The sequence below is a fragment of the Leuciscus leuciscus genome (assembly GCF_965113295.1).
Source record: "Leuciscus leuciscus genome assembly, chromosome: 2".
NCBI lineage: Eukaryota > Metazoa > Chordata > Actinopteri > Cypriniformes > Leuciscidae > Leuciscus > Leuciscus leuciscus.
In genome coordinates this window covers 58644152-58788330 of record NC_138726.1, presented here as the reverse complement: position 1 = coordinate 58788330, position 144179 = coordinate 58644152, and the positions used below count along the sequence as shown (strand labels likewise).

General features: G+C 39.8%; 7 protein-coding genes and 2 long non-coding RNA genes across 15 annotated transcripts in view; 5 read left to right on the top strand and 4 right to left on the bottom strand.

Annotated features, from left to right (window-relative positions):
- The window catches only part of ndrg2 (NDRG family member 2), a 69200-nt gene extending 48693 nt beyond the window's left edge, over window positions 1-20507 (bottom strand). The window contains exon 1 of one of the 2 annotated variants that reach the window (XR_014203541.1): window positions 20078-20507. The gene's annotated coding sequence lies outside the window, so the exon portion shown is untranslated. The remainder of the gene's footprint in view (window positions 1-20077) is intronic. The other variant, XM_082161470.1, reaches the window with a different exon arrangement.
- A 16769-nt stretch (window positions 20508-37276) lies between these two features.
- On the top strand, window positions 37277-40430 carry LOC309492576. Its single transcript, XR_014203600.1, has 2 exons — window positions 37277-37443; window positions 38754-40430. It is a non-coding gene; the product is annotated as an uncharacterized lncRNA (long non-coding RNA).
- Window positions 40431-41928: 1498 nt separating this feature from the next.
- Window positions 41929-55504, bottom strand: LOC309492492 (heterogeneous nuclear ribonucleoprotein C-like). 5 transcript variants are annotated; one of them, XM_082161503.1, is made up of 11 exons: window positions 55368-55504; window positions 53403-53436; window positions 51882-51926; window positions 49470-49735; window positions 48671-48743; window positions 48536-48583; window positions 48324-48347; window positions 47906-48063; window positions 46099-46212; window positions 44414-44532; window positions 41929-43518 (listed from the first exon to the last, which is right to left on the bottom strand). In XM_082161503.1, the coding sequence occupies exons 3-11, from the start codon at window positions 51884-51886 to the stop codon at window positions 43417-43419; spliced, it is 909 nt and encodes a 302-aa protein (XP_082017629.1). In that variant the 5' UTR covers window positions 51887-51926; window positions 53403-53436; window positions 55368-55504; the 3' UTR covers window positions 41929-43416. The 5 variants fall into 5 exon arrangements, with proteins under 5 accessions (XP_082017629.1, XP_082017632.1, XP_082017630.1 ...); XM_082161506.1 differs by having other exon boundaries at window positions 49599-49735; XM_082161504.1 differs by lacking the exon at window positions 48324-48347.
- On the top strand, window positions 53443-54837 carry LOC309492579. Its single transcript, XR_014203603.1, has 2 exons — window positions 53443-54347; window positions 54386-54837. It is a non-coding gene; the product is annotated as an uncharacterized lncRNA (long non-coding RNA).
- A 389-nt stretch (window positions 55505-55893) lies between the features above and the next one.
- On the bottom strand, window positions 55894-64173 carry LOC309492447 (FH1/FH2 domain-containing protein 1-like). Its single transcript, XM_082161432.1, has 9 exons — window positions 63702-64173; window positions 62770-62913; window positions 62413-62595; window positions 59982-60101; window positions 59734-59895; window positions 58999-59228; window positions 57277-57493; window positions 57014-57125; window positions 55894-56940 (listed from the first exon to the last, which is right to left on the bottom strand). The coding sequence occupies exons 1-9, from the start codon at window positions 64143-64145 to the stop codon at window positions 56912-56914; spliced, it is 1641 nt and encodes a 546-aa protein (XP_082017558.1). The 5' UTR covers window positions 64146-64173; the 3' UTR covers window positions 55894-56911.
- A 6111-nt stretch (window positions 64174-70284) lies between these two features.
- LOC309492498 (uncharacterized protein) lies at window positions 70285-79346 on the top strand. 2 transcript variants are annotated; one of them, XM_082161515.1, is made up of 7 exons: window positions 70285-70588; window positions 71890-72007; window positions 72132-72209; window positions 73472-73549; window positions 74744-74811; window positions 74947-75118; window positions 76722-79346. In XM_082161515.1, exons 2-7 carry the CDS (start codon window positions 71939-71941, stop codon window positions 76938-76940), a joined length of 684 nt encoding a protein of 227 aa, XP_082017641.1. In that variant the 5' UTR covers window positions 70285-70588; window positions 71890-71938; the 3' UTR covers window positions 76941-79346. The 2 variants fall into 2 exon arrangements, with proteins under 2 accessions (XP_082017641.1, XP_082017640.1); XM_082161514.1 differs by having other exon boundaries at window positions 70296-70588; window positions 74741-74811.
- Window positions 79347-85825: 6479 nt separating this feature from the next.
- LOC309492431 (kelch-like protein 33) lies at window positions 85826-97388 on the top strand. Its single transcript, XM_082161402.1, has 6 exons — window positions 85826-86542; window positions 92963-93164; window positions 93483-94166; window positions 94326-95265; window positions 95354-95524; window positions 96820-97388. Exons 1-6 carry the CDS (start codon window positions 86300-86302, stop codon window positions 97340-97342), a joined length of 2763 nt encoding a protein of 920 aa, XP_082017528.1. The 5' UTR covers window positions 85826-86299; the 3' UTR covers window positions 97343-97388.
- An 18402-nt stretch (window positions 97389-115790) lies between these two features.
- cbln11 (cerebellin 11) lies at window positions 115791-116981 on the bottom strand. Its single transcript, XM_082161516.1, has 3 exons — window positions 116716-116981; window positions 116451-116585; window positions 115791-116219 (listed from the first exon to the last, which is right to left on the bottom strand). Exons 1-3 carry the CDS (start codon window positions 116921-116923, stop codon window positions 115921-115923), a joined length of 642 nt encoding a protein of 213 aa, XP_082017642.1. The 5' UTR covers window positions 116924-116981; the 3' UTR covers window positions 115791-115920.
- An 11950-nt stretch (window positions 116982-128931) lies between these two features.
- LOC309489471 (kelch-like protein 33) lies at window positions 128932-134765 on the top strand. The gene is made up of 5 exons (XM_082158270.1): window positions 128932-129259; window positions 129575-130258; window positions 130414-131353; window positions 131442-131612; window positions 132208-134765. Exons 1-5 carry the CDS (start codon window positions 129073-129075, stop codon window positions 132731-132733), a joined length of 2508 nt encoding a protein of 835 aa, XP_082014396.1. The 5' UTR covers window positions 128932-129072; the 3' UTR covers window positions 132734-134765.
- The last annotated feature ends 9414 nt before the right edge of the window (window positions 134766-144179 follow it).

The window sequence follows — 144179 nt, the reverse complement described above, 5'->3', positions numbered from 1 at the left end:
GTTGTTATTGAAACATGTTCTGGACCAGAACACACTCAGAAACAGAAGAGAACATCTGATTGTGTGTGTGTGTGTGTGTGTGTGTGTGTGTGTGTGTGTGTGTGTGTGTGTGTGTGTGTGTGTGTGTGTGTGTGTGTGTGTGTGTGTGTGTGTGTGTGTGTGTGTGTGTGTGTGTGAGTGTGTGAGAGAGTCTGTCAGTGTGTGTGTGTGTGTGTGTGTGTGTGTGTGTGTGTGTGTGTGTGTGTGTGTGTGTGTGTGTGTGCGTGTGCATGTGTATGTGTGAGTGAGTGAGTGAGTGAGTGTGTGCGTGTGTGCGTGCATGTGAGTCTGTCTGTGAGTGTGTGTGTGTGTGTGTGCCTGTGTGTGTACGTATGTGAGTCTGTCTGTGTGTGTACGTGCGTGTGTGTGTGTGTGTGTGTGTGTGTGTGTGTGTGTGTGTGTGTGTGTGTGCATGTGAGTCTGTCTGTGAGTGTGTGTGTACGTGTGTTTACGTGTGTGTGTGTGTGTGTGCGTATCTCTCACACACACAGATTCATCATCCACAAGCTAAAAATTACCCTGGTGAACAATGGCCGCCAGTTTCACACACACAACAGATTCATCGACTCACAGCGAGAATTAAAGAAACATTACAATCCACAACCACTTTACTATAGTAAAACACCACAGATCACGTGTTACAGGGACCTTTATTAACCCCTCACAACCACTTCTAATGAGACTTCAATTACTTTTATAAAGAATAAAAATAAAACAAAAAGCCCAAACACTGGCGTGACTGCCAATGGGGAAAAGGAGTGTGTTTAATGGTATTGAATGTGCACTTAGTGTACTTTAAAAAAACTATATTAATTAAATAAAACACCACTTCTTATTCAGTGTGAGAAACCATGATTGTGTAAGACGTCAGTGAGTTCATGGTGTGTTCTCAGACAGCATTATTGATCATGTGCTGTTATTGATCGGTGTCATGAACAAGACGAGAGCGAGATTAATCATGTGACCCGAGAGCCTCTTCATCTCTTCAGCGCTCGTCTTCCTCAGCGGGTCACTTATATTTCAGAGAACATAAACACAGTCCGTCCCGAGGAACGACGCCGCGAAACAAACACACAGAGGATGAAGTGGAAATGAACTGAAAGAGAGAAAATGTGTGAAAGAAAAATAAGCAGCGTAGGAGGATTGAGACGAATCTCACCGAAACCTGTCAAGAACATATTATCCAGGTCACACACACTGACAAAAGAAGAAGCAGAATTATTATTTCAATAATCATTTAAATTTAAATATATTTTAATATTAAATATTACATTTGAATATTCAGACACAGTAAAAACACTGAGAATTTTTACTGTCATGAAAAAATGTCGAAATATTAAATATTTATTTTCTAAATTTTAAATCATTTTCATATATTATTGCAAAATATAATTTCATATTTTTCTCTTGTGTTTTTGTGGTGAAATATGACCTGGACCTGTCAAGAACATTTCCAGGACACATTTAATGATATATATATATATATGTATGTATGTATGTATGTATGTATTATATATTATATTTTATATTAACATTTATAATATAAAATATATTTTTTTAAATTCTTCTTTTTTTTTTTTTTTTAAACACTGTGGATGCCAAGTGTGGTTTTATTGTCATGAAAAAAAATTCTAAATATTAAATATTTATTTTTTACATTTTAAATCATTTTCATATATTATTGCAAAATATAATTTCATATTTTTCTCTTGTATTTTTGTGGTGAAATATGACCTGGACTTGTCAAGAACATTTCCAGGTAACATATCTATCTATTTTTATTTTTTATATATATTATATTTTATATTTAAATTACATATTTTTACCATTTATAATATAAAATATTTTAACATTTTAATTAGTACAATAAATTGTTTTGCTCTAAGAAAACGAAGCCTATTTTTTAGGAAGTCTGTTATCGCATTAAGAATAATGGAGAAAGAACATACAAATTTGGTTAAAATGTTGGTAAATTGTAATGATTTTTTTTTATTTTTTTTTATATATTATTGAAAAATACAATTTCCCTCTTTTTTTTGCGTTTTTGTGTTGAAATATGACTTTAACATGTTTTAGTGAACTTCACCCCCGAGGCCAGAAATCACAGTTAAAACACACACTCTCTCACACACACACACACACACACACACACACACACACACACACACACACACACACACACACACACACACACACACACACACACACACACACACACACACACACACACACACACACACACACAACTGTGTATCTCTGACTGAGTGAGAAACATCAGACACATCTCATGACTCAATCAGCAGTGACGAGAACAGCATTAAACAAATGTGAAGTGTTTCTAAAGAGAGAGAGATGAGTTAAAGTTAAACCAGGACACGAGTGCATTGACAGACTCTAATGGATCCAGTGACGGATCGATAGCGACCCGTCTCTCCTCTGGGACTAATGAGACTGCGCTAAAATCCTCTGAATATATGCAGAAATATTCAAATGACGCCTTGCACTGTAAAAGACTAGACTAGTAAAAGACAAAATTCTTGTCTAGAATCTCCACGCTGAACATTTCTCAAGCTGAAATCTGCTACAAACAGTGAACAGGTTTGCCTTTCTCAGCTCTCTGCCTCTATAAAAAGTTCACATGCAAAATCATCCATAACCTATATTTTACTCCCATAATGTGATGTTTTATGACCAAAACAAGCCGGGACTTTAAAGAGGTGGTCGATTATGATTTCACTTTTCTAACTTTAGTTAGTGTGTAATGTATAGGTAATCGAAGCTGCTAACACACACACACAAGCTGTTGAAGCTCCGCCCTCTGTGCTGGGAGCAGCAGCTCATTTGCATTTAAAGGAACAGACACAAAAACAGCACGTTTTTGCTCACCCTCAAAAAGTGTCAACTTCCATAACCTATATTTTACTCCTATAATGTGATGTATTATGAAACAAAACAAAACAAGCCAGGACTTTAAAGGGGTGGTTGATTATGATTTCACTTTTCTAACTTTAGTTAGTGTGTAATGTATAGGTAATCGAAGCTGCTAACACACACACACACACACACACAAGCTGTTGAAGCTCCGCCCCCTGTGCCGGGAGCAGCAGCTCATTTGCATTTAAAGGAACAGACACAAAAACGGTGCGTTTTTGCTCACCCTCAAAAAGTGACAATTTTAACATGCTATATAAAAATATCTGTGAGGTATTTTGAGCTAAAACTTCACACACACTCTCTGGGGACATGAGAGATTTATTTAACATCTTGTGAAAGGGCGGTATACCACCCCTCTAAGAAAAGCATGCATTTCTCTTCCCTAACCACTGGACAGTGTGAAGCAATCGACCCAGGCCCAGAGCTGTGGGAAAGTTGTGCAACATCTGAATCTGACAAAGATTTCTCTGTTCCAAACCCCTATGAGTCCCAGATGACGTGATCAAGCTTGTTGAAACCATATTAAACATCTGAAACAGCATCGACTAGGAAAACTGCACGACACTTTCAGCCAAAACACGCATTAATGAGGCCGTTCAATCCATATGTGTCCCAGAATCACATTATATTATACAGATGTGTGGATATATGTTGAAAATCAATGGTAAAAAGTCATTAGCCGACAGATTATTAAAATACAGCAATTGAGTCTTTTATACTCACACATTGTTCATAAGTTTTGGGTAAGTAAATTAATACTTTTATTCAGAAAGGAGGCCTTGAACTGATCAAAAGTGAGAATAAAGTTAAATAAAATGTTCTTTTGATCTTTCTATTCATCAAAGAATCCTGAAAAATTATATTTCATACATCAGTGTATGAATATGAACTGTTTTCAACACTGATAATAATCATAAATGTTTCTTGAGCATCAAATCATCATATTATCCTGATTTCTGAAGGATCATGTGACACTGAAGACTGGAGTAATGATGCTGAAAATACAGCTTTGATCACAGGAATAAATTACACTTTAATATATATTACAATAGAAAACTGTTCATTTAAACTGTAATAATATTTCACAATTTTACTGTTTTTACTGTATTTTTGCTCATATAAATACAGGGTTGGTGAGCAGAAGAGACTCTCTTAGAAACATTTACAAATCACTCCAGAATCTGAACGATACTGTAACTCAAACTGTATATTTTCACTCCACATGAAGTCATAAAGTAAACATCATCAACTATAGCAATGCAGGAGTTCAGAAAAGAGCAAAACATTTTAGTGACACACTTACAGGCAAAAATCACAAGAGTTACGCAATCTCTGGCCCCTGTTACTAAACTAACTCTCTCTCTCTCTCTCTCTCTCTCTCTCTCTCTCATGGCCTGCTTAGTCCGAGACTTCAAAACAACTCCAGCGTTCACTGATAAACAACTGCGCTGGCAAACTCTCTCAGTCCGTTCAGCTCATCCCTCCTTTTCTCATCCCTCCTTCTCCTTTTCTCCTGCGCATCAATAAATGCAGAAATGCCTGAGGAAACGATAAAGCACCAGAGATGCTCCAGTTTTGGCACTTTACACACACACACACACACACACACACACACACACACACACACACACACACACACACACACACACACACACACACACACACACACACACACACACACACACACACACACCTGATTTATCACATCACACACAGCGTTTCCTCACTGCCCACAGGAAGATGTTATTGCTCAACAATTGCTCTTTCTTTGCTCTGAATGAGTAAAACATTTAGTGTTACACCGCACAAAGCACAAAAAAAGTCTGTTCTTCCTCACTGTTGTTGGTTATATTATCTCAGTATTTATTATTTTTGTCTTGTTTCCATTACAAATAACATTCCTAAATCAAGATATATTTACTGGAGAAGCAAAATAAGATATTAAGTCTTGTTTTCTGAAAAGAATTATCAAAAATTAAGTTTAAGCTTAAAAAAACAAGAAGAAAATCTGCAAATGGGGTCAGAAAAATAATCTGAATTAGATTCGTTTTCCAAAATCTCTGACAGATGTTCGTTCTTGTTTTATGCATAATTGTAGATGACAAGACTTTAAGTCATTTTTCTTTTCAAGTAAACGTATCTTGAATTACGAATTTTTAGATATGTGTCATGGAAAACAAGACAAAAATACAAAATCAAAGTAGATCTTTTAATCTTTTAAGCTTAAACTCTTGATACATTTCTCAGAATACAAGACTTCTTCACTGACTTCATTTGGCATCTCAAGTAAACGCATCTTGATTTAAAAATGTTTATGTATTTTTAGTTTTGTTCTGGAAAACAAGACAAAATACTGAGGAAGAGCAGCACTTTTAGCATATGTCCTTATAGTTATGGTAACAGTGATGAATAACTTAAACACTAACATGTCAATAGCTGACATAAGCAGGGTGTGTGTCGTTTTCATAATAAAATTAATAAAAGCTGAGAATTAATAAAAGCACAATTTCACCCTCGGCTGCGAGTTAAATGAAGTCGGACCGTCTCAAAAACAATGCATTTTGCCATGTCAAAAAAATGTTTTCTTCTGATTATCCAGATTTACAATAACTGAAAAATTAATAAAAACAAAAATTAAGTTCTTCCTCAATATTTTTGTCTTGTTTTCCAGCACAAACATCTAAATATTCTTAAATCAAGATTCATGTACTGGAGATGCAAAGTGACTGAAGATAAGAAGTTTTTCCTTTTCTTTTTTAAAAACAAAATCAAAATTAAGTGAGATTCTGTGCTAAAAACAAAGACTTTATTACTGTATTTTTCTGACCCCACTGGAAGATATTTTCTTGTTTCAAGCACAAACTCATTTAATTAAAAAAAATAAAAATGTATTCCGGAAAACAAGACTTAATATCTTGTTGTTGTTTTTTTTGTCTTATTCAATATTTTTTCACTTGTTTTCCAGAAAAATATCTAAACATTCTTAAGTCAAGATAGATTTACTGGAGAAGCAACATAATCAGATGCATCAAAATAAAATGCATAGAGCAAAACAAGAGCAAATATCTGCTAATGTGGCAGACAAATTAATTTAATTTAAAGGGAATTGGCAGATACTTGTACACTAAAAAAAGAACACATTGAATTAAACGTGAAATTTTGAAGTAGGAGTATTTTGAATATTGGGAAATGAATCCCAATTTTTCTTTTTCTTTTTTATTATTTACAACTCTTTTTTTACTTTTACTTGAGGAGCAAAATGGCATATTACATCTTGTTTCTGAAATAATAATAATAATAATAATTAAATGAGTTTATGCATGAAACAAGAAAACTAATTCTGCAAATTGGGTTATAAAAAAAAAAAATAAAAAAACTTGATTTTATTTTGTATTTTTGTCTTGTTTTCCAGTAATACCTAAACATTTCTAAAACAAGATACATACCTGCAAAAAAAAAAAAAAAAAAAAAAAGGTGTAGAAACCATTTTTACTCAGAAATTGCTAGTAAATTTTTAAATTAAATAAATTAAGTAAAACATTAATTTTCTTGTAAAACACACCAATTATCCATGCTTTATTTACAACTTCAGGATACATTCAAGATACATTTACTTGAGAAGCTAAACGTCATGCGCTATTACATCTTGATTTGTCTATTTTTTATGATTGAAAAGTTTATGCTTGAAATAAGAAAAACTAAACTTAATTCAAAGAGAAAACAAGTTTATTCGTCTCCCACCATTGGCAGATATTTGTCTTTGTTTTACGCGTAAACACTTAATTTTGACACAAAACTTTATATGTTGTCATTTTGCTTTTTCAAGTAAATGTACCTTGATTTAAGAATGTTTTTCACTTACAATTGCTGGGTTGTTTCAACCCATGTTTGGGTCAAATATGGACAAACCCAACTGATGGGTTACATTTTTACATAATTTTTTCAACCCAACAGTTGTGTTTGTCCATATTTGATTCAAACCCAGCATTTTTTAGAGTGATATTTGCACTGAAAAACAAGACAGACGTCGGGCAGCGAGGTTGAGTTTCAGGGAGGTAGTAGTGGACAGTATTTTTAGGCGTCATGATAAAGGACACTGGGATATGTTGCGGTCGGGCTATTCTCGGGCAAGCAGTTGTATATCGGTGTGTATTACGTTCCTGAAGACATCAGGCCGCATGTGACTGCCTGGGACTTACGCAAACCTCAAGCAGCGTTCGGAAACTATTACGCTTTTCAGATTTTCAGGTTTCAAACATCCTGTCAATCAAGAGCGAAGACCTCTGAACATGAAAAGTCAAAACCTGAATCAGTCGACTGGAGAAACGTCCTTGTAGTGACGGTGTGGTGTGACGTTACTAAGTGTGTGTCAACTGAGTGCTATTTCAGGACCTCGAGCTGTTGCACAAAACACCCTGGAAGAGTGTGTGTGAATCAAGTTTAATGGGCTGATGAAGAAAAACAATAGTGCATGTTAGTGTTCAGTTTGAGTTTATTCAGCTTTAAGGACAAAAGGGTGCAAAAAAAATATCACTAAATCTGACCAAAAAAACACCTCAAATATTATAAATAACTTGATAAATAAAGTAAATAATGCACAAATAAATAGAAAAAAGATTAATTGTATAGTGGTAAGTGAAATGTAGAGAAAATATATAAAATTGCATTGTCTGAATCGTAAAAACAAACTATCATACTTGCGTTTTGCAGCGATGCCACAGATAGAAGAGCTATTTTTGGTTTCTCAAAGAAAATTTCAGTGATTTCAGTCATTTTTTCTTAGTGTGAAGAACATTTAATAATCTAAAGAACTTTTCCCACTATATAGAATCTTTATAGAAAATGCGTCCCATTTTCGATCTCCATCTTCTGAATCGTTCGATCAAGAAGCTAAAATTCAAGATGCTAACGTTGAAGCAGATCGTGGCTCAAATCAGATCCGAGGACTGGTCTGAAAGATGCATACTTCCATGTCTCCATCCTTCCACAACACAGGAAGTTCCTAAAGTTCGCTTTCGGGGGCAAAGCCTACTAGTATCGGGTTCTTCCATTCGGTCTAGCTCTATCACCCCGCACGTTCACGAAATGCGTAGATGCAGCTCTAGCCCCGCTCAGGCTGCAGGGCAAACGTATTCTGAACTACATAGATGACTGGCTTATCCTGGCAGAGTCGGAACAGCTGGCGGTTCGGCATCGAGATTTTGTTCTCGCACATATGCGAGGGTTAGGGTTGAGATTGAATGCCAAGAAAAGTGTGCTTTCTCCAGCACAGAGGACCACCTTTCTTGGTGTGGTGTGGGATTCAGAGACAATGAGGGCCGTGCTCTCGGCTGCTCGTGTCGCCTCGATCCTCACAGTTGTAAAAGAGATAAAGCTAGGCTAGTCACTCACTGTAAAACAGTTTCAAAGGCTGTTGGGCCTGATGGCAGCTGCGTCCAACATTGTACCATTCAGCCCCTACAGTGGTGGCTCAAGACCAAGGGGTTTTCCCCGAGGGGGAACCCACTTCGTTTGATCAAGATAACACGGCGGTGTCTCCGTGCCTTGGTTATATGGAGGAAACCTTGGTTTCTATCCCAGGGTCTAGTGTTAGGAGCTCTTTGCCATCGAGGCCGCTCAGCTCAGAGCCTTCTATCTCAGGCAGGGGAGCAATCCTCCATCTCCGTCCAGAAACGTTCAACCTGTGGGTCTGGCCTCTGAGGGGGCTCGACTCATAGACTTTGGTCTCTCAACTGAGGTTGTAGAAACCATACTGCACTCCAGAGCTCTGTTTACGAGAAAGCTATACGCCCTGAAATGGAGAGTTTTTACTTTTTGGTGTAATCTACGACAATGGGATCCAGTTAATTGCCCTGTTGGTTCAATACTAGAGTTCCTTCAAGATCGTTTTTTTTTTTTTTTTTTTTTCAGGGTTATCTCCTTCCACACTGAAGGTATATGTTTCGGCCATTGCAGCCTACCATGTCCCCCTGGGGAGTTTATCTGTCGGAAGTGCTCCTCTGATAATACTTTTCCTTCGTGGCATCCTGAGGCCTATCTGTATCTCCTTCGTGCCTTGAGTTTGCACTCAATGGTCAAAGCGTTCCTCTATCCGTAACCAGGATATGTACCAAAGGTTCCAACCAATATACCACGGCCTATCGCACTGCAGGCGTTCTGTCCTCCTCCCTTTAAAGATCAAGACCAGGAGAAATTGAACCTCATATGTCCAGTGAGAGCACTGGACACTTACTCCCACAGAGCTGCCCTGTGGAGAAAGTCTGATCGGCTGCTGGTATGCTTTGGGCCCCCTAAAAAAGGTGTTCCTGCATTTAAACAGACTGTTATAGTCGAGGCTATTTCACTTGCGTATGAGGTTGTGAGCCTGCCTTCACCTTTGGCCACTAGAGCCCATTCTACTAGGGGTATGGCGGCCTCCAAGGTCTCAGGTTACGACTGTAACCCTAGTCCCCTGAGTAGGGGACGAGACGCTGTGTCACTTTACCATACTTTCTACATCCTGATCGACTTGCTTCAGACTTATCGAAGCTAACGCCGGTCAGACCGGATCGCAAATGAAATGAAATCCAAACCTGCCCGTGACGTTCACTCTCGCCATTGGACTAGTTGACATACGTGTTTCAGACGCAATCACGCAGGGGCGTTCCCAAAGCGTCATCGACACAGCGTCTTATTCCCTACTCAGGGAACTAGGGTTACAGTTGTAACCTGAGATGTTTTCCTTCCTGAAATCTGTTCAGCTCTCTGATTGCAGAGGGACACATTTGGTTTGCCTTCAAATACTCCCACTTGTGACTTAATACATTTTAAAAATCATGACTTCTCTACGGGACAAAATATGCAATAATGTCAGTGATTGCATTTATTTGTGAATTGCAGTATTGATTTGGATTAAGTCTGTGTGTCGAAGGAGAATAAAGTGACACCTGTGTGATTGTGTTGCTTCCAGAGATAGTAATGGCTCAATAACACACACACACACACACACACACACACACACACACACACACACACACACACACACACACACACACACACACACACACACACACAGTGAGCATGACTGAACTGGTAACAAACATATTGAGAAATGAGTAATAAAAGTAAGTGATCTATTCACAGCGGATCTGGGCGGGTGTGTGTTTGTCCGTCTGCTCTTGGTTTTGTCCCTGTGTTTGTTCATCTAGAAAGTTTAGATGACAAAAGAAAAGAAACGAGCTGCCGCAGCCGCCATGGAGACACAGAGAGACGCCAAAACCCTCAGTGTTGTTTTCCTGATCCTTCACTCCTGCGTTTCCCACAGTGACGGTCCTGCATTATTCACTACAGCTGAAGAAGAGCAGCAACTCCCTGAGGATCACTAGCACTGACTTGCACTGACTTACACTAACTATCTATCTGTTTATCTATCTATCTATCTATCTATCTATCTATCTATCTATCTATCTATCTATCTATCTATCTCTCTATCTATCTATCTATCTATCTATCTATCTATCTATCTATCTGTCTGTCTGTCTATCTATCTATCTATCTATCTATCTATCTATCTATCTATCTGTCTATCTATCTATCTATCTATCTATCTATCTATCTGTCTGTCTGTCTGTCTGTCTGTCTGTCTATCTATCTATATATCTATATGTCTGTCTATCTATCTATCTATCTATCTATCTATCTATCTATCTATCTATCTATCTGTCTGTCTGTCTGTCTGTCTGTAATTTCCTGTCATGTCTGTTCTGTTCTTCACACTTTCATGTCTTTTTCTCCGGCAGGATGAATGAAGGACTCTCACTCTTGTTGTTCCCGGTGAATCTTAGCGGTCTAAATAACTCACCGATTCTCTCCCTCATCATCTCAGTGTGTCCTTGTGAACTTTCAGATAAAGCTCAGTGCTTCGGTTCATTACAGAGAATCAAACGTTAGACGTGATTAAGTGTCCTTGCGTAACCGATGTGCATCACTAAAGAGTCACATCACTGAAAGACAAGATGTTCTCTCTCTCCCAACACACACTCGTTCCTCGTCGACCTTCACGCTGGAGGCTCGTCACCATTTGGAAAAGCGACACACGAAAACCCCTCCAGATCTTATTATGCAGATGTAATCCATGACCAGGCCATGAAGACATGACATCACTGAAACGCCTCAAACTCCTTCGCTTATGTAAACCCCGAATTCTGCAGCACTTCAACGTTTCATAACATAATATCATTCACCGCACAAGAAACAAGACAAAACAAGAAAGTGTTTTCAAGCAAACGTTGCATTAAAATGTTTTTCTGTAATTACTTTCACAGCATCACAGTCACGATACAACCCTATAGCCAAAAGCAACATATGGGCGGAGTCAAATAACCAGCACATGGCAACAGTTACTCTCAGTTATACTTATTAATGACTGGTTACAACAAGCCTGCGTGACAAGTGCTTGTTTTCACAATTTATAATATATTAAATACATCTTTAAATGTTCATATTTGCTCTGAATTGGCTTGAAATTGGTGGTTGGGGGGGATTTCATTTGGAGGGTCTATTATTTCAACTAAACAGCCATTGTAACAAAAGTATAAAAATATGGTAAAAATCTAAGTGTATTTCACATGTTTTTCCCAACATTAACAAAAAGAAGAAGGACATTCTCAACCCTTTTGAATCGAAGGCCCCTCATTGTCCAACATAATATCTGAAGCTCCTCCAAACTGGCTGCTTGGTTTCAAATGTTGTATTATAGGAGACATATCATGAAAATCTGACTTTTTCCGTGTTTAGGGGCTATAATTGGGTTCCCTGTGCTTCTACCAACCCAGAAAACGTGAATAGTGAAACCCAGTAACTTTTTTTTGGTAAGCCTTTCTCTGCAAGCATGTCAAAAATAAGCAGATCAGATTTCGCTCCCCATCTGACGGTATGAAGAGGATCTTATTATAATATTACCGGCCCTTAATCTGCACGTTTCCACACACCAGCCGACATTTGGTTTTCACAAGCGACAACAGTGACCAGTTCTAACGCAATGGCAGAAGATCCAGCGAAGCATGAAACTGTTCTTCGCACAGACGAGCACTGAACACTATTGACCAGAACATGTCTCAGCTGTCTTATAAACACCTCAGGAACTGTGGACACTTGTGTAAGAGTTAAATGAGATGATCAATGTAACTCCACAACAACTACAGAAATGTCTCCACTAACATTCAGAAACTCTTCCCGAGTCTCTCCGTAAGGCTGCACTCGCTGCTGGTGATTTCTGAGATTTTGGATGAGTGAGATTGGCCTGTTTTGTTATTACCGGAGTATCTGAAGCTCATATCAACGGCTCGCACCCAAAAAGGGGCAAATTTGACAAGCTATAATAAATGACCTGGTATTTTGAGCTCAAATTTCGCAGACAATTTCTGGGGACACCATAGATTTATAATACATCTTGTGAAAACGGGCATAATATTTAACAGAAACCAGGAGTGTTGATAAATTAAATATTTTGTGATTCTATACGATTTAAGAATCGATTTTCAATAAATCACAGTTAATTTACAGTAATCTTGGGAAGTTTGCCAGTCCCCTGAGAGCAATTGTTCTAATATATTTAGTTTAAAAAAAATTATACAAATATTATTTATGAAAATTTATTTAGATTTTTTTTTCTGAATGGTGATGCAAACAAATTGAATTGAATTGAAGTTGAATAATTGAAATGAGCAGTTTTAAGCGCATTAAAACTATTGAGATATTTACAATGATTCTCAATTTTATGATAAAAAAATCATTGCAAATATACCATGGATATATTGTATTTCGCAGCCCTAAATCATCAACTATAGTAAAACATTTTATCCCACTTCAGTGAGACTTTAGTCTGACAGATCTGGATTCAGATCCACCCACATCCCGGTATCTCTCCTCATGGTTCAGATGTACAGAAGCCGAGCGAGGCGAGAGAAGAGCTCGGAGAGCAGGAATAGCTGGAGATGAACGGATGGAGGATGAGGAGGAACAGAGGGATCTTTGTACCGTCAGGAGCAGATCCACAAACACTCAGTGACCCCTGTGACCTCTGTGACCTCTGGCTGTTCACTGATCTGTTCATCACGACAGGTACAGGTTCAGTCTTACACTGGATATATGACACGCTACATTTACATTCAATACATAGAACAACAGAACAAATGGATGGACGGGTGGATGGAGGGACAGACAGACAGAATGATAGAATAAACTAACGAATGACCATCCGTCCATGGCTCGTTTGTTCATTGTTATTCTGTCTGTCTTTCCGTTTATTCATTCTGTCTCTCTGTCTGTCCATCTTTCCACCTGTCTCTCTGTCTGTCCATCTTTCCACCTGTCTCTCTGTCTGTCCATCTTTCCACCTGTCTCTCTGTCTGTCCATCTTTCCACCTGTCTCTCTGTCTGTCCATCTTTCCATCTGTCTCTCTGTCTGTCCATCTTTCCACCTGTCTCTCTGTCTGTCCATCTTTCCACCTGTCTCTCTGTCTGTCCATCTTTCCACCTGTCTCTCTGTCTGTCCATCTTTCCATCTGTCTCTCTGTCTGTCCATCTTTCCATCTGTCTCTCTGTCTGTCTGTCTGTCCATCTTTCCATCTGTCTCTCTGTCTGTCCATCTTTCCATCTGTCTCTCTGTCTGTCCATCTGTCTCTCTGTCTGTCCATCTTTCCATCTGTCTGTCTGTCTGTCCATCTGTCTCTCTGTCTGTCCATCTTTCCATCTGTCTCTCTGTCTGTCTGTCTGTCCATCTGTCTCTCTGTCTGTCTGTCTCTCTGTCTGTCTGTCTGTCCATCTGTCTGTCTGTCCATCTTTCCATCTGTCTCTCTGTCTGTCCATCTTTCCGTTTCCTCATATTGTCTGTCTGTCTGTCTGTCCATCTGTCTGTCTGTCTGTCTGTCCATCTGTGTCTCTGTCTGCCTGTCTGTCTGTCCATCTGTCTCTCTGTCTGTCTGTCCATCTGTCTCTCTGTCTGTCTGTCCATCTGTCTGTTTATTCATTCTGTCTCTCTGCCCATCTGTCTGTCTGTCCATCTGTCTGTCTGTCCATCTCTCTGTCTGTCTGTCCATCTGTCTGTCTGTCTCTGTCCATCTGTCTCTCTGTCCATCTGTCTATCTGTCTGTCTGTCTGTCCATCTTTCCGTTTCATGATACTGTCTGTCTGTCTGTCTGTCATCTGTCTGTTTATTCATTCTGTCCATCTGTCTGTCTGTCTGTATGTCCATCTTTCCGTTTCTTCATACTGTCTCTCTGTCCATCTGTCTCTCTGTCCATCTGTCTGTCTGTCCATCTGTCTGTCTGTCTGTCTGTCTGTCTGTCCATCTGTCTGTCTGTCTGTCTGTCTGTCTGTCTGTCCATCTGACTGTCTGTCTGTCTGTCTCTGTCCATCTGTCTGTCTGTCCGTCTGTCCATCTGACTGTCTGTCTGTCTGTCTCTGTCCATCTGTCTGTCTGTCTGTCTGTCCATCTGACTGTCTGTCTGTCTGTCTCTGTCCATCTGTCTGTCTGTCCATCTGTCTGTCTGTCTGTCTCTCTGTCCCTCTGTCTGTCTGTCCATCTGTCTGTCTCTCAGTCCATCTGTCTCTCTGTCCATCTGTCTGTCTGTCCATCTGTCTGTCTGTCCATCTGACTGTCTGTCTGTCTGTCTCTGTCCATCTGTCTGTCTGTCAATCTGTCTGTCTGTCTGTCTGTCTCTCTGTCCATCTGTCTGTCTGTCCATCTGTCTCTCTGTCCATCTGTCTGTCTGTCCATCTGTCTGTCTCTCTGTTAGTGTTGTCAAAAGACCCGGTACTTCGGTACCAAGTCGGTACAAATTTTTTTTTAAACGTCACGGTACCAGGTTTTCTCAAACCCGGTATTTGATGCGCGTGCATGCCCGAAGCGCGTGCAGTTGCGTCCTCTTCATAAAAGCGCTGATGGCGATCGGCGGTGCTGCTGCTGATGTGGTGCTGATGTTTTTGCGCGTGCAGATACGTTATTTCAAATGGCGCGCGGCAAGCGCGCTCATAATAGAAGCGGCGCGCTCACTTTTCCATGTGCGTTCATGGATGCATAGCAACGACAGACGCCACGGGAGTACAAACGCTTGTGCGAACTGCGCTCTCCATGACGACGAGGAAGTGTGACATAGGCCTATTAATTGATTTCTAGCCCTTGCATTAGCTTTACTACTAGATATATTTATGGAGATGAGAAATAAAAAGCCGTCATTAATATCAGTCCGTCAGAAAAGTAGTTCTAGTCTTATTCTTGGCTGGATAACTCTTAGCAGGTTTAAAAAGCCCTTTTAAAGTTAAATATGAATACAGTTTTGGATTAAATAAAAGTATAGTCAAGTCAAATAAAACATATTTTATCTCATTAACATCACTTAATGCGTTATATAAAAAACAATATATTTTTACAACATTAATTAATGTTTGTGAATGTTATTTAATACAAAACACTTGATTGGTCATGTTTGTTCACTTCATTCATTGTGCATTAAATAATGTTAACAGAAATAATGTTAACTTTTGATTTTAAAAATGTATTTTTAAATTAACCCCTAAAGGAGAATAATTGCGACAGTATATAACTATTGTTTTTTTTTTGTTAGGTCATTTTATCTAATGTTATCTAACAAATGGAATCTTATTGTAAAGTGTTTTTAATACTACAGTTTCCATCTTTGTGATAAACACTTTAATATAATTATGTACATTTAATCTAAATTAAGCTTTGGTACCGAAATTGGTACCGAGAACCGTGGATTTTCACTGGTATCGGTACCGAATACTGAAATTTTGGTACCGTGACAACACTACTCTCTGTCCTTCTGTCTGTCTGTCCATCTGTCTTTCTGTCCGTCTGTCCATTTGTCTGTCTCTCTGTCCTTCTGTCTCTCCGTCCATCTGTCTGTCTGTCCATCTGTCTGTCCATCTGTCTGTCTGTCTGTCCATTTGTCAGTTTATTCATTCTGTCCATCCGTCATTTGTTTCTTCATTCTGTCTGTCGTTCAGTCGTTGTATCTATTGAAAGTAAATGTACCATGTGAAAGACAGACACAGACAGACAGATAGACAGATAGATAGATAGATAGACAGACAGACAGACAGACAGACAGACAGACAGACAGACAGACAGAAAAACAGACAGACACAGACAGACAGATAGACAGACAGACAGATAGATAGACAGACAGATAGACAGACACAGACAGATAGACAGATAGATTCTCATTCAACTGATAAATGAAAGTTTCCAAACGGATGGATAGTTTTGCTACAGTCATTAGACGGTTGAGCCGAATTAAATATCTCCTATTCTACTCATTGCCTGTCTATAGTAACTATGTGTTGTTCAATCACTCACAATGATGAACACATGAATGATGAACATATGAATGATGAACACATGAATGATGAACACATGAATGATGAACATATGATAGCCTGGAGTGCTGTGAGCCCACCACTGGCGTCTTCTGAGTCTCTCTTTACCTGTACATGCCCAAACCCTGACCAGATCCCGAGACCAGCAGCTCTGACATCACCAGCTGTGAACGCACATCACACTAACAGACTCGTGCCTTTAAAGGGACACTTCATCTAACAACTGAGTTATGTCATTTACTCACCCTAATCTTGTTTTAGCATGAAAGGAGACTAAAATGGGAGATGACTCACACTGTCAAGCTCCAAGCAAGACGAGAAAGCACCATGAAATACAACTAGTTAACTATATTCCGAAGCTATATGCTAGATATGTGTGAGGACCATGAGGACCAGACTGAAATGTAACTTAAAATTCAATGAAATCCTTAACAGGATTTTTAGTTTTTGGACCCCGACTGTTGGTCTCTAACTAAGAGGGATTGATGACATCGACCGAAAAGAAAAATCGTTTCAGAGGCGGAGCGAGTTATTATGTAAACATTATCACACCAGAAAGAGTGTTGTTACATTGAAAATCCGCTGGATCAAGTGTGTGTGTCACCAAGCAACACACAATCTGACAGCCTGAGCTCAGACCAATCAAATTAGAGGAGTAGAGAGAAAAAAACACTAAACTGTTGATGAAAGATTAAAGGTAGGGTAGGTAATCATTTTTCTAAAAAAAAAACATTCCAAATTTGTTTAAACTGTCTTTATATACCAATACATAATTAAAATGTAAGTACTCTGAAAAAGAAAATTAAAAAATCGAGTGACTGTAGACCTTTTAATCTGCAATAAACACAGCTCATTATTTCCATTCACTCCACCCCCTCCCTTCTGAGCTCCTTCCAAAGCCACGCCCCCAAAACACATGAACGCGCGACGCCAAACGCTCAGGCTGGAACAAGACGCATTTATTACCTGAGACGAGTGGAGAGGAAGGAGCGCAGTACATACAGTGACATCATGTCAGAATCACATGTAATAAAATACCTAACTTTATCACTATGAATATAAACAAATAAGATTTCTTTTAGTACTCACTATCAAGCTAGCATATCGATAATGGTAAAGTTTCATTCGGTAACGAGCTATATTTATAAGGCAAAACAGGTTGCATTGATACACGTTTTTCCATTACCATCAGTTACACTGTGATGAAGATGAATTTCGTGTAAGATTCATAACATATACGGTGTTTTGCATGTAAGAGTTTCCATGATGAAAACATTGTTGACTCTAATGAAGACTAACGTACACTCCGAGTCCGGAGACAAGTACCGCATCGTCGGTTCGAGGACAGGTCCGGGGTTGAGGGCGAAGCAGAGGAGGTCGTTCAAGAGTGCGGGCAGGGTCCGAGGAAGTAGTTTTTGCCTTGTTTGCCTTCGCTGACTGCATATGCAGGTGCTTTGAGCTGAATATTTCCGGGAACGGTGACATGTGATGAGTGCACGCAGGGCAGCGCGCGCAGTGGGCTCGGGGCGGGCACGAGACATGAAGGCATCTGATTGGTTCTTTACATTCGCACCGAATGGCAGTGATTGGTCAGAGTTTTTACTGTCCTGCAGCTGCTACAGAGGTCTGATTTTTTTCATTCCTTTTTCTAAACACATAATGTATTGACTACTATCAGGATGGAAGGACCATTTCACCCAGTATAAAAAAAAGTGTTTCTGAACAGGATTACCTACCCTACCTTTAAAGGGGTGGTTGATTATGATTTCACTTTTCTAACTTTAGTTAGTGTGTAATGTTGCTGTTTGAGCATAAACAACATCTGCAAAGTTACAATGCTCAAAGTTCAAAGCAAAGGGAGATATTTGCTTTTAAATAAATAGTTTTTTAAGGACTACAACAAACGGCTGGTAGAGACTACAGGACATTCCTCCCGGGTTGAAAGCTCCGCCCTCTTGAAGCTCCGCCCTCTGTTCCTGGAGCAGCAGCTCATTTGCATTTAAAGGGAAATGGTGCGTTTTTGCTCACCCTCAAAAAGTGACAATTTTAACATGCTGTATAAAAATATCTGTGGGGTATTTTGAGCTAAAAATTCACATACACACTCTAGGGATATCAGAGATTTATTTTACTTCTTGTGAAAAGGGCATTATACCACCCCTTGGCCTTTAAGACAAACACTGATAAATCATTCACAATAATGTATTAAGGGTCCATTATGATATTATTTTTACATCAAATCTTCAAAAAGGCATTTTAACATAACCAATCATAATGTGACTGTTTTTAATGTGCAAATTTGAGTGCTGTGAATATTTTCTCAAAACTTATGACTTAAAATTTACACTCGCACAAAGATCTCACACAATTCATACTTTTTTCTAGCAGTTGTGAGTTTACATCTTGCAATTCCAATTTTTTTCTCGTAAATCTTTTTCCCTCAGTATTGGACTTTATTGTTCATTCCAGTAGGACTTGGAATAGAAGTAAGAATTGCAAGATATAAACTCACAATTGCGAGAAACAACTCAGAATTGTTGGTTATAAAGTCAGAATTGCAAGTATAAACTTGCAATTGAGAGAAAAATATATTTCGCAATTGAGAAAAAAAAAATCAGAATTGTGTGAGGCAAACTTGCAATTGCGAGAGATAAAATCTATATTGTGAAGATAAAAAATTGCAATTATCTTTTAAATTGTTTTGTTCCATGGTGGAAACAAGATTTAATACTCCAAACAATGGCTTGAACATTCTGAGAACATATTTTTTTAATTTTTTTTTTTTTTATCACGTTTTCCGAACTAAATGGAACCATTTAGCACACGTTCTAAGAACATATTTTGGTAGCTATTTTTGGAGCGCAACAGAGTGAATGAGTCCATTTCTGTAGTATGGAAACAAGTAGAGTTAATATAGCATATTATTTATTTTGCTTTACGTAAAAATGACGTTGAGTAAATAGCAGAATTATTATTTTTTTAGCTATCTCTTTAAAGCTTGTAGTATGACTCACTGAATTTTAAGACCCCAGATAAACCAACGTATCTCAGTGAGTCTTTGTGCGTGTTTGTTGCGTGCAGTCGTGGCTGGAAAAGGCTCTTGCGGGTTTGTCTGGGCCCGCGACACACCTCCCTTTGACATTGACACACATTCTCCACAGCCACGGCGCGTAAGTTCTGCAGAACTGCAGAAAAGCCCCAGGCTGGAGCTGCAAGCCCGCTGCGTGAGCCAATGTTTTTATTTCACAATTCAAGTTCGCGTCAAAAAAAACAAAAAAAAAACACGTATGCATCACTCCTGCGCAAATGCATGAACAAAGACCATCATCAATTAAACCACTAGTAAACTGACATGTTAAGTGACGTTGGCGTACTTAAATCCACCAAAAACACTGGAAAAAAAATTGTAGGTTGGTTTCTGTAATGCTTGCAACCTTAATGTTATTCAGTCGTGGTTCATTTTAACGCAGCTCTATGTTTACAAGTGTCCAGCCGCTGGAACTGATTAGGGTCACGTCGCATGTGTCGTTTAAAACGGCACGATCAGCTCTTATTGTCTATGAATATTTACATTTAATTCCTTTGTGCACAACAAATCGTGACCGTTCGTTACGGGCAACACATTGTTGCATGCATTTAAAAACACACGCGATGTATAGGATAGTCCAATTGCATACATTAATGCTGTTATAAAGAAAAGCGTTTCTCGGAAAATTGCACTTACCTTGCACTTAAATAATTATGATGTCGGCGACCCCAATCTCCCTAAAATACAAAAATAAGCTAAAGTCGGCAGTCCTTTGTCTTTGAAATATGTATTTTTCACAGTCTTGACCCTGGCTGGCTCCCAGTGCTCTTGCGCTCGTACTTTCTTTCCAGCGGTGTTTGTTATTTTCTCTCCCTCTTTTCCTCGCTCTGTATTACCCCGTTTTTGTGCTTTCTGTAGCCACAGAAAAAAAAAAATCTTACAAAAAAAATGTGGAGCCGTCAATCAAATAAGTCGACTTGAGTTATGGATGGGGGAGCGCGAAATTATCCATCGAGCTCGAGTCGTCGGTGCTGAGGTGTTTGAGGACAGTTATGTGGCGTATGTGTTATGAAAAGCTATTTCTGTAGCCAACCCTCCAACATATCTATACTCGGAAGCTGAATGTCAAAGAAACCCCGTACTTGAAAAAGACTCCCCCCTTTTTTTGGCAATGGTTCGCGCCCGTTGTTGAAGCGCCTGGTGGAACAAAACGCGTTCGCATTCCAAGGTTCTGGTTACAGTCTGAAGCAAGAGCTTCTTGTGATTTGGGGCGCGTCAGAAGATATAAATACACTAATCTCTCATTTCATGCAGAAATGTATATGAAATGCAAATTGGGTCGAGGAATGATTTGGAAAGCCGAATGAAAAGGGGACGCGCGTCATCCTCCGAGTCCTCAACATAAAGCTCGCTTCAGGCAGTCCTGTTGAGATGTGGATGGAAGAAGACACATGCTCAATTGAGACACACAACACCGTGGTATTTGTAGTTAGACCAAAAAATATCACAATTACATGCTAACTATGATCAGTGCAGCTATTCTAAAACATAGGCTATATGCCATAAATAATTTTTAAAACTTTATTGATGCCAGGTGTGATTATAAGGCAGATTTCTTCACTTCGTTCAGGCCTGTTTCACACGCAGTGCATATTTATTTTGGCCATCGAATTAATAGGTTATAGCCTACAGCATTGACTCTGAGTGAACCCAGATGATTACTGGAAAAGTCTCCCAAAAATAATTATATCCTCATTTGACTAATTTCTTCTGCAGAGCACAAATATATTATATGGAAGCTTGTTTCCACCACAGAATAAAGATCTCACAATTATTTTATCTCTCTTTGACTTTTTATCTCAGAATTGTATAATATAAACTCACAATTGCGAGAAAAAAAGTCAGAACCGTGTGATATAAACACGAAAAAAGTTGCATGAAATAAAAACGCAATTGCATGATATAAAGTCAGAATTTTGCAATACAAAAAAAAACTTGTTTATCCTCAGAATTGGACTTTATAACTCACAATTGCAACTTTATATCACACAATTTTGACTTTTTTCTCGCAATTGCGAGATTATATCTTGCGATTCCGAGAAAAAAATCTGAATTGCGAGATGTAAACCCACAATTGTGAGATAAAGTCGCAATTATCTTTTTAAATGTTTTATGCTGTGGTGGAAATTTTGGACCCCATTGATTTCCATTGAATAAACAAGATTTTTAAAAATATCTTCTCTTTTGTTCTACATATTAAGTAACAGATTCGGCGCATCAGGTGTAAACAACATTTTTGAATGAACTGTCCCTTTAAGAAGTTTAAAGCTATGCTGTGGGGATTCGGTTCAGTGTAGATTAATTACAGTTTGGATCTTACTTAAAATAGATTTCATGACGATGAAGTCTGTTATTGTTCTTAACGATAATCTCCCATAAATCATTCAATATGGCCGTTATCAAAGGTAACACTCAATGCAGTAACACCAAAAATCACTACCGTGTGAAAGGTCAACACAAACCTGCGATTGCAGTTTCACTCATGCATGTTACGCAAGCTGTGTGAAACATGTTTAATAAGGACATTAGTGTGAATCTACAATATTTCATAGTTCCAATTAGTCTTATTATAGTCAAATGCTTAGCTTTGATATTCATGTGCAGCCTTTAACACTGAGCCACGTGTAAAGCTCAGTTCAGCGGGTTCACTCAGTCCAGGAACATGTTGGGAAACATTCAGGGTCTCACCGGTCCCCTTCAGCTGAACTATGGGGAAGTTTCAGATCCCCGTTGCACCTCAACTTGAACCTCTACGGAAGATAAGTTCTGCAAAACAACACTCATGTTAAACCAGCTGTTGTTCCACCTTAACCACATCGATAAGATTAGGCCTTCCTTTTAACTTGACTTGCAAAGCGTCTCTGCTGTTTCAAAATTACGCAGTTCAAGTCAACATGAAACCAATTTATTTCTATAATGTGGCGTATTATTTCCAATTCAGGTCGTCTGTGTTCGTGAAATCTCTGATGGAGCGGCACATGATGGACAGAAAGGAGATTCTCTTAAAGAGAGGGAAGAGTCAGTCTAATGCAGGAATACAGCAGCCTGGTTTCTGAAAGCACAACTGGATCTCACTGACATGATCATTGATCAAATGCCAAGGTTAGAGTGTCACGCAGCAAACGCTGAAATGTTTTATGACGGAGCATCACTGCTCTGTAAAAAAAAAAAGAAAAAAAAAAGTTAAATTTATGCTAAAAAAAATTACCGTAAAAATACGGTAGCATCCTTTTAGGATTTACAGACTTAACTTAAATTTACACAAAAATTTTGTATTTAATTATCTGATATAATGTTAATTTACCAACCTATTGAAGTACTAATCCCTGTTTTGCACCATAGTAATACACTGACAACCACCAATCACGGCGGTGTTGAGAGTCACATGATGAATCGAAGCTCATCACAAGCAGCTTTTCCACAGTAAAGTTAAAATTAATATATAGAAGCTGCACAGTGTCATTCACACACACACACTAAACACCATCATGGTAACCAGGGCCGTATTAAGACAGTGTGGTGCCCCTGGGCACTATACCTCAAAAGGTCCCCCCACCCATCAATTATCAATTCATTTACAACGTCAATTCATGTTTGCCCAAAAATAATAATAATAAAAAAAGTATTTTACTTGTGTAAAAATACTTTCTCTCTCTTTTTCAAATTTATGACATTTGTCTTTTAACAGGAAAGGAAAGTGGCATAATTTTGAAAATATTTGGTGCTGTTTTATTTAGAGATGCACCGATTAGAATTTTCTAGGCCGATTCCGATTTCCAATTTTTCATTGAGTTTGACCTGCCTATACCGATTTTAGCCGATTCCGATTTATTTTTTTTCTAACCACTTTACAGCACACACAAATATTTATTTTCGATCTTTTCTTTAACCCTTTCACGCGTAAGTTTAAAATATTCACAAACTTGCTTACCATGTCATCAACTAGCCTATCCGATTCTCAAAAACGTGTAAGTGAGTGTGTTTGGTCGTTTAAAAACCTATAAATAATCTTGATCGAAAAAGATGGGCGCCGCAATGTTGTCCTGTCAGTCGGATTTACAGCACGTGAATTCATCAGTTTCTCCCGAAATAAATGCAAGAAAGTGGCCGGTGAACTGAGAAGAATAGAGTAAACTTTATAGTTACTTTAACTATGTTTGTCTGATATGAACAGGCTTGGGAGGGTTACTTTAAAAATGTATTCCGTTACAGTTACAAATTACTTCATAAAAAAAGTATTCAGTAACGTAATCCAAGTACTATAGTATGAAAGTAATGTAACTGATTACTTTTGGATTACTTCAAGGTCACGTATATAAATAAAGTCAAGCAAGAAGAAATATTATAAAAAATATATTAAAAAAACTTTTATTTATTAAGAATTTGGTCTAGTGTACAATATTTTCAAAATATACACACAGACAAATTTATGTAACGGGCTATACAGACATCTAGTGGCTAATGTATGGTATTACAGATTATTTTGTTTTATTTTTAACAAATTTTTAACTAAAAAATAAAAACACAACATTTAAAATTGTTACACAATCTACATATTAGTTTATTTTAAAATAGGCCTACATGTTGACTAAAGCCTGACTGAACTTGGGGCGTCGGCAGTGGGAGTTCCCCTATACCTTACCTAGAAAGCGAACATCCCGTTACGTGAGAAACAGACATAAAAATCCCGTATATGAGACCATACCGCTCAAAAGGTTAATCATGCGGCGCCCGAGTGCATTATTTGACGGCGGTACCATCTGAGATGCTAGTACCGTCTCCACAGTTAGCTCCGGCTTCGCTGCTAGTGATCTTCTCACAAAAAAAAAACTTTCGATCCCTGGAACATTTTGAATTGTAGCTAAACGTCTAGCGACTAGCGTCCTTGTCTTTCTTTAACTTTCTTTTTGCAAAACCACTCAATTGACGTCGGTCCATTTTGGATTTAGATTCATTTTCTGTAGTCGTTAAAAAAATGACATTTTTGACACATTTGCGCGTACTTGTTGTGGACCAACTCAACTCTGACAGATTGGGGAGGGAGGGGGGGAGTGATAGTGGTCATGTAATCTTTATTTATTGATATTATTATTTATAGTATTATTGTTATTGTTAAATTAGTGTTCATAATCGAGTTATGTATGGTCTTTCAAGAATTTCAAGTTAATAATATAACAATTTACGAAAAATATTTTTAAAGCTTGTGTCATGTGGTGCCCCCCTAGTGGTTGTGAATGGTTGGTGCCCCTGGGCACTGGCCCAAGTGCCCTTATGGATAATCCGGCTCTGATGGTAACACACATTAAATTGAAAAAAATGCAATAAACATTCATTTAACAACATTAAATGTAACATAAAGCCCTAATGTACATAACTGATTTTGTGGGGGGGGCGACTAAGAAAAACTATGAAGAAACAGTTATTTCAACAAAAACACATCAAATGTGAAGTGTCACGCAGGGAATTGTGGGAATGTCAATTTATGTTTTTTCACTGTAAATTGTACAAATTACTTGTTCTTTTTCACTTCCAAAAACTGTAAATTTAATGGTATTTTACTGTAAAAATACATGAAATATACGGTTAGATCTATCAGAGTTATTCACTGCACTTAGTACGGGAACTTTCTGTTAACCAATTAACAGTTTTTAACCGTTTTACAGTCTTTTACTGTTAAAATCACAATCATTTTTTACAGTGCGTCTCTTTACGTCCTCGCGATGTACTCTTCGTTTTGAAATCCATGGAGGGTTAAACTAATTTGATGGTCGACTTACTACGTACTAAGAAAGTTTGCAACAACGTGCCAACTAACTCTCCTAAGAGTATTAGTAGAGTGTCAGTAGTCTGTTATATAGGGTTCGGGTTTGGAAAATAAGTTGACATGTAGTTGCAAAGTTGCTTATAGTCAGTAGAATGTCTAGAATTACATGTTATTATGACCGCCGCTAGCGTAGCTAGCCGGTCATATAGGGATTGTCAAAGGTTTTTTTTTTTTTTTTTTTTGTCACCTTACTGAATTTTTCGTCAACGATACCAGGGACACCGAAGCACCGGGGAACATGAAATTTGGTGGGCATGTAGCCCCACTAGACTTCTAAGGAAAAATTTCGTTTGGTCCCCGGGGGCCACTCCCCCCCCCGCGCTGGGCCCCCCCAAACCCCCAAAAATGCAGTTTTTCCTAAATAACTACCTGAACCGTGGCACCGAGGATGAAGAAATTTTTATGGTATGTTGGTCTACTAGACTTTTAGGGAAAAATTTCGTTTGGTCCCTGGGGGCCACTTCCCCCCCCCGCGCTGGGGCCCCCTTAAATTTTTCGTCAACGATACCAGGGACACCGAAACACCGGGGAACATGAAATTTGGTGGGCATGTAGCCCCACTAGACTTCTAAGGAAAAATTTCGTTTGGTCCCCGGGGGCCACTCCCCCCCCGCGCTGGGCCCCCCCAAACCCAAAAAAATGCAGTTTTTCCTAAATAACTACCTGAACCGTGGCACCGAGGATGAAGAAATTTTTATCGTATGTTGGTCTACTAGACTTTTACGGAAAAATTTCGTTTGGTCCCCGGGGGCCACTTCCCCACCCGCGCTGGGGCCCCCTTAAATTTTTCGTCAACGATACCAGGGACACCGAAACACCAGGGAACATGAAATTTGGTGGGCATGTAGCCCCACTAGACTTCTAAGGAAAAATTTCGTTTGGTCCCCGGGGGCCACTCCCCCCCCGCGCTGGGCCCCCCCAAACCCCAAAAAATGCAGTTTTTCCTAAATAACTACCTGAACCGTGGCACCGAGGATGAAGACATTTTTATGGTATGTTGGTCTACTAGACTTTTACGGAAAAATTTCGTTTGGTCCCCGGGGCCACTCCCCCCCCCCGCGCTGGGGCCCCCGTAAATTTTTCGTCAACGATACCAGGGACACCGAAGCACCGGGGAACATGAAATTTGGTGGGCATGTAGCCCCACTAGACTTCTACGGAAAAATTTCGTTTGGTCCCCGGGGGCCACTCCCCCCCCGCGCTGGGCCCCCCCAAACCCAAAAAAATGCAGTTTTTCCTAAATAACTACCTGAACCGTGGCACCGAGGATGAAGAAATTTTTATGGTATGTTCGTCTACTAGACTTTTACGGAAAAATTTCGTTTGGTCCCCGGGGGCCACTCCCCCCTCCCCGCGCTGGGGCCCCCGTAAATTTTTCGTCAACGATACCAGGGACACCGAAGCACCGGGGAACATGAAATTTGGTGGGCATGTAGCCCCACTACACTTCTACTGAAAAATTTCGTTTGGTCCCCGGGGGCCACTCCCCCCCCGCGCTGGGCCCCCCCAAACCCCAAAAAATGCAGTTTTTCCTAAATAACTACCTGAACCGTGGCACCGAGGATGAAGAAATTTTTATGGTATGTTGGTCTACTAGACTTTTACGGAAAAATTTCGTTTGGTCCCCGGGGGCCACTTCCCCCCCCTGCGCTGGGGCCCCCGTAAATTTTTCGTCAACGATACCAGGGACACAGAAACACCGGGGAACATGAAATTTGGTGGGCATGTAGCCCCACTAGACTTCTACGGAAAAATTTCGTTTGGTCCCCGGGGGCCACTCCCCCCCCCCCCCCCCCCCCCCCGCGCTGGGCCCCCCCAAACCCAAAAAAATTCAGTTTTTCCTAAATAACTACCTGAACCGTGGCACCGAGGATGAAGAAATTTTTATGGCACATCAACCTAGCCCATAATCACTCATTTGTGATTTGCGCCCCTCCCATAAAAAATGAAAATGCAATATTATTCTGCTTTAATCGCCCCTATCTTCAGTGGAGATGTTCAGAACTGCACCATATTTCATGTGTATGATTAACTTGACAACCTCTGGGGGTATCCTCTGCTAAGTTTTGTAGAATTTCATCCATGGGGGGGTATAAAATAAATTCATTTATGTGCACATTTAGTGACTGTACACTCATCGGCCTGTAGATGGTGCTGTTGAGCGAAGGGTTGCTGGTTTAGGATGATACTGTCACACACACACATGCAGGAATACAAACAAACGCAAGCATGCACACACACTGACATCCACACGCACAGACACACACCCATACACACACATACAAATCCACATGCACAGACACACACACACACAAACACACACGCGCACACATGTACGCACACATACATACACGCACAGACACACACACACACACACACACACACACAGACACACACATACACAAATACACACACATACACACACACACACACACACACACACACACACAGACAGACATGCACATACTATTACTTTTTTTAGGTATATACATAAACACGCAATACAGCCAAATTACTCCACGTCATTTATTTTTGTGGAAAGCCAGTGCAGGCCTGAGCGGCGGTCATATTTTGTACCGCGATGCGGTACATCTAGTTTTGTTTAGATGTCTGTTCAGAATCATGGGGGAATCGTGATCTTTATTTGAAACAAGAAAATCATGATTCTCAATTTCTCCAGATGTATGTATGCATGCGTGTATGTATCAGGGGTGTTTCCTCCGATGAGAAATAGTTCATTTTACAAATATAAAACAACTGAAATATTATAAAATGTGACATTTAAAAAGTGTAAACATCCCTCGTTTTTCTAAAGAATCACTGTCCAACAGTGACACCAGTAGGTCCATTGACCGTAACTGCTCATCTGCTAATGCGTGTGGTGGGTTTAGTGGGGGGTAACTGAGGCTACGTTTACACGTGGACAGCTATTTTCATAAACGGACATTTCACCCTCTCCGCTTTCAAAAATAACATTGTGCACACCTTTCAATTTTCAGAAAAGTGTTTGTTTACGCGAACCCATGTATATATGCCGTCAAGAGCATGCCAAACCTGTAGGTGGCGGTGTAACGAGAAGCTCAAGCCCACGTTAGCCAATCAGAATCCCTAAAATAGCAACAACAGCAACGAATCACTTCCTCTGTCTGGTCACACTTCTGACGCAGGTGCCAGTTCTGCCGCACACTGTGACGTCGGCTGCCTAAACCTTTTCCAAAATCTCCACTCTGGCCGGAGTTTTTAGAAAGAATCGTTTTCAGAGGCGAATTCTCCGTTTGCGTGTAAACGAAGGGCACGAACGAAGGGAAGTGTCTCAGTTTTTCAAAATAACCATGTACGGGGCCTGAGAATGAATGGATGAAAGTCACGTGAGAGGAGGCACGCTGTGATTGGTTACGACTGGCTCACGTGATAAATCCCGCCTCTTGTTTTCATGCGTGTTCCGCGTTCGCGAATCAGTGTGAATGAACAAAATGAAGACGATAATGGGAAGACTTATTAAATAGTAAGTAAAAAGCTCAGCCACTTAGATATTGGGACGCACAATATATATCGGCCACCATATTTAACGTTATTAAAGAACCGCTATAAAGCCAAAACAATCTCTGTTACCTTAAATTATACGTTTATCTCTGTAAAGCTGCTTTGAAACAATCTACATTGTTAAAAGCGCTATATAAATGAAGATGAGTTGACTTGACCTGACCATATCGGTATCGGCCGATATATGTTCATTTATAATGTTATCATTATCGGCCCGATAAGAACATTTGGCCGATATATTAAAGCTGATAAATAATGGATTATTTCCTTCAGCTGAGACACTTCAGATGCACCTGTTCAACATGATGGTTTTGAATTGCTTAAAATATGATTGAAATCACCTCAACAAGGAAAATACAGTAAAGTGCAACATGTGCAGTCATATCGGCTACATACAGTTATAATGAGAACATCATAATTGTGTGTTTGGGACATGGATTTTAATGGTGAGATTTTGGTTTTTGTAATCAGGCTTTCAAAAATGATATAAAAATTTGGATTTTGATTTATCGACTAATATATCAGTTATCGGTTTTCAAATATAAAGAATTATCGGTATCGACCCCAAAATGTTCATATCGGTGCGTCCCTACTTAGATATCAGCGCTTTATGTCGCGTCAAAATCAAACTTGAAAGGGCCTGAAAACATGCCGACTGTGGGGGTTTAGTGGGCAATGGGAAATTAAAGATAGTGACCAGTGTTTACCGAGCATGAGGACCGATGATCCGAAAATAAGCTGTTCTTAAGGAGAAAGAAAGTGGAGTTTGATGAACTGTAGACGGATGATATAATACATGTAGACTGTTTACAACGTGGAGCTATTTCAGTCTTACAGAGCGTTTGCTAGAAATAAACGTGACCTATAGAAAGTATCAAACAATATGACTCAGAGCGGCTAAGGTTACACACGCAACAATGCATGAACACACACACACACGCGGGAGTTTGGCAGCTCTGGTGTGGACTCAGGAAAACACTTCTCAGTTCCAATGCTGTTGTGCTTCAAGCTCAGCGGTCAGACGTTTGGACGGAAAGGGAGTTTTATTATGATTTTGATAAGGATTTATCTTTGTGAGGCGTCGTTCCAGAACACGGGGGAACCTCTCGGGGTATTTTAGGTCACTGTTATCTACCGAACACACACAGGCCGTGCAGTTGAGTAAATGTGCTGTTGAAATGAGAGGTCAGTTAAAGGGAAAGTTCACCCAAAAAAAGCACTTCATTTTATGATGTTCCTCAGAAGAAAGAAATGTGTTCAGGTTTGGAACGATATTAGGGTGAGTAAATGTTTTTTTTGGGTGAACTGTCACTTTAAGAGTTGCAACTACTTGTTTTATTGAGCGATTTAGTGCCCGCCCACTTTTGGTTCTGAAAGTATGTTGTCCATTAATTTTTCCCATAAGGATTTTAACAAAAGTCTATTCGTTGAGGAGGTATTAGTCATGAACCAAATCAACCAGCTATGAGGTGAACCGCAACATTGAACTTTGACTTGAAGCAAAAAAGTATTTGGAAAATCAGACAAAAGTACACGACTGTGAACCTAATGGCTTTGGTGTGGAAAATAACTGCAATCCCATAATGCATTGAGAATGACAATCGAATGACAAACTATGGATAAATATAAAACTACTGATTTAAAGATGATTATCGTGTGTATAGAAACAATGTTTTTTTATGTTTAACGTTTTAAGTGGTTTGAAAGTGACTGACTCTGTTGGGTAATTTGCAGTGGGTGGAGCTCTTTTGATTGTGATTCTCTGATTGGTGGGGAAATCCACTGGTGAACAAGATTAATTAAAAAAATGTGCACTGATGGCTTCAACAAACATTTACTATGAATTAACAACCTCGTCGCTCACAGTAGGTCTGTCTTCAACGGTTAACATTATCGTTCAAAAACACAAACTTTTATTTTGGATGCGATTAATCGTGATTATTAATCGTTGCCCAGCACTACTATAAGAGAAATAAGAAAGCACTGACCGCACATGTGTATTAATGTACATTAGAGCTTTTAAAGATCATTTTCAGGCTGTTAAGTGTGTGTTTGTGAACAGTGTCACTGCTCTGGAAAAGGGAAGTCAGTTTTCCTGCTTTAGCTACAGATTGAGGGAATGATCCTCTCCTCTGATTGGCTGCTCTGGCAGTGACATCACTGCAGTGGCTGACCTACATTAGTACAGCAGTGACGTCTCAGACTCACACACACTCACACACACAGTTAGTCAGCACGGTTTATTCACACAGAATATTTTCAAATAGGACACGACATCTTCAAACTCTGTCTAATCTCCTGAGATTCTGAAGTCGAGTCTGTCAAACGCAGAGAAGCAGATGCTCACACACACACACACACACACACACACACACACACACACACAGGGTTACTGTCACGGATGATTGCGTCGCATCAGAGAAAAACACTGCATTATCCAGCATCAACAAGCATCACCAACACAGAAAATGACCCAGAAATCACAAAGACGAGCAGATATTGACAAAACCGCTATTTCATAAACAACTATTACTGATGAAAGGCCCATGATGGAGACTGTGTGTTCAGAAAAGCAGACTAGCCATGCTTTTTCTGCAGGATTGTGCAGAGAATATTGATTTTCCATATGCACAAAATACCCAGGTGATGTACTCAGGGTTATGTTTAACTAAATCTAAAAAAAAAAAAAAAAATACTTGAAATAAAATAACAGTTAACTGAAATGATTAAATTAAACTTTGAAATGAAATAATAAAACATTAAATACAATTAAAATGTAATACATAAAATAATAAATGAATTCAAAATATTAATAAGAACAATAACAGTATATTAATGATTAACACAGTTGTGCAATATGCACAATTAAAAGTGATGTATGCCATATAATGTGATTTCCATCATTTGACATTTAAATATGCTAAATACTATGGAAGCTCGTTTCCGCCACAGAATAAAAAATAAAATAAGTTAATTGCGGCTTTTAATCTCGCCTTTCTGACTTTTTTCCTCACAATTGCGAGTTTACAGCTCAGAATCTCTCAGAATTGCGTGATATAAAGTAAGAATTGCGAGTTATAGTCTGATATGCTTGATATAGTCGCAATTGTGTTATAAAATCAGAATTGTGTGATATAGTCACAATTGTGTTATAAAATCTGAATTGTGTGATATAGTCACCATTGTGTTATAAAATCAGAATTGTGTGATATAGTCACCATTGTGTTATAAAGTCAGAATTGTGTGATATAGTCACAATTGTGTTATAAAATCAGAATTGTGTTATAAAGTCAGAATTGCGTGTTATAAAGTCAGAATTGTGTGATATAGTCACAGTTGTGTTATAAAGTCAGAATTGTGTGATATAGTCACAATTGTGTTATAAAGTCAGAATTGTGTGATATAGTCACAATTGTGTTATAAAGTCAGAATTGTGTGATATAAAGTCAGAATTGTGTGATATAAAGTCAGAATTGCGTGTTATAAAGTCAGAATTGTGTGATATAGTCACAGTTGTGTTATAAAGTCAGAATTGTGTGATATAAAGTCAGAATTGTGTTATAAAGTCAGAATTTCGTGTTATAAAGTCAGAATTGCGTGTTAAAGTCATAATTGCGTGTTAAAGTCAGAATTGCGTGTTATAAAGTCTGAATTGCGAGATATAAAGTCAGAATTGCGTGTTATATAGTCACAATTGCGTGTTATAAAGTCATAATTGTGTGTTATAAAGTCATAATTGCGTGATAAAGTCAGAATTGCGTGTTATAAAGTCAGAATTGCGTGTTATAAAGTCAGAATTGTGTTTTATAAAGTCAGAATTGTGTTATATAGTCACAATTGCGTGTTATAAAGTCAGAATTGCGTGTTATAAAGTCAGAATTGCGAGATATAAAGTCAGAATTGTGTTATAGTCACAATTGCGTGTTATAAAGTCAGAATTGTGTTATAAAGTCAGAATTGCGTGTTATAAAGTCAGAATTGTGTGTTATAAAGTCAGAATTGTGTTATATAGTCACAATTGCGTGTTATAAAGTCAGAGTTGCGTGTTATAAAGTCTGAATTGCGAGATATAAAGTCAGAATTGTGTTATATAGTCACAATTGCGTGTTATAAAGTCAGAATTGTGTTATAAAGTCATAATTGCGTGTTATAAAGTCATAATTGCGTGATAAAGTCAGAATTGCGTGTTATAAAGTCAGAATTGTGTGTTATAAAGTCAGAATTGTGTTATATAGTCACAATTGCGTGTTATAAAGTCAGAATTGCGTGTTATAAAGTCAGAATTGCGTGTTAAAGTCAGAATTGCGTGTTATAAAGTCAGAATTGTGTGTTAAAGTCAGAATTGCGTGTTATAAAGTCTGAATTGCGTGTTATAAAGTCAGAATTGCGTGATATAAAGTCAGAATTGCGTGATATAAAGTCAGAATTGCGTGATATAAAGTCAGAATTGTTATATAGTCACAATTGCGTGTTATAAAGTCATAATTGTGTTATAAAGTCATAATTGCGTGTTATAAAGTCATAATTGCGTGATAAAGTCAGAATTGCGTGTTATAAAGTCAGAATTGCGTGTTATAAAGTCAGAATTGTGTTATATAGTCACAATTGCGTGTTATAAAGTCCGAATTGCGTGTTATAAAGTCAGAATTGCGTGTTAAAGTCAGAATTGCGTGTTATAAAGTCAGAATTGTGTGTTAAAGTGAGAATTGCGTGTTATAAAGTCAGAATAAATGCATTATTAGAACTGATAAATGTAATTTATATACTGAATACTGAACGTGTTTCAGTGTGTGTAATATAAACACATCTGGAACGCACTGGAACTGTGTGGGAGTTCTGCTGGTTCCGAGATCCACCTGTCAACATTCCAAAGCGTGTGTGAAGCTCTCGACCTCCTGATGAGGTCAAACACACCTTCACTAAAGCTCTGGAGAAACCAACGCATGAAGAAGAGAGATCAGAACTGAGAAAATCAGAAGCATCTCAGCTGCATTTCATCTCATTTTCTGTATAGTTCTCAGTGTGGATAAACTGAGGAGAAGTGTTGTGGATGGAGCTGGTAGATCCAGTTTCATCTCCACAGAGCTTTAATATCACAATGTTGTCTTTGTCTTCCTCTCCTTCACAGATCTGGTTTCTGTTTCTCTCATCTTTTATTCTCTCGCACAAAACACACACTCAATGTGCTTCACACACATTTAATCCCTTCACATGACGGGCAGCTGTCAGTCACCAGAATCCCTCAATAAAACACACAGCATGCATATCACAGGTTTACCGGAAACACAATTCTGAGTCCTAAAAATTAGTCCTAAAAATTCAGTTATGATATGAAGGAGTTCAGTTATGCAGACGCCACTCTTGTTTTCAGACACACTGACTTGAGAACGCAAGAATGAGGCATTTCTCAATAAATCAGTTTCTTTAAGTTTCATGTGCTTTAGTGGCATGATGCAACATGTTTGCCAAAGCATTACATTGAAGTAAACCAGTAATATTAACAAATAATAATAATAAATTGAATGGAATATCTAAATACCAATAGGGCAAACACAGTAAACCAGTGATACTAACAAATAAAAAAAATAAGAAAAGAAAAAGAAAAGAAAAAATATAAGAAAATTAAAGAAAATGCAAATGAGTAAACCATTGTTGACATAAAATAATAACAGTAAAATAAGCAATAAAATAAATAGAAATAGTGCAAATACAGTAAACCAGTAATGTTGAGAAGTAAAATAACAGAAACGCAAAATATATCAATAATTTAAAAATAATAATAATTTAATTTAAATGAACAATTAAAATGCAGATTAAACAATATATATATATATAATAGAAATATTACAAGAGAATAAGTAACTTGAGATTAAGTAGGAGTAGTTATGAGGGATACAATTTGATTATTTTGCCAGTAATAATGACAATCATCAGTTTAGTGATCAGCTCACTTTCTCACACTGTACACTCAGCAGTTTTCATAGTGCCCTAGTAAGTGTGTCTGTCTTGTTCACTAAAGCGCTCTTTGTTCGCTCTCATTTACATTCTAGCAAGTCATCCGTAGACCAGCAGCGGCTCAATGCAGAGGATCACACACATACATGCGCAGACACACACAAAACACACACTGCACTGCAGTCACACTTCCTAAAGATCATGTTATCCAACAGCACTGAACAAACACACACTCACTCACTCACTCAAAACACACTCTCGGCCAGGAACAAACACTGTCTAGGCAACAGCACTGCACACATGACCTTCTCAAAGAAACACACAGGTATTTCAACACACTGTAGCTCAGACATAAATCACCTCGAGACCCAAACATCCTGAAGGATCTCCCAGGCTGCATCAGTGTTTGTGCTTTTTGCACCAAAGTGTTTGTGTTGTTGCGTTTCTGGTTTGGTTGGTCGATCTCCGTGTCTGTTAGCGTTAAGAGTCTCTGAATGAAATGCATGTCACATCACGCATGTATGAGAGAGTGTGTGTGTGTTTGCATAGACTTGTGTTTGCTGAACTGTGAGAACCGTGCTTTGGCAAACATTGGAGATTTAGTGTGATTGCAGAAACTTGTGTAACTGTTTGTAACAGTGTGTGGTTGTGGGAGTGTTGACCTTTGGTTATTTAAGCAAGTGAATGTGCAGTGTGTGTGTGTGTGTGTGTGTGTGTGTGTGTGTGTGTGTGTGTGTGTGTGTGTGTTGATCACTGGACAGCACTGAACTGATTTCAACTGAATAATTACCATTTGGCAGAGGCCAAATAAATACACAAAGTGCACAGATATTCATCAAAATACATCATTTTCAATAAAAATAAAAATGAATAGGATTTATTCATGTTTCGTATTATTAGTATTATTAATACATTCGATTATTTATTTTTTACTAGATTAATCTACTTTTTTTTTTCTGCGATTAATCGCCATTCAAAAAAAAACCCGTACGTTTTTAATATATGTCAATGTAATAATTTCAAGGTTAATTTCAGAATATTTCAAATATACAGAAATGTAATAAAGTTATCAAACAGTTTGCACTGCATAAATCATAAATAGATTCTCTTTGTCTTGGCTTGAATGGTTTAAAAGCATTTGCATGAATACGAGCGTGATCATATAATATAACGCTAGCCAAAGGATGACAGAAAAGACAGATGCTGCTTTAATGGTGTTAAATATTTACCACTGAGTCTTCTCCTCACATTCTATCAGTGACGCTTATTCGACTTCCCATGTCTACTCCCTGCGCTGACATCAACAGCACAACTGGGCTGTAGGTTGAGCTTACAAATAGGTTGAAATTTGTATGATGTGTTGATTATGTTTCATACAAGATCTAGCAACTGGACAACCTTGGAAAAATATATTGATGTGATTATTCATATAACGAGGTTTGGGCCATACAAATTACGGGAGTTTCCCGGGAGAAATAACAAAACGGGAGGGGGTCGGGAGACGAGTGTGAAAAATGGGAGACTCCCGGGAAAAACGGGAGTGTTGACAGGTATGGTGTTCACTACTCACTGCTCCTAATGTGTGCGCACTAAATGTGTCCTCTGTATTTAACCCATCCAATTTAGAGTATGGGTTACAAGTTAGAGTTGGGCGGCAGTGGTTCATGTAGGTTGTCTACAAACCGGAAGGTTGGTGGTTCCGTCCCCGGTTCCATCTGACCAAGTGTCAAGGTGTCCATAAGCAAGACACCTAACCCCCAGCTGCCCCCGATGAGCTGGATGGCGCCTTGCATGGCTGACACCGCCGTCGGTGTATGAATGAGGGAATGAATGGGTGAATGTGAGGCAATATGTAAAGTGATTTGGTGGCCATGGGTCTGTTGAAAGCGCTATATAAATGCAGTCAATTTACCATTTACAACACTTGCCCTTCACATGTCACCTTCACTCCTCCACAGGTCACTGTTCGGCGTAACCTATTCTTACCCTCCCGCATGTCCTCTTTGGTCTCATCCACACTTCCTCCCCTATTCAGCGCTCATCACTAGATACTAAGTGCTCCTCTTCCCTGTCCATCAACCCTAACAGCTGACAACTTTGCCACATTTTTCATTAATAAAACAACCACCATCAGCGGCCAATTTTCCACACCACAAACTGACACACTTATCTCAACAGCAAACACACACATTCACCCCTCCTTCTCTCTACTATCAGAGGCAGAAGTCTCTAAACTTGATCCTGTCCCCATTCATCTCCTTCAAGCCATTTATTCTTCAGTTGTATCCACACTCACTCATATAATCAACTCCTCTCTTCACACTGGTACCTTTCCCACAGCATTTAAGCAGGCTCGGATAACCCCACTGCTTAAGAAACCCACTCTAAATCCAGCACTTCTAGAAATTACAGACCATTTTCTCTTCATCCATTTAGCTAAAACACTTGAACGAGTCATTTTCAACCAAGCCTTCTACCTTTCTTGCACAGAACAGTCTGGTTTCAAAAGCAGACACTCAACTGAGACTGCTCTCTTATTGTGGCTCTGAGATTCACTTCTCATCTTGCTGGATCTGGCTGCTGCTTTTAAGACAGTTAACCACCAGATCCTCCTTCCAATTCCTCAAGACGAAGGGCATCTCAGGAACCGCACTCCAATGGTTCAAGTCTTACCTCTCAGGTAGGTCCTTTAGGGTGTCGTGGAGGGGTGAGGTGTCTAAAGCCGCGTTTCCACCGCAGGAACTTTCCCCAGGAACTAGGAACTTTGGGCTGGTACTCAATGTGTTTACACCGCAGGAACCAGGGTCTAAATGAAGTTCCGGGTAAATATTTCCCCCTCCGATAGTCCCTGCTCATGAGGTAGTACTTTTTCAAAGTTCAGGAACTTTCAGGGGTGGGACTTGTGCGCTGCACAAGCTGATTGGTTGTGTTCACGCCGCATTTTGGTTGGATGATTCCACGCAGCATTTTATTTATTTTTAACCTCCCTTTTTAAAAAATCTATTGCGGTTCGTGTCGTGGCTTCATGCAGTAAGAGTTGTCTGTCTGCAAATATGGAATTTAATAAAAAAAACTGGTGGACTGGCGACGAGTTTCAGGCTTTATTAAGAGTATTTGTGGAAGAGAAAACTTTCTGCGCGTTCGTCCCAGCCATCTCACGGTCAATATCCGCAATAGCTGATAACATACAAATTTGATATCTAACGTTAGCATTACGAGCTTACTGAACACGCTTTATCAGTGCTCGTCTCTTTTCTGCCACAGCTTTTATTGTTAAGTCATTATGTTTACACATTGTCATCTATTGCAAGGCACTCCAAACCATGTTACAAATTCACTATAACAGGATTGAAATAGCACTTTGAGGTTAGTAACAAACAACTATTTACAAGACTGTCACTATTTATGATTGATAGACCGGGTTCAGGCTTTTTTTTAAGCGTATTTGTGAAAGAGGACATTTTTTTGCGCGTTCGTCCCAGGCATCTCACAATAACTGATAACATACGTTGTCTAATTTTATACGCATACGAGCTTTCTGAACACGCTTTAGTATCAGTGCTCGTCTATTTTGTTTTGTTAATTACCTCGTAAGTAAACCAATACATAACTGCAGCACAGTTTGAATCTCCTCCATACTTATTATAAATGTGGCGCAACTGATTACTGTCCGTCGCAGACTGGGAGGAGCAGTTGCGCGCAGTTTACCTTCCCGGTACTTTAGACCGCGGTGTAAACGCAGAAAGCAACCGGTCTGGGGCAAAAAAAGTTCCTGGGAAAAAAGTTCCTGGTACAAATTGTTCTGGGTAATTTTGGTGGAAACGCGGCTTAAGTCACAACATCTAGCTACTGGAGTGCCTCAGGGCTCAGTGCTGGGACCGCTTCTCTTATCCATCTACATGACACCATTAGGAGCTCTCATTTAGAAATATTGTTTTTCCTATCACTGTTATGCTGACGACACACAACTCTACCTCTCATTCCAACCAGATGATCAGACGGCTCGCATCTCAGCCTGTCTGACAGACATTTCTTGCAGGATGAAGAACCACCACCTTCAACTAAACCTTGTGAAGACAGAGCTGCTTGTGGTCTCGGCCAACCCCCAACACTTCATCACAACTTCACCATTCAGCTAGTTTTGTCATCCATAACTCAATCCAGGACAGCCAGGAACCTTGGAGAAGTGATTGATGATCAGTTGAACTTTATGGATCACATTGCTGTAACTGCCCAGTCCTGCAGATTTGCCTTACACAACACAGGATCAGGCCCTTCCTATCAGAGCTACACAACTCCTTGTTCAAGCGCTTGTTCTCTCCAGACTGGACTATTGTATTGCTCACCTGGCTGGTCTTCCAGCTTGCACTTTCAAACCTCTGCAACTGATCCAGACGCTGCAGCTAGGGTGGTCTTTAATGAACCAAAGAGATGCACGTCACACATCTCCTCACAATCTTGCACTGGCTGACAATTGCCGCTCACATCAAATTAAAGGCACTGATGTTTGACTACAGAACAACCACTGGCCCTGCTCCTCTATACCTAAACTCACTACTTCAGTAGTGATTATTATCGTTCTAGGATGTTATATGTTTGGCAAGTTATTCAACCTAATTAATGGAGTAGGAAGACACATCATGGCCATATTCCAGGATGACAATGTTAAGATTCATCAGGCTCAAATTGTGAAAGAATGGTTGGGAGGAGCATGAAGAATCATTTTCACACATTAATTGGGATTGAAAGTCGTTGGGATGTGCTGGAAGAGACTTTACAGAGTGCTGGACTCTTGCATTGTCAATATAAGATCTTGACCAAACATCAAAACGTATGATGTTATTTCCATTGACACTTAAGCATTTGCCTATTTAAATCCAAAACAGTAACTTTATATACATATACACACACACACTGGGCACTATACATTCATAAAAATAAATAAAAAATTCAAAAAACCTTTGCTTCGTGTGCTGTGCTAGATAACTGGCAATAGTCACAGCACTTGCATATTGTTGCCCTATTGTTGGTTTGATTGCTTCTATTGCTTTCATTTGTAAGTCGCTTTGGATAAAAGCATGAGCTAAATGAGTAAAGACAGACATGTAGATAGTCTGGAGAATAAAGGATGCAAAAGAGAAGAGATAAGGCAGAGAGGCCAACAGGGGAGGAGAGAGAGAGAGAGAGACAGAGAGAGCGAGAGATCACTGCACTGGAATGATCGTGAGCAGTGAGGCGTCGGATGTGAAGCGCTGCACGCACACACACGCACAGCCACACACACACAGAGCTTCATTAATGAATATTCGTGTCCGGGTGGCATGCCGTCCTGCCATCTGTGGCATGTTTCACGCAGTAATTGTTCTCTTCATCTTCATTTCATCGGTCCTCGTTCTGTCGCCGCATCTGAAATCGAGCAGATGTGCATCACAAACTCAATTCGTTTGATTGTTCCTGCGTCCGTCTGCTTCCAAAGCACCGAGAGAATGACAGAGTCACTTCATTCGCTTGAAATAATCCCAATTTAATTAAATTGAACTGCAAGTTAATTTCATACAAGTCTTGTTTAACGTTGCTCAATTTCGCAGTGATCTAACAGGAAGGAGGTCATAAAGAACGTGCAAATGCAAATTCATTGAAAAAATGTATGTATATGTATGTATGTATGTATAAAAATCTTGTGAAAGTAAAAATAAATAAAAATAATGAATACATGTGTGATTCCCCCAACAACTGCTCAACCAAATAAATGTTCTAAAATAACATTATAAAAATAGAACATTTCTGAGGATTGGCCTAAAACTGACCTAAAGATTACACAGACTTACAAGTAGTAAAAACGTATGTGAATTGGTTGAGAATAGCATAAATACAACAGATATTAAAACATTTTTAACCATTACCAACTTTGAACAATTTGTGGCACTAGAGGGTTTGAATAACTGGGTGCAAAATTGACTAGCAAAATTGAGATGAGAACAAGATAACCAAAAGATACAATGGCTGAATCCCAAATCACCCCCTAAACCCTCAATCACTATTCCCTACGTTAGTCCACTAATACGGTTCACTTGAAGGAGAGAATGAAAACGAATGAGGGAATTCAGACAGCCGTTGAGCGTACATCGGCTGTACACTCAATACGGTGCATTATGGGATTGAATGAAATAATGCCCACTTTTTTCAGACACCACTACAAATGATTGTCCCCTCAAATAATGCCCTATTTGAGGGTATAGGGGGGCGATTCCAGATTCAGCCAATCAGTGCTTGTCAAACATACTTTTGGCATTCATGAAAGAACATTGGAGCAACATGTAAATCCTTCATCTGATACTGTGGTTGTACATCAGCCAGGAACATTTTGGGTCAACACTTATACAGGCTCCTGAGGCCTAAACAGAAGTGTTTCGAGCGGTTTGGGTTGTGTTTTAACAGGTCCTCTAATTTTGCAGCGACAGACAGATTGAGAGATGAATGTAGAAGGTGGTAAAAGGCTAAAAAACATTTAAAAAAAGAAAACAAAAAAAAGGCTAGTCTAGACGTGTTTGTCTGAATCTAGTCTTAACTTCATTACACAACTCACATCTGTTTCTTAAACATTCAATTGCATGCAACAAATTGCAAAGGGTTCTCAAAAGAAGAACTGAAAACCAATCGCAACGTTGAAGAAGCTCTGAAACTGTAATGCCAGGCTGCTTTAACGTCAGTCAGGTTCTTCTGAAAAGCAGTTTGCTGCCTTAAAACAATGAGATTTCATTTCGGGCGACAGCAAACAAACACAAATTTACACCAGATCTAATAAAACAAGAAAACCAAAAGCCCAAAAGAAATCAGCAGTAATAAACTCACCATCCAGAAAGATTATAAAGTGCAGCGTCTACTAGGAACGCCATTAAATGACTCAAATTAATCAGTGTCTCTTTTAATTAGTTCATTGAAATGAAGCAAATCGTTTCCCTAAAGTGAATCAATACGATTGAAGGCCTCACTCAAATATCGGTTTCAGCTTGTATGCAATTAGGCTGCATGCAATTAAATCCAAAACACATGGCATTTTGTCACACTACATGGCTACTAGTTGGGGGGAAAAGAAACATTATTGGTAAGACTAATAATTGGAAAGAGCAGTCTAATAAGCTCCAATAACAGCAAACACGTCATGAACATTTGTAGTTTTATTGAAACTTAATACACAGACCAAACAAAAGACAAACAGAACAAATGAAGAAAACAAAACACATCTGGTATTTATCAGAAGCAAACTCACCTTAGTGTCACTGTACACAAATACAAACCGATAGGTAAAATTACGTTGACTGTACAATCCAAACTTATTCTCACGCACTCAGTGACCCCTTATGGAATATATAAAAAAGGTTTCCTTCAATCATACAGTATTTCTGAGAGGTTAAATAACAGAACTGGGCCACACTGCCACCCACTGGTCAGCACGAGTACTACATTTACTCCCAAAACAAGTCCTAGAGGAACATTGTTGAGCTTGAACCAACACACACACAAACACACACACACACACACACACACACACACACACACACACACGATTGAACTCAACTTCACCTACTGCATGAGTTCAGGGTCCATCAAGAGCTTCGGGAGAGTCATTTGAGACTAATATGAGCCAAACCAATCAGTTAATTGTCTAGTGTGTGTTGGGAAAGAGGACTACGATGAACAGTGCTTTTAGGATCTGGACTGAAGGGTTTCACAACCACAAGAACCATGAAAAGCATTGGAGAAAAAAGACGTTCTTGGGTATTAAACGCATTATCTTTCTGCACAGGCTGGCTTAAAAATGTGAATGACCTCAAACTCAAGCCACTGTTATCATCACTAACTAACGCAGTGGTCGAAGACTTTAAAAACAAAAAAACAGAAGGACCTGAACGTGTTCTGAAGTGGGAACGCAATTGCCTTCAAGGTTTCACAATCCAATTTGTTTGTACTGGCAGAATACGGTTAGCGCCAAACATATTGATAAGGTACAAAATACATGTTAGTGTCTCTTTAAGATCTCTAATATCTAAATATGATGCATTCTGATTGGCCCTATCAATTTGTCAATCACTAAACCACTGTCCCATCAAGTATACCAACATTAGTTGTTTTAGGATGTTGATTTGTATCGAGAAACTAAGCGGTTTATTCCACAAAACTAGTTTTTTTGGTTTTGTTGTTGCTCTAACCTTCAGCTACTCACAACCTATAACCATCTGTTAAAAATCCAATCATAAAACATCTAGCTCAGTAGCTCCTCCTCCAAATCTCACGCAAACACACTCGAGCTTTCAGGACGCCAGTCTTAAAACAGCTGGACATGGTAAGTTTGCTGCAAACTTGTGCATTAATGTCAATGTTGGAGATAAACCGCCACAAGCATCGACCCTAAAGCAGAAAGCTTACCATCTGGCTGTTTTGTAATGCGAGGATCTCAGAGTAAGGTAGTTGCAATCATGCGATTGATCAGTCTAAAAGTGTCATTTATCAAGCAGAGATTCACTATCATGATCCACGGAGTCTTCGAAATCGTTCTGGACTTATGAAATGAAACTTCAGCTGTGCATTAAGGGTCAGAGGATCTACTCTATATCTCACGGCGAGCATGCATGTGTGTCCGTGTCTGTGGCGTTTAAGAGTTGTCTCCGTTGGCGCTGTCTCCATCGTCCTCTCCTTCCTCCTGCTCGCCCTCCTCTTCCTCCTCGTCATCATCCTCTCTTCCTCGACTCTTGATCTGCACACACCAAATGCAGAGTGAATACGAGCGAGGCGATATGGGATTTCTCTATGTCTGCCCTCGACTAAAGACTTTTCTAGTCGACTAGTTCATTTAAGACATTAGTCGACTAATCGTGCGCTTATATTAATAAGCAATGAATCATAATGCGCCTTTAATTGCCAATATAAAATACGTATAGCCTAATCAGCAATCACATGCAACACATAAGGCTTGCCACAGCGCAACGGCAAACAATGATTATGAATGTGTCGTGGGAAAAAAAACAGATTGAGACGTCTTAACATTTTAATCATTTATTGGTAATGTGTTTTCGGCTGCAGAGATTAAGTCGACGTTTCATACGGATTACATAGTCTAAGAATATTTGTTCATTGAAATGTAAAAATGTCAGGCTTTCTATAAATATTTTTCTCATGTCTGTGAGGCAAGTATAGGCTCGGTTCATTTAAGACCGAATCAACAAAGCGCCATTATTTTTTACAAAAATAAAAGACCCTTCACAGTTTGCATTACTCTTTACTGTATGACCAAAAATGACGGAGTATGTTAAGTTAAACTGATGGCACCGGCGCCAGTATGTCATGCAGTAAGAGCTCTCCACACAAACGCTTCAATATGCGTCTCGGGTATATTTATTATACTTATTTATATTTATCTAGCAGGCTTGTAAAGTGCTCCTACTTGCGTGTTTCAAGTGATAAGCCATTTTTGAGGTCGATAAATGATAAGCGAATGATTGGATTTCCTGCCGTTAAAGATCTGTCTGTTACAGCCTGCGTGATTTGCGACTAATATCTAATTTACTCTGCGACTAAACGACTTATTACAAATGTTGGTCGACTAACGGCGAGTCGACTAGACTTCTCTCTGCTGTTTCTGGTTCTCTCACCTCCTCTTCCTCCAGCAGGTCTCCCTCGTCCTCGTAGTCGTTCATATCCGTGCTCTCGCGCTCCTTCTTCCCGCTGGAGTGCTGTGGGGAAACCTCCTCTGGTTTAGCGCCCTTCACATCTGCGCAGAAATAATCAGTGATTGTGTAAAGTAGGAGCGGTCAATCTTTTCAAAATGTCATATCACGATCTTATAACGATCTAAATCCATTATATGAATCACGATCTTCCCAATTTTTAGATGTGCTACCGGGAATATCCAGACTGGAACACACAGTATTGCATTAAACCATCAGTTTTCACAATAGTCATTAAACCAAGAGTTAAGGGGTTAGTTCACCTATTGATTTTCTTCTGTGTGGGTGTGTGACGCGAGTTCACGAGAGAGCACCGCGACGCATGCGCGAGAACTGAGATGACGCTCACGATCATTTGATGGGAAAGTGTGAAAGGTGAGCCATTCATTTGGCGGCACTGGTAAGGCACTATTACGTTTTCTCGTTGGTTTCTCATGATTCGGACATCCAGGAAATGCACACTTTAGAACCGTTTTAAACACGGCATTGAGACCCATCAGCGTCATCTTCTCAGTTCTCGCGCATGCGTTCGTGACTCTCGTGAACTCACTCAGAGGCCCACACTAAATCAATAGTTGAATAAAGTCGTTATTTTTGTTTGTTTTTGCGCACAAAAGGTTGAGCCACTGTAGTCACTTGGACTATTTTAACAATGTTTTTACTAACTTTTCTGGGCCGGCAGAATGAAATTGCCTAGAAGCCTATGAAGGAGTGATCCAGCTCTCAGATTTCATCAGAAACATCTTAATCTGTGTTCTGAAGATGAACGAAAGTCTTACGGGGGTTGGAACAACATGGGGGCGAGTAATTACTGACAGAATTTACATTTTTGGGAGAACTAACCCTTTAAACACACTGCATAGGCATCACTGTATAAGCTTAAATATACATTGATTCTTATTAAATCTACTAGTTATTCAGTCAAGAGCAGCGAGTGATTTTGTCTTGGACATTAATGACAGACAGCAGGAGGTATTTCATGAGGCTTTAAGACCAAATGCATGGATCTAATATAATGACATGCATCCGATTTCTTTCCCAACTTAAGACAAAACTGATTGGCTTTACGTAAACACACGCCAAGACGGACTCGGCCAAGTCCGACATATTTTTGTGTATATTTGACCGTTTAGATGCAAGTCTTACAAACCCCAAGTATACTTTTGCCCGTCTGTATTTCTCTCTGTCTCGCAAAAAAAGCTCGTAGGGATCAGTCTCTTTTGCAGTTTAATGCGCTTTTAATAACTCTTTAAAATAAACGACAGTCACGTTACATGATTTGAACTGATTTGGACGTTAAAGAAATAGTTCACTTGAAAATGTAAATTCTGTCATCATTTATTCACCCTCAAGTTGTTTCAATCCTGTATGAGTTTTTTCTTCTGCTGAACACAAAAGATGATATTTTGAATAATAATGTTTATAACCAAACAGTTGAAGGACCCCATTGACTTCCATATTATTTTTGGATGTCAATGGGGTCCATCAACTGTCATATTAAATCGCCAGATGGCCCACCCATATGAAAAGGTGGTCATTTTTGCACCACAAACCAGAATTGTAAATATAAACTTGTGCCATTAGAAGCGAGTATATGTACTGGCCCGTACCTGATTTCTTGCTGTGGTCTCTCTCCATGCGCTCCAGGCTCTCCAGCAGATAATCCACTTTGTGTTTAATCTGAGTCAGTTCCTTCTTAATGGTTTGTAGATCATCAGTTCTCACTGCGCACGCACACACACACACGCTTATTAGCCCAAATGTATACTACTGTTTGGGGTCAGCAAGATTCCTTAAATGTTTTTAAAGAAGCTCCAAAACACAGAGGCTACATATATTAGATCTATAAAACATTAATTTAAAACCACCGTTTTCAATGTGAATATATAGTAAAGTGTAATGTATTCCTGTGATTAAAGAGGGGAGTGTAAAAAAGGGAGAATCCAGCATGGGAAAGCTCTCGCTGTCCTAGTCGTGTAAACGAACGGCCAAAACACACACATTTTTTTATGTTTTTAGTTGAAAACGGTGTTGTGTTTAGCCCGTAAGTTCCTAGAACTAACCGGTGCAAAAGCCCCTAAACTCAAGACCCAGGAAAACACTTTGCTTATATGATACATTTATGTTTTTAGAAAACTAAATTGGGGCAATAGCCTATGGAAACACAAAAATGTTTTCCATACTTATCCAGACATTATATTAAAAATGTATTTGGATAGTCCACTTTATACATTCTACGATCTATAAGTAACTTTGCAACAACGTCAACTGTCATTAGAGTATCAGTATGCCTAATATCTGCTAACACTATTGTGTTGGTCCCCCAACAGATATTCTACTGACTATAAGTAACTTGGCAACTACAAGTCAACTTATTCTCCAAACCCGAACCTTAATATCTAACCCTAACCTAACAGTCTAATGACCGTAATGCTGAGTTCACACTGAACGATTTTAGGCCTGATTTTCACTCGCCGACAGGTTTTGTGTATCGCCGACAAATGCCCTAAATCATAGTCAAATCGCTGCTCGTTCACGCGAGTGACAATCACGCAGTATGAATGATCAAAGACGCGATCTGAGAGAATCGCAGACGCCCGTGAGATATTTGGCTTGTGAAATATCTGGAGCTGTCGGCGATTCACAATCCTGCTGTGCGAATGTGTTCTGACTGAAGACTACATCGGCGAAGACCTACAGCCAATGAGAGAGCGAGATACAGGACAGCGGGGAGTTCGGGGAGGAGTTATAGACCACAATATCAGTATTTTAATAGGTTTATTTACAGTGATATCAAACAGAAACAAAGCACAAACATTTGCTTGACCAGCAGCACATTGCTAAATTATTTATTTACCCCCAACTCTCTTTGCAGAACACACAATCCTTGCTCTCGTCTCCCCAACATTCCCTTCTGCATAAACCGTTTTTTCTTCTTTTCGCTGCAAATCAGCGCACAGGCAATTTGGATCGCAAGCCTTCTTGCAGGCTATCATTTTTAATAATTTCAGTCTCACGCGAGAACTCGCACGCGTGATCTTGCATTATTTCCTTATCACTTCTCGCGTGTGTTTGGTTGTGAAACGTAGTTTGCGGAACAGAGTGGTCGGCTAATCTTTCTTTTGTAAAGTCAGAGTGTGAAACCTCCTGTCGCCGATCCATCGTTCAGTGTGAACACACACAGCAGAAGCTGAGTGTTACCCCAGATAGTCACACAGTGTTGAAAAGAACAGTGACCCGACTACTGACGAAAATCGTGCGGTGTGAACTCGGCATTAGTTGACATGTAGTTGCAAAATTACTTATAGTCAGTGGAACGTCTAAAGTGGACTATCGGAAAAATATATATTATTTTTTTTTCAAAACTGTGTAGGACCCCTGAGGAATAAAGAGTGAGTATAAAGGGAAAGCTCTCACTGGTGCGGGAGGTGCGCTGGCTGCTCTTGGAGGAGAAGCTGCTCTTGGTCCTGCGACTGCCGCCGCTGACGCTCACTCGCGCGCGCTTGGACGGGATCACCGCTCGCGACAGTGGGGGAGGGGGAGGCGGGGGGACACGCGACGGGTACGAGTACATCCTGAAACACACACATGCTCAGAGTAACACACACGCTCCGGGAATCATGCACTCCGTCAAATCCCACTTTAGACAGACATTAAAGGGGTCATCGGATGCAAAATTCATTTTTTTATGGTGTTTGCATATAAATGTAAATCTTAAATGTAAAATCTTATTTTTTAATCCCCAAAAAGCCTAAACACTCAATAATCAAGCTGTTTTGGATTTTCTGAGCAATGTGATAATATGCAGTTGCTCATATCATTTAAAGAGACGCACCGTAACGGGTCGCTGTGAACAGGGCTGTTTTTGAGGAGGGAAAAAACAAAACAAAAAAAGTGTGTTACAAACTTTACATGAAGACCCAAAAGTAACATACAAACTTGTGAAAAATGGGCACTCGATGACCCCTTTAAAAGCCTTTAATGAATAATGAAAAAAGCATTTGATGAGTTTAACCATGCATGAATCTTTCAAGAGCGAGCGCTCACCTGTCATAGTAATCTCTCTGAAAGTCGTAGTCCAGATCAAACGAAGGACTGTGGGGGGAGAAGGCAAAGAATTAACAAAACTTCTACACAAACTATATAACGTTTTAAAATAGAAAAATTATATGAAATGCAAACCTGTACATATCTCCTGCAGAGCGTTTAATAGTCTTTGACCGATGAGGTTTCGGCTCACCAGCCAGATTAATATCTAAAAAAGCAGAAAGATTAAACATTAAACCACAGGACAAGTCGATTTGGATGAAAGCGTCTGCTAAATGAATGAATGTAACCGTAAACATGAGGTGCTCATGCATGTAGACATTTAACATGCATGTAAAACATCTTTCAATGCTACCGGTACGGTTTGGCAGAATGTTTATACTTTTAAAAGTAAGAGGGATCATAGAAATTGCATTTTGTTTTTTTTTACTTATGCTATTGTAAAATGTGCTTCCACCCAAAAAAAAAAAATAGCCATAAAGCCTATTCTTGAGATTTTGCATTAGGCTTTACTTTAAGGAAAATATAATTCGTATTTTTTTTATTTTCAGTGGACATTTGTGTGAGATTTCCCAATGACTGAAATGGGGAAATACTGAAGTCTCGAAAACTACTTGCCAAATTCACATTTAATTGACATATTTCAAATCAGCAACTAAATGTACGCTTTTATGGGACTGTTAATATCAGATTTTGTGTCAGAATGCAAAACTTAATATTCCAAAAATGTTTGCTTTACTTTAAGAAAAGTATAATTCTTATTCTTTTGATTTTCAGTGGGAATTTGTGAGATTTCCCAATGACTGAAATGGGGAAATACTCAAACTGTTGGCCAAATTCACATTTAATTGACATATTTCAAATCAGCAACTAAATGTACGCTTTTATGGGACTGTTAATATCAGATTTAGTTGCTGATTTGAAATATACTTACCGAGCACCTGTCCGACGATCATCCTCCCGTCTTCCCCGCCGACCGCCGCTCTGGCGTTCCTCTCATTGGCGTATTGGACGAACGCGAAGCCTTTGTGCACGGAGCAGCCCACAATCTTCCCGTACTTACTGAAGATGGCCTCCACATCAGCCTTGGTCACCAGCATGGTGTTGAGGTTCCCGATGAAGACCCGGGAGTTCAGCGAGCGCGGATCCGTCTTGTTGGTGACGTTACTGGCCATCAGGCTGCTGGTTGTGGGGGAATGTCTGGGCGAAAAGAGAGGAATGGAAGGGGTGTGCAGAAGATTGACAAAGACGGGAAAGAAAAACGAGAAATTAGCTTGTCGATAACAACACTAATGGCCACAGTAGCTGTTTCCATCCAAAGTTGCGAATTTAACCATTTTCAACTAAAAATGTAAAGATTTTTATGCGTTTTGGCCGTTCGTTTACACGACAACGGCGTTTTGTGCGCCTGAAAACGCAAAGTTTTGAAAACGGTCTCCGTGTAAACAACAAAAACGTGAATCTCTTAAAACGATGACGTCATGCACATGCGTATCACGTGTTCAGTCTATAGTGCTTCATCGCCATCTACTGGCCTGGCAGCAGAATACAGCCGTTTTTTACGGATCAGTGTGAATGGGGATCGATTTGACAATGGCGTCGTCTGTACACGGAAAACTCAAAGGAAAAACTTCTCAGTTATGCATCTCGTTGTCGTGTAAGCGTAGCCTAAATTTGGAATATCGCCTAAAACACTTTCCATCCCATGTGTTCATGAGAACAAATTCACCAAACTTATGCAAAGTAACAATAATAAAAAGGAAGTTGCTGCAACCGGGGAAGCCTCATGTCCTCTCTCGAGTTCGGATGCCTGATGTTTGGGAACTCAACCGTCTGAGAGCGTTCTGGGAGGGAATTAAACCAAATCATTTTGACGACAGACTTTAGCGCAGGCATTTCAGAATGATTGAGGGGCCGTTTACACGACACCGTTTTCAACTAAAAATGGAAAACTTTGTGTGTTTTGGCCCTTCATTTACACAACAACGAAGTTTTGGGGCACTGAAAACACAAACTTTAGAAAACTATACCGTAATCATCTCTGTGTAAACTACAAAAACACGAATTTGTGAAAACGGTGACGTCATGCGTATTACGCTTAGTCTATAGGCGCGTAGTGTTTCTTTACTAAATGACATCGCCACATGGCAGCAGAATACAGCGTTTTTAGTCGTTTTCGAGGATCCGTGTGAACGGGGATAGTTTTGACATCGTTTGACAAACACAAAGGAAAAACTACCATTTTTAGTACGTTGTTGTCAAGTAAACATACTCTAAAACAACATTTGAGATGCTGTGTAATGAGATTGGTCTGCTGGTTAGTCCAGTTATCTGATCAAAGTCAGAGTGTTTTGTTGTTTCTCATAATAGTTCATGCGCATGTCTTCTTATCTGATACAAAAGTACATACTTAAAGCCTATTTAAAGATTTTTTTTTTTATGCAATATCCCAAAATTCTCAAAAATAAGTGGATGGAAACCAGCTAGTGAGATCGGATCAGTTCTGGAGTTAGTGTTCATGTCAACATGAAACGGCATTCGCAACCCATTTTACTTCAATGATAACATGCAGTCAAATCGCTCAAATAAGACCAGAAACACATTATTATTGAGTAAATGTGGCCATTTTGGTTTCATGTTGACTTTAAATGAATTCTTACAGAACCACATGAAGATTACAGTCCAGATCTATTTGCATTTTCAATTGGTCCATTGTTATTACTACCAGAAAACAAGACATTTGGGATAGGAACAAACATTTCCAAGATGTATGTACAGTTTGTAACAATCAAGATCAAATGTTTAAGCATCATAATTCACATTGGTTTCATAAGTTATATCAACTAGTATGCTTAAAATCAGAGCCACAGCAGCCAAATATGAAGCTTTCCTGTACTATAATGTGCTTAGGTGTACATTTGAAATCAGAAGATTCACATATCAACTAGAAGGGCTTGGATGTTATAGTTTATGCAGTTTGTTGGGCGATGGTGTTCATATCTTCACACACCAGGACTGGGCGAGTAACGTAGATATTTATGGGCTGACTTTAGATATTGCATGCAAACTAAAAAAGCAGAAGTGAAACTAATCATCCAGGTGTTTTATTATCGCTTTGCTTTGTTTATGGGTTTGATGAAGAGTAATATGCATGGAAGTGTCTTTAAAATGTATCTGGTTTTAAGAAGCACTATGTGTGTGGATCATTTTCAATGCTTATGGCACGTTAGAGCGGCAAACTGGTGTTTGGAAATATCTTTGGACGCTTAGACCGCCACATAACGTTCACATTGAGAGATTTAAGAGTGCTGAGGGGGATGTTGGGGGTTGAATAGTCAGAACTCACTCCATTTTGTCTGTAATTCAGGTCGAGTCGTCTGTCTGCCTGATTCTGTTGGAGAGAAGAGGGTTGTTATTGGACACCATTGAGCTGCTGCTCAGCAGTGCATTGTGGGTGAAGGTCGTACTGTGTGGGTGGGTGATGTAACCCACCGCACTTTAAACAGACGTCACACCAATTTTAACACTTTCCCAAGGTCAAACACGCAGTCTAGTGTTCGGCTGCTGCCACCCAGTGGTTGGTGTACAAAACTTGAGGCAAAGAAAATGAAATCCAGACAGATATCCCAAGTGAAACAGAACAGCCATCTCATCTGTGTTATTTAAACCCACTCAATCCCAAACTAAAACCCTTTTAATTTAGAGGAGAAATGTCAAAAGTGTGCTTAGCCACGTGACGAAATGACGCATCAAATCCTGCGCTAATGAAAAAAGAAAAAACCCTTTGAAACAGCCGCCAAAGGAGATTAAAAGATGCCTATCAAGTGATGCCCTCGGCACAGCTTAAGACACACCATTAATCTGCATTACAGACCACTGAACACAAAGAGATGAATATCAGTGTGTCTGTAGGAAATTTCAGTATTATAAAGATGAAAGTTTAAGGCCAAAGAGAGTCAGAGGTCTGTGCAAATGAAAAACTCAAATTCTCCTCAGGCTCCATGATAGATAGTTGGAAAATACACATGAATTTAGGGAAATTTGGACCTGTAATTGGTAATAAGTTGCATATTAACATTACTGTATAAATGTGCCCTTGTGTTTCCTCAAGGAATTTGAGAATGAAGACCATTTCAATGTCTTAATATTAAATTGTCAACAGTAAAATGTAATGAAGACAATATTGTTTTCTCAATGGTGGAAATGTGGGTATTTAAGGATTAATGTCTCAATAGCAAAGCATGACTGTATAAAGCCAAGACTCAAGACCAAATGATAATACAGTAAATACAGTGTTTTCACCCCTGACAAATGAAGATGCAATGGTGTAAATGTGTGCATTTCAGCATGAAAGTTCTTGGGAAATCAATGAATTTAAAATGTGAATTTTAAATATTGTTCTTGAAGCATCTATCATGGCAGCCAACATGCTGAAGACTCATCTTTGCACTTGTATGGGGGCGGTGAAAGACAGAAAATATGTTTTTAAACGACATGAAATGAAGAAAAAGGTAGACGTAAACTTGCAATTGTCCTCTATATAGTACACTACCACAAATTCAAAAGACCTCAGTATCAAATGTTGGGATTCTCTCTAAGTGTTGCTCAGAAAAACAGTGTGTCTTTGGTTTAGTGTTGTGCTAGCTTGTTTGCTTAAGCTAATTCAGACTATGAAAATGTCTCTAATTGAACTAAATAAACAAAAATGCACAGGTCTATCCACTATTTATAAAGTATTTTTTAAACTATGGCAGATTTAAAAGGTGACGAAAGCAAGTAAAGGCTACACACAACAAACGGGAGTCTAGTCTGCACACTTTTCAGGAAGATTGGTGCGGAAGTGGAGAATAAAGTAAAACCAACTTACGGATTGACGTGGGTCAAAAAAGCTGCCTCAAAAACTACAAAAAAAGCAAAATGAATAAAATCAGAAATGAACATCTGAGATGTGCCCCTTTTAGATCACTAAAGAAAGGGGAATGTTTTTTTGTTTTGTTTTTTAACCAATTGAGTGCACTGGGCTGACCGACCTGAAGTCTAGCCTACACGATAGGGCTAATCCATCTTCAAGACAAATTTGGTGTAAAATGTGGACTTGATTATGAAAGTGTGACCTTCATGAATTTAAAGAACATGTGTGTTGTAGTCTATACAAAGACATCATGAGTCTAGACCAGGGTTTCCCAAAGTGTGGGTCACAAGTTCTGTGAAAAATCTAATTTAGTCAAAGATAACACTGAATCAATCCCATGTCATTAAACAACACTGTTTAAAGTTGTAGTAATCCTGTCTTTGCAGTCACATTACAACACTTGTTTCTTGTGATAAAGCAGAGAGAGAAACTGATTCAATTACAATATAAACAATGTAATTCCTCCCTCCACATTCCATAATCAAATCAAATATATAAATAATTGTACAACATATTCTTGAGAGAAATAATAAAACACTATTGAGATAATAAAATAAACCAAATGTAATGAAAGTGGTGGACAGGCTGGTTATTCATACCCAATATCTCGGGGTGTGTATGATTCGCATGTTTGGGAACCCCTGATCTACACATACATTATTGATAAAAGCAAAACCAGTTTTAGCTGGAGTATGATGCTGATGTGTGCCAAGTGATAAACATGATTTGGTGCACTCTATACTCATATAAGATAGGCCTACTCATTTACCAAAACAAATGACAAATACTTGTATAATCTATATCAAGCACAGAAATAAAACAAATTTAACCACTTTCAAATGTGATATTGCATTGAAGTCTTACACGACAAAGTGTGTGTGTGTGTGTGTGTGTGTGTGTGTGTGTGTGTGTGTGTGTGTGTGTGTGTGTGTTGGGAGGGAGGGAGGACATAAATATAATTTTCATATCAAGACATTCAACAAGAGCTTCTTCATGGGCTGAAATTTTGGATTACACACAGATATGATGTAATATCTAATTGAATAGATCTATGCAGCATGGGGCAGTTGAGCACATGAGCGAAGGCAGAAATACTGATTTTGGCCCACTTCTTGAAACATTTATTAAATAAATAGTAATGCAACCAAGCTCAATTATCATTCTTGATGTACTTTTAATGGAAAGATTGACCGTTTACATGATTTCGCATAGACCTTGGATGCAATGTAAAAAGTGTTCAAATGGTCCATGCTTTGAAATAGATAATTGCATGAGGCAGAAAACGTGTTTTCTCAGTCCATTAAAAGTGCTGAAACAAATCAAAACCTGCAAAAACGGCGCCTGAAAATTCAATCGACACGATTCTGGAACGCAACGACCCTCAAAAATAGGAGCAAAAATAACGCCCAAATAACCGTATTAAAAAGGACACGCTCAGTCCAAATGTCTACAGCTGAATAAAAATAGTCTACTCGTGTTGGGGGGAAACAGTCTGTCATCTTAAAAATGGTCTTAAAACATGATAAATATTCTGAATCCAGGACATGGAGGGAAAAACGACCCCATCTTGAAAACACAACCACCGGTCCATGAGACATTTCCTCCACAATAACTTCAAAAAAACAAATAAACCAGCTGCTCTAGCAGTAGTCCTGCAAAAAATGGGGTGAAAAATAACTCCTACTTTGAAAAATAAAAATAAAATGGTGCGGTCCTCTCAAAGCATATGTTTTTTTTCTCTCTCTTTTTTTCCACTGCTCTACCACGGCATCACAAAATGTACGCCACCAAAGCCAAGCAGAAAATGACCAGAAAAATGCATTAAAAATAAAAAATAAAAACCACAAAAATTCTCCAAAGATAGTTCAAAGTCAGTCAAAAATAAAAAGTGACAAAAATCTCTCGAATCAAAATACTCACCGGGAGTTTAAGACTAAAAATGATTAAAATTCGGTGCTGTACTGTTTTGTGGATACAGTCCGTACCAGCTCGTTCAGTAGACACCGACCAGACGAGTGCACGAAATGGCGTCGAGCAAATGCGCACTGAACACAAGCCCCGCCCCGCTCTGCATGTCCTCGAATCTCATTGGCTGCTTTTCAACGCGCCGGAGAAACAGATGACACCGATTGGTGGATTTACGCGTCATTCTCTTGTACGCGTTTCTTTTTAAATAAAGAGCACGTCTGATTGGTTGATGCCGGATTTGGTTAGCAAGCAACCTCCCCTCGGAGCAGCACTAATCGCTTTACAAAAGCATTCATCTCATTTATAAATTAAATGGAAAGCTTTCGTACAGTTAGGTCGTTGAATTTGAAATAAAGTTATTCACGAAACAAAAATGTACTATGGTAAACCACATTTCTTACAAAATAGTTATTTGTACGACAATAAAAGGTGGTAAATTGATTGTAAATTAAACACAAGTGAAAGAAATGTTCAGTCAAGTCAAGTCACCTTTATTTATATAGCGCTTTTTACAATACCGATTGTTTCAAAGCAGCTTTACAGTGATAACAGGGGAAAATGTAACAAAAAAATAGTGTCATAGTCCATCTTAAGTAAATTAAGTGTTGGTTCATTTTTGTTGTAAAAAAACATTTATTAATTTAGTCAATCTGTAGCCTATCCACTCTGGAGAAAACAGTGATGCCATCATCCAGCTCAGTTCAGTTCTCATAAATGGTTCAGAAAACACTGTCAGAACTTCGTTATTCATTTAAAATTGTTATAATAAACAATAACTGTAGTAATTATGGTAGGCAATTTGATATTGAATGTCCTGCTGAAAAAAACCAACAACAACAACAACAAAAAAAACACTAAAACCAGCCTAGGCTTGTCTTAACTGGTTTAAGCTGATCGCCAAGGCTGGCTGGCCAAGTATTCAGCTGGTTTTAGCTGGTATCCCATCTTGACCAGCCTGGTCAGCTAAAAAAGCGTCCAAAACCCCTCTAAAGAATAGCCTTGGAGACCAGCTAAAACCAGCCAATCAGCTTAGGCTGGTTTTAGCTGTTTTTCTTTTCTTTTCTTTTCTTTTCTTTTCTTTTCTTTTCTTTTCTTTTCTTTTCTTTTCTTTCAGCAGGGCATGGTTTCAAGCATCTGTAAACCATTAGCACCATGGTTGTTGTAAAATAGTATTAAAAAATACACTTAACAAAAAAGCCAAGATCCTTGCTAATCAAGATATGCTAATCAAGCAATATTAGAAATATAGGCTACTGAATTTATTTGAAATTCACAGGAAATAAGGCAAAAAGAATATGCTTAAAAGTTCATTGTAGGTTACACCACTGTACCGTTAATGTACTAAAACATATAAACAAAGTAGCCTAGTAGCAATGCAAAAAGAAATCACAGAAAAGAGATGTTATTTCAAGTTTTGTTTCCATACTTAAAAAACATATTAGTTGACAAGCTAACGCATCAACGGGTAACACTTTTAAACGAACAAGGATTGGAGATCACCACTTCAGCCTTCGGGAGTGACAACCTGCAACAAACAATTCTTATATGTATTTCAATTTTACTTGAATGCAACCAATGAATTTGGCAACGAATAATACCTCTCTTGTCGGTCGTCTTGCTGCGCTGTCGTGGAAGAGTGAAGTCAAAGCGGAAAGATGATGATTCAGGAGTCTTCAAAACCTCTTCAAGTTTCATCTGCTCCTCATTCTCCTACAGTGAAAAAGTCGTAGCTTCATAATTATTCTCTCTCCAAAATATAAATGAAACATCAAATAAAACCATAGAAGGCTATGTTGTGAGAATGTGTAGCTACTTTTAAAGGAGTTTAGGCCCTTATTTGTGAGTTAGAGCCATTACTTACAGATGGGCTTTGCTGGAGTCTGGTTTTGAGTTTAGGTGTGTTTTGGCTGTCCTTCTCCCTCTCTTTCTCCTTCTCTTTCTCCCTCTGTTGAAGAATAGCATTGCGAGTAGTTCTGTACTCCAGAGCGAAGTCACTGACGGTCTTACAAAAGGCCTCTGCGCTCGTTTCTCTCACCATGAAGCGCGAGTAACCGAGGAAGAGCAGGAACGAGTGGAATCTGAGTGCAAGAAGAAAGGAATATAATGGACCTGTAGACTTTGTTTGCATTGTCTGAGTAATTTTGTGGAACGGATTTTAACACTAATCCCTCACTATTGGTAGCTGAAAGCATAATAAATAATATTCAATAAATTAACTCTTTCCCCCCCAGCGTTTTTTTTTTTTTTTTTTTTTGTTGCCAGCAACTGTATGAATTCCTGAACATGCAATATGTCAAAAGAAAGAACTCTGCTTTAAAAAAAAAAAAAATTTTTTTAAATCTGTTTTATTCTAGCTTCATGCATTATTTTGAATGTGGGTAACACTTGAATGTGGGAAAGTTTCATAAAAAAAGCAACATTCTAAGCAAAAAGCTGAGAAAATCACGTTTTTGTCAAACACTACATCTGGATCAAACTCAGAACGATGATCAAAACATATGGAGTAGATCGAAGATTAGGTAGTTTTGATTCATATGCTGTTTAATGTTGATGATCCCGTTATTTTACATATGATAACATACCACTTGTTTCTGCATCTTCTTGTTTTGATCAGGAGATTCAGTAATCTTTCAGAAGATGTGTCATAGCACCCCCAACCATATAGCAGTGAAAACACGGAATGCTAATGCTAATGCTACCGCTAACCCGGACGTCGAGGTCATTTCCGTGATTTGGGAAAAGCCTGTAAAAGTCCTGGCAGAAAGCGATGCATAAGGATGTAGTGTAACGACGCCCAGTTCCAGGAATGCACTAATATTTTGTTGGTAGTACCAGTTTGCAACAATTATTAGTTAACACTAAGTTGTCAACACTTCGGAAAAAATAATAATGTGTCGTTACACTACATCCTTATGCATCGCTTTCTGCCAGGACTTTTACGTGCTTTTCCCAAACCCCTGAAGTGACGTCGACGTCCGGGTTAGCGGTAGCATGAACCATCAGGCAAGTGTTATTTAAATAAACTCCTGATGTACTACAAACTTTCCAATGTCTCGTTTTATGAGTACAGAACCTATTTGTTCTACTGTAGAAGTTCGGTGCCATTCTGGGCATTATTAGTGGGGTAATTTACGAGATACAACCTTGGATCCATTAGCGCCTGCACTAAGCCATTCAGCTGATATCTCTAAATAAGCTCTAACTTTAATAATAATGTTCACCCAAGGGAGAAAAGGCTTCTGGGGGGTTTTTGGCTCGAGGTCATGGTGCAAAGGACCCTAGGTTGATTTTACTCCGAACCATCCTTTTAAGCCTATTACAAGTCAAGAGGTTTGACAAACTGGATTGAATTAATGTTTCATAAGGTTCACTTAAATGCTTGAAATTTGTTTTGTAGACATAAATCTCGCATTGCGCGGAGCGATAGTGCATTCGTACGGATGCGTCGAGGTTATATTGGGAAATAGTAATGATGAATACATGAAATCGATTGGCTGGGAACATTACATTTGAATAAACCAATCCGAATGCGAATAGAGTTTCATGGCTGAACTATTCATTTGTAGAAAGCAAATGGTTTTACCTGTTGATGACTCTGCGGTGAACTGCTCGTAGCACCTTCAACCTCTCCTCACAGTCTTTCAGAAACTGGCGGAGCCGAAGATGGAGCACTGCCTCTTCTCCACCTTCCTCTTTTCTTCCTCCTCCTTTCTTCTTCTTTCCATCCTTCTCGAGAAGTCTTAGTTGATCCCAGGATGCTTTACAAAGGGATTCAAGCTGGGAGAGATTCAGTTGCACTTGTGTGTAGTCACACTGGAGTGCAGTTGTTTATGAGAGACAGGAAAAGAGGGAGAAAATGAGTCAAGAGTCAAGTCCAAATTTATTCTTATAAATGGCACCAAATGGTAGCATCTAAAGTGAAAAGAGAAGAGGGCCTTAAATGGACCCTTGGGGCACACCGCATAATTGGGGAACCAACGAAGAAGAAAACTTCGCAAGTTTCCTTCCCAAGAGAAGGAAATATGGTCACTACATGTCCAGAACAAATAACAGGCTTCAAATTAACTGGATATCATTAGGCTGAAGTAGGATAACTTACAAAACGAGTATGCATGTTTACAACAAAAGCATTATGCAGCCTTAGCCTAATGATTGAGAAGCACACGTGTTTCCCACAATGCAATGCACTGAACTTGACTTTCCCTTTCCAATGAACGAGGTCATATCTGTTTTTATCATCTTCCTGGGTTATTATTTGCTTAGACTGCCAACATTAAAGAAATGCACAATATTCTTAGTACAAAACACATTCACATACCTTGCTGGCTTTTGTGACAGCAGTGATGTCGGAGTAGAGATCAGAGGATTGTGGGTAAAGCTGGAGCAATAACACACACACGTGATGAAGAAGAGGCTGCCGGCCGTGTGTGTCTCTCACCTGAGAGAGTTTGCCCAGGTAACTCAACTCAAACCCCCTCGCCTATACAAAACAGAAAACACACACCTTCATGCAATGTGCAGGATACAGGTAATCAGGCACACACATCTTTATGCAGGCATTCTCACCTTACAGCCGTTCAGAAAGTTGCCGATGGCCAGAACAGTTGCAAGTATACAGCGAAACGTCTGATTAGCCGCTAGCTGCTCCATGGCAAGCTTCAGATGGAAGAGCGGCTCTGCGATCTCCTGTTTACACACACATACTGTGAGCACAAATCACAGACAACAGACATCACAACAGTTCAAAGCTCTTTAGTTCATGCTTTTTATTCACATCAGTTCAAACAATAATAAATAATCCCATAGCCAAAGAACATTTTGCAAACATTCCCATTAAATTATAAAAATGTTATTCCTGGATGATTCCTGAATGTTCCCTGAACAATCAAAACATCCGCTTTTTGTAAATGTTTATTTATTTATTTTATTCTTGGTTAAGAATGTTGATGGGCTCCATTGACTTCCAAAAACAGTATGGAAGTTCACAATGGTGTACATCAACTGTTTGGTTTCTGACATTCTTCAAAATATCTTCTTTTGTGTTCAACAGAAGAAATAAGTTTTAACAGGTTTGGAACAACATGAGGGTGAGTAAATGATGACCACAGTTTTATAAGAGTTTGTGATATATTATCTCGTCCCCTTCTCGCTCTGTTTGGATGTGCTTAAATCTATAGCAAGGTCACGCTCCTGTCACTAGTGATGTAGTACTCGAGTCCGGTCTCGAGACCGATTTCTGCTTTCTCGGACTCGTCTCGGATTGTTCCTTCAAAGACTCGGTCTTGACTCGGTCTCGACCCTTCAAAAACTCGGTCTTGACTCGGTCTCGACCCTTCAAAGACTCGGTCTTGACTCGGACTCGGCATATGCGGTCTCGTCCCCATCACTAACTTAGTCCACTAGAATACATACCACTAGAAAATTTGTATTTGCTCTGCATGTCCTAACTATGATTAAAAAAGTCAGGGTGGGCTTAACATGTTGATGACAGAGAAGCACTGTTGAAGCAGTTTAGAAAAATAGGCAGAAGATGATGCATGTGGTAGGGATTTTTTTAATGATAGTAAAAGCATAGTCCATATTAAGACGTTAAGACTGCTCCTCTAAACAATTCCCAATCTAGCTTAGTCTGTAGGCCTAACTTTTGATTATTAACTGGGGTGATATTAAATCATGAATATGAAAACTGACATGTTTTTATGGTCTTGGTCTCGACTCCTAAAGACTCGGTCTCGACTCGGATTTGCTTCGTCAAAGACTCGGTCTTGACTCGGACTCGACTGTATTTGAAAACCAATGGACTCGGTCTCGACTCGGTCTCGACCCTTCAAAGACTCGGTCTTGACTCGGACTCGGCATAGGCGGTCTCGTCCCCATCACTACCTGTCACACATGCACACTTCAATGAGCCACACAACACAACGCATGTTAATGTGTTTACACGGCAGGCCAAATCGTGGTAAGGGGCAAAAATGTGTCGATTGGTTAATGCTTAAAGACCCCCTGTGGTGAAAATCCAGTTTTTAATGTTGTTTATGTGTCTATGTGGTGTTTTTAATATGCTTTAAGACAAACCATGTGTAAATTCATAAGTCGACAGCATTTCTGAGTATTTTCTTCCTAAAACTGCAGTGAACCAAAGACAGTCTCAAAAACACACTTTGAAATCGCTGGTGTTTCTGACGTCACAAACTACCTTGTAACCGTGTGATTGTCAACCAGTGGATCTCTGATCTGAGTGAGTGAGTGGGGGCGGGGCTCATTTGCATATTCATAGAACCGTGTATACGGTATAGTTACATTCAAGATATTTTAAGGCATGAAGACATTTTTTCAAGTGAAAATTTGCTCAAAACTTTTGTGATTTTTTTCTAAATGTCGACAAAAAACTATTGTGAAATGACGGCGTTTCCATTAACCGATGTTATACGACTAAACGTCTTTTTTTCCTCTCGCGATAAGTCATTTAAAAAATCATGGCGACAGATGTTGGTAGGTTTACGTATATCCCAGCCACTGCACTGGCCACCATTATCATTAATCGAAGGAGACGCATGTGTGTTATCCAAGCACTAATGGTAAGGAAAGACCCTATACTTGTGAACTGGATATATGGATGGTAACTATACTGGATGTATGAGGTGTTTTATGGGTGTTTCTCCCTCATATCTGCTTCCAGGTCTTGATTGTGGCATTTCTTTGAGGTTTAGAATCCAGTATTCCTGTAATTCTTTTGTCTTATATGAATTTAATAAAGAACTCTGTCTCGTATTCTGTCCAAACACACCGCCTCATCTACGTCAGCTGACCTGTAAATGCGCAAAAACTGTTTCCATTGCAGTTTTGTGAAATATTTCTTTTTCGAATTGCCTGAAAAACCACCTCATGCGAGCGGAAAAACTTTTTTGCGAAATTGACATGTTTCCATTGGGCGTATTTTCAATTCGCAATTTCAATTTGTGCAATTTGAAGGGTAATGGATAGTCTAGTCTCTCACTCTCTCCATGCTGTCGTGGTCCAGAGCGAAGGCCCAGATCTGCAGTCTGGCGCTCAGATGAGGAACGGTCCCCAGGGTCAGGAGACACTGCTCTGCGGGGCCCAGAGACGAGCCCGGGGCCCGAGCCTGAGCCTCTGCGATCACGTTCAGCTCGTCTTCAGTGGGAACCAGCATCTGCAACCTCTGAACCAATTCAATTCACATTTATTTGTATAGCGCTTTTCACAATACACATCGTTTCAAAGCAAATGCATGTGTCTACATTACAATCATCATATCTATGGTGAATCTTCCAAAATGAGACCATATTAAAGGGCAAAGAGACTGAATGTTGATGTCATGACTAAGGGAGCTCACCTGGATGTCTTCTCTGTCTAGTACCGTGTTGTCCATGCTGAATATGGCAGGAGGGAGAAGGTGAGCCGGTGGGAGTCCGCTCAGCGCTATAGTGATGATGTTACTGCGCTTCACACTCAAAACACACACACACGGCTGCTTCTGCTGCGCAAACCAACAGACAGAGAGAGATGTGGAGCAGAAACACTGAAAAGCTCGATACGTAGAGGCTTGAGGCTGGAATGCACTACGATTATTGACTGATTTGCAGTCGGGATAAGATGAAGCTGTAGTTGCCATGCCAGCTAGAGTTGACAGATTTCACAGAAAATCAACTCTGTTTTTTTAGCCTCAGACTTTGATTCCATGGAGTCGGAGGAGATCAAACATGTTTGATGTTTTGAACCGACTTTAGAACACGTGTTGTTTACATTTGTCACACGTCTCCTAGCAACAAGCTGCACGGTTGTTGTTTTCGGAACAACTTGAAACGTCTGTTCTGCGTTTAGTGCGGCGTTTTCAACATTTTAGATGCCGGAATATGATCGTTCTGGTACGAATTTATTTATTTAGCTAATTTAATCTTTATTTTTCATTATTTGTTTATTTTTACATTTTTTACACTGTTTTTCTTAACTTTTTTCTTCTCACGGGCCCCCAATACTCTTAAAAATAAACCTTCAAAAAAAGCAGGTTTTCACAGCAATTTTTTTTTATTCCAAAAGAACCTTTCATTGAAAAGTTCTTAAAATAACTATATTTTCCCCCTTAGTTAAAATATCTAAAGAACCATTTTGTGGAATGGAAAGATTCTATGGATTGTAAAGGTTCTTCACTGAGCCAATAAAGAACCTTGGGGTTTTAAAATCTGTCCCGTTAAGAAGTCGTGTAGTGAATTCCAGCCTTTACTGAAAGATTTATTTTAGATGTATATGTGAACATCATAGTCTTACCCGCCGTCGCTCCATCAGACAGCAGAGGGCGCTGTTGCTGCTGCTGCTCTTGCTCTCAAACAGGTATTCCAGTCGATTGGTGTCAAGATGAACCGGTTCCAGACCGGCCCAGATGGACTGGGGCCCGAAGCGGCCCACTCTCGGCAGTGGCTGCAGACTCACCAGCGCCCTCCAGTGGAGCCTCAGCGTACGAGCGCCTGGCGGACCCGGCGACCCGCTGGATACAGGAGGAGGAGCTGAGGGGGGAGGGGGTGGAGCCAAAGGGGGAGGGGGCGGGGGCACCAGGGAGGCTGCAATCTGATTGGCCGAAATGCGGGAGGAGTCTTCATCAATGCTGTCCAGCTCAAGATCCTCGTCATCCCAGAGGTCGGAGAAGTCGAGGGCGTTGAGGCGGAGCAGGGGGGCGTGGCTTATGAGGGATTCGAAAGATTCGGCTTGTTTCATTGGGTCTTCGTTGGGGATTTTTTTTTTTTTTTACTTGAGGAAAGTCAATGAATGTTGTGCAAAATGATGGATAGGAGGTGAATCTTCTCCAAATCAATGACCAAATATCAGCTCAGTATCGCTACTTCAGAGGGACGGTTTACCTTGATCAGTGTCCGATGATCCAATGATCCTCCAACGTTACAAGATTTGCCTTGTACAATTTCACTGGGTCTTCGTTGGTGATTTATATAAAAAAAACTTAAAGTAAATGAATGTTGTGCAAAATGATGCCTAGGTGGTGAACGTTATGTGAGAACTCTCATGAAGGGGTTTCGAGTGCGCTTGTGCAAAATAAGAATGAAGAAATGAAATGAAATGAAAATGAATGAACCTGGCTCTGCTTCTTCTCCAAATCAACACAATGACCAAATATCAGCTCAATGCAGCTCAGAGGAAAGCTTTACCTTGATCAGTGTCGGTATAGTTGCACCCAGCTTTGCAAATGATCCTCCAACGTTACAAGATTTGCCTTGAACCAATAATAAAGAAACATACTCCCATGTTCTTCAAAGTAAAAAAAAAAAAGGCTAGTAAAGATAATCCATTCATAAAACAACAGCTCCTCCGTCAACACTGGGTTTGAGCTTGATGTGTCTGATGGGTCAAATGAGAAAGTCTTGCAGATCATGTGATGTGTATTTCAGAAGGCCCAGTGAATCCATCCGTTGACCGTCAAGCATCTATAGGATCCTTTTTAGCACGTTCTCCACGCCGTCGTCTTCATTTAAGCGCTCTGTTGAGCATGTGTGTGTCTGTGTGTGTGAGAGAGACGTGAAACTCCGTCTGTGTCCCAGACATTATGAGGGGTCGTTTACACGGTGTTTATTTGAGTTGCGCCCTTTCCCTTAATTTCCTTATCTCTCCAGCATCTCCTGTTTATATCACAGCTTCACTATCTCTCCGTCTCCACCCTTTCGCTCTCCTTCCCTCTCTCTCAGGCTCTCCATGCTGAGACTCAGACTGCATATGGATTTTGGGTCAATAATCACTATAACTGTTGCTGATTCTTGATTGGTTTGGGATCCGAACAACTGTCTAATTCTAAGTATATTGCATTATATATAATTAGAAAATGTCTTTAGGTTGCTTTCCAAAAGCAACCTAAAGTAACCAAAAGTCCAAATCATAGTCTCTGCTGCACCAATTCAACTGATATAAATACTAGTGTAGAACATTGCATAGAAACCGTGTCTATTCCTCGTTTAGTGAGATCAAATAATAAATCTAATGCAGGATCTAGGAAAAATCTAATTGTTATTAAAACAGAAAATGTTGCTATTAGTAAACAAAAACTATTTCTAAAGCTAGGTCTTCTAAACATTAGATCACTCACACCTAAGGCAGTTATTGTAAATGAAATAGTCACAGATAATAGCTTCGATGTACTTTGCCTTACTGAAACCTGGCTTAAACCAAATGATTATTTCGGTATTAATGAGTCTACTCCTCCTGGATACTGTTATAAGCATGAGCCCCGTCTGATTGGCCGTGGCGGAGGTGTTGCAACCATTTATAAAGATATTCTAAATGTTACTCAGAAAACGGGTTATAAGTTTATTTCATTTGAAGTACTTGTACTAAATGTTACGCTCTTAGATGTTAGAAAAACATCCCTATTATCTCTAGCCTTGGCTACCGTATATAGACCGCCAGGGCCTTACGCTGATTTCCTAAAAGAGTTTGCAGATTTTCTCTCAGACCTATTAGTCAATGTCGATAAAGCATTAATTGTTGTTTAATTGTTGTTTAACATACACGTAGATAATCCAAATGATGCGTTAGGAGCTGCGTTTACAGATTTATTAAATTCATTTGGGGTCAAGCAAAACGTCACCGGACCAACTCATCGTCTTAATCATACACTCGATTTAATTATATCACACGGAACCGATCCAACCGATATAGATATCATTCCACAAAGTGATGAAGTCACTGATCACTACATGGTAACTTGCATATTACGTACTGCTGTAATATGTCATGCGGCGTCGCGTTATCAACCAGGCAGAACAATCCTCCCATCCACCATAGATAATTTCTCAAATTGCTTATCTAATCTGTCTCAGCTGCTGCCTGAACCCAAACAAACAGATGAACTAGAAGAACTAACTAGCACTATGAGCACCATTCTCTCTAGAACATTGGATGTGGTTGCACCTATTAAATTAAAAAAGGTCAGAGAGAAAAATAAAGCACCATGGTATAACAATACTACGCATGTTTTAAAGAGAGAAACCCGTATTTTAGAGCGTAAATGGAAACAAACTAATTTAGAGGTCTTTAGAATCGCGTGGAAAGACAGTCACGTTATAAAAAGGCCCTAAAAGCTGCCAGGGCTGAGCACCTCCGCAAACTAATAGAAAACAACCAAAACAATCCAAGGTTTCTATTTAACACCGTGGCTAGACTAACAAATAAACAGACGTCACCCGAACAAAATATCCCGTTACAGTTCAGTAGTAATGATTTCATGAACTACTTCACTGAGAAAATAGAAAGCATCAGAACCACAATTATAAACGTTCAATCTTCAATCGCGCCTTACAATTCAGCTTCAATTATCACCCCGAAAGAACAATTACAGTGCTTTACAACTATAGAACAAAAAGAGTTAAATAAACTTATCACTTCATCTAAAACAACAACATGTTTATTAGATCCTATACCAACTAAACTACTGAAAGAAGTGTTATCTGTAGTGGAAGAGCCTCTCCTCAATATTATTAACTCGTCTTTATCTTTAGGTCATGTTCCAAGAACATTTAAACTGGCAGTTATAAAACCTCTCATTAAGAAACCACAATTAGATCATAATAATCTAGCAAATTATAGACCCATTTCAAATCTTCCATTTATGTCTAAAATATTAGAAAAAGTGGTGTCCGCTCAACTGGGCTCTTTCTTGCAACAAAATGATATCTATGAAAAGTTTCAGTCTGGATTCAGACCGCATCATAGCACTGAAACTGCGCTCGTTAAAATCACAAATGATTTACTTTTAGCTTCTGACCAAGGCTGTATCTCAATACTAGTTTTACTTGATCTTAGTGCTGCGTTCGATACTATAGATCACACAATACTCTTAGATCGACTACAAAATTATACTGGTGTTCAAGGACAAGCACTAAGCTGGTTCAAATCATACCTATCTGACCGCTACCATTTTGTCTATTTAAATGGAGAAAAATCGATCATAACTCCAGTAAACTATGGAGTGCCGCAGGGATCTGTATTAGGCCCCCTGTTATTTTCAATATATATGATGCCACTTGGAAATATTATAAGGAAACATGGAATTAGTTTCCATTGTTATGCTGATGACACTCAAATATATATTTCATCACGGCCGGATGAAAACGCTACATTTTCCAAATTGACAGAGTGTGTTAAAGATATAAAAGATTGGATGACGCGTAATTTTCTTTTATTAAATCCAGACAAGACAGAGGTAATACTTATCGGTTCAAAAAACCGCCCACAAAACCTCGCACAATACAACTTTAACATCATAGGATGTCCTGTTACTTTATCCTCTACAGTAAAAGACCTGGGTGTTATACTCGATTGCAACCTGTCTTTTGAAAATCATATTTCTTATGTTACAAAAACAGCCTTTTTCCACCTTAGAAACATTGCTAAGCTACGTAATATGCTATCAGTTTCTGATGCAGAAAAGTTAGTTCATGCATTCATGACCTCGAGACTGGATTACTGTAATGCTTTATTAGCTGGTTGTCCTGCATCCTCAATAAATAAGCTACAGTTAGTCCAAAATGCCGCCGCTAGAGTTCTTACGAGATCAAGAAAATATGATCATATAACACCGATTTTATCATCACTGCATTGGTTACCTATAAAGTTCCGTATTAATTACAAGGTATTGCTACTGACTTATAAAGCCCTAAACGGCTTAGCTCCAGTCTATTTAACGGATCTTCTATCGCCCTATAATCCATCGCGCTCTTTGAGATCACTAAATTCAAGGCTTTTGGTCATACCTAGGATATCCAGAACCACCAAAGGAGGGAGAGCATTTTCACATTTGGCTCCAAAACTCTGGAATAGTCTTCCTGATACTGTTCGTTGCTCAGACTCGCTCTCCCAGTTTAAAACTAGATTAAAGTCGCATCTCTTCAGCCAGGCATTCATATAATCCTACAGTTCAAACTACAATCCGGCCTCTATCCAATGCCAGAGGAGAACTGGCCCCCGACTGAGCCTGGGTTCTCCCAAGGTTTTTTTCTCCATTAAGGCACCTGATGGAGTTTTAGGACACCATTAGGTCACTTGATGGAGTTTTTCGGTTCCTTGCCACTGTTGCCTTTGGCTTGCTCAGTTGGGGATATTTTGGGGATATTTAATTTAATTTTATCAATCAATAAATTCCTCTTGAAACAAACTTTGTTGTATTATTTTAATTTAATACTGTGAAGCTGCTTTGATGCAATCTGTATTGTGAAAAGCGCTATACAAATAAACTTGACTTGACTTGACTTGACTTTCTGTCTGCAAGAACATGAACTAAAAGAGTTGAAGAACTCAGTTCAAGTTGCCTAAGAAGCAAAGTGTGTGTGTGTGTGTGTGTGTGTGTGTGTGTGTGTGTGTGTGTGTGTGTGTGTGTGTGTGTGTGTGTGTGTGTGTGTGTGTGTGTGTGTGTGTGTGTGTGTGTGTGTGTGTGTGTGTGTGTGTGTGTGAGAAAATCACGCAGTGGATTTTTCCAGTTCAGCTCCTATAAACATGCCATTAGTTTTTCTGTTTTCCTGTCATTCTGCAGATAAAATGGCTCTTTAAATATATATATATATGGTTCAAGGACTCTTAACAACCCTTAGGTTTGAAATAGAGAGTTTTTATCAGTTCTAAAACATTAGTAGCACAGATATAGAGACAAAAATTATGTGGCTGAATTTATTTTTTCTACAGCATTTATTTTTTCACTTATTATTTTTCTAGTAATGAACATTTATAGGCCTAATAGTATATGAATAGCTTGATCTGAATGGCACAATACAGAATCTGCTGGTTTCTGAAGTGAACACTGTTCAGAATAACGGCGTCTCATGTGGCTCAGTCTCCAGAAGCTGTTGATGTTTGTTTGGGAACTCGGGGGAAGTCATTGGCATCACAGGACCGAATGTTGTCTATAATTATGTTTAATGATGTTTAATTATCTGAGCTTTGAGAGGGCAATCCCAGACTCCGGTCCACAGGGAACGACCTCTGATTAGAATCAGTGAAACGTTATTCATATTCGTTCTCTTTATGATGTGAAAGAGACGTATGAGTCAGAGAGCCTTCAATAAAGCTATTCAACTGCTAGACTTTAATAGCTAGTTTTAAATGTCTCTCAGTTTTTTTTTTCTCTCTTTCTCTATTTCTTTCCTTTTTTTCTTTTTTTTTTCTTTTGGTCCTTTTAAAAAGCTCCTAAACAAATCTTTTCATTTTGTGCATTAGAATCCTGTTGATTCTAAAGGATTCTTGGTTGAGCTCATTTAGCATAAGAAACAAATGACAAGGTAACACTTTACAATAAGGTTCATTAGTTAACATTAGTTCATGTATTAACTAACATGAACTAACAATGAGCAATACATGTATTACAGTATTTATTCATCTTTCTTAATATTAGTTAATAAAAATACAGCTGTTCATTGTTTGTGAATGTTAGTTCACAAATACAACCTTTGATTTTAATAACGTATTAGTAAATGTTGAAATTAATATTAACTAAGATTAATAAAATGCTGAAGAAGTATTGCTCAATCTTAGTTCATGTTAACTAATGAACCTTATTGTAAAGTGTTACCAATTATAATATTTATATTATAATTGGTAACACTTAATAGGCTATTAAAACATAATAGGCTATTTTAAACCACATTAAAACATAAATATGAATTCTAAAGGAATACTATGACAAAATGTCATAGTATTCCTTTAGAATTCATATTTATGTTTTAATGTGGTTTAAAATAGCCTATTATGTTTTAATGTCCAACTATTTGAAAATGTACCTTATTATCTCATTAAAATCTCTGATCTTTGTACTTCCAGTGATGGTGCTGTATTTGCTGTGATCGTCACGACGACATTTCATTGGCTCTTCGTAACGCCATACGTCATCTCTCAACGCCGGGAGCGCGCACGCTCCTTTTGCCCTGCTCCGGAATGTTATTTATGGCAGGCGCGTTCCCGCGGACCGCACCGTTATTATTCGACGAGCGACTGACACCGAAACTACAATGTCAAACATTTTCGGGACTCTGAGCGCTTCCGTGTTCACGCGCGCCGGGAATAAGGACCCATCCTGATTAGTTATATTACACGCGCAAAATCTCCCAGCGATCAAATGGTATTTCTGGACGCAAAAGATTGAGAGGATGTGTCATCTTTCAGATAAGGTAAGTGGCGAGCGAGCGCTTTACAAACTTCACACCGCAGTGTTATTTTCTGTTGCGCTGATAACGAACATTTTAACGCGATTGTTAAATTATAGCGCGTTTGTTTCATATGAAACTCGCAGTTTTTTGTTTGTTTCTTGTGTTTATAATGACTTTAAATGATTGACGTCAACCTCGATCTACGTGTGTTACAGCTACGAAGCGTATAATGTTATTTAAAGTGTTCGCGAGAGACGATACGAAGAAAACGCGTTCAAAAAAACTGCGCGAACAAACGAAATATGTGCGCCTGTATTTATTACGTAATGAGCGCGCGGGACAGATGCGCGTGGGATTGAGCTGCAGTTCATCTAGGCTTTCTTAAAAGCGCAGTTCCTTGGGAAAATGATTAGAAGAGAAAGAAAACTGTATGTATATAAGTTTATGCATTTCGTAACATGATCTAAACCACGCCGGTTTCAGTTTCAGACAGCTGCATGATAGACTGATGGTGCAACCACTTCAAAACACTTGTCACGCGCATCACTGTCACTGCTGACATCATGCAATAATGTCTCTATAGAAACATTGAAATGTATTAAAATGATCACGAACTGCATAGTCCAAAATTAACCTACTATGATGACACTAAGATGAAAATGTTAAATGCATGGGTAACACTTTACAATAAGGTTCTTTAGTTTATTTACTAACATGAACTAACAAAGATCAATTTGTTACAGTATTTATTAATCTTTGTTAATGTTAGTTAATACAAATCCAGCTGTTCATTGTTTGTTCATGTTTGTTCATGTTTGTAACAAATACAACCTTTGATTTTAATAAATAGTATTAGTAAATGTTGAAATTAATATTAACTAAGGTTAATAAACTCTGTAGAAGTATTGCTCAATCTTAGTTCACGTTAAAGGTATAGCGGAGGATGTTTTACTTCCTGGTGGGTAGTCTAAACTATTGGTCCTCCTAATTGTCAATCATTCTGGTGAATCAATCAAACTTTTCAAAAAGTGGAGAGGGCGGGTCTTATCTAAAATTTGGAAAGATCCTCCGCTATACCTTTAACTAATGTAGCTAACTAATGTTAAATAATGAACCATATTGTAAAGTGTTACCAATTCATTTTATAATGCCAACAGATTCATGTGGTATGATGAATATCTCCTCTTTTTTCAAAGTCCTAATATGTGTGATTATTTTAGTAGTGATCGTTTGCATTCGGCCTGCTGATGCACTGGTGATGCATGTGTGAGTTTCAGTGGAAGTGGCTCTGTCTTTATTTATCCCTCGCTCGCCCGGTGTAGGTGGAAGTGTGAGAGAGAGAGAGAGAGAGAGAGAGTGAGTCAGGAAGAGATGATGGAGGTAATCAGAAGAAAAGACTCGAACGGCCTCTTCTCAGACAACTCCGACAACGACTGTGAGGTATGAACGTCTGTGTGTGTGTGTGTGTGTGTGTGTGTGTGTGTGTGTGTGTGTGTGTGTGTGTGTCAGAGATGATCTGTGAGTGTCATAATGTGAAACACACATGTTGATGGTCTCTCTGCAGAACATGGGGGCGTGTGGACAGAGTACAGGTGTGTGTCTGTGTGAAAATACACCCTTCTGCGATCAGCACACACAGGAGGTGAGAGTCTATCGATGGCTGTTGTCATACTGTGTATATATATATATTGTAGAGAGAGAGAAAGAGAGAGAGAGAGAGAGAGAGAGAGAGAGAGAGTAAGGTCATTTATTGTGTTACAGAAGATTCTATTTCAAATAAATGCTGTTCTTTTGAACGTTATATCTATCAAAGAATCATGGATATACTGTATTTACAAATATATTAAGCAGCACAGCTGATTTTAACATCGATAATAATCATAAATGTTTCTTGATCATCAAATCATCATATTATCCTGATTTCTGAAGGATCATGTGACTCTGAAGACTGGAGTAATGATGCTGAAAATTCAGCTTTGATCACAGGAATAAATTACACTTTACTATATATTCACATAAAACAACTGTTTTATATTGTAATATTTCACAATATTATTGTATTTTTGATTAAATGAACACACAACACACACACACACACACACACACACACACACACACACACACACACACACACACACACACACACACACACACACACACACACACACACACACACACACACAGTGCTAAAAAAATTTAACTTCAATTTATATAATATATTTATTTATAATATTACATTTATTAAAACAGGCTTACATAATATAAATCTATACATTTTCTGTCCAGGCAATGTTATATAACAAAGAGAGATAAGCTTCTATTCTTCTTTTAAATTTCCAGAGACTACATGAGCTAAATTTGAGCTAAATAATGACATTATTATCTTTAAGAGTCCAGTTTATCACGGTGAAGCTCATTGACTATTGATTATTGAATAAAGCACTACAGACATCAGTGACCTGACTTGATATGAAGACCCACAGAAAGCACATGACTTCAAAATACATTGAAATGTCTCACAAAATAATCAGAGCTTCCAAACTCACTGGAGGGTCTGACTGTAATATTCAGAAGTGCCACAGGAATAATCATATCATAATGTCTCAGAAAGCAGCCAGTAACTGCAAAAGGACCTTAAATTACCTGTTTAATTCATTTAATTACTTTATCTTAAGTTACAAGTGAAAATGCCACATTTGCAGCCTCACTGAGCAACGGTGAAAACCGACCCTTTACAGAGAGAAGCTTCACACACTTGCATGCATGGTTTTGAAATAATTAAAAAAATATTAACAATGTAAATCTATGGGATTTTTTTCAGCCATTTTATCAACCACCATTTTATCATCTGTTAAGTAAAAGTGAATGATGTAAAAAGGGTTGTGGTGTCTCGTCTCTCTCCAGGACTCCCGTGTGAAGTGTGTCCAGTGCGGGAAGAACAGACCCATGATCACCAGATACTCCGAGGGTTACGGCACAGAGGTGAGCATCTGCACCAAAGACTGTAAAAAAATATGAATTATAATAATAGTGTCCGTGACGTCACCCGTTTTCGAAGTCCAAAGTGGGCGGAGCCGGCCGTCGCCAGTTTATCACTCATGGATAATAAACGAAAATGGGCAAAGAGGCGGATTAGCTGAGGTGACGTGACGCTAACAGACAGCAGACAAACGGCTAGTAGTGACATCAGCGGCAATCCACCTGTCACTCAAGTGGCCACGCCCTTAATTATGCAGAACTTCCGTCCTTCCCTCTGGTTTTACATTTTTAAAAAAAAATTGAGTGTTCATCAGAGGGGTCCAAGACCCCAGGACTTTTGTCGCACTTTAACCATGAACATTTACACACAATTTTTTTTTTTATGGATTCGAGGAGTTTAAAGAGTAACAAATCCTTCCCTCACGGGTCAATTTGACCCCTCTAGGAATGAATAGAATGCGAGGAATGCTTCAGTACACATAGAAAAAACTAAAAATGCTCAAAATTCAAACCAAAAATGCTAAAACTTTTCCACAAAAAATATTTTATAATGTCTACATGTGTATCTGAATGCATACTGAAGAAAAACTGACTTTAGGACCCAGCGGAACTGCTCATTTGCTCCATATAGAGATATAAGGCCATCAAGAGTTATATATTTTTTTTTTTTCCACAAGAGGTCGGCAAAGACACCCAATGTAAGATATTTTGAGCTGAATTAAGTTAGTTGAGTTCATTTGAATTTCAGTTGAATGAATGTGAGAATGTGCTTAAATTACTATTTCTTTATTATTTATTGATCAAATCTAGTCATTTTGACCCGCGAGGGAAAGATTTGTTACAAAGTGCGAGGGAAGGATGAGGGTTAAGGCTTAATACAATTATAAAATACAGTTTTATACACTTAATACAGTTATAAAAAACATTCACCAGTTGTCATGATGGGCAAAATTAGCTATATAGACCAAAACCACTTTTTGCACCAGACTGTAAACATGTTTCTTTCTGCTGTAAAGTTGGGCATTTTAACATGTGGGTCTATGGGACTGACTCTCTCCTGCAGCCTGTCTCTAGTGTTGGGCCGTCACTTCAGTGTTGGGTTCAAGAGAGAGACGGAAGGTTGTCGCTTGGTTTGGACGTCTCTGAATGTATGAGTGCAAGTGTGTGTGTTTCAGTGTGTGACTCGTGTTTCAGGAGGAGTGTGTCCAGTCTCATCCTCAGGGAGACAGTGATGCAGACGCAGACATCGAGGACACGGACAGCAGGTGTGTGACACACACACACACACACACACACACACACACACACACACACACACACACACACACACACACACACACACACACACACTGAACTGCATCCACTTCTACAACTCTTTCTCTGCATTGTGATTGGTTCAGGCTCCAGATTGTGGGTTCCCTCCAGCGAATCAGCTCCCGGAAGAGGAAGCGTCAGCGAATCACGCGACAGGACACGACGGAGAGCGAAGACGACGGTGGGCGGAGCCACAGGACTCACCGCTGGAGTCTCCGACTCAGCCCTCATCGCTCACACAACAGGACCATACTGGAGGTCAAATATATGTCTTAATTATTCTGTATCTGGTCTGAAATTACGGTAACACTTTACAATAAGGTTCATTAGTTAACATTAGTTAATGTATTAACTAACATGAACTAAACATTTGTTACAGTATTTATTAAAGGGGTGGTATAATGCTCTTTTTTTACATTATGTAAAATAAGTCTCTGATGTCCCCAGAGTGTGTATGTGAAGTTTTAGCTCAAAACACCTGATCATTTTTTACAGCATGTTAAAATTGTCCCTTTTTTAAGGGTCAGTAAAAACACGTTGTTTCGTGTGTGTCCCTTTAAATGCAAAAGAGCTGCTTCTCCCGGCACAGAAGGCGGTGCTTCAAGTGTGTGTGTGTGTGTGTATGTGTGTGTTAGCAGCTCTGATTACCTCACGCAGACAAGCACTAAAATGTCAGAATGTGGTGTAGTCCCTACCAGCCGTTTGTTGTAGTCCTTAAAAAATGATTTCTTTAAAAGAAAATATTTGTAAGTGTTGAAATTAATATGAACTAAGATTAAGTAATGCTGAAGAAGTATTGTTCATTCGTAGTTCAAGTTAACTAAGGTAGTTAACTAATGAACCTTATTGTAAAGTGTTACCGAAATTACTTTTGTAATTTGTAATTTTTAATTGTGTAATTGTGTTCGAGAAGTACAATATATTAAATAATACAACCTAGTTAATGAAATAATGAAATAATAAAAGCACTGATTGTTTTTTTTTACCATGTAAACTAAAAAAAAAAAAAATTTATTCATGTACTGTTTTAATATGCATAGACAAAAATATGCATATTAGTGAATAATAAATTATATATATATATATATATATATATATATATATATATATATTTGGTATCAATATATTATTATAGTTTATTATATTTATTTACATTTTCAGTTTTATATTTTATTGACATTTTTAATTTTATATTTTCTGTTTTCTTTTTAATTTTATTAAATTAAATTAAAAAAATATGTTTTAATGTCTCAAATATATTTTTAAAATATAAAATTAATAAAAATAAAAATTGATAAAATAAATGTTATCTGTGTTTTAAATATAGTTTTCATTATTTATTTATGTATTAATTTTTTTTTCCAAATTTAGGAATTCAAGTTAAACTAAAATGTTGCCTTGGGAACTAGATGACATTTATTTTAATATATTAACTAATGCCACAAGTAAAACAATTTTATATTACATTTACATTTATTCATTTAGCAGACGCTTTTATCCAAAGCAACGTACAAATTAGAACAATAGAAGCAGTTAAACTAACTATAGGACAACAAAATGCAAGTGATGTGACCCTTCTCAGTTTAATCTTAAAATAAATATATTTTTTTAAATATTTTTTTTTAATAAATTGAATTATTTTTAAAAAATAAGTCAAATCTGTGTATAATAAGTCAAACTCTTTAGTACAATACAAATAAATGTGTTAAAATAAATAAATAAATAAAATAAATATAATTTTATATATGTAAAACATCACATATGGACTAATATTAATGAAGTAAATGACTATTTGAACCGGTGTTTTGAAGCAACCCGATTGACTGTAGGTTCCTCTTGATCGTATCTCTCTGTCCCGCAGGAGAGCGTGTCTCAGGTTCGTCCGCTGGTCATCTGTCGCTGTGCCGCGCGAGACACTCAATCCGTGACGGATGACAAACCCGTCGGGGGAAAATGGCTCCTCACAGCGTTCCCCGTCCCACTGTCCTCGCCTGTGTCCTGCTATCTACTCATCGTTCCTCTGTCCGTATCTATTATCATCATTCTCATGTCATTCCTCTTACTGCTCACAGATACCTGACATCGCCTTATAACATCACTGTATAATCCTCCTCACTGTATGAATCATGCATTTCTCTCTAGATTTGTTCTCATGTACAGTAATATTAGATCATGCACTTTTAATCAAGACATTTCATTTTAAACTCTTTTGTACAGTGTTATCTATGGAAGACCATTTCTGCCACGTAACAAAACAAAATGCTTTGGTATAATTATGAGATAAAAAGTCAGAATCATGACATACAAAGTCATAATTATGAGATAAAAAGTCATAATTATGACAAAAAAGTAAGTATGAAAAACTAAGTTTCAATTATTAAACAGAAAATTATTTCATAATTATGAGATAAAACGTCAAAATTATGGCATACTTATTCATAATTATGGCATATAAAGTCAAAACAATTGACATACAAAGTCATAATTATGGCATAAAAGTTATAATTATGACAAAAAAGTCAATTATTAGATAAAAAGTCAAAATTAGGACATACTAAGTTATATTTATGAAACTATGAAAATACTTAGTCATACTTATGAGATAAAAAGTCAACATTGACATTCATAATTATGATATAAAGTGTCATGATTATGAGATAAAGTCAAACTCGACATAAAAGTCATAATTAGAAAGTCATAATTATGAAAGTCAATTATGAGATTGAAAGTCAAAATTATGACATACTAAGTTATAATTATGAAACTATAACTGTTCATTATTACATATAATTATGTACTATTACTATAACATAATTATGAAATTTCTGTCATAATTATGAGATAAAAATACAAAATTATGACATACTAAGTTATAATTATGAAACTGAAAATTCTGTCATAATTATGAGATAAAAATACAAAATTATGACATACTAAGTTAGAATAAAAATTATGTCATAATTATGAGATACAAAGTCATAATGATGACAAAAATTATGACATTTTTATCATAATTATGACTTTTTATGTTGTGATTAGGACATTTTATGTTTGAATGATTTATGTTCAAAAGGTTGATGAAATAGGCTTCCATAGTTATCGAACACCAAAGACATCAAATTCATTTGACAAAAAGCACATTTGGATGCATGACGTGAGTGTGAAATTACAGCGATAATGTAATTAAGCGAAATCACTGTGTCAAACGTCAAAGTATCTAGTCAAAAACAAGTTTCCACACATAATCGTGTTTAAGTATAAAGTTGTATTAAGTATAAAGTTGTACTTTTTTTAACGAAGGCATCTCTTCACAAGGAAAAATGACTGTAATTGTGGCTAATTACATTTCACATTGAAATTTCATTGGCTTTAAATAATAATAATAATAAAAAGCACCGGAGCTCAAATTGATGGACTCAGCAGTTTAGTAAGATGAGAACATAATTTATATATATAGGCCTATATTTTTAATATAATACAAAAGATGTTAGTAATGACCATGTACTTGGTTCTTTGAAATGTGGAGTAGTTTTTCCCTTGGGTTTCATGCGATGGCGTAAAGTGGGCGTTTAGTGAGTTTGAGGAGGGTTTTTTTGACCCAGACGAGGAGGATGAAGGCCGTGTTCACCCTCAAGAGCAAGATCTATCCTCATCTGCTATTAGCCGTGACCTTTAGTACATTAACCAGCATGCAATTACTTCAGGAAGATTGTAGAAAGGCTGCATCACCTATAACAGCATCTGAGTGCAAAAGAAAGATGTTTTCCGGTCAGAACAAATTTTTACCCTTTAAACATTTTTTAAGTCATGCACAACATTTATGAGGACAGCTGCTTCCATCATCTTGATGGAGTAAATCACTGCACGTCTCTCAGTGTCATCAGTAATAGAGCTGTTATCTAATTCTTCATGTGTGGGAGAGAAGCCAAAGGCCCACCGCCACATGTGGGCTGAATCTATGCAAGCGTCAATCGTTTTACAAACCGTTTTACTTTTTTGGTGTAAATATGCTCTTAAGAGTTTCAGTTCTTCTCGCTTATTCTGTCTTTCATCTGTTCCTGATTCTTCATTTGTGTTCATGGATTCGTTCCTCTGTGTAAAGGGGCTGTTGTTTTACGGCTTTACCGCAGTTTACCGCATTTGAACCGTCTCGAGACGCATTATTCACTGACAGAAGCACAAGAGGCGGGTCAAATGAGTTCAGACAAGCCTTTCCCATAATCTCTCTGCATTAGTTCATTATCTGAACGTGACCGTTCACAGTTTTCCTCTAAGTTATCAGCTGCATGTTTATAATCGCTAAAACGATTCACTACCGGTGTGCATCTGTACCACATTCCAGCTTATTCTAGATCTCACATTTATTCATATTTGCTTACTGCATATTTTCCTTTTTATGTTATATATATATATTTTCCCTGTGGAAATGGTATTGTAAATTGAGTCTATGTCTGGATTTTAAGAGAAATAAAATTATAGTTTGACAGCAAGTCTTGAGTGTCTTATTTTCACAATTAACAAATACTATTGTTGTATCTGCGGTGTATTTTTGGTTGTTTTATTTCTCCTCTTTCATTCTTGACTGTCATGATTCTTAGGTTTTGCGATTGGTTGGTTTTCCTGTCAATCATCATTAATCAACGTGTCGACACCCTAAAGGAACCAATCCGAACTCATCTTCTCCGTATAAAGAACCTGAAGTGACGAGAGGATTCAGTCGCGTGTTTTCTCTTGGTTGTCTTAGGACTTGCTGTTTGTTGTTGTTTTTTTGCTTGGTGAAATTGAGTTATGTTTCCTTTAATTGTTTGATTAATTTGTGACGTGATTTTACTGAAGTGTTCAATCGAAATATCTTCCTGGTCCCAGAGAGGAGGGATAGTTTATTATGTCACGTATATCTACACAATGCATCACGTTAGAGATTGAGTTTGTTTATGCACACCAGGTTAGGAGCGAATAGTAGTTTGATTGGCGTTTCATTGCAGAAGATTTGTTTATTTTCAAAAAAAAAAAAAAATTCTTTGTTAGTTTAGTACTTTAAATGATGTAAGTTTGGTTGATTTCTTTGCTTTAGCACCGCTCATGGTCCCAAATTATTATTTGTATATATTCTGTAAATATTTGTTTCTTGTTTTACTACTGCACTGTGGTTTCTTTACGATTTTGACTCTAATTCATAACTGTCACTGCCTGATTAATTTCACCACACAAGTCATCGATTAACTTAGCCTGTTTCTTTTATTTTCATATTTTCTTAATTTATCTATCACGTATTTGTTACATACCCTATTAGCCCTAGCATAACATAATTGGGGGCTCGTCATTATAATTGTGTGTCGTCTTGATAATGGCAGAGATTCAGTGTGGATGGTGTGGATATGGTTAAATGTGATATGGTTAAATACCGCCCCCTAGTTGGGGACTTGGAGGAGAATAAAAAAGATATATCATCACGTTTGTCTGACCTGGTTTACTTCAGCATAAAATATCAATAAATAGCCATCCTAACACAACATGGTGTCAGAAGATTGCACAAGAACAGCATAGGAGGAGCCCTTTTGCCAAGAGTGATACAAAGAATTCACTCTAGTGGATGTGAAATTTCACAGACAAAATATCGCTCGACACGTGCAGAGGAGAGAGCTGCGTGAGGGAAAATGGATCGGTTTTCAGGTACTTCCACCACAAAAGTTCAACTTTTCAAAACCAGAAGAGTGGCCAAAGTGGAGTAAAGGGTTTGAAAGATTTAGAGTTGCATCTGGACTTGAGTTACAAGCAGAAGAGGACCAAGTGAATGCACTCGTGTATACAATGGGCGATGAGGCAGAGGACATCCTCACATCACTGTGTCTCACTCCAGAACAGCTTAGTGAGTACAATACTGTCATGGAGCGACTGAATGAACACTTTGTAGTATGAAGAAATGCAATATTTGAACGTGCAAAGTTTAATATGAGACAGCAAGAAACAGGAGACTCTGCTGATAATTTCACCACAGCACTACATTGCCTAGCTGAGCATTGCGGCTATGGAGAATTATATAGTGAAATGATTTGGGACAGATTAGTGGTTGGACTGAGAGATAAAAGATTGTCAGAGGATGCTGAACTCACTCTAGAGAAGGCTGTCACACGTGTATGCCAAAGTGAGCTGGTAAAGAAACAGCAAGAGGAGCTGAAAGCCAATTTCAAAAGTGACATAGCAACAAATGTTGACATTGTTCATGCACAGCAACGACCTTACAATAAAGGACGAGATATGATGCAGAGGAAGCCTGCTAGGATGGCAGAGAAGCAAACAGGGTCAGAAAAGTCCATCTCATGTAAGTGGTGTGGAAAAACTCACCAAACTCAAACAAATTTCAATGCCCAGCGAGACAAGCAAATGACAAGGGTCATTATGCGAAAGTTTGCAAGTCCAGAGGAATAAGTGAGGTAAACATGACAAGAAAGTGATATAGCATTCTTAGGTACTGTTAGTACAGAGCAGAATGATGCCCCCTGGCTGATAAAACTAAAAGGGAATAATTCTGAGGTGTTGTTCAAAGTGGACACGGGAGCAGATGGACACGACGATGATACATTCTTCCTTCCGTGGAACATTCTCTTGCCACGGTCTTCTCAAAACTCGACGCCAACTCAGGATTATGGCACATTCCTTTATCATAGAATTCAGCCCTCCTCACCACCTTTATTACTCCTTTTGGAAGGTTCTGCTTCAACCGACTTTGTTTTGAAATATCGTTGGCTCCAGAACATTTCCAGAAAAGGATGTCGCAAATGCTGGAGGGTCTAGAAGGAGTCTTGTGCCACATGGACGATATATTAATGTTCAGAGTGTCCCAGATAGAATATGATCAGCGTCTCTTTGCTGTGCTGCAAAAACCGCAAAAGGAAGGAGTGACTCTCAATGATAAATGTGAATTCTCCAAGAAGAGTGGGAAGTTCCTTGGGCAGATACTGGATGAGTCAGGAGTTCATGAAGATCCTGAAAAGGTGCGTGCAGACACACAAATGAGCGAGCCAACAAATGTGAGGAGTGTGAGCAAAAGTGAAGTGCGGAGATTCATGGGCATGATAAACCACCTAGGGAAGTTTTTACCAATCCTAGGTGAGAAAACGCAGCCTTTGAGAGATCTACTGCAGAAAAAGAATATGGGGGCATGGGGAGAGCAACAACAGAGAGCTTTTGAGAACATTAAAAGAGATCTAAGCACACCGCCGGGGCTGGCTCTTTACGATCCAAAAACCATCACAGCTGTTTCAGCTGATGCATCATCATTTGGGCTAGGAGCTGTATTGCTACAGATACAAGGTGACAAGCAGCTTAAACCTGTAGCCTACGCATCAAGAGCACTCACAAATACAGAAAGGAGATATGCGCAAATTGAAAAGGAGGCCTTAGCTGTCACCTGGGCTTGTGAGCACTTCTCAGACTTTCTCGTAAGTCTTTCCTTTCAAGTAGAAACAGACCACAAACCATTGTCACCCCTGGTCCTCCAAACCAATGGTCCTCTCCAGAGACATTGATTCCCACAGAATTCCCTGAGAGGCCTTGGACAAAAGTCGGAGCAGATCTGTTTCAGTGGAAAGAGGATCAATACTCGCTGGTGATTGACTATTTTTGGTTTGTGGAAATAGCGAAACTGTCATCAACAACTGCTGCAGGTGTGGTAACTCATCTCAAAAGTATGTTTGCCCGACATGGAACTCCTACGGAGTTTATATCAAACAATGGACCACAATTAAGTGCAGAATTTTTCAAGAAATTCGCCAAAGAGTGGGGTTTTCAGTCCCAGATATCCTCAAGCCAATGGGGAAGCTGAAAGGGCAGTGAGGACTGTGAGGACTGTGAAGGATTTTCTTACCAAAGCAGCAGATCCATATCTTGCTCTTATGGAATATCGGGCAACACCATTTGCTAATGGATATAGTCCTGCGGAACTGCTGATGGGTCGAAAGCTTCACACGACTGTCACAGTTATTCCATCAATGTTGAACTCAGGCTGGATGGACATGGATTGTCTGAAAGCAGAGGAAATGGTTAAGAGAGAGAAACAAGGTAAACAGTATAATAAAAGCAACAGAGCACATGACTTACCACAGTTGCATCCAGGTGAGCCAGTGTGGATTAGTAACACTAAAGAAAAAGGGACTGTGATTACGAAAGCAGAGACTCCAAGATCTTACATGGTGGATTCACCTAAGGGTATTTTTCGTCGGAATCGTAGTCGCCTAGTGTCAACCCCAGTAGCACTGCCAGTAGAAACATCAAGTCTTAATACACCTGTACTGGTAAACAAAAATTCTGGTGTTGGACCAGATGTTGTGTGTTCGGATAATGCTTCAGTCCTTCTCAACACTCCGGTGAAAAGATATCCTTCCAGGGACAGAAGACCCCCAAGGTACTTGAAAAATTTTGTGCATAGTTAGCAGGTACTTTTGGGTGAACTGAGTGATTTGCTACGGGGCAGAATAAACCCCCACACTTAGTAGAAGGAATGTGCAGTCTACCCCACCCTTCTTAGAAAAAAAGAAAGGTTTATAGGTTTATATGTTCTTTAAAAAAAAGAAAAAAAAAAGAAGAAATATTCAGTTTTTTATTTGTGCAGATGTGATGTGTATGGAAAGTATGGAAAATTGTTAAAAATGTTAATAAGCTACGGTTACCAAAAACCAGTCAGTGTCTGGTGTGACCACCATTTGCCTCACGTAGTGCAACACATCTCCTTTGCATAGAGTTGATCAGGTTGTTGAATGTGGCCTGTGGAATGTTGGTCCACTCCTCTTCAATGGCTGTGCGAAGTTGGTGGATTTTGGCAGGACCTGGAACACGCTGTCATATACGCCGATCCAGAGCATCCCAAACATCAATGGGTGACATGTCTGGTGAGTATGCTAGCCATGCAAGAACTGGGATGTTTTCAGCTTCCAGGAATTGTGTACAGATCCTTGCAACATGGGGCCGTGCATTATCATGCTGCAACATGAGGTGATGGTCGTGGATGAATGGCACAACAATGGGCCTCAGGATCTCGTCACAGTCTCTCTGTGCATTCAAAATGCCATCAATAAAATGCACCATATGCACGTGTTCGTTGTCCATAACATACGCCTGCCAATACCATAACCCCACTGCCACCATGGGCCACTCGATCAACAATGTTGACATCAGCAAACCGCTCACCCACACGACGCCATACACGCTGTCTGCCATCTGCCCTGTACAGTGAAAACCGGGATTCATCCGTGAAGAGAACACCTCTCCAAAGTGCCAGACACCATCGAATGTGAGCATTTGCCCACTTAAGTCGGTTACGACGACGAACTGCAGTCAGGTCGAGACCCCGATGAGGACGACGAGCATGCAGATGAGCTTCCCTGAGACGGTTTCTGACAGTTTGTGCAGAAATTCTTTGGTTATGCATACCGATTGTTGCAGCAGCTGTTCGGGTGGCTGGTCTCAGACGATCTTGGAGGTGAAGATGCTGGATGTGGAGGTCCTGGGCTGGTGTGGTTACACGTGGTCTGCGGTTGTGAGGCCGGTTGGATGTACTGCCAAATTCGCTCAAACGCCTTTGGAGACGGCTTATGGTAGAGAAATGAACATTCAATTCAGTGGGAACAGCTCTGGTGGACATTCCTGCAGTCAGCATGCCAATTTCACGCTCCCTCAAAACTTGCGACATCTGTGGCATTGTGCTGTGTGATAAAACTGCACATTTTAGAGTGTCCTTTTATTGTGGCCAGCCTAAGGCACACCTGTGCAATAATCATGCTGTCTAATCAGCATCTTGATATGCCACACCAGTGAGGTGGATGGATTCTCTCGGTAAAGGAGAAGTGCTCACTAACACAGATCTAGACATATTTGTGAACAATATTTGAGAGAAATAGGCCTTTTGTGTACATAGAAAAAGTCTTAGATCTTTGAGTTCAGCTCATGAAAAATGGGGGCAAAAACAAAAGTGTTGCGTTTATAATTTTGTTCAATATATATCTGATGTGATGTAAATCATAAATCTCTGAAAGGGGGATGAAGTGATATGGGTAAATGGTATATGGCTAAATACCACCCCCTAGTGGGGAGTTGGCGGAGAATAAAAAAGGTATATCATCACGTTTGTCTGACCTGGTTTACTTCAGCATAAAATATCGATAAATAGCCATCCTAGCACAACAGATGGCAGAGATTAACTTGTAGAGTATCTTTCTTCTTTTTATGAAGCATGTTAAGGCGAGACACTGCAGGTGAATAGGGTCAAATTTTAAAATAATAGATATCACCATGAAACTTCCTCAGTTCATTACTTACACAAGTTCCTAAAAAAAAGTTTTACAAGTTTTTGAAATTTTTATGTTTAATTATGCAAATTAGGTATTATCTCATTAAATATGTGCAATTTTGCATATTTTTTCAGTAGATATATCTGAAAATATGATAAAGCCAGAAGCAAAATTATTTTTTCATCTTGATTACATACAAGATGAAAAAAGATGTTCAGAGGGATTTCAGGATATATGCTTTCATTACCTAGGAAATCAAAATATACTGTCCATAGCCTTAAAATATCGATTTTCGAAAAAAAAAATTTAATTAAAATGTCACATAAATCAGGCCAGGAATGATTTATTAACAAATCCCTCAGAACAGATCTTCAGAATACTGCTAAGTGTATAACTGGAAAGTTTGGTGTACATAGGTGCTACATAGGCTGAGATGTTTCTACTGGAGAGTGACAAAAAAACGCAAAAAAAATATTTTGAGAAAACGGCAGTTAAAGATTTAATAGTTCTAAATGAGATTTCGTCGTTAGCTTTAAATCCCCCTTTGGACATTCACGATTGGTTACTGATAGAAAGGAAATGCTCATATTTGGGATAGCGTTGTGCATGAGAATCAGAGCTTTACAACGATCCCGGACAGACTTCAGTGAACAGACGGATCTCGGCATGTCGCGATGGAATACTAACTTCCTGGTAAATTCGGGAGAAACTTACTGCCACAAGTAAACAAAATGTAATAAAATAAACATTGTAATGTATATTTTCAGCGTTTTCTTTATAGCAGCTTGAAATAATACATATTGAAGGAGTAAACTCGGCCAAAATCTCAAAACTGACCACTGCATGAAAAATCGATGTTTTTGCCTGCCGTGTCTCGCCTTAATGCAATTTGCGATAATAATAATACGCTTGCTCACGGGTTTAATTGCGGAGTTTCCTTGATAATCTCTTGTTAGAGGTGATGGAAAAGTGTAGGAAAGACGAGTTGTTGACAATAGCTACACACTTCCATATTCCCATTCCAAAGCAATCTCTAAAAAACAAGTTAAAGCCGAAGTGATAGATCGACTGTTTGAATTCGAGATTTTGAGCTAAGTGTAGGATGTTACTGAAGTAAGTAATGAGGAGGTAGAGACTGTCATGGCTGAGGCTGATGTCGGGGCAGTTTTGCCACCCTTTGAGCCCTTTTCACCAGGTACTTCCAGTTCGAGAAGGGAGGTACAGACGAAGGTGCGAAATTGCACTGCTCCATATGGAGGTAGAAGAACAAGCACAAGCCAGCCAAGCAGAGCTGGATCTGCATCTGAAGGTCAGCAAGCTCTTAATTCAAGCCGAGAAAGAAGTGAAGCTTCGTAAATTGGAGATTGAAGAGTCTGTGCAGCAGGACTTCACGTCGGTGAGTGATAATTCGTCTAATTCAGGTTCCATCACATTTGATGTGGGAAAATGCATTGGTTTGGTGCCGAATTTAGAGAATCAGAAGTGGATAGTTATTTTAACGCTCAATAGGTCTGCAAAGTTTTAGAAGAGTACTCTACCTTGCCTTTGGAAGATGGTCTTAAGTACGATGTAGTTAAATTGCAGACTTAGAGCAAGCTAGTGCCAGAGGCTTACATGCAAGTTTCAGAATCGCAAGAAAAACGCTACTCAAACCTCTGTATAATTTGCATGAGAGAAGGGAAATCTCTTTGACAAATGGTGCAGTTTTAATGAGGATGATGATTTTGTTTTACATAGGGAACTTATGATACTCGAGGATTTTAAGCAGTGTTTTCCTGAGCGGGTGGTGCTGTATTTAAATGAGCCACAGTGCTAGCGAACAAATTTGTGCTTGTGCATAAAACATTTTCAAATAGCAAGTGCCGAAAAGAGTTCCTTACCGAGATCTTTAGTGAATGTTCAGCTGCCTAATCAGAACAGTGAGAAGTCTAAAGAGACTTGTGACTGTTTTTACTGTCATAAGAAAGGATATGTGATAGCTGACTGTTTATCTTTGAAGCTCAAACCGGACTTTCAGAGGACAGAAGTTGCGCTGGTGACCTCTGTTAATTCATGCTTGTTTTCTGACCAGATAGACGAAACGCCAGACCCTTGCCTTTTCTATTAAAAGGGTTTGTTTCTTTGACAGGTAAAATGGAGGACCAGGTTGAAGTCCAGATGTTATGTGAAACATGAGGTGAACAGTCTTTTGTATTTGCTGGTATGTTGCCCTTTTCAGATCAATCGTCAGTAGGATCCAATAGGCTAGTAGTTTCAGTATTAAGGTTATGAAGGTGCCCATACACCGCGTTCATCGCCAATCTGACTTGGTGACAGATTCTGTGGTGGTAGGAGTACGTCCATCATTACCTGTGAAAGGTGTGTCTTTTATTTTAGGTAATGATTTAGCCAGGGGGAAGGCAATATACCTTACTCAGCTTAAGACCAATGAGTTGTTTCAGAAATACCCGAGTGCATTTCCTGCATGCGTTGTTTCACGTGCGTTGGCCATCCCTAAAGGAATGAAATCTTTATCTGACTCTTTCTTATGTACAGATGAGGAGACTGAAGAGGTTGTGGAAACCAAGTATTGTGACAATGGCCAGGTGATTGAAGTTGTAGTTGGGGATCCTTTATCATTAACTGTAACTCATGAAAAATTCATTGAAGCTCAAAATAATTATCCCTCATAGTAAAGTGTTTCAAATTGGCAGAGAACTATGAATTTGACATTGTTTCATTCTTGGTTAAGGGTGGTTTACTTCTGTGAAAATGGCACAAAATTAATACTATAGAGAACGAGTGGAGCATAGTAGTTATCAAGTAGTAGTTCCCACCGACTTTCGGCAGCAGGTTTTGTAATTGGCGCATGATCCCCTGTTGTCGGGACATTTAGGAATAACAAAGACTTATAACCCTGTCCTTCAACATTTCTTTTTTGGTATGGTCTAAAGCGCAGTCTACTGTAATATAGTATTGTAAGACCTGTCACATTTGCCAATATGCAGGAAAACTTAACCAGGTGATTTCACCAGCTTCTTTAATTCCAATCCCTGTGTTGGGCGAACCGTTTGAACATGTGATAGTGGACTGTGTGGTGCCTCAAATTCTAACTATAAAGTCTATAATCCGCCAACCAGTTTTTACTTATGATCATGTGCACCGCCATCAGGTACCCAGAGACTATTTCAATGTGCAGAATTACAGCCAAAGCGGCTGTTAAGGCTTTAAAGTCGGCATGAAATCAAATTTGACAAATCTTCTTTTTATATGTAATATTGTAGTGTTTATTATAAATGATTTATCTGTGCACTTCATTATTTTTAAAAAATTCATTTACCCTTATAATCTTTAATCAAATACATTACCCTTCCCTCCCCCCTCGAAACGACCTCTCTTCTCTTTCGGTCACGTGCCATGGCGAAAGGGTGCGGCCAGAGCCGATGAGGGTGCGGCTATCGGTGTGTCTCGTTTTGAGTCAAGTCAAGTTATCAGTCAAGTTCACCCTCGAGAGCATCTCGAAGTGTCCGAATGGTAGGCTATCTATCTTATCTAAATCTAGTTATTTACTTATCGGACACGTCGAGATGCTCTCGATGGTGAACTTGACTGATAACTTGACTTGACTCATCTTGGTTCGCGGGAGGCTTATATAAATATGGGCTGATTCCTGCCTGAAAATTTAGCTGCTCGTCCTCGTCGCCGGGCTCCTCAATAAAAAATACTTCATGGGAGGGTAACGGTGGGGAGTCCGGTGGAGAGAAATCCTCCACAACTGAATGTAAACTGGCATTCAAATCTGCCTCCATTTTGTTTGCAACGCCCAACCTCCAACGATCCAATCAATTCCCGAAGAACGAAATCAAGCCCCGCCCTACATTTTTCTCTAATTTCAGAAGCCGTTTCACTCGGATATACGTCACAACAAGGAAAAAAATGACAATCTCAACTTCCGTTTCATGCCGACTTTAACAGAGTTTTTCTTCACTTTAGGTTTACCAAAGGTCATACATACCGATCAGGGCAACAATTTAAATTTAAAATGTACATTAACAAAATATTACACACCATATATATAGTGCTTATCATTCCCAAAGTCAGGGAATGTTAGAAAGGTTCTACTAGACACTAAAAGCAATGTTGAGGAAATATTGCAAATAAGTGGGATGAAGGGGTTCAAAATGCCATAAATGTAAACAAATGTAATCAAACAAGCAGCAAAATATGGACATACATTGAAGCTCTGAAGTTTAATTTCTCTGTTTATTCGTTGAGTTGCAGTACACAGTCCACTTATGGTCTGTAGGTGTTGCTGTGGCTTTAGAAGAGGTTTGTTTGTCATTAGCAAAATATGAGCACTCGTCCTTGCGCTGAGAGTGAGAGAGAATGAATCACTCAAGTGCCACTGGACGTTACAGAACAGAAGGGGCTCAGCCTCAGGGCTGCTTGACTATCCGGGCCAATAGTAGAGTCAATATGCATGTGACATTTCAAAGAGGCTCCTTTGGAGCTGTAAGGGTGGTTTAACTACAGTGGTTGGCTGCAGGATTGCCAAATGACAAAAAAAAAACATTATCAGTAAGATGGTGTAAAACTGTATCTTGTCTATTCCACTGCTACTAATACCAATGACGGAAATATGTACAGTTATAGTATGAAAATATATGGGAAAGCATTGCTATAGTGTGACGATATTGTTCAAATAGTTAGCACAGTATTTGGTCATGGTTACACTTGAATTGGTTACAAATTAGATGTATAAAATTGTATAAAACACAATTAATTGTACCCAGCATGTAGATTGCTAGAGAGAGAGAGAGCAATAGAGAGAAAGACAGAAAGTGTAGAGAAAAAGAGAGAAGGAAGGCAGAGCTCAGGTAGAAGGGAAGTGAAAGACCTCCAAGAAGAAGAGAGGAGTCAAGGACCCAAGGAAAGGACCCAGAGGAAAAAGAAGAGACAGAGCAACTGTTATAATCTACTTTTATCCCTTCCTTGACCATGTGACTGTAACCCAAATGTGAGACATTCAAGCTGACCGGCCAGCAGATTACAGCTTCCCCCACCGTACTAAAGGTGTGAGAACTAGAGGGTGACACAGGAGTGGATTTTCAAACCTCTCCTGTCCCACTCCCGCAAAAAAAAATCCTGTCCCATCCCAATCCCACGAAAAAAAACTGGGGGGAAGTCCGTCCCGTCCCAATCCCAGAAGAATGACTCCCATTCCCTCCCACTTCTTGAATCTGTCAGTTACAGTAAAAAATACAGATCACAGCATGCCCACCTTTGTTGAATAAAAATCCAAAATGTAGTTTTTTATGTTATTTTATTGAACTGAAAGCCATCTTAAACAATGCATACACATTAAATTACGCCGTCTTTCTCAACTCGTAAGCATTTTTTGTTTACTTCAGACCTGCCAGAAATGTATAATTAAATTTTTATATAACAATGTATAATTTTCCGACAGTAGTTGTTGCAGCGTGGCTTTCATGTCTGACTCCATTTTGATTATGCTTTTCGCGGCTACAAAGTGCATGGCGAAGCCGCCTTCTTTTTTTATTGGTGGTTGGCATTGGCATATCAACACGGTGCATTACCGCCACCAACTGTTATGGGTGGAGCACGTCATTCAGCAAACAGGAGAGCATAAAGATGAAGTGCAACTAGAATTGAGTTCAAAATTAAAATAGTTTATTTATATGAATGGTATATTTGTGTATAAAGTTGGGTATCATAGTGTTATTATGATTCCCGATCCCGCCCACTCCCGCTAAAAAATTTTCCTGTCACGTCCCAATCCCGTGATTAATAATGATTTTGTTTCCCATTCTGTGGGATTCCCGCGGGATTCCCGTTACCCTCTAGTGTAAATGTCAGCCTCTTGTGAAAACTAGCAGACCCTGATGTAAGCACATCTTAGCCTACAGTCCTTGATCCCTATCAGCACCTTTAGGGATTCCAAATGGCAAGAGTCTTTGTTGATTTTCAAGCCTACAGAGGGCATTGACAAGTATAATGGTAAATATAAAAAATATTTTTGTTGTCTTCAATTTTAAATCTCTTTTAAACGGATGTCATTTGCATTGAAATTCCAACAGGTGTGAGAGTGGCTTCAATTTCCAGACTCTTTTGGTCACTATATTAATTAGAAAAGGCAATTAGGCATTGCTAGAGTCTTAGCATGAGTATATTCTCTCTGTCTGTCTCTCCATAGCCTCTTGGCATCTCCGGCAGGATTCCAATCCAAGGCTGACAGTGACATTTGCTCCTCTGTTTGTGGCTCTTAAAGAGCAACAGTTTTCCATTTGCTGTCTCGCGTATTCACAATTTCCATACATAGACTGACATGGAGAAGCCTTATGCTCCAGGATACGTGTGTGTGTGTTTATTAGAAGAATGTAGCCAGGCTATATTATAGCAGTATGCAGTATTATTATTATTGTTAATAACAAAAATGTCATATGAGATTTTTATTAAAGCATTAAAATGAAAAAAATTAATAAAAAACTTTAAATCTATCAAATGTTTTATAATGTGAAGTTTCAGTTAAAGCATTAAAAAAATTACAATAATTTTTAAATAATTTTTAAAAGAAAAATATTAACCTTCAAGTCTATAAATTGCTTGTTTATACCTGCCCTGGACTCCTCGACCCAGATAGCATTCCAAGGCTTTGGAGGAGAAACATGACTCTACTGACTCAATCAGAATCTAATGCCAGCCATCACATGCTCCCAGAACACATGGCCCAGAATGGTGGGCAATCGTGGCCTTATGGTTAGAGTCAAACTGGTAACCCAAAGGTTGCAGGTTTGATTCTTAATACTGGCAGGAAAAGACTGAAGTTCCCTTGAGCAAGGCACCTAACCCCCCATGGCAAAATGGCTGCCCAGCGCTCCAGGTGTGTGTCCACAGTTTCCAGTGTGTGTGTTCACTACTCACTCCTCCAAATGTGTGTGCACTAACTTGCTTGGGTTAAATGCATCTGGCCAATTCCGAGTATGGGTGTACTTGGTATCTGGAAATTGAAGCCACTCACACACCTGTTGGAATTGCATTTGCCTAGATGACACATATTAAAGCAAATAGCATCCATTTAAAAGAGATTTAAAATGGTAAAAGAAGAAGAATGAAGGACAAAAAAAATATTATTATTGATTACCGGTAAATATTTTTTTTAACCATTATATATGTTTGGCCTTCCAATTCATGTCACATAATAGTCACTTAATAGAACTGAGCCAGAACACCGCAGGCACATAGTGTTCTCACGCAGGCAAGGTCACGGAGTTCCTCTTTTAAAATCATCCCAGTGCAGTGTTGAGTTGTGGAAAGGTCCAGTATCAGTGCAAAAGGTAATTTCTTTTTAGATGTTTTAGATGTAATGTGACTGAGAACTGCATATTTAACCAAGCGTAACATTTATTAGACTGATATTTTAGATTTGGAAGACATTCTTTGCCATGATGTTCTTTAAACACAATGGTGTTTACAACCTATTTTTCTTTTAATCAAATTGAGTGGTACACCTGAAAAGTAAGAGGAATTGGTGACATTATCTGAAAAGGAACGGCGGAGCACGTGATTACATTAGATGGCTTGTGATGTGATCATAGTGAATGCTAGAGGTAAAAATAGCGTAATGATGATAACGATGTGAGCTTGTGAGACACTGATCTTTTTTGCATACCTGACTACAGCATAAGATCCCACATCAACAGAGAGATTCAAGAGAAGTTAAGAAACAGATTTGATGCAACTTTTTTTTGCAACTGTTTTTTTTTTTTTTTTTACAGAAAAAAGTATATTGATGCTTTTTGACATTTGCTTTTTATAGAAACCTGAAGACACAATGGCAATGGATCAGCAGTGTCTTCAGAGAAAGTGGAGAAGTTCATGGAGAACAGCAAGAGAGGATGAAAACATGAATAATGGAAATGGATGGATGAATATGGGCGAAGAAGAGTACCACCGGGAGAATCCAGTGGAGGAAAATGAGTGGTCGGAAGAAGAGGAGTTGCAAGTACAGGCATATGGAAGTGAGAAGGCTGTTGATGACTGTGATGGATGTAGTGTTTGTTTTCCTTTTATGCATGTAAACAGTGACAGTGACGTTGTTATATGTACAAATAATTATAAGGCAGGTGATGAAGAGTGTGCCAATAAATATGACAACAACAGTAATGTAGAGAATGCTGATAAATACGACAACAAAAATAATGATGAAGAATATAGTAACAGTTTACCTCTTAGGTCTACAAATGGTGACGGCTCAGTTGCTACATGTAAACATATAGATAAAGGCACTGATAAAGCTCACAATAAATATGATGACGATGATGATAACTGTTTTGCAGCTGCCTCCGTCAGTACCGATGACATTGGAGATTCTGAAAAAGACTCAACTTTTAGAGGTTTAACATTTAGAGATGAAGAGCAGCAGATGACAGACTCATCAGATGAATATGATGGACATTGCAGTTTTGAAGATTTTGATGATTGCGACATGTATCCCAAGAAGCTATACTCCGATCCAGCGTACCCAGGTGCGGTCTTCGAGGCTCTGGAGAACATGAAGTTGTATTCTGTCCTCACTGACTTGACCATCTACACAGAGGATGGACATCAATTCCAGGTTCATTCTATTGTCCTGGCTGCGGTCAGTAACCTTATTCAGTTGAGGCTCAGACAGAAACCCAGACAAGAACAGATTATCGCATTGTGTTTGGGGCCTGAGGTTCATGGTTCAGGGTTGGCAGCAGTGGTGGAGTTTTCCTATACGGGGAAGATCAGCATTCTGAACAAAGCAAATATGGAGTTGGCCAGGACTGCAGCTGTTAGCCTTGAAGCTCCGAGAGTTCTGGAACTCTGCACAGAGGAGGAACAAAGAGAACAGGACAAGGCAATAGGGAAGAAAGAAGGTAGAACATGTTTTTCTGCTGAAGAACATATGAATGATAATCTACAGCATATCAGACAGCTGTGGACACAGAGAGTGGGATGTGATGTGGAGCTTGAAGCAGAGGGAAGAGTGTTTCATGGTAAGACATTTGTTAATATGACAGAGGTTTAAGTTTCCTAAGCATACATTAGATGATGCCTTCATGTTGTAGATATGTAAACATCACAGCATTAATTTGATGCCCTCTGCATTTGCGAAACTGCTCGTAAACTTGTATTTATTTCCCACCCCCATGAAGCTCACCGGGTGCTCCTGGTTGCCAGCAGTGACTATTTCAGAGGCATGTTTACCAGCGGTATGAAGGAGAGCAGGCAGAAATTGGTGTCTCTGCAGTTAGTCTGGGCTGCCAAGTTTGAGGCACTCCTCCACTACAGTTACAGTGGGGCTCTTGCTCTTGGATGGGGCTGCGTGTTTGATCTCACCTGTACATCTCTTCAATTACAGTTTCAGACTGCCTACTCACTATGCCTTAACTTCCTGGAACAAGAAATAGATGCTTACAGCTGCCTGGACGTTGTATCTTTCGCAGAGGCCTATGGGATGTCCGACCTACTTGCACTTGCCAATAACTTCGTCTTGAGGCACTTTCAAGATGTGTCCATCACTCCGAAGTTCCACGATCTTCCTGTAGAAAAAATTAAGAAATACCTTCAAAGTGACTCCCTCTACGTTCTCTCTGAGTTGCCTGTGTTCAAAGCAGTCATGTCTTGGATCGAAGCCTATCCCAAACAACGGGTGAAACTCGCCAGGGAGCTGATGGGGACCATCCGCTTTCCTCTCATGACCTTTAAGGAGTTCAATGAAGTCATGTCTGTAACATCTTGGCCTCGAATTGTTGACAAAAATGTCTATAAGTCTATCTTTAAGGAGTTCTTCTCCAGTTCTTCAGATGTCCAGTCAAATATCAGGGTCTACATGCCTAAAGACACTATAGTCCTTGTTGGGGGTGAGAGGATCAATGATAATTTAGACAAACATAGACCCTGCAGGGAAATGTGGTTTAGCAATTCTTTGCAGAACCATGTCGGATTGGTGAAAAAAGTAGAGTGGAAAATGCTGGGAACTTTACCCGAGAAACCAAGATTCAGTCATGGAGTTGGGACGATAAGGGGGAAGCTTTACGTAGTTGGTGGACGGCATTATTATGGCAAAGCTGATACAATGAAATGCACCTACATGTAAGATGAAATATGAGGCTTTTTCTGTCTAACCTTGTTCAAGTTTACCCCCTCATACTATGGACTACTTGTTCAATCTCTGATCTAGGTATGATCCTATCCAAAACTCCTGGCAAAGGTTGGCTGATATGCATGAGAGAAGAGGCAGCTTCGCTGTAGTGGTCCTGGATGGTAAACTATATGCTATTGGAGGAGAGAGATACTCGGGGGTCAACATGGAGAGTGTAGAGGTCTACTGCCCCAACACAAATTCTTGGAGGTTAGTACAATAAATAAATAGCACGCACAACATCAGCTGTTGTTCTTGAAACATGTCTAGCAGGTAATTACACACCAAACACAACTGCAAACTCTAAACCATGTCTGAATGTTGTTCAAGACCGAAACCCCAGATCAAACCCTTACCCTTATATTTGATTTGTTTACGGATAAGGGTAGGTGGCATATTTAACTTTGAACAAATGAAAACAAGCTTGAGATTGACAGATGCACTGTACTGTCTTAAGGTCTAATTCTCACAAAAGTCTTTCCAGAGGTTTGTGTCACCAGGAATTGACAGACAGCCAGGTTAATAACATTACTTATATGTCTTGTATGTCTATCCCTCATATCCTCATTAAAGGGATAGTTCACTTTGAAATTCAATTTTGGTATGTGTTAGCTTACCTCAAGGGCATCCAAGATGTAGGTGTCTTTTTTTCCGCAGTAGTTTCAATTTTGATATTTTTAGGTCAAACCGTTCTTGTCTGTCAGTCATATAATGCAGGTCGATGGTCACTGTCTCAAAGAGCATGCACAGAGTCCAAATTAAAACAATTCCCCATCGTCCAAATTAAACAATTCCCCATCGTAAGTACACATTGATGGCCTAAGACACGAAACGAGCAGTTTGTGTGAGAAAACGAACAGTATTTATATCGTTGTTACCTCTTGTACACAGCCACGTCCAAGTGATCTGAGGGCGCGGGCGGGTATAGATATATACAATAGAAGTCACCTTGGCTACTGCAGTTCATTGGAACGAAACCGTAGCCAAGGCGACATCTAGTGTATATATCTATACCCGCCCGCGCCCTCAGATCACTTGGGGTGGGGAATTGTTTAATTTGGACGATGGGGAATTGTTTTAATTTGGACTCTGTGCATGCTCTTTGAGACAGTGACCATCGACCTGCATTATATGACTGACAGACAAGAACGGTTTGACCTAAAAATATCAAAATTGAAACTACTGTGGAAAAAAAGACACCTACATCTTGGATGCCCTTGAGGTAAGCTAAAACATACCAAAATTTTATTTCAAAGTGAACTATCCCTTTAAGCACTTTCCATTAATATTAGGAATGTTGTTTCAGGACTAACAACAATGTAATTCTGAATCATGTCCTACTTCACTAAATAACTTTATTCAGAGTAAGAGTTAGGTAGATTTAAATGTCATAGAACATATTGCAAATGTATAGCAAAAGTCAAACTCTTTCTAATAGCTTGGTTATAATAGTGAGCAATGTTGGTTAACCTGGCCCTTCTCTTCTTAATTCTCTACTTCTCCAGTTTTGTCTGCCCATTAGACCAAGCTCTATGCTGTCATGCAGCCAGTGTATGGAATGCCACAATCTTCCTATCCGGGGGCTTAAACAGCCAGTACCAATGCCTGTCGTCTATGATCCTTTACCACCCAGAACGAGGATCCACTAACCTGGGTGAGATGAGAAATGACAGAGCGCTGCACTGCATGGAGACCCTGGGTGACCGTCTGTACGTGGCTGGTGGGGTTTTAAGCGATGCTGATGGCCATCTGGTAGATCAGTTAGGCTGTGAGGTCTATGACCCTGTGGCCAACTCCTGGAGTGCCATTATGCCAATCCCAGTGCCTCATGTTGGGTCAGCATCAGCTGTCTTAGAGGGGAAGGTCTACGTAATCGGAGGCTACTGCCATGCTAACTACAAAGATATCAAATTTGTGCACCGCTATGATCCTGCAACAGCACATTGGGAGAACATGAGCGTGACACCAGGCCCGAACACATGCATAGCGGCCTGTGTGATGCCCATACCTATTCACCTTAGAAAGTAAGAGGAGAATATCCTGAATACAATAAATTATCAATGCACTAGGGCAGCACGATTAGGGATGGGACGATTACCGGTTTCACTATAAACCACGATAAAATGCACTGACGGTTAGTAATATCGTTTAAAATTTAATTATCATTAAAACCGTGTTTGATTATCGCGATTTTAGATCCTGTTCAGCCAGCAACAGTCTGACGCAGGCGCAGCGCGCAATGTTTTTTTATTATTATTATTCAAGAAGGAATTGCGGAAGGCAGTGACCGTGCTCGGGAGATTTTTCTGCCTTTTAAGAGAACCAATTCTGAGGTGTGGTCATATTTTGGCTTTAACAAAAGGGAGTCCTGAGGGAAACTTAATCGAGGATGGTCACCCTGTCAGCAGAACATGCACAAGAAAGTAGCCGAGTCGTCTTGTGTGACCATCACCGACTGTTGTATAGCGAACGCAAGGCAAGTTAACTTTGACCTCAATACCAAAACTACGTCTGGGAAATAATTGGGCATAAAATGTTGTTTTAAGTTGAACTATTTTATATCAATCACTTGAAACAAACGTGAAGCTTCCGCAAAGAAAAGTTCGCAGCAAGTGGCTTTGAGCCAAAGACGAACGAACAAGTTCAAACAAGACTATGTGACATTTAAGGGATAATAATTTATATTCATTATACACTTATTACACCGATTTTTTTTTAGCACATAATTACGGGGACATTGAATTGAGATTAATGTTTTAAATCTTACCTGTTTATAAATCCATTATGTACAGCGTACAAAACAATCGTTCAGACAAGATGATCACAACAATATTATCAAACTCTGTAAACAATAAATCAACTCTGATTTAATTTTCAATACAATTAAAAACGGAGACGCAAGACGGCAAGTTGTATTTGAATGAAACGAGAGAGCGCGTCCATTGTGATACATGGTGTAACGTCTGTCAGAGAGTTTGAATACTACCCAGATACAAGACGAAATGAACTGTTAGTTCTCTTACGAGAGGTCTCTCGTACTGCGTAAGATATCTTACGCTAGGGGAAAATCCTTTTTCCGCGAGATATTGAAGCCAAAAATTATCCTTAATTTTGTTATAATGCAAAACGCGTTGCAGCAGCAATGCAGACATAGGCGAGACAGCTCGCGCGCCTATTGGCTGCTCTGCGGCAACTGCAGCAGCCTATCGAGCGAGGCCTGGCGTGACGTCAGACCCAATCAGGGCACTTCGCGCCCGCTACGTCACGTCCCGCCGAAATGGGCGTGGTCTAGGCCTATAAATATCGCTCGCAGGCAGCTATTATCTGATTTTTCATCCTTCAAGCGAAGCACACGCATCGCTGGAGCTGGATTAGGAGCCGCGCCGTCGAGAGAGAGCACCTTCAGCGGGACGAGTCACTGAAGTCGCTGGCCGCGCCGCCTTCCTGCCTTCCTGCTGCGCTTTCCGGCGCTTATATCCTTCTCTTTTATTACACTGTATTTCTGTGTGTGTGTGTCGCCGCTGCGACACACATTTCTAAAAGAGCTAGCGTCTTTTTAAAGATGCCTTCCTGCGGCTCGTGCAGAGCCACACTCAGCGACGGGGACCGCCACGTGATCTGCGTTTCCTGCCTGGGTGAGGAACATGCAGCTCTCGCGCTCGCTGACGGCGGATGCCCTCACTGCGAGCTGATGGCAATGGCGACTCTGAGGACTCGCCTAGCCGTCTTCACCGAGACTGCTCCCCCGCCCGCCGCGGCGTCGCGCCGTAAAAAGCGCCGTGCCCAGCGGGCCCCGGAACCCTCCCTCAGCCGCCAAAGCTCGCCGGTTCGCCCGCTTGCTTCCCCGGCTTCTTCTATTTCGCTTCCTGACGGACAGCGGCCGCCGTCTGCCGCCGCTTCCGTTGATATCGCGGATGAGGAAGCCCTGCTGGGAGAGGATGATTCCTGCTCTATCCTGGCGTCAGGCAGTGAGGATTGGGCGGGCTCTGAGGACCCCGCGCCCCCTGCCCGCACTTCGTCAGGCAAGAGAGCTTCCATAGAGACGGAACTCATGCGAGTACTCGCACAGGCCGCGGCGAGCCTCGGCCTCGAGTGGTCTTCGCCTGAGCAGCCCGCTCACAACCGGCTGGATGGATTTTTCCTGCCTGGGGAGCGCGCTTCACCTGTGTCCAGGCCGGCGCCCTTTCTTCCTGAGTTACACGAAGAAGTCGCCAAGTCCTGGAGCGCCCCCTATTCTGCTAGAGTGCGTCCTGCTGTTTCTTTGGCATTCTCCGCTGTTGACGATGCCAAGAACAAAGGATACCTCTCGCTGCCGCCGGTCGAAGAGGCGATAGCGGCCCACTTATGCCCGCCCTCCGCTGGACGGCGCGCTAAGCCGGCCCTACCCTCTAAAGCTTGCCGCACGACGTCGAGCTTGCTCCACCGCGCTTTCTCCGCCGCCGGGCAAGCTGCGTCAGCGTTGCATACCATGGCAACGCTCCAGATCTTCCAGGCCGATCTCCTCCGTAAGCTGGATGAGGAAGGACCTGACGCGATCTGCGTGCCGGACTTAAGGAGTGCCACGGACCTCGCCCTTCGTGCTACTAAGTCCGCAGCGCAAGCCATTGGACGGACTATGGCTTCTCTCACCGTGTCTGAGAGACATCTATGGCTGACGCTCTCGGAAATGGCCGAGTCTGAGCGCACCGCGTTCCTCGACGCCCCGCTTTCCGCCGCAGGCCTCTTCGGATCCTCCGTCAAAGATTTCGCGGAGAGATTCGCAGAGGTACAGAAAGCGTCTCAGGCTATGAAGCACTTCCTCCCGAAGCGCTCCAGCTCTGCAGCAGGCCGTGCGAAACCGTCTGCTCAGAGCTCACAGCCACAGCCACCGTCCACTGCCTCCACTTCACAGCGCCGCCAGGCCAGAAGCGCGAGACCGCGCTCCCGCTCATCCGGTCGCCGCCCCGCAGGACGCGGCCCGCGACCTAAGGTTACGGTGAAGCCCGAGGCCCCGAAGTCGTCCTAGCACAGCTAGGAAAACGACGGTGTTCCAGTCCCGCTGCGGCCGGACTCACACCAAAGCTATTCGCTCGTCCAGTTCCAGAAAATGTGACTGTTCCAGTGTTTTCTGCAGCCAACAAGTCGGTTCTGTCACCCGCTTGCCTGCACACAAATGCCGTTTTCACGGCTACCCAGATAAATCCCCAAAAGAGCGTATTTTCTGGTGTCCCGGCCACGGCCGATGGTGTTTCGTGTGTAGTAAGAATGCCCACTGCCCAGTGCCCATCCCTACACATAAGCACAGCCTGTCACACAGGGCTCGCGCACATAAAACCGACTCAGGTCGGTTGCACTTCAAACATGGTGAATGTGCCCACTACCCAGTGCCCACTAACACCACGTTACGCATGTCTCACGGTTTCTGTAAAAACGAAACCAACGTGCACTCGCTTCACGCAAGCGAACGATGTTTTCGGTGTGATAAATGTGCCCGCTGTCCCGCGCCCACATCCACACATAGACATGACAGTTCCCACGGGAACCGCCCAGCCCTCCCCCTCGCGGTTAACCACCGTAGAGGAGTCGAGCGCGGGCAATCTGCCCGCTGTCATCAGCGCGCCCCATGCCTCAAATGTCACGAGCGACACGCTTGTGTTACAGCACACAGAAGCTTCTCCATCGCTGAGCGAGCGGAGCGCGCTTCGTATTCGACCCCTAGCTATCCATGCAGACGCATGGGCAAAGCTGCCCGGGGTTTCGAAGTGGGTGCTGAACATTATAAAAAGAGGCTATTCGCTGCAGTTTCGCCGACGCCCTCGCCGCTATGTGGCGCGCGTCGAGACCACGGTAAAAACAGAAGTAGCACATCTACTTCGAGCCGAAGTGACGAAACTATTGAGAAAAGGGGCCATAGAACCCCTCTCTCAAGATCAGAGCGAAGGAGGGCTATACAGCAGATACTTCCTGGTACCGAAAAAAGACGGGGGTCTCAGACCCATACTAGATCTGAGGCAACTGAACAAAGTGCTTGTGAAGCGACAGTTCAGGATGCTCACGACCAGGCAAATCCTTGTGCAGATTCGCCAAGGAGATTGGTTTGTGTCAATAGATCTGAAAGACGCGTATTTTCAAATACAGATAGCGTCACGTCACAGGCGATTTTTGAGATTCGCCTGCGAGGGCCAGGCATATCAGTACACAGTCCTGCCGTTCGGCTTGTCCCTAGCACCCCGTACATTTACGAAGTGCATGGACGCGGCGCTCGCACCCCTCAGAATGAGAGGCATACGAGTGCTGAATTATTTGGACGATTGGCTGATTCTAGCGCAATCTCGCGCAGTGCTCATAGAACACACGACCATTTTACTCGATCACCTCGAGGATTTGGGTCTGAGTGTCAATTGGGCGAAGAGCTCCCTGTCACCCAGTCAGAAAATATCTTTCCTGGGCACAGAACTGGACTCACTATCCATGATAGCGCGACTATCACAACGGCGCGCGGTAGACATTCGACGCACAGCGAACTCTTTTCGCTGCGGCGCGTCTGTCCCGCTCAAAAGATTTCAGAAGATGCTAGGTCTCATGGCCTCAGCATCGTCAGTACTCCAGCTGGGTCTGCTCCGCATGCGCCCGCTGCAGTTTTGGCTGAAAGCGCGAGTCCCACGCAAAGCGTGGGCACCCGGTTTGCTTCGCCTCAGGGTCAATCAGAAATGCGTTACAGCGCTGAAACCCTGGAAAGCGAACGACTGGTACCAATCAGGTGTAAGCCTGGGGACTTCCTCGAGGGTGAAAGTGGTGTCCACGGACGCGTCCACCTCGGGATGGGGAGCGCTGCTCGAGGGCAGACCGTTCTTCGGCCAGTGGTCAGAACGGGAGAAGCTCCTGCACATAAACTGCCTCGAAATGCTGGCAGTAGACAACGCGCTGACGCGTTTTTGTCCCCAAATAAAAGGTCACCACGTCTTGGTCCGCTCGGACAACATGTCTGTGGTATCCTACATAAATCGCCAGGGCGGCATCAGATCCGAGAAACTGTACAGGCTGGCAGAACGCCTCCTGGCATGGGCTCAGTGCAACCTGCGCTCGCTCAGAGCAGCGCACGTGCCAGGGATCATGAATATAGGACCAGACAGACTGTCCAGGAACAACGTTCCGGCAGGCGAATGGTCCCTACACCCACAGACAGTCCAACTGCTGTGGAAGAAATTCGGCAGAGCGGAAGTGGACCTGTTTGCGTCTCAAGAAAACGCTCACTGTCAAGAATTTTTCTCCAAGAGCAGGAGCGCGCTGGCCCATGTGTGGCCCCGCCGCCCGCTCTATGCTTTTCCCCCCGTCTCTCTCCTGCCTCAGGTGATAGAACGGATCAGGGAAGAAGGATGCTCAGTACTGCTGGTAGCACCGCTCTGGAAAAACCAACCTTGGTTCCCAGCCGTGATGCAGTTAGCAAGTACTGCCCCGTGGCCAGTACCAGTGAGGAGAGATCTCCTCTCACAGGCCCGCGGCTCGATCTGGCATCCTCACCCGGATCTATGGTCCCTTCATGTCTGGGCCATCAACGGGTACATGTTGGACTCCCTAAAGGAGTATTAAACACGATCACGCAGGCTAGAGCTCCGTCTACAAGACGACTCTATTCTTCGAAATGGTCAGTGTTTTCGGGCTGGTGCACAGCCCGTGGTGTGTCACCCACAAATTGTGATGTGACGGAGGTGCTTTCCTTCCTACAAGAGCTGTTGGATGGGGGCAGGGCCCCCTCCACGCTCAAAGTTTATGTGGCGGCTATAGCAGCGTTCTCAGAAACAACGCTTGGTCAGTCAATAGGAAGGAACGATTTAGTCATCCGCTTCCTTAAAGGAGCTAGGAGACTGAATCCTCCCAGACCTCCCTCAGTCCCCGTATGGGACCTTTCTACGGTTCTGGAAGCCATGAAAGGTGCGCCATTTGAGCCTTTACAGTCAATCGATTTGAAACACCTGTCTTTCAAAACGGTGTTTTTGCTGGCTCTCGCTTCGGTGAAGCGCATAGGGGATCTGCACGCGCTCTCTGTGAGCGTGCATGGAGTTTGGGCCCAATGACTCAAAAGTTATACTCAAACCTAAGCACGGTTATGTTCCAAAATCCCTCAACACACCGTTTAGGGCGCAGATTATCTCTCTGTCAGCCCTACCGGTCCCTGATGAGGAAAGAGACGCGAGCCTCCTTTGCCCAGTCAGGGCATTACGAGCTTATGTGTCTCGCTCGTCTGTTTTCAGACAGACGGAACAGCTCTTTGTTTCGTTTAGCGGACGTTCTAAGGGACTAGCCGCGTCGAAACAGAGCCTATCCAGATGGATAGTTGATGCTATAGCGCTGGCATACGCCTCCAAGGGCATGCAGTGCCCTTTGGGTGTCAGAGCGCATTCCACAAGAGGCATGGCCTCTTCGTGGGCTTGGTCGAGTGGGATTGCCTTGCAAGATATTTGTATGGCGGCAGGCTGGGCCTCCCCGTCTACATTTATAAGGTTCTATAACCTAGAGGTTCCCGCCCTGCAGGCCAGGCTGCTGTCGGTCTAGACTACCAGTATTATCTGACCTGATGCGTTCAGCTCAGAATGCTGCGTTTACTGAGCACAGCTCAATTTTCGACAGTTTAAAGCTGGGCAAACGGTGTAAGACCCACATTTTTTCCATCAGTTCAGGCCGTACCCCGCCCTGTCTGTATGATGAAATTTGCGTCCCTTCGACGCTACTCTATGTGGAAAGTGAGGCTGCACCCCTCCTTCTCCCGGACTCTCTGTGAGTTCACTGAGTGATTGTGCACTATATGTACCCCGGGCTTTTCGCCCTTGGGTCTTTGGTGTCAGATCTCAGCACGCACGGCGTTTTACACTGGGTCCCCTAGCGTAAGATATCTTACGCAGTACGAGAGACCTCTCGTAAGAGAACGTACTCGGTTACTAACGTAACCTCGGTTCTCTCTAGAAGAGGGACCGAGTACTGCGTATCTTGCCGTGCATGCACACGCTCTGGTTGCTTCGATGATGAAAAACCAGATAATAGCTGCCTGCGAGCGATATTTATAGGCCTAGACCACGCCCATTTCGGCGGGACGTGACGTAGCGGGCGCGAAGTGCCCTGATTGGGTCTGACGTCACGCCAGGCCTCGCTCGATAGGCTGCTGCAGTTGCCGCAGAGCAGCCAATAGGCGCGCGAGCTGTCTCGCCTATGTCTGCATTGCTGCTGCAACGCGTTTTGCATTATAACAAAATTAAGGATAATTTTTGGCTTCAATATCTCGCGGAAAAAGGATTTTCCCCTAGCGTAAGATATCTTACGCAGTACTCGGTCCCTCTTCTAGAGAGAACCGAGGTTACGTTAGTAACCGAGTACGTTCCACCGATACTTTTATAGATGTTTTCTCTCAGTTAAGCGCACACTTCACATACATGTCGAAGAGTGAATGTTAAAAGGGAAAATAAAACACTCTAAAACACGCTACAAATCAAAGTGGAAGTAAACACATTATAATAAAACAACGGTCTGCAGTAGAGCGGTCATCTTCCTCTTTGCGCGAGCATTCTCACTCTCACTGTGCGTGCGCGCTCACATAAAAACAGCATGCATACAATAACGTACGCCATAGAAGTAGTTATCTTAAAGGCACATCAACATTCATGTCATGAACACTACTTAACACAGGGCGGCCGTTACAATGGATGTGCGCGGTGTTATAATGTGTTGCTATTGACGACCGTCATTATAAGGAAGGAAATGCCACATAATAGAATCTTGCTTTAAAAAGTGCATAGAGCTGCTTGTTTTATTTGTTGTTTGTTGATTTTCAAATATTAAACTTGTTGAAATGTCTTCAGTGTGACCATCAACTCTTTTTGAAAAACTTTAATCTCGTTTTAACAAAACCGTGATAATATTGATATAATCGTGATATTAAATTTTCATACCGTCCCATCCCTAAGCACGATATGTCATTTTTGAATCAATATCGCGATGTGCAAAACATAAATCACTGCTTATTTAATTTTTATCTTTGTTCTATTTTATTTATCTATGCTTGTAATTTGTTTATTATTTTCTATGCAGATGCACTCCCCTACAAAATCAACCAAATTATCCTAGAATGATTCATTCTTTACAAATAGAGCTATTAAAATCATCTGGTGAAATTGTTTTCATATCGCAATATATATTGCAGAAAAGCAAAAAATGTTGTGTAGCCCTACAATACACACAGCAAGGCAATGGTTGAGTATTAACTCTTTCCCCGCCATTGATGGAATTTTCCATCGTTTATTAGACAACGCTTCAAGTTAAAACATTCTGAACAGAAACACTTATTTGAAAATACCATTAACCGGTTAATAACGTTATTTTATCGTTCTGTTTAAGATTTTAATTTGGCAGTCAACCAATCATGAATTCAAATATTAGGACCTATGCAAATCTGACTTTGACGCATCCATCGTGAGTGAAATTCCTGTGCTAAGTTGTCAAATCATCCTCTGTAAGTCACAAGGCAATGTGCAGGCATTAGCTGTTGGATCGCAGGAGTTTATCCGGTTATATCCAGCATGGTGTGTTTTGAAACTAGCGGAAATTGCAGGTTACTGTAGAACAGTTTTTACCGTCGTTTAATATATTTGGCAAAAAGCTTGTGTTATAAAAGGCTGTTATGCACAGGCTGCATTGGCTATGAGTAGATGGCAAATACCAGACTAAGACACTCTTCTCCACTCCTCAAATACAGTTTTAAATAAAGAAAATGCGGTACTTATTAAAAGAAGCAGTTCTTTATTTACCCTTGCACTGCAAACAAGCAGAGACAGTCTGTTAAAGAAAGAGCGCATAAACACAAATGTTAAAATACTGATTCTGCTCGGAGTGAACATTTGGATTTTCCCCCTGTTTTTTAAGCCCTGGATAAAGCATTGCTTATGCATGTTTCAGTCTTTAAAAAACACACAATTTTCTCAGCTTTATACCAGATGTTATATGTATATAATATTTGTTTTGAAGATTACTTCTAGAATAAACAAAAATAAAGGAAAATAGTTTCTTCCTACTGTGTGCATTCAGTTTGTTAAGAAGTTTCTTCCATATTGTGATATATTACTGTACAATTCATCAAAGAATACCAACTTAAATCAAAATCTCAGTGTTTCTTAAGAAGGGATGTCAACAATTGTAGGATTGAATGACAAAGATAATTTAGGTTAGATAAGTGCGTTACTGTCAACATATTCTTTATTTTTACAAATTGAGGATACATTTTATCCATCAATCAACAGTATGTCACAAATACAGTCAACCAAGCTTAGTTTGTATTTAATCCAGAATATTCATTTGAAAGGTGTTTTGTGTGTATTCAAACAACTTAACTATATACTTAACTATTTTGTTGGAATTCATTAGCAAGTTGGTTAAATATGAGAAATCCTCCCATCTAGGGATGTACAGTAGTGGCCAAAAGTGAGGTCTGGCCTAGGAAAATTGAAATCTTTATTCAAATAATATTAAAGATTGTGTAAGCACATTGTGTAGTTGTGTTTTATTTGTGACAACACAATGAAACATGCCAAATTTTGCAGACATGATTTTTCCCAGGCTGTCACACAAAGAAATTATAAACACATGCAAAAACAAGAGAGAACCATACCTTAAAGGGATAGTTCACTTTGAAATTAAATTTTGGTATGTTTTAGCGTACCTCAAGGGCATCCAAGATGTAGGTGTCTTTGTTTCCGCAGTAGGTTCAATTTTGATTTTTTAAGTCAAACCGTTCTTGTCTGTCAGTCATATAATGCAGGTCTATGGTCACCACCTCAAAGAGCATGCACAGAGAAGTCTAAATGAAACAATTCCCCATCGTAAGTACACATTGATGGCCTAAGACACGAAGCGAGCGGTTTGTGTGAGAAAACGAACAGTATTTATATCGTTTTTACCTCTAGGTACACAACCACGTCCAAGTGATCTGAGGGCGCGCGCGCTTCCTGGTGTGTGACGTGTGCGCGCGTTCTGGCTTAAGGCCATTGCACACTGAGTCCGAAATTTTCGTATGCGTTTTTTCGTGTTCGTCAGCCTTAAAATTCGTCACACACAGAAACCTTGCACACTGAGTCCGATGCGTATTTATTGAACCTTTGCGGAAAAAAACGCAACAAATTCAAATTGGATTCGTCAAGCAGTGAGGATGATTTTGTTGCCCTCTTTCTTCTTAAAAAGAGAAAAAGAAAGAGGAAATATTGGGTCCATCCAATTCTGAGATTGCGCCGAGAGGAAGGAGAGTTTCACCTCCTTATCAAGAAGTTGCGAAATTATCCCGAGCGATTCAAAATTTACCTCAGAATGTCAGTGGAACAGTTTGATGCTTTGCTAGCGATACTCCACATATTAAAAAGAAGACCACCAATTTCCGTGAACCAATCGATCCTGAACAGACTGGCAGTATGTCTAAGGTATGGACACACGGACACACACACACACACACACACACACACACACACACACACACACACACGGCTGGCGTGTGACAGACACTTGTCTGCTTGTCAGACGCGTTTATATACTGTCTATGGTCAGACGCCACTCTGGATTTTGTCGTTTGCTTGTACGGTGGCTTTGAATTGTCAAAAAACCTCTCAAAATACTGGCTGTGGATGCGAAAAACGCAGAAAATCGAACCCGATCCGAATTTTTTTATTACGGACGAAAGTTTCGTAGACAGTGTGCAAGCGTGATTGACATAACGTGAGGTCGAATTTTTTTTTTAACGTGCGAAAATTTCGGATGCGAATTTCGGACTCAGTGTGCAATGGCCTTTAGTCTGCGCAAGCGCCGGAAAGTGTACAAGAGGTAAAAACGATATAAATACTGTTCGTTTTCTCACACAAACCGCTCGTTTCGTGTCTTAGGCCATCAATGTGTACTTACGATGGGGAATTGTTTAATTTGGACTTCTCTGTGCATGCTCTTTGAGGTGGTGACCATAGACCTGCATTATATGACTGACAGACAAGAACGGTTTGACTTAAAAATATCAAAATTGAAACTACTGCGGAAACAAAGACACCTACATCTTGGATGCCCTTGAGGTAAGCTAAAACATACCAAAATTTTATTTCAAAGTGAACTATCCCTTTAACCAAGATTAGTGTTTTGTTCTTCCATCATATGGAAGATGGTTATCCTCATATTTTGATGGTTTAATCGAACTTGTAGGGCCATAAAAAAAAAAAAAATCCCCCTTAGACATCACTTTTGTACGGTGACCGTGAGGGGACATGTTCGGTTCACTTAGTTTTGTCGTGGCCACAACATATAAACTCGTGGGAACGTGATATTAAGTCATGAGAACGTCATAATATGGGGCACGAGATCGCATGTTGAGGGAACGACATCTGTTTCTCGTGGCCACGACTTAATATGTTGAGGGAACGACATCCGTTTCTCGTGGCCACGACTTAATATGTTGAGGGAACGACATCCGTTTCTGGTGGCCACGACTTAATATGTTGAGGGAACGACATCCGTTTCTCGTGGCCATGACTTTATATGTTGAGGGAACGACATCCGTTTCTCGTGGCCATGACTTAATATGTTGAGGGAACGACATCCGTTTCTCGTGGCCACGACTTAATATGTTGAGGGAACGACATCCGTTTCTCGTGGCCACGACTTTATATGTTGAGGGAACGACATCCGTTTCTCGTGGCCATGACTTTATATGTTGAGGGAACGACATCCGTTTCTCGTGGCCACGACTTAATATGTTGAGGGAACGACATCCGTTTCTCGTGGCCATGACTTTATATGTTGAGGGAACGACATCCGTTTCTCGTGGCCACGACTTAATATGTTGAGGGAACGACATCCGTTTCTCGTGGCCATGACTTTATATGTTGAGGGAACGACATCCGTTTCTCGTGGCCACGACTTAATATGTTGAGGGAACGACATCCGTTTCTCGTGGCCACGACTTAATATGTTGAGGGAACGACATCCGTTTCTCGTGGCCACGACTTAATATGTTGAGGGAACGACATCCGTTTCTCGTGGCCACGACTTAATATGTTGAGGGAACGACATCCGTTTCTCGTGGCCACGACTTAATATGTTGAGGGAACGACATCCGTTTCTCGTGGCTACCAGTTTTATAACATGTGGGAACCGAATCTTCACATGCGACACGGGCTCCTCCTTTTACCCCGGTCATAATTTACTTTGTTATTTGTTAATTTAAGTTTCTCATTTGTTTATTGCCAAAATGGGACTTTATTCATGTCTCGAGTATTTCATTCAAGCCAGCAAATTTCTGACGAAAAAGCCCATTCAACTTAAGAATGCGCTTCATGTGTCTTTAACTTACGTACCCATGTCTTAATGCCAGAGACCGCACTATATCTTTATATGACATTCCTAATTCAAAGTAAAATGTTATTTCATAAGTCATCTCCATCTCTGACTGCTGTATATGGTTACAGTATTGACCGGTGTGGTACCCTCAACATAACTCGTGGCCATGAGAAATAGATGTCGTTTTCTCAAAATATGAAGTCGTGACCATGAGAAAAATATATCGTTCCCTCAACATATGATCTCGAGGCCACAACTTTAAATCGCGTGGCCACAACATAATGATGTCGTTACCTCAACAAAATGATCTTGTGGCCACGATTTATTATCACGTTCCCACGACTTAATATGACGTTCCCACTAATGAATATCTCGTGGCAACAACATATTATCACGTTCCCACGAGTTTATATGTTTTGGCCACGACAAAACTAATTGAACCGAACATGTCCCCTCCCGGTCACTGTACCTCTGTACTCACTTGGAAAAACTCACTTGGTCTCATTATAAATAACTTTTTATAAAACAATAGAAGTCTGGGGCAACTAAAGGAAGAACGTTGTCAATGTTAGATAGTTTGTAAAAGACTGATTGGTTCAGAGATGGCAAAGCTCAGGGTCCGACCAAGATAACGGCAGAGGTTGCTTGATCCCACGACAGATATACAAAACAGACCTCCTTCTTCTTAAGGACCTCTGAACGACCCCAGGGTTGAAATCTCTTAAAACCACAGAGACTGAGACTTTACTTATAAAAATACTTCACTAGTTCACACTTACAAATAAGTTAGATAGAATAAATGCGTATTTGGCGTGCTGTCCGAGGAGAGGGCTCCGGGCTCGGTATTCGGCCCGAACCCAGAGTACTCCCCCCGTATTCCTGGCTGTAAAAGATTAAGCCAAGAGTGAGGAGTCGGGGTGGTGGAGGGATGCTGGAAAACTGTCAAGGAATATTAGGTGAGTTGACAGTGTGGATATATATACTTCTTGTCATGCTGATTAGGGTAGACATAATTGTTTGATGACGAGTAGATTGGATTGATTATTTGAACGTGCTCCTCCCGAACTTTGTTTATAAAACATCATATAAAATCATCCCAAAACAATTCTTGATGGACTTATAATCAAACATCGTTCAACTACATAATTCTATATTGTGTCTACAACCTATATGTGTGTCTATTATGCTTAGATCACATATAAGTCATGTAATTGTTATAACTATTAGATGTTTGAATGAAAGTGTGTCTTGTTTCCTATCAGTGCGATCGTATGTTCACAATTATGAAGATGGCTTGATTGAAATCTGTGTAAAATGTTTTGTATTCTTATAATAGGAATGATGTCTAAACTGTGGCCTCTGTACTCTCTGCTAGAGCTGGAGAGTAAGGAGATCACAGATAACACATGATTTACGATGAGAAGTGAAGAAAATGCCACCTCTCAAATAAAGACAGTGTCTAATTGGTCAGAACTCATCCAGGAGGCTGGACAAACATTTGAGTTTAAAATCTTAGGACCCAAACAAAGCTTTGGAAGTGAAAAAGTAGATTCAAAAACGATCATGGAGAAGCCATGACGGAGTAACCATGTAGACGAGCAGACGAAAGATCCCAAATCAAGATCAGAAGAACATGGGTTAAACAGCTTCATTCAAGCCATCTAGCTACTCTCGTCTCAATTTTCTTTCTTTTCTTAGTTTTCTTTTCTTTTCCGTTGTGAGTCTCGGATAAGTTAAGTTTTGTGACAAAGTTTCGGTCCACGATTCGACTGCAAAGCCCACTTCCAACTTCAAAGACTTTCCAACCATCCGCCAGCACACCACGTGATTGGCCGCCCCAGACATCTATCCAGGCACGAGGAGACGCCAGCCAATGAACCCGGGAAACCCGCATGAAGGGAATCCCCAAAAGGAACGCAAAGACAAGCAAGTAACCTCCAGACTCTTAAAGGGTCATGAAACCCCCCTCTTTCAGCTCAAGTGTAGCTCACAATCTTTCTGAAAAATGCAACTTAAATGGGCGTGGATGGCTGTGAGAAGAAGGGAGGGGAGTGGGTGTGGTGTGGCACGGCAGGGGAGAGGGGAGGGGGGGAAACTGTCATCGCCAGTGGCCCATGCATATCGACTGTCACTAAAAACCAGTGGTAACACGTGAGGAAATAGCTGGCAAAGTTAAAGTCTAATGAAAAACACGGACACCTTATTTTTGTCCTTTCAAAAGTAACTTAATGCCCTGCTACATATATTAGCCTACAATAATCATAATTGTATTTAAAACATATAAATTGTTTCTATACACACTATAAATGCATATATTTGAAAAATACGCGATATCACAGTTTGACATGTCTGTCATTGGACAGTTCCACGTGGAGTAATGAATAATTAAGAGCAAGTGTCTTCTCATTGGATAAGAAAACTCAGTACATGAATAATTATGAGACACCGATGAGTCATCAAAGTACTATAGTGCTCTGACACGTGGACACAATGAAGATTTTAAACCCGGAAGATGAAAATAGCGGAAAAAAACTAAAATTTAACCATTTTCCCCCTACAATTAAATCTAACAGATGCCATGAAACCCATACTGATTATTTCTTCACAAGACTTTTGAAAATTGTATGACATAGCCTAGAATATTTGCTCCAAAACTATGTGAAAATCACCCTGACTGCTCATTCAGATAAGACAATATATTGATTTAAAATTTCTAAGACGTGTTTTGTGTGACAAAGCCATATGCGAAGAGGAGTGATCTTCTCATGAATATGTAAGCTTTTCACACCTGAGAAAGACAAAGACACTCCCCTAACTGCCCTATTAGGAGCGATCAGGCCCTGTCATTCAGAGCAACCTTGCACAAAGAATGAGGAGATTTAAAAAAGAATGGCTTTTAGATTGTTTGGATTTATTTACAACACAACACAATCCAAAAATACAAATGACAAAAGAGCACATTGAAAACAATGATCCAAAGACAGAGACCTTTGTGCCATTCCTAAAAACATTGTACATACCTTTCATTTCCAAGGTGTTTGATTTTCACTTTACCATGTTCATGTACAGAGACTCATGTGAATGTTGAAGTCAGCAGGACTCAGTTGCATCTGGTCCCTGAAAGAAAAGAAAAAAGAAAAAACTGTGAACATAATGATATCAAGAGAAACTATAGGGCTGCACGATTTTGGGAATAGATTTTAGATATTTATATTTATATAAAATTTCTTTTTAAAATTCACAGAATACACACACACACACACACACACACACACACACGTTTCCAACAATATATAATGAACACCAGGTTTATTGTGCCTTGTTAGGCATAGGCTACGCAGTGCTGCATAAAATAATAATAACAATAAATTAAATCTTCCAAAAGATTTCAAGAACAACTACGCTAGAGAAAAATATATTGATTATCATATGTTACTTCAAATGTTTCCATTCGTTATGATGACATGAAATGAGATAATAGTAAAAACATAAAGCCTAATGTTTGGTGCATTTTTCCTTTCAAACGCAATCACGCTACAAAATATGATACATTAAAACCCACAGCGCGCTCCAAAATATGATACATTCAAACGCCATCGCGCTCCAAAATATTAAACATTATGGTTATACATATCTATGTTTGAGCAGATATCCACAAACAGTATTTAACAGGAAACACGGGTCTAAATAGTATAATATTCACCATATATCTAGCAACAGTTCAACTGCAATGTGAAGTTTATGCAACAATACCATAAACTAATAAGTAAGAATTTCTTACCTTACATCTTTCTTGTCTTCAAATCGCGTTCTTCTTCTTCTGATGTAAATCCAATGTAAGCTCAGACGTGTCTTCCAAACTCGACGAAAAGCAGAGACTTGTGAAGTGTTTTGGTGTTTTGTGTTTGAGGTAACGAGGGCGTTCGCGTTCCATGTGGAGATTTGCATGTGAATCTCTTTTGCGCGAGTGGGCGTGTCGAATTAAAAAGTAATTAGCAAGCGTTTGAGATACTGGACATCCTGTTGGTTTTATACAAATTACTTAAACAGAGAATATTTGTTTTCAGTTTGAATCCGATCATTTAAAAGTACACACTTAAATGTGTATAAAGGTATATGGCTCATAAATGTGTGAGAAGTATTCACTGAGTTTTGTTTCAGTTTATAGACGTGCTCAAGAAAAAAAAGTTCACCGCGACGGAGAGGCAGAACGCACACCCTGTTTATTTTCTTTATTTTACAAAAGCACAATGTTTTGATTTGATTGTAAGTGGACACATACAAAAGTAGAAATATCACAGATTATTTTTTTATATTTCTTTTTTCTGTATAACCATAAATGACGGAGTAATTTAAGTTTATGTTGCTGCTATGTGAAAAAAATCCAGCAAAACGCGTCGGCGCGTTTCTCGACCTCAGAGGGTTAAGCTGAACTGGTAGCCTGGATGCAGCCGAACTTAGCCCCGCCCACAACATTTTTTGGTCGGGAAGTTCGGTCTGGACTCGTTCCGTTGAGGAGCTATTATGCCCGAACAAAAATTGTTCGGACCAATCAAATTGTCAGGGCGGGCTTTATACGATGATGGACAGATGAGCAACGTAACGTAATCATCCACGTCACCAACGAGCGCTTGGGTTGAATTCGTTTACAACACAGATGACTGCCGCTGGAGAATTGTTATTTCACGAGTTCACACTTACAAATAAGTCAGATAGAATAAATGCATATTTGGCGTGCTGTCCGAGGAGAGGGCGGGCTCGGTATTCGGCCCGAACCCAAAGTACTCCCCCCGTATTCCTGGCTGTGGAAGAACAGGCCGAGAGTGAGTGGAGGGATGCTGAAAACTGTCATGGAATGTTAGGTGAGTTGACAAAGTGAATAAATATATGCTTCCTCTCATGCTGATAGTGTAGACCAGACGGTCATTGTTTGATGACAAGTTGATTGGATTGATTATTTGAACGTGCTCCTCTCGAACTTTGTTTATAAAACATTATGTGTAGATTCCGCCATTGCGTCTGTTATAGAAGATATCGACAGCGCATTCATTTTAAAAGAGGAACAGAGAACCACGATCAAGGCATTTGTCGATCGGAAACATGAATGAAAAACATACATCACTTACTCCGTTGCTCTGATTGGTTATAGGTCTATCCAATTGAGTGCAGAGGCATTTTCCTTCCTGGTTCAGTTAAAACACGCCCCATAATCAAAGCTCAATGGAGCAGTATCAGACTCACATTCTGACTAGAATCTGAGTATGACGACGTCAGGCTACTGAACTGGTGCATTGATATAAATTTAATAACCCGCCTAAGAAACGATAGAAGGGTTAAATTAATGATTGATGGTTCGTTCAGGTCATGTGTTATAAGTGCATATAGAAGCTTGGGATTTCATCATCTCACTCTTAAAAATCGTTCTTTCCTCACTCTCTTTCTTTCTGCAACTCGTATGAGTGTGTGTGCGTGTGTGACCATCTAAGTTACCTTGCTAATAAATAGTGTTTCATTATAATTTGGATATTTATATCCGCTGCAGAGCTGATAGTTACGGCTGGTTCAAATGAACGCTGGACGAGTCATTTGCATGGCCGTAATAAGTGATTCTTTCGAATTCCCTATAAATTAATTAATAATTGCTTTTGAGCTAAATTCAGAATCACTACATTACGTTACATAGGGATATGGTTAATGCCAGGGACACACTAAGCCGACGATCGGCCGTCGGGCAATTTTGGGCCGTTTTTGAGCATCAGCCGACTTGTTTTTTTCGTTGGCTCTAGTCGGACGTCGTTTTTTTTTAGCCCATTCAACGCGTAGAATCAGCATCGGAATGTCAGTGAGAGAGAGAACTCTGATTGGCTGATCAGTTAAATGGATGAGTCAGTGCACGAGAATAATAGCAAAACAGCGCAAGTCAATACGATACAGACAGAAGGCTGTTCTAATTTTACGAATAAAGAAAGTGATCAGCATGATTGATATTCAAAGTGGTGAGCACGCACTGCTTTGTTTGCGCTTTGTGTATCTGCAGCCTACAGTGTCGGGAATGACGAATAAAGACATCACAGTTTTCTCCAGAGCGAGTGAATCAAAACTTGTGTTCTGTAGAAGAGCAATTTAAGTAATAGAGGAAGACTTGTTTTTGTCTGTATATCTGAAATAGTAACCTTTTAATTAAATTAATTCATATTGAAGAAACATAAGATACAATTTCAGGACTGTTAAACAGTTATTTTTGACATGTTGCTAAATAATTCACACTGTTTAAATTATACAGAAGCAGAATCCTGTGGGTAAAGCAGGTAGCCTGTGAAAGTGGAATAGTTGTACCGTCGATCCACAAAGATCCAACATCTGACCCACAGCGTCACGTGAACCTCCTCTCCAACATCCAGCTCCATCACGGCTCCATTGGACATTTGGTCGTTGCGCTCACTAGAATTATATTCGTATGAAGACACAAATCGTGCCTTGCCTTTAAAGATGCTCAGACCCATATCATGGGAGGCAAACGCGGAGCCTGAGTACCTGAAGTAATACACACCCTTAACAGGTGCAGTGAAGACTCCTGCAAAGATATTTTAGTCTCATTTTATCATCATATAATAAGCAGCAACTAAACCAAATCTGGAGCATAACAAATACTCTGTATCTACCTTTAAGTACTTGTATAGAGTACATTCTAGTTTTAAATGCTATACAGAGCAGAACAAAGCAAGGATCTCGATGTTACAAAGTACAATTATTGAGTTATTTTTTATTTTTTTACCACAGAAAGTCAAACTAAATATGCAGTTACCTGTGACAGGGTTGTATGCATCACCAACGTTTGTTAGGACTTTATCAAAGATGAGTTTGGTCTCTGTACTAAAAGGCCCTCGGTTTGTATCCTCTGTTGCCGACATGGATGCAGTGAATGCCACTTTTGGACTCTCTGTGTGTGGAGAAGAGTATTTCCAAAAGGAAATGTGAATAATGCTTGCTCATGCTAATTGGTAATAGTTGCAAAGTTACAACAATGTCCAGATACTGTATCCATACCCCCAAGAAATTGGAGAATTTACCCTTAACCTGTTTCCGCAGGTCCTGAATCAAGATTTTCTGCTCTTCGAGTTCATTTTTGGCAGAGTTCAGATCCGTTCTCAGTCCATCAAGCGAAGCTTTAAGCTCCTTCAACTCAGAGAAGATATTCACCACAGGAGTCATAATATCCGCATCCTGTGGCATGCAGGAACTTATTATCGAGATGAAGAAGATCTGTAATAAAGCCATGACGACCGTTTCTCTGGTGCTAAAGAGAAGAGCAGAGATCTACAGTTGCTGTGCTTCTTATTTGTATAGAGCTACCCTTGGTTAATGATTAAGAATTTGGAGTTTTTTGATCTGTCATGAGATTTACGGCTGATGTCTGAGGAAAAAACAAAACAAAACAACGCAAGTACTCAGATTTGACTAATCAATACAAAACTTTCTAGAATTGCACAAGTGAATTTCCATTATGTTGTAGGCAACAAACTGCTCATATTAGTGTAAAATTAGATGTTCTGTAAAGGGAAAAATCCTGTGATAACAGCATGGGTGTTTTATTTACATTTTTAGACATATCAGGGTTTCCCGGAGGAAATGTGTCAGTTAAGTTGGTGAGGTTGGGTTTGGGGGGGGGGGGGGGGGGATCTTGTGTGATAGACTACAGGCTCTGTACTAAATTTAACAATTATTTATTTAACACTAAATATTAAATTTAAATAACAATTTATAATTTATAAATAACCAGCTTTTCAAAATAACAGATGCAATGTGCAATTATAACAAACTATACAAATATTTAAAAATATTTGTGCTAAAAAGTGCAAAACAACATAACAACTGAAACAACAACAACTGAATTTTAAACCAAATGCCAGATGAAGGTATTTTTTTTGTTGTTTTTTTTGGTTACATGATGTTGTAGAATGATGACATTCAACCACGAGATGCCGCTGTTCAAACGCATCACACGATTCAGAGGCTTATCACTTATTTAAAGATTAAGTAGAGCTTAGATCGGGCCCAAAAAATCAAGCCCGACCCTACCCAAGCCCGTGCACGTTGTGTCCGAGCTTGGCCCGACACATTAACTGTAATTATGAGCCCGATCCGGATTTAAACCCGACCATTTTTTAATACGTGGGCCGTTATAACCAGGGGCGGCGCCAGATAATTTTTTAACGCAGGTGCTGAGGGGGTGCTAGATATATTATATATAAATACTATTAATAAATTAGCAAACATTTTAATATTTAATATTAAATTATTTTAATTATCACAATTAAAGTATTAATTTTATTAAATTGAACAAGCACCACACTCAGCATTCAATCAAATATTCTAAAAGATTTATTAGGCTATTATTAATAATGTTATTTCAACATAATATCTCGTTATTTCGTAATATGTACATAATATGTGTGCATGCAACAAGCAAGATGTGCATTTGTAAATCATGTGACAGGCGTGCATTGATTTAATATTAATAAACAGTGTCGGCTGCAACTTCAAAGATGAAGTTGACGATCGCCATCTCCATAGTAAACGCGCCTATAGAGAGAAATGCACATCATGGATTACATAATCAGAGAGTTGCCTATTTCTTTTTGTTTTGAATTGTTTCATTTAAAGACATTTCAAGCTTTCTTTAGATATATTTATCATGTCTGTGAGGCATACACTGAGTTTCGGTTAAGTTAGGATGAGGTGCGCTCCAGTTAACGTGCAATGCAAGTGACCGCGGCACGCCAGCGCCTCCATGATTATATTGTCTGCTATATTTGCTTCTTATTTATTAAATACAGGCAAATCGTTGATGAAAAATTTATTAAAATTAAGATACAATTTATACAAAACTAAATTCACTTTAAAGAAAGGCTTTCTACAAAACAAAACTTAATGAAGTGGTCAAAATCATGTCTGACCCACTTCATGTCTCTCGATATATTGCGCATCCTATCTTACTCGTGCTGTTCACTTTCCATAATCAACATAGATGGAAAAAAAATAACATTATAATATTTTAACAAATATGAAACTAAATGAGCTTATTTAATGGCTACAACACATATAGTAGGCCTACAGACTCTCTATTTGTACAAATTGCTGCACATTCATTTACTTCTGAATTTTGCACACATAAGTTGAAAGGCATTTGTTTGTGCATAGTAAAACAAATCTGCAACATTTATCAAGTTCACGAATAATTGTGCGTGCATTTATTAATTATTATCTTAATGAATGATGCAACAAGGACGAAGCATGTAAACTGCGTTGTTTGTTTATTCAGAATGGAATGGATCGCAAATGGATCCGAATGAAGAAACGTACATTTTTTTTTTTTTTTTAAACGTGAACAATGATGAACACAGAAAATGAACAAGAATAAACTTTGGATGGCCTAGGAGGAGTAGGCCTAGGCTACTACTCTAATATAATTCAAGGTTTTAGAATATAGAATATTTTTTAAACAAAATAAATATTTTTAAAGCCTACTATTCCGGGCCCGGTGTGATGCGTGCGAGCGGAGGAGACATGTGACTAGTTGCATTTTGTAACACAAGTGCTTGATCAAGGGCCCGGCCCGAGGATAGTGGCGGGAAATATCGGCCCGACCCGGCCCGAGGATAGTGGCGGGAAATATCGGCCTGACCCGGCCCGTGTGTTGCTTAGGCGGCCACCTTAGTTCCAAAGTGCTGCGGGAAACCTAGCATATGTTCTTTCTTAAAACCTTTCCTCCAGCTTTATTCTTCAAGTCTACCACCAGTCTGAGGAACAAAAGTATTTTTCTATTTATTTTCTATTCAGCATAATCAACAAAATAAAACTCCTCGCAAACAATAAAATATTTGTTTTATTGAATCAGAATACACTACTACTTTTGAACAGACATTAAATTAAGTGGGAAAAATGTCTCAGGTTACGCATGTAACCATGGTTCCCTTTCAAAAGTTACAATCGATGCTGCACTGATCAGCGCATTGGGAACGTCTTTAACATGACCAGCTGTGAATATGTGTGCAACACGTCAATGAAATTGACCCGGAACTTTTATAGCCTTGGGCGGTGGCGTCACCGGAACGTGGCGCGCTGCGAGGCTATAAATAGATGAGCCACAGCTGCATCGACAGGTCTTTTGTCTTCAGACCATACTGTGATGTGTGTGCGCTTCTCAAGCTCTCAAAAATTCTCTGTTTCCTCTGATAGGAGTTAGTTTTTGCTAGGCAGTGCGCAGAGAAAAGAAAACAAAAGAAAAGAAAGAAAAAAGGAGTGTTTTACAAAACAAACGGTGTGTGCCTCCGTGTTCACGTCCAATGGCTGAATCAGACACACACCAATGCTGTTTTTGTTTGTTTGGAGAAAGAGCATGCTGCCCTTGCGTTTGAGCATGGTGATTAGGAGAACTGTGGAATGTTCACAGTTAAAGAGCTTCGCGTTCGCTTTGCTTATTTCAAAGGGGTAGCACCCACAATGCGATTGTGAGGCTCGCGTGTCGATCTGGCTGAGGAGTGAGAGACGGGTGCGTCCCTATCGCTCGCTCTCTCTCCAGATCGCGATGTCCTTTCGCCTGACTACCGAAGCGTGCCTCGGCGCTTCTTCGGCTCAGGCAGAGGACACTGAATCTCGTGAGTTCGCCGCCTCCGAGCATTCCTCCCGTGATGATAAAAGGGAGGACTGCTCATGGGTGCAGGGGCGTGTGGGTTGTACGATAATGCGCCAGTCCGTAGAGACGCTCGTGGGCTATCTCTTCTCTGGGGCTCATCATCATTTAAGCAGTCAGCACACCCCACCAAGCCGTGTATAATAACATCCACGCTGGTGGGTGTCAGACTGGTGCTGCTCTGTACACTATGGCAGTGTTACAGTCATACCAAGCTGATCTGCTTAAAAAAAAGAAAAAGAAAGAAGAACAAATGGTGGGCTCAAAAGCAGAGTGCGGCGAGTTGCACTCCCCCTCGTAAAGCCTGGGGACTGGCTCGTTGCGCTTAGCAGCCTCATAATAGACCTGAGACAAAAATCCTGAACCACTGTAACATCCCCGCCACCTCTGGTGAATCGGGGGGCAGCAGTTTCCAGCTAAATATTTAATGTTTTGTTGTTTCCTGTTATTGCCCAGGACACAGAGCATTTAACATTCCCCCAACAGGAAGTATTAAAATTGGTACCCCTTTAAAAAGACTTTGGCAGCGTGAAAGCTACTGCCGGGTATCTCTCTTTGCGTCCTAAAGACAGTAAAAAGGAATATGTTGCCCTCCTCGTTTTAACGGCGTGGTTCTCCCTACCGTGAAACAGGAGTAGGCCACAACACTGGAAGTTCCTGAGGTTGGCTTATGGGGGCGAAGCTTACCAATATCGGGGTCCTTCCATTCGACCTAGCCATATTACATAGACGATTAGTTGATACTGGCCCAGTCTCAAGAGCTTGCACTTCAATATCGAGATCGATCCTCGCTCATCTTCTCTCTCTGGGGCTGAGATGCAATGCCAAGAAGAGCGTTTTCTCTCCTGCCCAGAGGCTAACGTGCTTGGAGGTAAAATGGGACTCTGTCACCATCGGGGGCACATCTGTCTCCCCTCGTGTCAAGACAATTTTAAACACCCTAAGCAACATCTGGCTAGGTCAGGACATTACATAGGTCTCATGGCAGCTGCGTCCACAGTGATCCCTCTGGGCCTTTTGCACATGAGACCACTTCAGTTGTGGCTCATAACCGGGGGATTTCATCTATACAATCCCTAAAGGCAAATAAGGTCAAGGGCACATACTGAGTGCTTTTTTGTCCTTTCTAAAAATCCATGTTTATGGTAAGTCACGCGCTGAACGCTTCGTGCACTTTCTAAAATCCATGTTTACGGTAAGGGTCACGCGCTGCGGCTTTGTTCCCTTTCTACGTGGTTCAGACCCCGGTTCCTTGCCTTGGGTCCCACTCTAGGTGCGTCTTGCCGTCGCAGAATGCAAACGACAGACGCCTCCCTGTCGGGCTGGGTAGCGGTCTTAAGTGGTCGTCCAGCCCAAGGGATCTGGGTAGCATCATCTTGATTGGCACATCAGTTGCCTCGAATGGATGGCTGTATTTTTGGTCCTGAAATACTTCCTCCAGTAGTTTAGGGGCTATCATGTCCTAGCGCAGGTGGACAATACTATGGTAGTCGCCTACAAAAATCGTCAGGCTGACTGTGTTCGCGCCTTCTAACAGGTGAGCACAGCAGGCTCTGCTTTAGGGTCAGGACAAGTTCCTGTCCCTTAGGACGATTTACACGGTTCGTCATCAAGGGTACTTGCCTCTTACTGATAGCGCCTTGTTGGCTGAACAGAGTTTGGTTTTCGGAAATAATCTCTCTCCTCAACGGTTTGCACTGAGCGATACCGAACAGGAGGGACCTTCAGTCTCAAACGTGCGGGGACAATATCCCCAGCCCGAGTCGTGGAACTTCATCCCGTAAAAGAAAACGGAACACTGAAGACGCCCTGCTAAAGAGATTGGAGAGGCTGGACGAAGAGAGGCAAAGTGCCATGCAGCAGGACAATGAAGACTACAGATTTGCTTTGGTTATGGCTGACATGCTTGTGAAAGTGGACCCAAGGAAGAAGCTTGATGTAAAGTTCAAGCTGAATCAGGTCCTTTTTGAAGCACTGAGGGACAACGATGCATAGACTTTTTTGCATTTTCTGCCCAAGACTTAAATACTTTGTTTGTAATGTGTGTAAAGTTTTTTTGTTGTTGTTTTATTATGTAACCTGTATTATTTAAAATTAGAACCCTAACCTAACCCTACAAAAGAGATTTGTATATATAGTTTGCTGTGAAATAAAAACAAAATCTAAAGACTTTCTTTTGTGTCCCATTCATCAGTGTCTTCACAAATAAACATAATCGCTGCAGTACACCGATGGTGACAGACAGTGATAAACCTCATCCTTTATAGAGACATTTGCATTGATGGGCGACCATAAAAGCCACTCATTTTGTGAATAGGACCACATTTGCATTAAGCACCCCATTTGCACTTGTCTAAAGTAACTGCTTACATTTACAAAATAAGCCTACAATAGCAGAAATAAGCCCTGCTGATGAAATTAAAGGTTTAAACACTTTGCAGTAAGGATTCAATTGTTTAACTAGTTTATATGCAGTAAAAGTGCAATAAACCTACTGCATTAATTACTCTTTTTTTATATTAATTTCAGCAATTAATAATACAAACTCAGTTACTGTGAACTAATATTAACAAACAATAAAAACCTGTATTTTCATTAACATTGCCAAAGAGTAAAAAGGTAACGCATGTCTACAGTAACTAACATTTGAAGTGGATCTGAAGTTTATCAAAGTTGTCCTAAGACAACAACGGGTATTGTTCATAATTCATGTATAACTTTGATGAAAGGTTTTGATCCATTTCGAATGTCGACTACTGTACATTAATGTCAACAAGTGAAACTGCATTGCAAATTGTTACCAAGGTGAATTGACGCTAAATTACATTACATTTACGAGATGTTAAATATCAAAAGAGTTCTATGTATATCTTCTCACCATCATATTATTTTTCTCATTTCAAATCAGTGATTGGTCTATGAGCATTTTGATACTGTTTATATAACAAGAATGAAAACACAACCTGTGCGTTACTATTTATTGCTTTATTACAAATGTTGTAATTACATATACATGTAAATAGAAAATAGGTATTGTAAAACACAAAACAAACACAACACAACACAACAACAACAACACTGTTCAATTACTTTGTTGCTAGTTTGCAACTTTACTGCAGACAGCCCCTTTTGACGACAGAGTCCTGCCAAGGTACAAGACCCTGTTGTGTGTTAAAAAATGACTTCAGGTCATTTCTCACTGCGACTGCAGCCCGGGATGTTTGTGCAGATGACATTCTTCCTTCTGCAATCAAGTTGTTGTCCCCAGACACAAGCCTTCTCCATTCTCATGGCATCTGTTCCCCTGTTTCTGTGGTACCATCTGCAAAATTTTGAGGAATGTACTTGGATGCAGGAGATGTTGCAGCATCAGTGAGGGTTAACATATTGTGAAGAGCCACACAAGCCTTCATAACATCCACAGCTTTTTCAGGATGAAACTCCATTGGCCGTCCAAGAATCCTCCAGCGTGCAGCAAGGATACCAAAAGTGTTCTTGATGACTCGCCTGGCCCGTGAGTGTCTGTAATTGTATACTTTACGGGCATCATCCAAGTTAACACCTGTAAAACAAACAAGTGCACAGATTTATGATAATGTTCTTTCTTACATTGTTCACATCAAATACATGTTATATTAGTTAATTTATGGCACAATTTGATTTTGTTTTTACCTGGATATGGGCGTACCAGGTTCACGCAGCATCTCCCAGGAACACATGTGGCAGTTTGATGTTGGTGCCTGGCAGGTTTTCAGGCTGTGGGAGTTCAAGAGTGCCGTTAAGAAGTCTGGAACCAAAAATACTGTCCTTGAAAATCCCACCATCACTTTCACGTCCATACAAGCCAATGTCCACCATGGTGAAACGATACTTGGCATCACAGACTGCCATTAGAACAATGGAGTGGGTTCCTTTATCGTTGAAAAAGTCACTTCCAGCATTTGGGGGTGCCTTGATTAGGACGTGTTTCCCATCCACACACCCCAAACAGTTGGGAAAGTTCCACACTCTCCAAAATTCATTCTTAATGTCAAGCCACTCGTTGCCTTTTGGTAGCGAGATAAACTCGCCTTTTAAAACAGTCCAGATTGCTTGGCAGACCTCACTCACTATCACTGAGACTGTGGTCGATCCCAATTTGTAGCTGGAGGCAACACATTTTTGGGAACTTCCAGATGAAAGTATGCGAAGAGTGACAGCCAATCTCTCTTGCATACTTACTGGGCTGCTGTGGGTTCTTTTATGGTCCAAATAAAGTTTGATACGATGTAGCAAGTGTTCGAACCGCTGAGCAGACATTCGAAAGTAGCCAAAGTGCATTTGCTCATCCACTGCACGCATTTCTTTGATAAGAGCACTGTACTCTCCATCTCTTTGCCGAGTGGTGTTTAAAGGGCGAACATACCATCTTCTTCTTCTCCTTTGTCTTTTAGTTAACATCAACAAACACAACAACTCTTCTTCAGCATTCAGCACGTCCAGAGGCACCATGTTCTCACTGTTGTTGTTCCGGCAAACTACTTCTTCACCGCCAATTCCTGGTGGTTTAGAGGAGAATTACTCCGAGTCGCCCCCTGTCGGTTCAAAGAATAGTACAACGGCGAGCGTGTCAAGTATAAACGCCTCGTCCGTTTGGGGAGATGCGTGCGCAGTCTGCGGAGACTCGCGCTGCGGAGCCAGGCAAAAGTATAAACAAGGCTTAAAGCGAGTGTTTGAAGCGAAATAGATGCGCGTTCAGAGCTAAGGCGGGGCTACAGATTAGGTGTCCCTAAAGAACCCGCATATGTCTATGCGCGTATCTAACAGTAGTTCCGCATTACATTAATTAATGTGCACGCGAGTTTTATTTATTTTTATACCGTGTAAATCCATGCACCGAACCGTGACGCACGTACCGTTTCTGTTCAATACTTACATGTACCGTTCCACCCCTAATAGGTATCGATCATATTTTTTTCTCCCCTCCGATCTCCGATCTAGCGTTCTGGGCCAGTATCGGCACAATACCGATGACGTGGATCGGATCGGGACATCCCTACCTTTAGGAATTCCAAATGGCAAAAGTCTTTATTGATTTTCAAGCCTACATAAGCCATTGACAAATATAATAGTAAATATAAAAAATATTTTTTGTTGTCCTTCATCTTTTTTTTCCCCCATTTTATTTCCCATTTTAAATCTCTTTTAAACAGATGTAATTTGCATTGAAATTCCAACAGGTGTGAGAGTGGCTTGAATTTCCAGACTCTTTTGGTCACTATATTAATTAGAAAAGGCAATTAGGCATTGCTAGAGTCTTAGCATGAGCATATTCTCTCTGTCTGTCTCTCCATGGCCTCTTGGCATCTCCGGCAGGATTCCAATCCAAGGCTAACAGTGACATTTGCTCCTCTGTTTGTGGCTCTTAAAGAGCAATGAGTTTCCATCTGTTGTCTCGCTTTTTCACCATTTCCATACATGGACAGACAAAAGACATGGAGAAGCCTTATGATCCAGGCAACGTGTGTGTGTGTGTTTATTAGAAGAATGTAGCCAGGCTATGTTATAGCAGTATGCATTATTATTATTATTGTTAATGACAGAAATGTCATATGAAAATGTTATTAAAGCGTTCAAATAAACAAACAAACAAACAAAAAAAAACTTTAAATCTATAAAATGTTTTGTTGTGTAAAGTTTCAGTTAAAGCATATTTAAAAAGAAAATTAACCTTCAAGTCTATAAATTGCTTGTTTATACCTGCCCTGGACTCCTTGACCCAGATAGCATTCCCAGGCTGTGGAGGAGAAACATGATTCTACTGACTCGATCAGAATCTAATGCCAGCCATCACATGCTCCCAAAACATACTCCAAAATTTCTTAAGGCCCAGAATAGGGGGCAGTCTTATGGAGGCAGTCGTGGCCTTATGGTTAGAATCAAACTGGTAACCCAAAGATTGCAGGTTTGATTCTTAATATCGGCATGGAACGACTGAAGTTCCCTTGAACAAGGCACCTAACCCCCCATGGCAAAATGGCTTCCCACCGCTGCGGGTTTGTGTGTCCACTAGTGTTGTCAAAAATATCGATATTTCGATAAATATCGATACTGAAATATCTGAACGATACCAATACTAATTTCCTGAAGTATCGATACTAGCCGAGCTGTCACTTTCACTTCTCTCCAAAGGCGCGTTGACAAACACCACAAGCGCACTCGTCTCATTCGCTCTGGTTAAATAGCAAAAGTGAAGTGAATGGGGCCGATCACACTTGACGTGTTTTTTGCAGTGAGAGGCGCCTATTTTCAATTGGTTTCCAGCGAGCGTTCTGCGCGCTGTTTATGTGCCTGCTGCGCCTCGCGGGCCTTCCGTTTTAATGATGAAAGCTAGTTGCTTGAACGCCCGGAGAGTGCGATGATGGAGGATAAACTTGTGGTGCTCTCGCGGGTTACCAGGAGCTTATAACGACTTCACGAACCGTAACTACCACAATGTTAACAGAAAGTAAATAAAGTTAATAAAAGGCTGATTTGACGTTTACTTGACTGACAGGACAGCGGTTTCAGTGGTTGCCGAGCAACATAACAAACGCAGCGCACTGCTCGTTCTGTGTGATGAGTGCTGTGTGCCTCGCGTGTTCGAACCTGAAAAACGCGTTAGTGTGATCGGGGCCTAATATAGCTAAGCACCTGAAAGACCGACATCGGGATCTATATAAATAATTTCGAGAGGTTGGTAACTCTTCTCATTTTAACATTTCTGAAACATTAACCAAGATGGCCTAGTATTGTTGTTGATATGAGTGTGTGTTGTCTCGTTTTTTCACCGTAATTCTTAAAGTTAATATAATCTGACTGAGAAATCTTAGACAAGTAACGTTAAATATTTTAACTGTGGTCAAATGTAAATTAACTTGTGCTTATTTAACTTTATTCAAAAATTAGTATTTAATTCTGCAATTTGCCTTCATATCTTATCATCAATTTGATTACACAGATACTAATTAAACTCAACTGAGCTATTGAATGACATCTTTGAATTCAATAATGAAATGCCTTTAACTGAAAATGTTATGTTTTATCTTATTATTATACATTACTGACACTATATCCTCCAATTTGATACTGTTAAGGGCTTTGACACAATCTGTATTGTTAAAAGCACTAATAGTATTGTTATCGCATATAATGCACTCACGTTTGTTTAAATCTGTTCATCAAATAACGTTAATGTATTAACCAGCATTAATGCTTTTGAACAAGTGCACTACTTCAGACTTGTTATATTTAGCTTTAAATAATAAAAAATAAAAAAACTTAATATTGTGGCAGTTTTTTTCTCCGTGGTATCGAAAATGGTATCGAATATCTATATTTTTCAAGGTATCGTATCGAAGTTAGAAATTCTAGTATCGTGACAACACTAGTGTCCACAGTTTGCAGTATGTGTGTTCACTACTCACTGCTTATAATGTGTGTGCACTAACTTGGATAGGTTAAATGCATTTGGCCAATTCCGAGTATGGGTGGCCATATACTTGATATCTGGAAATTGAAGCCACTCACACACCTGTTGGAATTGCATTTGCCAATATGATAAATATCAAAGCAAATAGCATCAGTTTAAAAGAGCTTTAAAAAGGTTTAAAAAAAAGTGTTATTTGTACACGCTGTGACTATACAGATCACAACTGTGAAAAATGATCAATGATCAAAAAATGTTTGCATTATTTTGTCACTTATTGGGATTAGTATGCTACCTTATCCATTTACATCCAGTCTTTGTGCTAAGCTAGGCTATGACTGTGGGTGTGATTACGATGAAAGTGACCAATCATAAGAGGGTCAGTGCCCTCCTTGGTTTCCGCCCCCAAATTGTCAAAAGTCATGTAGACTCGAGGGAGCAGAAATCCACTGCGCGAGCAGAAGCCCGCTGCGCACGAGCAGGATTCCACTGTACAAGCAGAGTTAACCTATGAGAGTATGCCAGGCGCTCGCTCGCAGCTACATGTACACCTCTCGGTTGTTGAATTTGTGCGCGAGTACTTTTATCATGCCAGCTGAAGGTTCATTTTTGCGCGTGTGAAATAACATCATGTGCTCGTGAGCATGTCTTACACGCTCATGACTTTTGACTAAAAAATAACGCCATACAGAACACCGCAGTCCATAGTGTTCTCACGCAAGCAAAGTCATGGAGTTCCGCTTTTAAAATCATCCCAGTGCAGTGTTGAGTTGTGGAAAGGTCCAGTATCAGTGCAAAAGGTAATTTCTTTTTAGATGTTTTAGATGTAATGTGACTGAGAACTGCATATTTCATCACAATAAAGCAAGCGTAACATTTATTAGACTGATATTTTAGATTTGGAAGACATTCTTTGCCATGATGTTCTATAAACACAATGGTGTTTACAATCTGTTTTTCTTTTAATCAAATCAAGTGCTACATCTGAAAAGTAAGAGGAATTGGTGACATTATCTGAAAAGGAACGGCGGAGCACGTGATTACATTAGATGGCTTGTGATGTGATCATAGTGAATGCTAGAGGTAAAAATAGCATTATGATGATAGCATTGTGAGCTCGTGAGACACTGATCTTTTTTGCATACCTGACTACAGCATAAGATCCCACATCAACAGAGAGATTCAAGAGAAGTTAAGAAACAGATTTGATGCAACTTGTTCTGTTTTTTTTGTTTTTTAAACATAAGTAAAGAAGTTTTTTGCTTTTTACAGAAACCTGAAGACACAATGGCAATGGATCAGCAGTGTCTTCAGAGAAAGTGGAGAAGTTCATGGAGAACAGCCAGAGAGGATGAAAACATGAATGGTGGAAATGAAAGGATGGATGTGAGCAAAGAACAGGAAGACCGGAAGAATCCAGTGGAGGAAAATGAGCGGTCGAAAGAAGAGGAGCTGCAAGTACAAGCATATGGAAGTGAGAAGGCTGTTGATGACTATGATGGATGTAGTGTTTGTTTTCCTTTTATGCATGTAAACAGTAACAGTGACGTTATGTGTACAAATAATGATAAGGCAGGTGATGAAGAGTATGCTAATAAATATGACAACAACAGTAATGAAGAGAATGCTGATAAATACGACAACAAAAATAATGATGTAGAATATAGTAACAGTTTACCTCTTAGGTCTACAAATGGTGACGGCTCAGTTGCTACATGTAAACATATAGATAAAGGCACTGATAAAGCTCACAATAAATATGATGATGATGATGATAACTGTTTTGCAGCTGCCTCCGTCAGTACCGATGACATTGAAGATTCTGAAAAAGACTCAACTTTTAGAGGTTTAACATTTAGAGATGAAGAGCAGCAGATGACAGACTCATCAGATGAATATGATGGACATTGCAGTTTTGAAGATTTTGATGATTGCGACCGGTATCCCAAGAAGCTATACTCCAATCCAGCGTACCCAGGTGCGGTCTTCGAGGCTCTGGAGAACATGAAGTTGTATTCTGTCCTCACTGACTTGACCATCTACACAGAGGACGGACATCAATTTCAGGTTAATTCTATTGTCCTGGCTGCGGTCAGTAACCTTATTCAGTTGAGGCTCAGACAGAAACCCAGACAAGAACGGATTATCGCATTGTGTTTGGGGCCTGAGGTTCATGGTTTGGGGTTGGCAGCAGTGGTGGAGTTTGCCTATACGGGGAACATCAGCATTCTGAACAAAGCAAATATAGAGTTGGTCAGAACTGCAGCTGTTCGCCTTGAAGCTCCGAGAGTTCTGGAACTCTGCACAGAGGAGGAACAAAGAGAACAGGACAAGGCAATAGGGAAGAAAGAAGGCAGAAAAAAAATTTCTGCAGAGGAACATATGAATGATAGTCTACAGCATATCCGACAGCTGTGGACACAGAGAGTGGGATGTGATTTGGAGCTTGAAGCAGAGGGAAGAGTGTTTCATGGTAAGAAATTTGTTAATATGAGGTTTAAGTTCCCTATGCACAAATTAGATGATTTCTTCATGTTGTAGAAATATAGACATCACAGCATTAATTTGATCCCCTGTGCATTTGCGAAACTGCTCGTAAACTTGTATTTATTTCCCACCCTCATGAAGCTCACCGGGTGCTCCTGGTTGCCAGCAGTGACTATTTCAGAGGCATGTTTACCAGCGGTATGAAGGAGAGCAGGCAGAAATTGGTGTCTCTGCAGTTAGTCAGGGCTGCCAAGCTTGAGGCCCTCCTCCACTACAGTTACAGTGGGGCTCTTTCTCTTGGATGGGGCTGCGTGTTTGATCTCACCTGTACATCTCTTCAATTACAGTTTCAGACTGCCTACTCACTATGCCTTAACTTCATGGAACAAGAAATAGATGCTTACAGCTGCCTGGACGTTGTATCTTTCGCAGAGGCCTATGGGATGTCCGACCTACTTGCACTTGCCAATAACTTCGTCTTGAGGCACTTTCAAGATGTGTCCATCACTCCGAAGTTCCACGATCTTCCTGTAGAAAAAATTAAGAAATACCTTCAAAGTGACTCCCTCTACGTTCTCTCTGAGTTGCCTGTGTTCAAAGCAGTCATGTCTTGGATCGAAGCCTATCCTAAACAACGGGTGAAACTCGCCAGGGAGCTGATGGGGACCATCCGCTTTCCTCTCATGACCTTTAAGGAGTTCGATGAAGTCATGTCTGTAACATCTTGGCCTCGAATTGGTGCCAAACATGTCTATAAGGGTCTCTTCAAGGAGTTCTTCTCCAGTTCTTCAGATGTTCAGTCAAATATCAGGGTCTACATGCCTAAAGACACTATAGTCCTTGTTGGGGGTGAGAAGATCACTGATAATTTTGACAAACATAGACCCAGCAGGGAAATGTGGTTTAGCAATTCTTTGCAGAACCATGTCGGATTGGTGAAGAAAGTAGAGTGGAAAATGCTGGGAACTTTACCCGAGAAACCAAGATTCAGTCATGGAGTTGGGACGATAAGGGGGAAGCTTTACGTAGTTGGTGGACGGCATTATTATGGCCAAGCTGATACAATGAAATGCACCTACATGTAAGATGAAATTTGAGGCTTTTTCTGTCTAACCTTGTTCAAGTTTACCCCCTCATACTATGGACTACTTGTTCAATCTCTGATCTAGGTATGATCCCATCCAAAACTCCTGGCAAAGGTTGGCTGATATGCATGAGAGAAGAGGCAGCTTCACTGTAGTGGTCCTGAATGGTAAACTATATGCTATTGGAGGAGAGAGATACTCAGGGGTCAACATGGAGAGTGTAGAGGTCTACTGCCCCAACACAAATTCTTGGAGGTTAGTACAATAAATAAATAGCACACACAACATCAGCTGTTGTTCTTGAAACATGTCTAGCAAGTAATCACAGACCAAACACAACTGCAAACCCTAAACCATGTGTGAATGTTGTTCAAGACCGAAACCCCAGATCAAACCCTTACCCTAATATTTGATTTGTTTACGGATAAGGGTAGGTGGCATATTTAACTTTGAACAAATGAAAACAAGTTTGAGATTGACAGATGTACTGTACTGTCTTAAGGTCTACTTCTCACAAAATGTTTTCCAGAGGTTTGTGTCACCAGAAATTGACAGCCAGGTTAATAACATTACTTATACAGCATGTCTTGTATGTCTATCCCTCATATCCTCATTAAGCGCTTTCCATTAATATTAGGAATGTTGTTTCAGGACTAACAACAATGTAATTCTGAATCATGTCCTACTTCGCTATATAACTTTATTCAGAGTAAGAGTTAGGTAGATTTAAATGTCATAGAACATATTGCAAATGTATAGCAAAAGTCAAACTCTTTCTAATAGCTTGGTTATAATAGTGAGTGATGCTGGTAAACCTGGCCCTTCTCTTCTTAATTCTCTACTTCTCCAGTTTTGTCTGCCCATTAGACCAAGCTCTATGCTGTCATGCAGCCAGTGTATGGAATGGCACAATCTTCCTATCCGGAGGCTTAAACAGCCAGTACCAATGCCTGTCGTCTATGATCCTTTACCACCCAGAACGAGGATCCACTAACCTGGGTGAGATGAGAAATGACAGAGCTCTGCACTGCATGGAGACCCTGGGTGACCGTCTGTACGTGGCTGGTGGTGTTTCAAGTGATGCTGATGGCCATCTGGTAGATCAAGTAGGCTGTGAGGTCTATGACCCTGTGGCCAACTCCTGGAGTGCCATTATGCCAATCCCAGTGCCTCATGTTGGGTCAGCATCAGCTGTCTTAGAGGGGAAGGTCTACGTTATCGGAGGCTACTGCCATACTGCCAACTACAGAGATATCAAATCTGTGCACCGCTATGATCCTGCAACAGCACATTGGGAGAACATGAGCGTGACACCAGGCCCGAACATATGCATAGCGGCCTGTGTGCTGCCCATACCTATTCACCTTAGAAAGTAAGAGGAGAATATCCTGAATACAATAAATTGTCAATACACTTGGGCTGCACGATATATCGTTTTAGCATCAATATCGCGATGTGCGCATTCACGATAGTCACATCGCAAAATCTGTGATCCATATAGACCAACTGCCCCCCAGTTCGGAACGCATGTGATTCGCAGTTTATCTGCAGAGTTTTACCATCATAGAGTGAATGTTTATCATTTGCATGTGTTGCAAGTCCTGGCACTTTAAACATAAAACACAAGACGACTGGAACTTGTGCAATGTTTTATGACACAAAGTCACGCAGACAGAACGTGAGCACCGAATTCAGTTCTATTTCTCTTCTTTTTGAGCTTGAATATAGCCTGGTTAAAACCAGACCATTCTCAGTAGTAACTGAGTTATGGTCTGGCAAAGCTTCATTAATAACTAATTTCCAAAGGGGCGTCACCAACGGACGTCGCTCATAGACCTAAAACCAATCAGAGCGATCGTCATCGTGTAAAGCCCGCCTCAACGTTTCTGATTGGTGCCGCGATTTCGACGGATTAGAAATGGGCTTGAATGGGCTCTTTGCCAGACTACTTGTAGAGCAATTCTAAATTTGCCGGAAGTTGTCTGGGTTTTCCCAGGCTAGCTTGAATAGACACGTGCACTCAAAATTAAGTCACAATGCCCATCTCGGTGAGTATCCTCGTAAACACTGTCGGTTATGTGTTGTAAACAACTGAGAAAGAAAACGAATGTGTATCATTATATGAGATCCTTGCATTTCATCTTAAAGTAACGTCAGCCTAATATACCTGCAACTGTTTGTGTCACCAATGTTAATCAAACAACAAAATAGAAAATTGCTTTTGTAGCTTTAACAAAGATAAATTGTATTAATTAATTATATTAATTGTATTTAATTTACACAGTGAAGACTATGCAGTTTTATTTTACATTTGATTATTCAATTTCTGTACCTGAATACGGTTAGACTAACCCAAAAAACATAAATCACTGCTTACTTTTCATTTGTATCTTTGTTCTATTTTATTTATCTATGCTTGTAATAATAAAAAAATAAAAAACTTCCTACAAAATCAACCCAATTATCCTGGAATGATTAATTCTTTACAAATATAGCTATTAAAATCATCTGGTGACATTTTTTCATATCGCAATATATATCACAGAAAAACAAAAATGTCGTGCAGCCCTACAATACACACAGCAAGGCAATGGTTGAGTATTAACTCTTTCCCCGCCACTGATGGAACATTCTGAAGAGAAACGCTTATTTGAAAATACCATTAACCGGTTAATAACATTATTTTATCGTTCTGTTTAAGATTTTAATTTGGCAGTCAACCAATCATGAATTCAAATAGTAGGACCTATGCAAATCTGACTTTGACGCATCCAATGTGAGTGAAATGCCCGCGCTTAGTTGTCAAATCATCCTCTGTAAGTTGCAAGGCAATGTGTAGGCATTAGCTGTTGGATCGCAGGAGTTTATCCAAGGATATATTACCATATCCGGTTATATCCAGCGTGGTGCGTTTTGAAACTAGCGAAAATTGCAGGTTACTGTAGAACAGTTTTTATTGTCGTTTAATATATTTGGTAAAAATCATGTGTTATAAAAAATGAAGTGTTATGCACAGGATGACTAGATGGCAAATTCCAGACAAAGACACTCCGCTCCTCAAATACAGTTTTGAATAAAGAAAATGTGGTACTTATAAAATAACCAGTTTTTCATTTACCCTTGCACTGCAAACAAGCAGAGACAGTCTCCAAAATGCGTGCAAGACTTCATTCACAATTGAGGCGGGTATGAGCTACTGTATGAGGTTTGGCGACAGTTTAAGGATCCATCGAGTTACGAGGTTTAGTCACAAGCTCTGGTATAAAGTGTAGGCAATTTTTTGTGTTTTTTTTATTAACCAGTATTTTTTCTAATTAAACCGTTTTCGGAACGATACTGTTAAAGAAAGAGCGCATAAACAGAAATGTTAAAATACTGATTCTGCTCGGAGTGAACGATTGGATTTTTTTCTTTATCTGCCCTGGATAAAGCATTGCTTATACATGTTGTTGTCTTTAAAGAACACAATTTTCTCAGCTTTATGCCAGATTTTATATGTATATAATATTTGTTTTGAGGATTGCTTCTAGAATAAACAAAAATAAAGGAAAATAGTTTCTTACTACTGTGTGCATTCAGTTTATTAAGACGATTATTCAATATTGTGAGATATTACAGTACAATTCAGTATACCGACTTAACAAATCAAAATCTCAGTGTTTGTTAAAAAGGGATTTAAAAAAATTGGATTGGATGACAAAGAAAATTTGAGTTACACCGTGTCCTAACCAGACGCGATGCGATAAGATTACAGTGACAAATAATTTATCTGTCCACACTAAACGCGACGCGACTGCGAGATGCGTCAACATCAATCAAAACCCACAGCCAATAAGAACAGTGTGTGGGCGGAGGCCCACAGCACCAGAGGGTAGGCTAATCTTGACGGTACTCGCTAGAAAATGGATAAGTAGCTACATAATCAAATTCACAAATTCACAAATATTACACCATTTAAACATTATTAAAAATACATAGGCTACTGAGTTACTAAAACAATCTTTGTCAAAGAATGCACTTGTTTGTTCACTGTTTGAACGTTCTTGTTTCCATTTGTTTAATTTCAAGATCTGATTAACATGGAAAAGATACCTTTTATCGCGCGTTGCGTGTAGTTAGGACAAGGTCTTATATAAGTGCGTTGCTGTCAACATATTCTTTATTTTTACAAATTGAGGATACATTTTATCCATCAACCAAGCTTAGTTTGCATTTAATCCAGAATATTAATTTGACAGGTGTTTTGTGTGTATGGGTTTACTTAAAGGGACATTGTGTAAGAATTTCCCCCATCTAGTGGTGAAAATGTATTTTGCATTCAAACAAATAGTGCTCTCCAGCGCCTCACTTTTTCAAATGCGTGTTGCATCTACGGGAGCCGTTATGTACCAAAAAGCTATGACAGGATGTTTTAATAGCACTTCGAGTTTTCCTTCGGGTGAACAGGTTTGTTATTTCAAACAAACTGCAACTTGACACAACGAACAAACGAATGTTACAGTATGAATTACTGACTGTGAAAAACATGAACTATGGTAATTAGTAGTGATGCCTTCTTTATTCATTATATTTTTGTATATTATATAATAAAGTTCACAACCAAGCAATGAAAAAAAGCTAGTAATTAAGACCGTAACATTGACTTGCCTGTCGAGAAGAAAGCAGGCAACTTCAGCGTCTCTTTTGAAAGCTTTCTCCTGCATTAGCTATCCCGACATTAACCCTTGTTTTTTGTAATCTCCGTTCACGTGTCCTTTTACGGTCTATTTTGGACTTTTTCGACGACGAGGACTCCTTATCCTGTGACTCAGCATTTGTATGGTCCTCCATTATAAATAACCGTACAGTGCAGCCTTTTAAACTTGCCGGGGCAGTGAAGCGCCTCTCACTGCTCTGCTCCTCCGCTTCTGCTGGCTTCAGTCACGTGACGCTGGCTCTGAACGAAAACGCGTTGTGGAAACGCGTTGGCCTAGTACTTTTTGTCCCTCTCTGCTATTATAGTTTTTCAAGATGGCGGAACGACATGGAAGCCTCCGTGGACCTACCCGTCCCATGTATATAAAGATAATAAATTCTTCGTTTACGATGATAAGTCAGATAATTAGCAGAGGTATTTGTACACCATTGAGGACATATTTATGAATAAAAATGTTCATTTTAGATAATAAAATACCTAAAAAGCTACACATTGTCCCCTTAACAATTTTTTTGGGGGGGCATGTAGCATTCTATTACATGCGTATATAGAAATATTACATGCGTATATATAACGCATGTAAAAACAAGAGAGAACCATACCTTAACCAAGTTTAGTGTTTTGTTCTTCCACCATATGGAAGATGGTTCTCCTTAATCGAACTTGTAGGGCCATTAAAAACAAATATCCCCCTCAGACATCACTCTTGGCCACTACTGTACTCACTTGGAAAAATTGGAAACAGTTCAGATAGTCTGCATTATAAATAACTTTATATAAAACAACAGATGTCTAGGGTGAGTCCCTATTTGGAGAGCCAAGATAGCCAAATCATGGCAGAACCTGATTTCGCCAAGCACAATATGTTCCTGGATCAATATCTTTATTGATCCTGGAACAACATTCCATTCAACAAACCAGATTTGAGGGACACGTTTACAGTTTATGTCAAGTTTAGGCAAGAGTTAGATGCTTCTACATCAGTGTTATTCACCATAATTTCCCTCTGATTTTAGAGAGAACTTATGGGTAGGGTAGGGTAGGGATATGGTTAATGCCAGGGACACACTAAGCCGACGATCGGCCGTCGGACAACGTTGGGCTGTTTTTAAGCGTTTTGGTGTTCCGCACCGTTGGCTCTAGTCGGATGGCGTTGTGTTTTTTTTGGGCCAAAAATAAAAAAATAAATCGGGCTGTCGGTGAGAGAGAGAACTCTGATTGGCTGTTCAGTTTAATGAATGAGTCAGTGAACGAGAATAATAGCAAAAGTCAATACGGTACAGACAGAGAAGGCTGTTCTAAATTTAGTGTTCCTGGGCGTATATTTTAATAATCACATGAGCAGACTGGAATAAAGTAAGTGATCAGAATGATGATATTAAAAACAGTAAGCACGTGTGACCGGTCTTTGTTTAGCTCTGCTAAACTGTAGTGTTGGTCGATGAACGAGACCGGGCAGCAGAAATTTCTCAGGCCAGATTTTATTCTGCATGAATAAACATAATTTTAAGAACAAGCTCGAGTCTGTGGCCTTCTCTCACAATTCAGCCTCTCTTCAGTCGCATTTACCGCGAACTGAAACATTTTACACTTTTGACATCTTTATAAACATGTATTTCAGTTTCTCATATAATCTAATTTCATAAAAAATTTAAATAAAGTATTTTAACATAAACTCAAAACAATATTAGCAGAAGAATGAAAGAAAACATACCTGCATGCAGTGGTGGACGAAGTACACATACCATGTACTTGAGTTAAAGTAAAGATACTCAAGGTAAAATATTACTCAAGTAAAAGTAGAAGTTCTGCCTTTAAACATTCACTTGAGTAAAAGTACAAAAGTATTTGCCTTCAAATGTACTTAAGTATCCAAGTACTATGATTTTTTTATGGCTATAATGTCCTATTATAATTTTTGTCACAAGACTCTTGCTTAACTCAGTCTACGTGAAGACTCTAATGTCACTCTTGGCACATCAATCTATTAATAAAATTACATTAATTAGTCATATATATATATATATATATATATTTGAATTGAATACATTTTTTGTGTGTTTAATTTTTGACGGAAGGGGACTGTTCCCATAAGGTATAATACATTTACAGTATTTACTGTACATATTTTTCACGAGCATCTATGGTCATAATTATAAACATCCTAATGTTATGATACATTCACATAAACCTGCACAATGCCATTGAATGTATATATATACTCACTACATTATGGGAGCAGCCAATTTCCCTACAAAATTAAACACCAAAACGTATTAATGCAGTGTTTCTGCTACTCCTCAGAAAAAAAAAATGCTATTATATGCAAGTAATTTTAGTGTCAACGTAATAAACAATGTTCATTATGCGTCAGTATTTACCGATAATTGCTGCAATAATAGCTGCTGCTCTCTGCCCCGCTTAAAATTATTGGCAACACAAATTGTTTGGAACTATTGAGAGCTCCACGAATCACGTGACCGCGCGGCGGCAAGATCACAGTAGGCTTGTTCGACTTGAAACGGCACACTGCACAGACCAATCGGTGAATGACATTAAAATACCGCGAGAGCGATTAGAGAGTAGACGGCTCTGTATGCTTTTCAATCGCTCTCGCGATTTCGCTCTATACTTTGATGTCATAAACTGATCGGTCTGTGCAGCGCCGGTTCAAGTCGAACAAGCCGTGTGTGTCGCAACCTCTTATATATAACGGCTCTGGTTTGCGCTTAGTAGATACCACCAAGGCAAGTTCAAAACAAAGCGCGCACGTTGTAGGCTACTGTGATTGGTGGCTCGTTTGACCAGTTAAGTTTTTATCCACTCATAAATAAAAAGGAACGACTGATTTTGAAAATGTAGTAGAGTAAAAAGTAAGATATTTGACTTTGAAATGTAGTGGAGTTAAAGTAAAAGTCTACTAAAAAAAAAGCTACTTAACCCTCTGAGGTCGAGAAACGCGCCCCGCGTTTTGCTGGATTTTTTTCACATAGCAGCAACATAAACTTAAATTACTCCGTCATTTATGGTTATACAGAAAAAAGAAATATAAAAAAATAATCTGTGATATTTCTACTTTTGTATGTGTCCACTTACAATCAAATCAAAACATTGTGCTTTTGTAAAATAAAGAAAATAAACAGGGTGTGCGTTCTGCCTCTCCGTCGCGGTGAACTTTTTTTTCTTGAGCACGTCTATAAACTGAAACAAAACTCAACGAATCCTTCTCACACATTTATGAGCCATTTACCTTTATAAACATTTAAGTGTGTACTTTTAAATGATCGGATTCAAACTGAAAACAAATATTCTCTGTTTAAGTAATTTGTATAAAACCAACAGGATGTCCAGTATCTCAAACGCTTGCTAATTACTTTTTAATTCGACACGCCCACTCGCGCAAAAGAGATTCACATGCAAATCTCCACATGGAACGCGAACGCCCTCGTTACCTCAAACACAAAACTAGAGCCCGACCGATAAAGGATTTTTAAGGCCGATACCGATACAAATATTTGGGGATTTAAAAATCCGATATTCCGATATCTCGGCCGATGTATATATTTTTTTAAAAATCCAAAAAACGCGTAACAAAACATGAACAGATTTCCCTAACATTAGTTATTTGTCGTTATTTAAGAGTCCTCAGCCTTTCTAAAATAATATGATAATGCAGTTTAAAAATAAACTTGTTTGTTTTATTGTCACAACAGAACAGAATATATTAAAGTTCTGATAAATATAATGTATATTAAAAATACAAACTTAAGATATGAAACTTAAAGTCCTTTGAACAAAAAAAAAATCAACTATTATTATTAATATTGACAGTAATAATTTTAAAAAATCAATGATGATGATATTATTATTATCATCATTTGTATTATTATTAAACAAGACAAAGGTCACTCCTAATGTGTGTGTGTGTGTGTGTAGAGCAGTAGAGCGTTGGTGCTTGCAACGCCAAGGTCATGGGTTCAAAGCAAGAACTGATAAGATTGTAAATGTGTACCTTGAAATGCAATGTAAGTCGCTTTTGATAAAAGCGTCTGCCAAATGTCAATGTTATAAGCTACCTTATAATTACAATGTCAACTTGCTTATCCCTTTACCTGCACTCTTTTAATTCTATCCATCTATTCCATCAAGCTACAACAAACCATTTTCAATCATCATTTGCTGCCTGCCTTCTAAAATCTACTACTTAGTGATGCACTAAATACATTATGTGACTCGTTAATGCTGCGGCTAAACGAAGTCAGCAACGCACACTTGGATTTCACACACGTGTAAAAGAAAAGCTAACTTTTATGCGCAGGCTATGTTTGATACTTTTTCTCTATGTCTAAATGTTCACTCCTCGCGTGCCTAACTTACGTTTTACAATGCAGAGACTGGAACTACAGATATGCTAGTTATAAATACAGTAATCATTACTTTATTTATTGCAGCAAAGACAACGTCGGCAGTGTTGACGGCAATATAGGCATAGAATATTTCGTTCTGTATTGACAGGTGCAGTATTTGAAAATAGATCATATTTTTTTAAATTGCATTTAAATTTGCATTTATGTCAAACCCTAGACACTTTCAAACATCAAAATGACATTTATTAATATGTATTCGTGTCAAAATGTCATACAAACATCTTTTTCTATTCAATTTTGCTTGGAAACGCTTCCAAGACGCTTGCGTGTCGCGGCAGGCAGTGTGCAAGCTCTAACCTGTTAACATGGGAGCCGAAATAAAAACGGACACGCCACGCAGCTGAGACGCTCACGCCATGCATCCAGTGTGTCACCGACCTAAGTTTGTTGTGATTTCCAAGCTCATTGATGTTAGCAGTCTTCCTTGTAGAGTGCCCTCTGGTGGACAAACTATGCAGCGCCAACACTCATAACATGGTTGCAGGGTGTTTCGTCCGCTTTTATTTATTTTTTTAAATATTCATTTATCGGCCATTATAAATGCCGATACCGATAGTTTGGAAAATGCCTAATATCGGCCGATAATATCGGCCCGCCGATATATCGGTCGGGCTCTACACAAAACACCAAAAAACTTCACAAGTCTCTGCTTTTCGTCGAGTTTGGAAGACACGTCTGAGCTTACATTGGATTTACCCCCAGAAGAAGAAGAACGCGATTTGAAGACAAGAAAGATGTAAGGTAAGAAATTCGTACTTATTAGTTTATGGTATTGTTGCATAAACTTCACATTGCAGTTGAACTGTTGCTAGATATATGGTGAATATTATACTATTTAGACCCGTGTTTCCTGATAAATACTGTTTGTGGATATCTGCTCAAACATAGATATGTATAACCATAATGTTTAATATTTTCGAGCGCGATGGCGTTTGAATGTATCATATTTTGGAGCGCGCTGTGGGTTTGAGTATCATATTTTGGAGCGCACTGTGGGTTTTAATGTATCATATTTTGGAGCGCGATTGCGTTTGAAAGGAAAAATGCACCAAACATTAGGCTTTATGTTTTTACTATTATCTCATTTCATATCATCATAACGAATGGAAACATTTGAAGTAACATATGATAATCAATATATTTTTCTCTAGCGTAGTTGTTCTTGAAATCTTTTGGAAGATTTAATTTATTGTTATTATTATTTTATGCAGCACTGCGTAGCCTATGCCTACAAGGCACAACAAACCTGGTGTTCATTATATATTGTTGGAAACGTGTGTGTGTGTATTCTGTGAATTTTAAAAAGAAATTTTAACCAGAAAAATCTAAAATCTATTCCCAAAATCGTGCAGCCCTATAGTTTCTCTTGATATCATTATGTTCACAGTTTTTTCTTTTTTTTTTTCTTTCAGGGACCAGATGCAACTGAGTCCTGCTGACTTCAACATTCACATGAGTCTCTGTACATGAACATGGTAAAGTGAAAATCAAACACCTTGGAAATTAAAGGTATGTACAATGTTTTTAGGAATGGCACAAAGGTCTCTGTCTTTGGATCATTGTTTTCAATGTGCTCTTTTGTCATTTGTATTTTTGGATTGTGTTGTGCTGTAAATAAATCCAAACAATCTAAAAGCCATTCTTTTTTAAATCTCCTCATTCTTTGTGCAAGGTTGCTCTGAATGACAGGGCCTGATCGCTCCTAATAGGGCAGTTAGGGGAGTGTCTTTGTCTTTCTCAGGTGTTAAAACCTTACATATTCATGAGATGATCACGCCTTTTCGCATATGGCTTTGTCACACAAAACACGTCTTAGAAATTTTAAATCAATATATTGTCTTATCTGAATGAGCAGTCAGGGTGATTTTCACATAGTTTTGGAGCAAATATTCTAGACTATGTCATACAATTTTCAAAAGTCTTGTGAAGAAATAATCAGTATGGGTTTCATGGCCTTATTTCAGTGAGAATTTTTTTTTGTATTTTCACAAACCACGCATAAATGTCATTATCTCAAAACTACAAACTTTTACATACATGCTGCTGATATATTATTGTAGCAGAGTTTGTGCTGAATACAGTGTAATCAGACTTTAGCCATGAAAATGTCACTAGTAACAGAAAAAAACACAAATGTCAGAGCATGTCAGAACACCTCCATGGCCCAGAAAACAGCTCAGACCTCAGAGGGTTAAGTACAGTAACGAATTACATTTACTTCGTTACTGTCCACCACTGCCTGCATGAATAAAAATAATTTTAAGAACAAGCTCGAGTCTGTGGCCTTCTCTCACAGTTCAGCCTGTCAGTAGGTGCGTTTCCATTACAGATTTGCGCAAAACTTTTGCGATTTTTTTCTAAATGTCGACAAAAAACTATTTCGTAATGACGGCGTTTCCATAAAACGATGTTATGCGACTAAAACTAAATTTTTTCCTCTCGAGATAAGTCATTTAAAAAATCATGGCGACAGATGTTGGTAGGTTTACGTATATCCCAGCCACTGCACTGGCCACCATTATCATTAATCGAAGGAGACGCATGTGTGTTATCCAAGCATTAATGGTAAGGAAAGACCCTATACTTGTGAGCGGCAAATATGAGGTGTTTCTGGGTGTTTCTCACTCATATCTACTTCGAGGTCTTGATTGTGGCATTTATTTGAGGTTTAGAATCCATTATTCCTGTAATTCTTTTGTCTTTTATGAATTTAATAAAGAACTCTGTCTAGTATTCTGTCCAAACACACCGCCTCATCTACGTCAGCTGACCTGTAAATGCGCAAAAACTGTTTCCATTGCAGTTTTGCAAAATATTTCTTTTTCGAATTGCCTGAAAAACCACCTCATGCGAGCGTAAAAACTTTTTTGCGATAAATGCGAGTTTTTGCGAAATTGACGTGTTTCCATTGGGCTTATTTTCAATTCGCAATTTCAAATTGCGCAATTTGAAGGGTAATGGAAACGCGGCTAGTGAAAGGCATTATTTTAGCCAACAGAGCTTGCACACTCATGCTTAAAGGAACCGTATAAGATTGTGGCCAAAACTGGTACTGCAATCACTTTCAAAATACTGTAGAGCGGTGTATCCCCTCCCCCTCCCCCTGACTCGAGGTTGCCAGATAGGCTGCAGGATCCAGCAGGAACGTCGGCTGCTACAAGGAGCTTCCAATGGCAAGTGACGAGTCCTACATAGTAAGTTTTTTTTTTCAGACTTTGTCACGACGTATTTCGGATTCATAACGAGGTCTTTTAGGTTTCGTAACGTTAGACATTTTTTATCCGACACGTTTGTAGCTGCAGCTGTGGTAACTAGAGCAGAGCTGGCAACCCGGATGCCGAAACACTACTGACTTCGTGATTGGTAGATAGGTGGAGGATGACAACATCAACATCAGTTGAGGGCTCTAACTTCACTTTTAAATGACAATAACCTGGCCGGACTACGGTTGTCAGTGATATAAGTATTTGAAATGAACATGATTTCTTAATGTCTAGTGACATATCAAGGCCATTTTATGATTAATTGAAATACATTTCTTACATACGGTTCCTTTAATGAATTCTCTCCGAAAAGACATGTTATAACTCATCACATTCTTCACACAAACTTCATACATGTTTGAATAAGATTAAAGTGCATTTTAGAACAAAATTACATGTTGTATTACAATAAAGAAAACTCATATACAACTTTTTA

Excerpts from the sequence above, each read along its gene's own strand:
- LOC309492492 (XM_082161503.1), bottom strand. Across the intron at positions 48,348-48,535 it reads CAGAGAGATTACTATGACAG|CCCTGTTCACAGCGACCCGT; the intron begins GTGAGCGCTCGC and ends CCTCAAAAACAG. Across the intron at positions 48,064-48,323 it reads GTTCACAGCGACCCGTTACG|GATGTACTCGTACCCGTCGC; the intron begins GTGCGTCTCTTT and ends TGTGTGTTTCAG.
- LOC309492447 (XM_082161432.1), bottom strand. The coding sequence starts at position 64,145 with ATGAAACAAGCCGAATCTTTCGAATCCCTCATAAGCCACGCCCCCCTG. Across the intron at positions 62,596-62,769 it reads TAGACAGAGAAGACATCCAG|AGGTTGCAGATGCTGGTTCC; the intron begins GTGAGCTCCCTT and ends GAATTGGTTCAG. Across the intron at positions 60,102-62,412 it reads ACCACGACAGCATGGAGAGA|GAGATCGCAGAGCCGCTCTT; the intron begins GTGAGAGACTAG and ends GTGTGTAAACAG.
- LOC309492498 (XM_082161514.1), top strand. The coding sequence starts at position 71,939 with ATGATGGAGGTAATCAGAAGAAAAGACTCGAACGGCCTCTTCTCAGAC. Across the intron at positions 74,812-74,946 it reads ATCGAGGACACGGACAGCAG|GCTCCAGATTGTGGGTTCCC; the intron begins GTGTGTGACACA and ends TGATTGGTTCAG. Across the intron at positions 75,119-76,721 it reads ACAACAGGACCATACTGGAG|GAGAGCGTGTCTCAGGTTCG; the intron begins GTCAAATATATG and ends TCTGTCCCGCAG.
- LOC309492431 (XM_082161402.1), top strand. The coding sequence starts at position 86,300 with ATGTCGGGGCAGTTTTGCCACCCTTTGAGCCCTTTTCACCAGGTACTT. Across the intron at positions 86,543-92,962 it reads TGCAGCAGGACTTCACGTCG|AAACCTGAAGACACAATGGC; the intron begins GTGAGTGATAAT and ends TGCTTTTTATAG. Across the intron at positions 93,165-93,482 it reads GCAAGTACAGGCATATGGAA|CTGCCTCCGTCAGTACCGAT; the intron begins GTGAGAAGGCTG and ends ACTGTTTTGCAG.
- cbln11 (XM_082161516.1), bottom strand. The coding sequence starts at position 116,923 with ATGGCTTTATTACAGATCTTCTTCATCTCGATAATAAGTTCCTGCATG. Across the intron at positions 116,586-116,715 it reads CCTGCGGAAACAGGTTAAGG|AGAGTCCAAAAGTGGCATTC; the intron begins GTAAATTCTCCA and ends CTCCACACACAG. Across the intron at positions 116,220-116,450 it reads TGCATACAACCCTGTCACAG|GAGTCTTCACTGCACCTGTT; the intron begins GTAACTGCATAT and ends ATATCTTTGCAG.
- LOC309489471 (XM_082158270.1), top strand. The coding sequence starts at position 129,073 with ATGGCAATGGATCAGCAGTGTCTTCAGAGAAAGTGGAGAAGTTCATGG. Across the intron at positions 130,259-130,413 it reads AGAGGGAAGAGTGTTTCATG|CTCACCGGGTGCTCCTGGTT; the intron begins GTAAGAAATTTG and ends ACCCTCATGAAG. Across the intron at positions 131,354-131,441 it reads ACAATGAAATGCACCTACAT|GTATGATCCCATCCAAAACT; the intron begins GTAAGATGAAAT and ends TCTCTGATCTAG.